A 143,999-nucleotide genomic window follows, 5' to 3' on the forward strand; every position below is an offset into this window, starting at 1 on the left:
TCAAGATGCCCAAACAATGAAATCAAGTTTCATCGAAGACCGGTAGCGGCTGTACCGAAAGTGATGTAATACCAATCCCAGGATCGAATTAGAGATGCAGAAGAATCAACATCGCCCTGGATTGCCAATTCAAGACAAACTTGATTCAGGATAAACCTCCCGGTACCTACAGAATGACAAGGGAGTTTGAAATGGAGTCTCGAAGAAGCAGCGGACCATCAATATTGAATCGGTGAAATTGGGTGAGACCGTTTCATATTTATATTTCATTTTGTCATGCTACACATAAGGAAGAGACAAAAGGTTGTTGCACGGAGAGAGAATAAAGACAAAACTACACGCCGACTTTGTCGCTTGTTATGAGATAATATCAGGGACAATTTGATTAACTGGTCTAAATCATAGGTCGGCAACCTGCGGCTTTTTGGATGTATAATTGCGGCTCTTTAGCTCAATGTGTGACAATTTTGAAAATCCTCCAAATTTATTAGAGTAAACGGATGCAGCAAAAGTTTTTCTTCAATTCAGATAATATTTCTCAGGATTCAAAAAGAAACCAAAAAAAAATAGTAGAGAACAAAATAACAGCATCTTGTCAGTTTGCAACCGATTTGAGATTTAGAGTTAATGTTCTTTATAAAAGTCTGATATAGCATTTGGAAGCCTCGAGAAATTTTTCTTCGGTGGTAAAGGAAGTTTTCCGTTGAATTTTGTTTTCTTTGTAGTTCTGATTTAATCGGATTAAACCGAGCATTTTTGAATCGTCAAATAAAGTCCTCACTGTTGAGATTATGATATTGAGTTTTTTTTTCTTGAATTGAATATTTAAAAAATAAATTTTCTTTACCACCGTTCTGATCAAATATGAACACCAGATGATGATTTGTATAATGCTTTGAATACTGATAATAATTGTTATGTGTTGTTGTTATAAATTTCTTTCTTAAAACTTTTTGTTTTAAATTTTTTAAATACCAATTGAATTCCCTCTCTCAATGTTCCTTTTCAAATCCATGAAAGCATTTCACAAATTTTCAATAATTTAAGTTCTTCGTTTTAATTTTGAACATGAGTTCAAATGAACAAAATTTTTAAGTTTGTTATTCAATATTTTTGAAAACCGGGAGCTGAGTGCTGGATTTAATTTTAGAATTCATATAAAATACGAATATTTTTAGGTATTTATTCGAAGGAGCAACTTTATTTGGTAAAGAAGCATATTCTTCCATAAACTTTTATATGTCTTCTAACAACTTTTACAAACCGGATTTAAAAGAATATAATTTTTTTTTATTTTACCAGAAATCAAAATGAAAACTAAATAGCTGAATCAGAATGCTTGTAATAAAAAAATAAAAAGAAATTTTACAACCTTATTATCGAACCATATCTCGCGACCGATCGTTAAATTTTGTCAAATTTAGACTATTTTTTTTAAATCCGTTAATTGAGCATTCATGAATTGAAATTTGTTGGTTAATTTAAACTAAGGCCCAAAAAATATCTATCTATTTGAAATGATAGTTTTATGCGCATAACAAACAAATGAACCTCAATGGCTTTTCACGGATGTTCAAAATCAAAAAAAAGTTAGGCTTATTTGTTGAATTTGAAGAAAAAAGTAATCATCGTTTGTTTTTTTTTAATTAATTTACCTCTTGTAATATACATTTTTATGATATAAATTTTCAATGCATGTTTTTAATATTTCTACAGAACACATCGAAAATCTATTTTTAATCTGGGAATAGGTGTAAGGTAAGAATTGCACCAAAGTTTGAAATGATAAATTTTATCAGGTCACAATGGCAAATCTGTATAGTTTCAACGTTAATAAGCTGTACTCGTCTTGAAAATGTATTGATTCAGAAGAAAGAAAATCGCTTCCGTTTGCCAAAAAAACAACGAAAATTCACACGAAATGTTCACATCAGGGTGCAATGTATCATAGCGATCACCATTTTTGTAGTAAGGATAAAATGAAGTGCGGCTCTTTCAAACCTGGAAAATTCCTTAACTTGCAATTTTTGGCTCTTCTGTCTCAAAAGGTTGCCGATCGCTGGACTAAATGATTCCATTTGATGAGAAATCGACAAGCACAAACGTTCATTAATATTCCAAAAATTATTCAGGGAACCTTTTGGATGTCTTGGGAGGAAGGTAATGGGAATAGTTACTGTATCATACAGTCTGTATGATACTGTTCCATGCGGGAACTTACTTAATCGGGTGATTAATATATATCTGTTCTGCACCATATGGAAGGCGTTGGAAACGACCGGGAGGTGCAGCGGAAGGTTTTTCTACCAACGTTCAGAAGGTTCTTCTTGCAATATCCGGAAGGTGCTAATGCAATATCTGTGAGGGTAATTTGATTATTGTGTGAAAACGAAAATGATTGTAAGAAAGCATTTGAAAAAAAAATAAATTAGTTGCCTGAATCTTTTCACATCATTTCTGAAAAAAAAATTAAGTTAAGAAATTCAATACCCCAGAACGGGTTACAATGGTTTCATTGTTAGTTGACGATAAGTTATATCGTCCTCATTTGATAGATGGATCATAAAGTAACGATAAGTGTTATCATGAAATACGTTTCGGAACAATAAAAAAACGCAAAAAAAATAAATGGTTACTCTACTTAACGACCCGTTCGCTGTATCGTTCAGTGAGTCCAAACGAATCCATTTCATGCAAAAATGATGAGTTTTATCGTACATAAATAATCCAAAACTATGATTGTAATCTTTTGGGTGACTTGGAAAGAAGATAATGGAAATAGTCTCTGTATGGTACTGATTTATGCGGGATGGCGGCAAGGTTACCCTACGAAAAACGACTTAATAGGTCCATTGATAGAGGAATAAGATTCCGTAATTCTTTACCACCCTACGCAGCCCAACTAAATCGGGTGATTAGGTAACTGATTTTTTAAAGCCCAAAATTAAATTATAACAGTTTATTGCAGTTTTAGTAGTATTAATTATTCTTTATCTTGGCAGCTTAGCTAAATATTAGCCGATCAGGCTGTTTAAAATTTGGGAAAATTCCCTAAGATCGGTTAATTCAATCATTGAAGCTTTATTCCTGCATCGCTTATCGCTGTAGCGATTGTAAGTTTATAGACCATTCCATAGGAAGTAGGCCGATAGTTTGCCAATTTAATAGGGGCTTAAGAGAAATGACTAAATTCAATGATTCTTACCTATTAATTCGACCAACTCATTGTGCTAACCCGATTAATCAGCACACTAAATAGGACCATTGATTTGGTATCGCGATTCGTAGCCAGACTAAATTGGCATCCCTACTAAATATGTGAACGGCGATATTTATCATCTGTCAAATTTTTTATCGGGTGAGAGTAGGAACTGGCGTTATCTTGCATCCTTTCAGGATGTCGAATGAGGTGCCGAATAACGTCCAATTCGTGTAGCCAGAAGTAAAAAATATGTATTTATATTATCTCCATTTTTGTAGCTAAATGCTGTTTTTTTATTAGTTATACACGACCAATATATAGTGTATATGGGTCGTATAACAAAGTTGATGAGAAATATAGCTACAAAAATGTCTCCTGATATTTGGATGTGTAGGCGTCGCGTTTCATATTGAACGAGGTTTCTGATTACTTTTAACTCTCAGATCTCCTGAACTGATTTTCTAGATGCCTATAAGTCTGGCAACAATTTTTTTTTTAAAGTTTCTTGATATGCCTCTAAAGGTGCTCAAATAAATTGACTGACAGTTGAACATTTTTAGGCATTTTAAGGCGTTTTAGGAATTTTTACAGTAGTCACTGGACGGCGCCGTTATTGGTCTTTTTCAAAGGCGTTATGTTGACTTCTTTTTCTATGGCGACCGTTAAAAATTCTTAATTGCTTGACCTACCTTAGTCTACAACATATAGGTATATCTAATAGATCCAACCATTTCCGACTAATCGCAACCAAATGCAGGAGGGCAGGTTGATTGTGGCTCCAGTAAATCCACTTGGGGAGGCACAAGTAGGAGCCTAATTCAAAGATAACACTGATTGAGTAGCGGAAACTGTCCAGTCCACCATCGTGAATGCTTTCGTGCAGCATAAATTGTCAATTATTTCGCTCAACGTCCGACTCCTGCTGCTGTTACTCTCCAAGGTGAAATGGGATCCTGCTGATGGGATGTTGGGACATCACGCACCGGATGATGAACGACGACGGACGGGAACATTTCGGGCTCAGCAAAATATACCTACAGAACATACATTTCGGCTCAGTGGGCTCTAATGCGATTAGTTTTCTAGCCCAGCACAAAACCATCTGTATGCATATGAACGTATTTTAGGAGAAAGGGAGATTTCTCTCGAATGTTCTCGTCGATTACAATTAGGTTTAGCGAATATAGTAGAAATTAATCAGTTAAAATTGTTAGGTGAAAGCTTTTTTAGTAACAATCAAAATCCAAAAAATGTCCTTTTTGGAACTCCCCCTTATTTTGGTTTTGTCTTTTACAAACCCAGACAGTTAGTGTTCTTCGGAACAATTTGGATTTAGAACTTTCAAATTTTTAGTATTTTACAAGGTAAGGTTTCATCAACTTAAGCTAGATCCATCCAATGTGCGTATCATTTTCATTATCTCACACATTCAATCAGTTGGCAGAAACTGAGAACTGCCTATGTTAAATCCTGAAGACGAGCTACATAATTGACAGCTGCCGGATGCATTCAGTTGCTGCGCAAATAAGCATCGCAACGTTGTCTGAAACCAGGTTAGGAAATAACTTATGCCGGTAATCTTCGGATTTTCCTACCACCGACTTACCGCTGCAGGTTGAGTGCAGAAGCAATCTCAACGTATATTTCCACGAGTGGAGCGCTCTTAGGCGATGGGTTTTGCTCACGATCTAGCTCTAGGAATCAGAAAATCTTCAAATCGAGTACCAAAACCACATCTTCAAGTAGGACTCAACAAATTATCAAGTTTCTCTTTACTGGACTCTGGATGGTTGGCATCATGACGGGAAATGCAATTAGTGCGCAAATTATTCCCTATCGAATTCTACAGCTCACTTCCGGTTCTTGACAGCCGGTCAATACCTGATTGCAATATATGATTGCGGTTTTGATCCAAACGTCAGACAAATCGGAACACAACCTACACCATGCTACTGACTCTGACATACTGACTGAAAACTCATTAAAAAAAGTGAAATTTTAAAATCGTGAAATAGAAAGTTAGATACAGCTTTAAACCTGAAATCTGCTTCTAATATCTGTCTTAAATCTGAATCTGAAACTAAAATTGAAAATCTGAAATCTGAATCTAAAATCTGAATCTGAAATCTGAATCTGAAATCTGAATCTGAAATCTGAATCTGAAATCTGAATCTGAAATCTGTAACCTGAAATCTGAATCTGAAATCTGAATCTGAAATCTGAATCTGAAATCTGAATCTGAAATCTGGATCTGAAATCTGAATCTGAAATCTGAATCTGAAATCTGAATCTGAAATCTGAATCTGAAATCTGAATCTGAAATCTGAATCTGAAATCTGAATCTGAAATCTGAATCTGAAATCTGAATCTGAAATCTGAATCTGAAATCTGAATCTGAAATCTGAATCTGAAATCTGAATCTGAAATCTGAATCTGAAATCTGAATCTGAAATCTGAATCTGAAATCTGAATCTGAAATCTGAATCTGAAATCTGAATCTGAAATCTGAATCTGAAATCTGAATCTGAAATCTGAATCTGAAATCTGAATCTGAAATCTGAATCTGAAATCTGAATCTGAAATCTGAATCTGAAATCTGAATCTGAAATCTGAATCTGAAATCTGAATCTGAAATCTGAATCTGAAATCTGAATCTGAAATCTGAATCTGAAATCTGAATCTGAAATCTGAATCTGAAATCTGAATCTGAAATCTGAATCTGAAATCTGAATCTGAAATCTGAATCTGAAATCTGAATCTGAAATCTGAATCTGAAATCTGAATCTGAAATCTGAATCTGAAATCTGAATCTGAAATCTGAATCTGAAATCTGAATCTGAAATCTGAATCTGAAATCTGAATCTGAAATCTGAATCTGAAATCTGAATCTGAAATCTGAATCTGAAATCTGAATCTGAAATCTGAATCTGAAATCTGAATCTGAAATCTTAATCTGAAATCTGAATCTGAAATCTGTAACCTGAAATCTGAATCTGAATCTGAAATCTGAATCTGAAATCTGAATCTGAAATCTGAATCTGAAATCTGAATCTGAAATCTGAATCTGAAATCTGAATCTGAAATCTGAATCTGAAATCTGAATCTGAAATCTGAATCTGAAATCTGAATCTGAAATCTGAATCTGAAATCTGAATCTGAAATCTGAATATGAAATCTGAATCTGAAATCTGAATCTGAAATCTGAATCTGAAATCTGAATCTGAAATCTGAATCTGAAATCTGAATCTGAAATCTGAATCTGAAATCTGAATCTGAAATCTGAATCTGAAATCTGAATCTGAAATCTGAATCTGAAATCTGAATCTGAAATCTGAATCTGAAATCTGAATCTGAAATCTGAATCTGAAATCTGAATCTGAAGTCTGAATCTGAAATCTGAATCTGAAATCAGAATCTGAAATCTGAATCTGAATCCTTCATCAGAAATGTTATATTTGAATTAAAATCCTGTATCAAATTGAATCTAAATTGTATGTTTCGAAACTTGACCTTGATAAGACTTGAAAAGGTAGAAATAAGAAGGGAGAAGAAAAAACAGGAAAAAACTACAAAATTACCAAAAATCTGTAACAAGATAGTAGAAATTAGAAACAAGAATCAGCTATTGTAATTTAGCTTGCAAAATAAGAAATTAAGTATCAGAACTTCGATTTCAAAAATTCAAACTAAATATCAAAGAACGGCATCTAAAAAATTTTGATCATCCCTTATTTTTTATGGAGGATCTATTTTAAACGCTTACTTCTTAGGTACCTCTCTAAAGGTGTCTCTTGAAGCGACAACTTCAATAACTTTCTTCTTACCTTTTATTGCTGAATTAAACTTTCTCGTTCAACAAACGTTTCGTCGTTCTCACTCTCTGGAAAGCAGAGGCAGCAGCACAAGCTTCGCTATTTTTAGCCTTGTTAAAAATATCAATCTTCAATTCCACACCCCTTTTATGCTCCACCACAACACTACGACAAATTTTCACGCTTTTCCCCTTTCACAAATTGCTCACCGTTTTTCTTCTACCGTGTTTAAACTTTTTTTTCTCGCTTGCTTTGCTCTGCTAGGATTTTTTTCTTTTTTTTTTCGTTGGTCTTCGACTCGTTTCACTAAACCTCCTTTTATTTTCTTTTCCTTTCACTAGGTTATGATTTCACGCTTTAAGTAGCACACTTTAAAAATAACGTTTTTCGACTGCTCCCTTAAAATTATGTTTTCATCGGTTTTTTTTTTGTTTTTATCCCAGCCAATTTTCCGATTCGACCATGCAACGAGGTAAACGCCTGTACGCGTATGAGTTATCCGCTCGCGTATGAGTGGATGAGTGTGTGTGTGTGTGTGCGTGCGTGCCTGAGAGTTGATGTGTTTAGATTGCGAAAATCGGAAACATTTTTCTTTTCCTTGCTTGGAAATTTTCGCCACCGTCGTCACTTTTCCGGTTTATTTTCCCTGGATTTCGGCCTAAAGAGCTCTCTGCTGATGTTTTTCGTGTACTTCTTTTTTTCTCTCGTCTTATGTTTTTGCTTCTCTCACTTCTCGCCTGTTTCAAGTTTCACCATAGTACGTTTAACGTGAGAATTTAGGACACACACGACGTCTTCTTCGGATCCTTTCTTGCGGGAAAATTCACATGGCCACACAGACACTGTCACTTGTGCTGAACAGAAGAAGTAGAAAATATTTTGGGATACTAATCGGAAAAGAAAATTTAATGTGGAACAATTAACGCTTGAGTTGTATTTTTTCGACTTTTTTCGTAGAATGTCATAGACAAGGAATTTTCCTAATCCATTTAACAAAAAATCGCGAATAATTTACAATTGTTTTTTAACGAGTGTGTAACACTTCAAACATTCCCAGTCGGAAAAATTGCGTATAGAACTGGAGTTTGTTTCAGTTGTTGTTATGTGAACACAGTAGGCTTTATAGTAAATGAGTAGCCGAAAGTGGGTGGTTTTTATTTTGGGTAGTTCACATTCTGTCACATCATCATCATAATCATCATCGCTCGTCGTCGTCCTTCTTGTTTCTAATCGCTGAAGTTGGGTCCTGCTCCAGTTAGGAGGGCGCACGAAAACAAACGTGACGTTAATTTAAAAGGTGAGCGAAAACAAAATATGTAATGGGAGAGAATGAGTGCCGCCCCGTGGTGAGCTGGTGCTGGTGAGACGAACTCGCGGCGAAAGAATCTCGGAACAGTGCCTATTTTGGCAAAGGGAGTGAGACAAAAAATCGAATTTGCACACTTCCTTTGCTGCAGAGCCCACGTTGTCCTGACCTGCTGGCTGCTGCTGCTGTGTGTTTCTGACGATTCACAACCCGCTGGGCTCACAGGGATTCAGCAAAACCAGGATTTTCCGTTTCGTTCACTCTCACCCGTGTAGGGCGGAAACCTGTCTTGCTCTGATTTTCCTCAGTCTGCTGTCCCTGGTCCACACACAATCTTTTATCGATATTTTCGGGGCTGCGTCAAGGGCCAGCAAATATTCTGGTTGGCGAATATTTGCAGATTTTGCACCAATTCATGACAATTTGTAACCGTATGGTTGTCTCTGGCGGGTCAGATTCCCGGTTTGCACTATGAGGACACTGCTGGCTTTACCAGATCATCTTTGACAGGTAAATAGGTAGCCGAAAAAACTGGTCCAGCGGAACACGATCCAGCTAGCATTCGCAAAAAGAGGCCCACTAAGCCGAATTGTCCACCTGCGACATGAGACTACACTAACCCGATTGCACTAGTCACTGATCCTAGAGATTAGGCACCATTCTAAGCTAATTGTGCACCATTTAGGCACGAAAACTTGACAAAAACCACTTCTGCATGGAGCAGAGCAAAGTCACCAGTCTGCGGAACCGCCCTAAACAGTTGCACACAGCAGATCCTTTGCCAGTAGCAGTAGTAATGTGTAGTGGTAAAAACAGCAGTGGAAGTACCGAGAGGCGAAGGCGAGTCAGCTCCAAAAAGCAGAACGAATCCTGCGAATCTCCTGGCAGATGAGAAGCGAGTTGAGCAGCCAGGCAGGATTTTTCTTGAACCGGTTCACTGGCAACGGAATTCGCTTCCTTTCGCAAATCACTTAGTAGGCTGCTCCCGCCCGTGTCCAACTTTCACTCACTGACTCTCGCTCTCGCATTCGTGCTCATCTAGAGAATTGCTCACGCGATCCGAAGGACAACGTCGACGACGGCGACAGAAACGCACGGTTTGAAGACACGCGAAATGTGTGTGTCCTTCGTCTCGTCTCGTTACTGTTCCGGGGCCACCCAACCCAACGTCGTAGCCAGCCAGGTGAACTGATCCACTGGAACGGAGAAAAATAGAACGGATTTCAGCCAGGACGAGCGAGGACAGGGTCTCACACAATCAATATCTACACGTCAGAGGATCGAACAGAGGATCCCATTCGAAACGGCCCAGCGACCCAAATAGACATACCACCCGAGACTCTCTGCGGTACTTCTTCAATTATCTTATCAAAAACAGCACTGTTCCCACTCTCGTTCCCTACGCTCCACACCTTCGAACCAGCAATATTCACTTTGGTAAGGGGAAAAAACTTCCGTCAAAGGCCTACTGGGGACCTCGGGACCGCACGCTCAACCATATTTTCACCATTTCAGGCCATCATTTCCCCATCCCATCGCCTCTGGAATCCTGACCAAAAGGAACCGATTTTAAACCGAGAACCGAGAAAAACCACGACTACACGAAATAGAGACACAACCGCACGGTGAGCCTCCCATCGACTGACTGACTATCGAATCGAACCATTCCGAGCTACGACCCAATCCGAACCTTCTTCGTATAGGACTTGCTCACCCTATTTGGTGGAAAATATCCTTACACTGACTAACTAGTCCCGCACCAGCAATGGGGTGGGATTTTTCTTCCCGAGGAACAACGCAATGGTCGGCGCTCTCTCACTTTTTCGTCGCTCGTTCGCTCGCTCACTCTGCTTGGGGTGGGTTGGTGGGTGGTTCACCACTGAGCAAACGTACTTGAGAAAATCGAACTCACATTTCGCTCACCCACTCACACTCGCTTTCCCTTGTTGGTGCGGCGATTCTCGGCTCGGAAGGAAATGTCAAAATTATAGCAAATTCTCCCGTTTTCCGGTTCGGTTTAGGGCGATGTCCGACAGGGCACGATTTTCCCGATAGAGTAAAGGGTTTGGTTTTCGGTATGGATACCTGGTAAGTTTTGTACCGGCCCCTGGTGATGAACGCTACTGTGCTCAGCATGTCTGGAAGAAAAATTATCAGGAAAGTAAACGCGAGCAAATTTTAATCATGCTGAGAACAGAAAAATATAGAAAATTACATTTGGGTTTCTGTAGATCAACTATTTCGCCTTCGTATCTTTCCGTCTACTCTAGTATGAGAATCAGAAAAGTTTCAGTAAACGGTTGAAACACAAAGCAATTTATTATGTATTTCCATTGGCTTTGTAACCTGCAATGCAACTTTTTGAGTTCTGTAGCTTGGTACAACCTGGGACTTCGTTAAACAAAAGTAGAGACTGGAAGATATCCCAACAATCACAGAACTGCACGCGTCCAAACACCTGTATTGTCGGACCAGGCTCCACCCGTTTGTCCAGCTTACAGTCAATTCCCATTCCTTCCTCCACTCCATACTTCAAGGAGGGGGAGTCTCAAACAATCACAGAAGCAACTCCTACTCACAAACCCCAACCCCGGTCAAAGATGGCCTTCCCCTCCCAACTTTCTATTAGAAGGAGGCACGGGTCCCAAAACATCACTAAAACGCATACCGTATCCAGATTAACCCACCTGCCATACCCGTTCTCAACCGGAGCTCAATATCCCCTTTTCCTTATCATCCCGTTTTGCTGAAAGGGGGGGGGGAAACCCCACCCACCACATACACCCTATCTGCACCCGAACAACCACCCTCGCCAACCCTGACTTCATTTGTCCGATCAACTCCCGAGTATCACTACTGCCACCTCTGTTCGGGGGAGGCCTTCCCTCCGTCTAGGAAGGGAGCTTAAACTTCTACCATGAATTAGTTGAAACGATTCCATGGAAAAATGATGACTCGAAACATTTCATGTTCTGCTACTGAAAACTGAGGTTAGGGCTAAACAAATGATAACATTCAATTCAATTGGATTCAAAGGCAAAATATTAAAAAAACGACTTAGTTTGGCTATTATCTGGATCACATCCATCAAGGCCCTGGCTCTCCCAATCAAGGACCAGCCCGCTTCTCCCAAGCTTGAAAACAAATATGTTCATTTCCACACTATTACACGAAAAATAACTTTCTCGCGACTGCACACTCTACGAAGCACTGCAGCACAATTCGAACTAAAAACAGCATTTCAAATCAATTTTATGGGAAAAAAACAATTTATATAAAACTTCCCCTAACGAACGAAACTGAATTTCCAAAAAATTTTGACAAGCGAAAAAAAACGCGTGCGCTTACTACGAGTCCACGCCTACTCCTCTTAATCATGAGCTTACTTTTTCATTCTCAAAAGTCACATACACATGACCAGGGTGGCCACTCAAAATCAGTTTTTGATTTCCCGCATTTTTCTCGACTTTTTCCCACATAGTCTCACGAAATTCCCGATTTGGTAAAATAGAAAACCAAACAAAGTTCCGATTATTTATTTTTTAAACCATATTAAGGAAAATCGATTAAGCTTTCTTTTAGTGGTAAATGTTCGTTTAATTATTCAATTAAAATATGTTTGATAATCGTTTTTACACTTTATTTGTTTCTCAGATATTTTGAAGAATTTTATTTTTTTCGTCCATCAAACTTGCCTCTATCTGAGCGTCGGAAAGCACCTTCAATTTTTCCGCCTCCAGTTCCTTTGCTTACTTTTCTTTCTCTCGCTTCCGTTTAGGCAATAGTTTCTTTCAGATTCTTCTCCATTTTTTTGCTTTTGAGGACTCGAAATAGCTCGAGTGAGAACTGCGAGCATACTGGATTAACGGTTTCGTTACGGTTCTTCCCGTTGATCAATGAAGCAAGTTGAAATTAGTCGAAACCGATCCTACTAGGCAGGAAGATCCGTTTCAACATGGTACACAGAAAGATTGCATTTATTACGCTCGGGATCAGGACTTTCCGACCCACAGGAAAAGTGCTCAAATGTCGCTGAATTCGAATGAAAACTCTCCCAAATCTCGTGAAGCTTCGTTTCTCCTGAAATATGGGATGAATCATCTACGAGTGCACAGGAACTCGAACGAATCAAAGTCTAAAGTCAGGGCAGTGGTCTCATGAATCCCATTAGAAACTTGCTTGGTAAAATGTTCTGTCCGGTTTCGGAGCTTTCTAATTGGCGAGATTCAAGGATTTAATTTCTAGTTGGAATATTCGATTTGCGGCACCAAAATCGGTAATTGTTTGGGGCTAGATTCTTACTACTTCTAGAACGAAAATCAGTAAGTATCAACGTCACCCGGCGTTAACTATAGGTTATACAAATAGACACATGTTCCGTCTGTGATTGCGGAAAAGTATTTTAAAAATTTTGAAAATGTAGCGATATAAGCCAAATGAAAATGTCTTACAGTTAATTTGTTTTTTTTTTTATTAGGCTTTTTACGATGAAGAACTGAGAAAATTTATTTCTGATAGAATTTTTGCAAACACAATTAATATAAGGAACGGTGTTCAAATATAAAACATCAAACCTCGTTCCTCGTTGTTATTCAATGTGTTTGCGAATAATCAAACAGAAAATAAGTTTTCACATTTTCTTTAATTTGAAAAATAAAATCAAATCAACTGAATAATAAACTTCGAACAGAAATTGTCCCGACGCTACGGGACTTTTCAAAAGCTCCCTGCAATTCACAGAAAGCTCAAGCGACTCTACAGGATAATTTGACAGTTATTTTCCTGTTATCTTTTTTCTGTCCTAAGATGGTCCTGTAATTTCAGCTGTTGAAAATACAGGACGAAATCGTCTCGATCACTGGAAAAAAGATTAAATGTGTATAAATCGGTCGAAGTCAATTGGAAGAGACTGGTGATCAAATTTCACCTATTTTCACCGGACTCCATTGATCAGAGTTTCACTGAGCCATAAATTCCCGACTTTTCGAAAGAATTCCCGGCTTTTTCCCGGTGGATTTCAAATCCCGTCTTTTTCCCTTATTTCCCGCTTTTCCCGAATGAGTGGCCAGTAGACCCCTGCAAGCTTTGTATGAATATTTCAAAATTTTCCATTTTTACACCTCCCATAACTTTTTTTGGTTGTTTTTGCTGCCAGAAACAGCAATACAAATTTGGAAGCGATCCATCCAGTCCTGAATTAGCGCAACGATTTTTAATTTTGTATGGAAATTTGTATGGGAAGTCCAAATTTTTAATTCAAAAATTGCCAGAGCTATACTGAAAACTCCAAAAAATATAACTTTTAATATAAAATATTCCTTGATTCTTGCAGTAAAATTCATGTGAACAAACCACAAACCTAACTTTTACCCCAGGAAAAATATTCGATGTTATACAAAATTTTTGTTTTCAAAATTATTTTTTTAATTTTAGCGTTTTTAACTGCTTGTTTGAAAGCTGCGAAACCGTAGGATGAGAATAAAAAATCTCAAAAAACTGTTTTGCATAGCCAGGAAATTTATTGATTTGTACAACATTTGCAAAAAACATTTCATGAAATTATTAAAAGCTCTAGCAAGTTAAGTCTGCTATTTTTAAATACGTTTCAATGGATTCAGATTTTTTATTTTTAAATGGTAATAACTTTTTTCATGAAATTCTTAGCTGCTTGTAATGATAGGAAAAAATGAAGCTCAAGAATTGTCAAAACTAAAAATCAAAGACCGACTTTATTTCAAGCTTATTTGAATTTTCTGGATGATTTAATGTGCAAAAATTTCTTCTTCCATACAAATTTCCATACAAAATTGAAACGCGTTGCGCTAACTCAGGAATCAACCAAATAATCTCAAATTTCGCTACAATTTTTCACTTCCATACCTTAACGGAACACCGCCATGAAAAAATGGACTCAGAACTAGTGTCTCTAGACCTCTCTAAAGCTTTCGATCGAATCTGTCGACAAGGTATACTACAATAGACTGAGTCGATTTGAGGTCATTTTTGAATTTCTCAAACCCTGGGGTCTTAAAAGCTTCGTTTTGGTCCAAAACTCATCCATGATTTTTTGCAGAATTTTTAAGTAACGTTTACATGAGTAAATTTGAACTTTTAGGTTTGTATGGGAGAATTGAATATTTTGTACTGAAAAATCAACATCATTTTTGTTTCTTCTGTGAAACCAAGCCTGCAAATGGTTTTTGTGCCAATTTATAAATTCCTTAAAGGAAATTTTCCGCTGAACAACTTTGTCGAATATCATAACTTCGTATCTTTTACGACAAAAAAGTGATTAGCTCTTTAACAGGTGCAATTTCTTCTGTTTCTTCTGTTATTCGCCAACATTTTTTCTTTTGGTGATTAACGGTGTTTTCGAAGTCATGCACAACCGTATTCACATATGCTGATTATATATTATTGATTTGTGGGAGTAATTTTTCCACAATTGACTGCTGACTGACAGTATGAATGTGAAATAATTTTTCAATCACAGTATACATTTTACTTTGAACCTGATTTTCTCTGATCATTCACAAAGCAATCTCTGACTGATAGTCGATAAAAATTAAAAAGTCACTTCATTTCCTATTCGTGACCGTGATCCTCCAAAAAATCTCAGTCACAAAAATGCTGAAATCAGTGAAGTCGGTTAGTTTGATGTTGTTGTTGGAAGCATGCATTGGCTGAAATAAATTTGTTTTCTGTTTATATTTCTATTTGGAATAAAATTTGTTCCAGTAAGAAAACAGAATTCGAGCTCAGATATACTAGGAGTTGTTTATATTCTGCTTTTCTGTTGGGATTATTCAAAAAGAGCATGTACTAAGACAAGGACATTTCAGAACGTTTTATACCTTTTGAAAAAGTTGAGAAGAAATTTTAAGAATTTTCAAGTGTTATTGTTCTAATCTTATTTACTCATGTTGGTGATCTACTTAATAATTTACTTAAAAACTGAGCATTTGAAATATATTCACACTTCTCAAACTGTCACGATAGTCGTGAAATGACTGACTGCCGAGTGAATGATGGAATAAAGCAAAAATATTCAAAATCATTATAAAGTTAGTCTAGGCCAACCTGATATTTTTTCGCTGTCTGTCCAATAGATGGGGAAGAAAGCATTTTTATCTCATTAAATTTGTATAGTGATAGATGAATTTGACTTTTTTGAACACTGGATGCTACAATAAGATGGGCAGAAAAAAAACGGCTTTTCTATAAATGCCGAAAAGAGCACTCTTCTTCACACTTGTTCAGGTACGATAGGTCGTCACCATTTCTTCAGAATGAAAACACTTACAGCAAATGGAGCAGAAATCTCAAGAAAAAAAACATTAGAATACTTTGTGTAATTATTAATCAAAAAGGAAATGCCAACGATCATATCAAAACTGTACAAAAAGATTGTGAAGCAAAAAATCGATTTTTAAAAATAATCGGTAGATATGGTAGTCGTGAAACACTCTTAAAAATTGGCTTTGCTACAGTAATATCCAAACTCTTTTACGGATGCGAGAGCTTTGAACCACAAGACATAATCCCTTTTTTTCCTTCGGCGAGTGAGCAAAGCTGAGTTCGACCATATGAACTAAAAATTGAACTCTCTTTGTTGGACTGAAAACACTTAGCGAGTTCAGTTCGAACCGGAGCAACCAACGAACACGACGCATAATTTTGTCGTTCCGGAACAATTACCGGAAGACTATGAAGGAACTTCATAATGGAATGCATGTTCACCGTGTCAGCGTAAAATTCTGTCCGTCATTGTCATCATATGATGAGCGGCTTGGAATGTCCGGAAACTTCCGGATGTTGTTTACTTCCGATGGGAAGTAACATCCGGAAGTTTTATTTGACCGGGGGTGTCAAAACTTTCCACCGCTCTGTAATTGCAATGCAATGTACCGGAACAGCAACATCCGGGTACAACGAATTTTAATCATCCTTTAATTCCCTGAAAATAAGCTGCCCTCGAAGAGAAAGGATAAATTCGAGTTCGGCTGGCGAACTTAGTTTTGAGTATGCCTATCAGAACTTAGTTTTGCGATTTCCCAGTCGAACTCAAAGTTGAGGGCTGCCACCGAAGTGCTGTTTTGAACCAAAACTACTCAATTTTGAGTTTAAGAAAAGGAGCGTGTGCGTAGAAAACGGCGTTCTTCCATGTGAATTCCCTGCGGCCGAAAACTGGGCTAGGAAAGCTGTTTGGATAGCCGAAAGGGTGAACTATAATGAGAATTATATTTAGAACAGGGCCAACACACTTCTTTAAGGTATCACTACCCGAATAGAAAAACATTGTGAAAAATCCATGAATTTCATTTTCACATTACCATGGATTTCATGGTTGACACTATAATAGCATGATACAAGAAACGTTGAATGCACTGTCAAGTTCATTGTTTTCGACTGTGAAATTTACGGTTTAGACCAAAATTACCACGAAAAAAGGGGGTCGTTAAGCAACTTAACCATGAAAAAATCAACTTTTTCCATACATTTTAAAAACACAAAACTATGAAATGGATGGTTATTATAGCTTCCAAATTTGCTCAAGGAAACTGTGAAATTCAATGTTTTTCAACGAATTTACATGGTTTGAAGGAAGATAAAATTTAATGTTATTTCGTGATCCTATAATAAAATTGTCGTTTTAGTTTTCTTTATTTATTTTTGAATAAAACATATTTTAATTTTCACAATAAAACCACTTAATAATAGCACAACACTGTACACTAACAAAAGCTGTATGCTACCATCTTTCCGTCGACCACCAGCATGAATGCTTTGGAGCTCGCATTTCTTATTCCCACTTCTTCAAAGCCTTGTGTGAAGGAATTATGTCGCTGAAATTGAGAAAAAAAATTAAAAATGTTTTTTTTCTTCCAAGCTTCGATACAACTTACCGTTTTGATCATATTAACACTAGATTGTTGAATATTTTTGTCGAAAACCCATCGAAAAATTTTATTTATTTTATTTACATAGTATTCCGTCTCACGACATAACTTGACGAACATAATTCCTAAAATTCACTCGGTTCATAGCAACCGTTCTCCAATTTCTCGGGCACCCCACGTTCGCCAGATCACGCTCCACTTGGTCTAACCACCTCGCTCGTTGCGCCCCCGCTCGTCTTGTTCCTACCGGATTCGTAGCGAACACCTGTTTTGCAGGACAGTCGTCCGGCATTCTCGCAACATGTCCCGCCCAGCGTATCCGGCCAGCCTTTACCACCTTCTGGATACTGGGTTCGCCGTAGAGGCGCGCGAGCTCGTGGTTCATCCTTCGCCTCCACACTCCGTTCTCCTGTACGCCGCCAAAGATGGTTCTTAACACTCGTCGCTCGAATACTCCGAGTGTACGCAGGTCCTCCTCGAGCAATATCCATGTCTCGTGCCCGTAGAGAACAACCGGTCTAATGAGCGTCATATACAGGTTACACTTCGTGCGAGGGCTAAGTCTTCTCGACCGCAGTTGCTTGTGGAGTCCATAGTAGGCACGACTTCCGCTGATAATTCGCCTCCGGATCTCACGGCTGGTGTCATTGTTTGCGGTCACCAGTGAGCCGAGATAGACAAAGTCTTCGACTATCTCCAGCTCGTCGCCGTCGATCGTGACCTTGTTATTACTGGACAAGCGGGTTCGGTCGGTCTCGGATCCGCAGGCCAGTATGTACTTCGTCTTGGACGTATTAATCATCAACCCAATACTTCCGGCTTCGCATTTCAGTTTGCGGTGGATCTCCTCCACCGCCGCAGATGATCTGCCGACTATATCAATGTCATCGGCAAAGCAGATAAGTTGACTGGATCTGTTGAAAATCGTGCCCCGCATTTCGCCCACCGCTCGTCGAATAACACCTTCTAGCGCCACGTTAAACATCATGCAGGATAGACCATCACCTTGTCGAAGCCCCCTGCGCGATTCGAATGAACTCGACAATTCACCCGAGATCCGCACACAGCACTGCGTTCCATCCATCGTCGCCTTGATCAGTCTGATCAGCTTCCCGGAAAAGCCGTTCTCGTCCATGATTTTCCATAGCTCGTTACGGTCGATCGTGTCGTATGCGGCTTTGAGGTCGATGAATAGACGATGCGTAGGGACTTGGTGTTCACGGCATTTTTGGAGGATTTGCCGCAATGTGAATATCTGGTCCGTCGTAGACCGTCCCTCCATGAAGCCGGCCTGATGACTTTCCACGAATCTGTTTGCTTGTGGCGTTAGGCGGCGGAGTAGGATTCGGGACAACACTTTGTAGGCGGCATTGAGGACAGTGATCGCTCGGTAGTTCTCACAGTCCAATTTGTCGCCCTTCTTGTAGATGGGGCATATTACCCCCTCCTTCCACTCCTCCGGTAGCTGTTCTATGTCCCAGATCCGGATTATCAACCGATGTAGGCAATCGGCCAACCTGTCCGGGCCCATTTTGATGAGTTCAGCTGCGATGCCATCCTTCCCAGCCGACTTGTTTCTATTCAGCTGGCGAATGGCTTCCTTAACTTCACTCATCTTTGGGAGTGGCTCCTCTTCGTCGTTGGCTACGCCGGCGATGTACCTTCCCCCACCGTCTTGATCTCCTGCATGTGCGCCGTTCAGGTGTTCATCGAAGTGCTGCTTCCACCTTTTGATCACCTCATGATTGTCCGTCAGGATACCCCCATCCTTATCCCGGCACATTTCGGCTTGCGGCACGAAGCCTTTGCGGGATGCGTTGAGTTTCTGATAGAACTTTCGTGTTTCTTGGGAACGATGCAGCTGCTCCAGCTCCTGGAGCTCCTCCTCCTCCAGGCGGCGCTTTTTCTCCTGGAAAAGTCGGACTCGCTGCCTCTTCCGCTGTCGGTGATTTTCCACATTTCGACGGGTGCCTCTTTGCACTACTGCCGCCCGCGCGGCATTTTCTTCGTCCATCACCCTCCTACACTCCTCGTCGAACCAGTCGTTCCGTCGAGATCGCTCCACATAACCGATGACGTTCTCCGCCGCACTGTTGATGGCTGTTTTGATGGTATCCCAACAGTCCTCGAGAGGGGCTTCGTCAAGCTCGCCCTCTGCCGGCAGCGCTGCTTCGACCGATTGCGCGTAGTCTGCCGCGACCTCAGGTTGCTTCAGTCGCGCGATGTTTAACAGAGGCGGGCGCCGGTTTCGCTTGTTGTTCACTACGGAGAGTTTTGGGCGCATCTTCACCATCACCAGATAATGGTCCGACTCGATGTTGGCGCCCCGACAGGATCTGACGTCGATGATGTCCGAAAAGTGCCGGCTGTCGATCAAAACGTGGTCGATCTGTGATTGCGTTTGGTACGGTGATCTCCAGGTGTACTTGTGTGGGAGGCGGTGCTGAAAAAAGGTACTACGTACGGCCATTCGTTTGGAGGCGGCGAAATCAATAAGTCTGAGGCCGTTTTCGTTGGTCAGCTGGTGCGCGCTGAACCTTCCAATTGTCGGTTTAAATTCCTCCTCCTGGCCGACCTGAGCATTGAAATCCCCGATGACGATCTTGATATCATGTTTTTGGCAACGGTCGTATTCACGCTCCAGCTGCGCGTAGAATTCGTCTTTGTCGTCACCGGTACTTCCGAGGTGAGAGCTGTGCACGTTGATGATGCTGATGTTGAAGAACCGGCCCTTGATTCTCAACCGGCACATTCGTGAGTTGATCGGCCACCACCCGATCACGCGCTTTTGCATCTTTCCCATCACTATAAAAGCTGTTTCAAGCTCGTGTGTGTTGCCGCAGCTCTGGTAGATGGCACGACCATCTGGATACGTTCGTACCGTGGAGCCCTTCCAGCTTACCTCCTGCAGCGCTACGATGTCGAATTTGCGGCTCTTCAATTCGTTGGAGAGCACGTGAGTACTGCCCACAAAATTTAGAGATCGTTGTTCTTTGCTTATGTTTTTTTATAGTCATGGGCTCGCAAGGCCCGCAGCTAACCCCAATATCTCGCAGGAGGACCTTCGTGATGGTGCCGTTTTGGGTCCCGAGCACCACCAGGACGTTGTTGCACTCCGCACGCCACCCCTGACATGAGTAACAGACACCTACGAAGCTTCCTAACTCAGTCTGCATGCGATCCACCGGCATTGGGTACCCGATCTCCGCTAAGGTTGCTCGCACCCCAGCTATCACCACGGGGAGGTAGAAAAACGGAGTTGCATACAAGAGGTGATATGACCACTACCCGAAGGTTAGGTGTATGGGGTCTCGAGTTGCACATTGTCTACCGTTCACTACCCATAATATCAAGAATATAAAAGGTAAAATAACTTCTATCTTGAAAAAAAAATTTTTTTGTGGTATTATAATCTTTCGGATATTCTAATTTTTTTTTTCGAAATTTACATAAAATACTTGAAAATTTGACAAAAGAAGAAATTGATATCACGAATCAGCATCGAGCAGAGCTCAAAGAATTCATATTCGTTGACCGCAGTAGGGCATGAATGAGAGAAAAAAAAATTCACCCCCACGTGTTTCGAAAGTCGGCGAAATACAACCAAATTAGCATAGAAGAACTTCATAATGATATTCACATTTTTTGATTTCGTCATTCACTCCACACTCATTCCACCCACAAAGTCGTGACATTGAACAAATCGATGACATGATCGGATGTAGTTTCCACTCTACCAGACAGTTGAAGAACTTTTCTACCGGATTCCTAGCATAAGAGTCTGGACATTTGCGAAATCAAAACGTGACTACCATTTCCCTGTATCTTTAGGTGTTGTATGAATTATAAAATGCCTCTTAAAACGATTATTTACTTGACGGTACTTGATAGTTTCTTAATAGACTATGACCTGAATGAAAAATAATGGGAACTCCGCCATGCATTGTTTGTAGGGTGTAGTCATGCATGGCTCAGTGAAAATGATTGATTTTAGGAACACTAATTCACAACATTTATTAAGACACTCAATACTCACATTTTACACTTCACAAGTCTTTATTTTTCCATAATTTTGTGAAATTTTAGGGTAAAATGGGGCTAGCTGATCCATAAACAAAAAATCACATCTTAAAGCTTGATTCAAGTAGGGGGAAGGTAGGTTAAATGCGCATATTAAGGAAAAGGCAGGTTTTCTCGAACACAGCAGTTTTATTTCCAAAAAAAATTATAGCATCCAAAAGTTTGATATGTTTTCTGCAAATTTGATGATTTTTGTTATTGTACGTAGCAACAGTGAAGAGAAATTGAATTTTCAATCAAAAAAGTCAAATCACAGTATCATTGATTCCTAGCAGGCTAAATGCGCATATGATATTACTATATGCCTATATACAAATTGCAAAACGACCGTAAACATAACGAATTATATATGGAATCGAAATGCCCTGCCGTATGAAATCGCTTTGTAATGTTGAATCAACGATATTTTAGTTTTCAAATATTGTTTTGGTAGTCTATCGTTGGGTATAGGAGGAATACAGCTGGTGCTGGTTTTCCGTATTTATCATACATGTTTTCCATAAATTTAGATAAAAGACATAATTTGAAGAGCTGAGAGTGTAACTTATTTTTAACATTTACGTTAACTATTATATTTGAATTTTACACCCCAAAACCAATTGGACAATGACATACGTAAATCCCAGTCCACACTAGATATTTTTGGTCGTTGCAACAAATTGAATGTAAATTTTTTCGAGAGGCTTTAAGACAGCCTCAAGTTTCCTGAACGACAAAACTGTAAGAGTTGAATCATCCTAAAAGTCATCCATCCATGTAAGAGTTGAATCATCCTCTTGTAACCATAAAAGTTTGGTGTGAAAAGGCTTCTTTCTTGAAAGCAGATTGCCCGGTGCTTCGGAGAAATGAAACTAGGTAGGTATTATTGATATGCTAAAGTAGAGAATAATTATATTTGTGTTTAAAGTGTGACAGGCTGTACAAGTTTATTCAACCAATACATGTGATATTCTTAAATCGTTGTTTAATACAGTAAGTAACTACATATTGGAGAGTTTTAATTTTTATTTATTTTTTTTTTTTTTGTTTCGATTATAGTCGTTTTACCATCTTTATGGCATTCGCGACTTTATCAACGTTGCAGTTGGCGGATCGTTATTGAAAAACTTATTCGGTACAACTGTGTTCGATGTTTACTCTTGGGCTCGAACTCGCGGACATCGGCTCAGGAAGCAACTGACTTGCCAACTGAGCTATATCACAAGCCCAATTTTTATTTATTGATATACATGATATACAAGGGAAAAAAAATCTGGATATATTTAGGTCAACTTGGAGAATGTTTGTGTTGTAATAAAAGGAGTTAAAAAAAGAGGACAATGAATAATTTTATAAAAATTTTAGCAATAGTAACTATTGCGAAAAAAAACATTTCATTTAACAAAAAAGTAATCAAAGAATATGGAGGATTTCAATTAAAAAATTATCGGCAGTTTTCACATCTTTTAACAAATTGTCCTGAAGCATAATCATCTAAGCACGAGAGATGGTACCATTCATTGCAGTTTATACATTTCAACCAGTTGTCTTGACCATCACTCAAGCTAAATAAAGTTCCACAGAATGAACATAAAGTATCGTAGCACACGGAATTGTCTTTGCGACCTCCACGTTTTCTTGTTCCTTTTTTGATATTCTGGGCCCTTTCTCGAGCCTGCGAAAGGATTAGATCTTTTTTATGTTCTGTTGAAGTTAATTCAGCAGCTTCTTGCTTTTTTTTAACAACATTCCTTTTTCTCTTAGTCGTTGCCGCAGACGTCGACGCAATTGGACCATGGGTAGCTGTCATTTCCAAGTCTGAGCTCATCACCACATCGATAGAAGCTTCTACTATGGTTCCCTTTTCGTCTAACACAAAGAATGTGTTTGGATCGATTTCTATCGTAGCTGAAATAAAAATACATAAAAGATTATTCAACTGTAAACGCATGAGCATCAAGACGATTAAACATAAGATGGGCTTTTTATTCACAACTTAAAAACTGAATTGGATTTGCGCTGACCATAAGGTTCAATGCACATTTTCAGCTCCACTGGTTAAGTCTAATTTCTCTTCTTTTATATTTTTTTCGATTGTAAATGAGCGACCCACACACTTTATCAAGAGGAGAAGAAGAAGACCCACATACTATTTGAGAAACCCACGTTCAATGTAAAGTATTCTTAAAGCTTGGAACTTCTGTTTGTTGAATTTGAGTGGAACTAGGTTTAAATGCTATCAAATAAATAGGGTTTCTGAATAACTTCACACCATGTCATTAGTCTAATCTTCTGCGCCTTTCCATTCATATGAGGTAGCTCTTCCAAACTATGCCAGCTCTTAGCCTGAGGCTCTTCATTACCAAGGGCGCTAAGATAACCGTTCGATTGTCCCGCCCTGCAGTAGCTGCAGTCAATACCTATAACTCACGACAAGAAACAAAACAAATTTTGTCACGCATAACGGATGGCCAGAAGGGTAACCATGGAAACGATTGTGACGAGTTGATATTCACGCCTGCTGTGATTAAATCTGCTTGCATTTCTTTTTGTTTTCGAGCAGTAGCAGTAGCGTTCGGGGGTGGACATAGTAAAAAGACATCAAATTGGTTGATTGGTATATACCAATTAATCAGTTTAATGTGTTTAATTATGTACACCCTCAAACGCTACTGCTGCTGCTCGAAAAACTACACAACATACCTTCTTCTGTTTGAAACAAGTTGACAATAACATCAGTCAAGGAATATTTAAATAAGGTAGTGTCGAGAGCCATATTGGATTTTTTTTGTGACGTCACAAAAACGAATGTATCGAAAATTTATATGCGAATGGCAGAAATTTCAAAGAAAAACATGTTTTAGAATGAAAATGAATTCCAATTTCATTTTGATTGTTTTGTAAGACCTCTATTTCACTATGTTATGAAATTTTCTGGTCCTTTGAAGATTGCATTATGTTTTATTTCTCGTTTTAACAATGAACGCAATGTCATCTTGAAGCTAAAACGTTCAAAAACGAAGATAAAATCTACTTTAAAAAGGTCTAGCTGGTGGTTATTGAGTGTTCAACTGATTGTCATGATTTTTATCCAATCGGTTTACCATATTCAATTTTTATGTAGAACAATTAACATCAATTGATTATTGTTAACTCGATTTACTAAAACGCAAATAAATAATTGTGTTTCTAAAAAAAAGTTTGTTTTTTGATATCTTTTTTGTAATAAGGATCTTAAACTGCACTGACTTGATCATTTTCATGGAAGAATTTGAACTAATTTTAAAGTTTTGCAAATTTGAGTAGGGAAAATCCACCATTTTTTCGAACTTCGATGGTCTATTTCATACAAAAATTACTTGAAAATCCAACTTTTTTCGTACCAAGCTTGAAGAGCAAGAATCCTTCTAGAATAACAGGTATTAAAAGTGGAACATTTCCAGCAAATTCTTCAAATTATCAACGAAAAAGACAAATTTCCTAGTAAATTAACAGATTTTTCGTGATTGTGACGTCGCAGTGTGTACTAATACTAAAGCAGGGCTGCCTCGACACTACCTTCTTTAAATATTCCTTGAACATCAGTTCAAAATCAATCAATCATTTCAGTCAATATCGTTTAAAATTCATTTTTTCGAATGGAATTGTGGATCAAATGAGATTAGGATGTGGCTGATGTGGATAATGTTTAGTGATAGAGTTAACCAAAGGAGCTGAAAATGCAATAAGTACAAAATTTACCTGCAGAACCATGATGATGATCGATGACAACTTCCAACGCAATTTCCTGATGATGATTCTGTTCGTGGAAGGCATCAACGTGCGAAGACGGATCTGCAGTGACATCTAAAATGATCAAAATGAGCATCTGTGGAATATTAAATATTTCAATTGTTCAAATTACCAGTAGTTTGTCTAGCTCATGGTCATTGAATTCGGCGAGAAAGTCTGCAGCGGCGAAATCTTCATTGCTGAAAATGTTTGGATTGAACGGATGAATCCCACACGCCCGGAATCCGTTTGCTGCGGTCATCACGGATGCAGTTGCTGAAAAGGCTTCGTTCACCAATCCTGCAACATCGTGAATTCCTACAACAGAGCCTGGTTGTCTGCGTAAAAAATGACCTACGGCCGTGCTATAATTCGCCTTTAAGGGCGCCATGAATGCCACATCTAGTGGCTGAAGCTTGTGCGACGTGTGGGGTGAAATCGACAAGATTCTTACATGGTTTTCCGTTGCCTTCTCTAGTACACAGAAATTCCTTGTGTGACTAGAATGACCATCAAGTATTAAAAGGATAGGTTCTTCTTCGGTGTGCCTAGTAAATTTTAAAAAGTGGTCGAACCACTTTTCAAAACATTTAGCATTACTCCAGCCTTTGGGAGCACAATCAAATATGGCTCCAGTTGGTGCTGCTTTCTTGAGGGTCTCGTGCATCCTCTGTCGGGCGAAGATAAACATGGGGGGAACGAAGCTTCCTGCCGCAGACATGGCAAATACAACCGTCGTATTGGTACCTCGCTCAGCCGATGATACTCCGGACGTTTGCCTCACACCTTTTTGGGCGACAATTTTAGAAGTGTGTGAGACCACCTAAAATGATAATTTAAAAATAAAATGGAATTGAAAATAAATATAAAAAACAGACACACCGTGGAGAATCCAGTCTCGTTCACATTAAAAATACGGCTAGCAGAGTAGTGATGATTGTCAAAAATTTCTCTGAGCAAATCAAAAAATCTGTTGACGTCTTCCCGATTGAAGGCCTTTGCTCGTGCCAGTGATGTTGCCTCAGGTTTCCTGAGCGTTAAATCTGGATGCCTCTGAAGAAAAGCCCGGAACCACACTTTCCCTGCCATTTTGTGCGCCTTATTAAAGGGATGTGGAATGCTGTTCTTCTCGGCCAAATCATACACAAGCTTCCGGACATCTGATTGTGTAAGCCCAAAATAACACTTGCTCATTTTAAGCAGGTGCTCCACGGTCTGCCTTTCTTGCGTCTCCGTGAAAACAGTCCTGTGACCTAGGGCGGGCATCTGGAAACTTCCGGATGGGCTCAGTTTCCAGTATCGATTTAGTGTCCTCATCGGAATTTTATATTTTTTCGATACGGAATACTGGGTCATACCGTATCTCAAGGCACGAAGCGCATTGGACATGTCCTGGTTGGTCCACGATCTTCGATTCGTTTTTCGAATATATTTGTTAGCCATTTTTTCACTTTTTGATAATACTCAAGATAGGTAGAGAAGAAGGTAAAACATTGCGCTTAACCTCAATCGACGGAGCCGTGTAAACGAAGGGTCAAAAATAGTTATGGAATTTCGAACGATATGTATGGGATTTGAAACAAAGATACAATTTATGGAAAATTGCGAGGTCTTATTGTTCAAATAAGTATACAGTCGCATTCTTTGAAATAACATGTGTTGAAATTAGTCAAATTTATGTTCTAATGCTTTCAATATTCTGACTACGAGACAGTTTTTTTTTGGAAATTTAGCAGTATTTGTGCAAAACATTCGAATTTCGGAAAGCATTTTTGCAAATATAGTTGTAAAGATATGCTAAAAAATGACATGTTGCAACTTGTAATGATTGCTACTTTATTTTAGGTCCAACAAAATTTAAAAACAATCAGTTATCAGGAATTTAGCAAAAAGCAATAAATTTTTTAACTCAATAAAAAATCCACGTAAAAATTATGTTTTTCATCCGCATAAGCGCTTCATGAATTGTAAATACATTGGTTAACATTTTTATATTTTTTGCAGAATTTTAAAATTAGTAATTTTTCTAGAAAACCAATAGTTTAAAAAAATTCCATACATTTTTGTGGAATTTCTATAACTATTTTTTGGTTGGCCTACTAATACATATGCAAGCAACGGAGTAGCATACCTAAAGAATCTAGCTATCCTGGATAATACTCACTAATTTTTTTAAATTTCCTTACACACTCCCGCAAGTTTAGTCATGAAAGAAACTGAATAATTTTTTTTTGTCAACTTATTTTCCAGGCAATACGATGACAAAGAACACTCAATAAAATGTTTTGAATAGTAATTTGATAATAAGGATTTTTTATGTGAAAAACTTCTTTTGAATGCATTAAATATTATTTCATTGACTTGTGCCGATGGCCTAGTGAGAGCGATGCGATGCAGGATGGCGAACGCGATCTCAAGGCAGATGAATGAGGCCACCAAAGCCAGCTTTTTGTGTTCCTCGTTAACGCAATTTGCAGATATTTTCATCAAAAGTGCTTTGCCGCGTTGTTTCGCGATTGCCGTGCCGCAAGAATTAAACATTATGATATAGATGAAAAATTTTGTTTTCTTCCTTTTTGAGGACGTTGTCAATAACATAGGTACATATAAAGGTGAAATTCAATCAGTTAGGGCTATTCACGGATAATACTTTCAGATATTTATTTTCAAATAGCGTTTTTAGGCTTTTAGGCTTAACAATCATTGCCAATATTTTACTCAGACCAAAATTTATGAATCAAATTATTTTGTTAAGTTAATTTTTCGTTTTTATCATGAAATTTAGAGCACATTCAATTTTCTAGAAAATTAAAAATGTCAAAAATTTGTTCATGATTACAGTTACAAGCAAACTTTCATTCCAAACCCGTTTTTTACCGATTTCATTTATTTGAAAATAACGTTGAAAGATTGAGCTTTACCGATTTCGTTAAAATTCTCAATTACTGGGGTTTGCTTTGAACAAAAATTATTCATAATTGTTTCGCAAAGGAACACAAAAAATAAGTGTATCTGAGCCAATTTTCTGTTTTTCCTAATACTATTTATTTGTTTTTATTAGTATTTTTAAGTTATCATCCGATCTGAGAAGCATGTAAACTTAATTCATTCCAAAACAAATACAAAATTCTCTATTTGGACAAAAAATTTAAATAACTTCGACAAAAGTTGAAATTCTAATTATGAGTCTGTTCTCAACAACGTTTTGGAATCCAAAAGTGATTAAATTTTTGAAAGCGTGTATGTTTTGGCAAATCAAACCATGGCATATTACAACACTGATATGACCATACATAAACCCCCCTTTTTTAAGTTCATTAAAGCGAATATTATGACTTTTATTCAACAATTTGGTTTAGAATATTTAGATGAATATGCTTAGCAAATAAAAAACATAAAAACATTTCCATGAATTTCAGAAAACGTTATTGAACCAGTCGTTAAATTTACATCAAAAAGGCTCAAAAACGTTTTTTAATTTTTAAATTTAATGAAAAGCATGTTTCTTTGAAAATTTTGTTTGCCTTGTCTTTTAAGAAGATATGCCATTGATATCATACATTTTTCATGTGAATAAATAAGTGATTAGCTCTATCAAGCATATGCGCATTTAACCCAATATGCGCATTTAGGAACACTTTCCCCTACTACAAACTTAGCCAGAAACCGTATGTCTAGACGTTATTAATACTTTTCAATATCAAGTGTTCTCTAGATCAGTTCTGTATTCCAAGTCAAAATTATCGGATCTTAATTTTCCTCGGTCAAAACTAACCCAGTAATTAATCCCAGAAAAATCATTTTGTGCCTAAAGAGTTGAAAGAAATGTGAAAAACTCAAAAAGTAATTGTGGTGATACATCTGTACTCTGATATCTGTGACTTTTGTTCTGACTGACTTGAAATAAGTGTGTAATAAACAACAACACTGTTTACCGAGAATCTGAACGCGTGTGTTTCTTTTTCGGATATCGAGTATCACAAATTGGCTACGAGGACGAATTTTCGTCGAAACCGAGGATAGAATTGGCTACGGACCTGGAGCGGAACCGTTTCCGAAACGGATAATGGTGTAAGGTATGTATTTTAAAGTGGATAAAATGAGATAAAACCGAAAAAGAATTATTCGTTCCCAGAGGCTTCTGGCAGAGACGAAGGTGTTACCTTGAGCTACTGCGCATGAAAGCAGATTGAGGTTATGAACTCGGATTAAGGCAGGGTAAGATTACCTAGATTTGCGACACGACAGCAGGAAAATAGCCGGATTTGCGACACGTCAGCAGGAAGAACGGCTGACGGCTATACCATGAAATGTTTGCTTTTAGAGATGGACCAAAATAAGGCGTTTGTCAATCTACCAGCATTTTCATGCGCGAGTGTTCCGTTAAACGAACAAGTGGAATACTTGGAAGCGCGGATATGAAATCTGTTTGCGAGCGGCAAAGATTGAAGAATGTACGGAGAAGAAAGATTTACTCCTAGCATATGGGGGATTGGAGCTGCAAAAAAATTTACTTCAGCATCCCAGGAGCGGATGTCGCTCAAGATGAAGAAAAAACGGTGGACCCATACACGGTGGCTATTGACAAGCTTGACAGCTATTTTGCACCAACGTCATGAGGCTCATGAACTGTACATTTTCTGGGCGATGAAGCCGGAGCCGGAAGAATCGTTGGAAAAGTTCTTGATGCGTGCGCAGATGTATGCAAACAAATGCAATTTTGGAAAGAATCAGCCAGAGAGTTCGGGAATAGCTGTTGTAGATAAAATGCTGCAATTTGTTCCTGCACCGTTACGCGAAAAGCTACTGTAGCAATCGGAATTGACCGTAGAAGAGGTTGTTAAGCAGATTAACGCCTATGTTGCCACTCGGGCCGCTAGTGATCAAATGTCATGCCAAATTAGATCTACCACCACAGGTACTGAAGATGTGCAACGAATGCAAGCAGATTGCAAGTTCTGTGGCCTCAATCACGAACCGAATGAAGCGTGTCCGGCGTGGGATAAAAAGTGTTCGAAGTGTGGTAAACGGGGACATTATCGAGCAGTTTGTTTCTCCCGTGTAAGAGACAATTTCAGAAGTGGTACATCCATGGGCGCCTCGCGAGGTTTTTCACATGCTGGGAAACGCAATTTCAACCAAGCGTTTCCTTCGACTTCGTCAGGTCAACAATATCGTAACAAAAAGCCTACTCATGTTCAACGCCTACATGCTATAAGCTGACACTGAAGTGGAGGAAAATGAAGAATTGGTTGAGATGGTTTCGTGTGACAATGAATGTGAAGATTTAGTCTGGGCGAAAGTCGTAGGGGTCTTGATCGAGATGCAGATCGACTCTGGGGTGCAGTCAAACATTATTGACAGCAAAACATATGAAATGATGATGCGAAATGGTGTGAAGTTCACCAGGCGGACAGGACATCCCGATAAGAAGTTTCGTGCTTACGCTCAGAAGGACTATCTAGTTGTTACCGATCAATTCGAAGCCGAGATTGTTATTGACGATGGAACCAAACAACTGAAGACTCTTGCTTGTTTTTACGTAGTCGATGGAGGGCCTCAGCCACTTCTGGGTAAACTATAGCGAAGGAACCAGGCGTTTTAATCGTTGGGCTCCCAAGTCGTCAACAAACGGTTCATCAAGTAAGAACGGTCTGGCCGTTTCCCAGTATTAGAGGAGTCAAGATTCACATTCCGGTTGACAGATCGGTGCAACCAGTTGCTCAAGGATTACGTAGACTGCCGTTCGCTGCTTTGGAGAAAGTGGACGAAAAACTCAAGGAGCTTCTGAGCAAGGACATTATTGAGCGGGTATCGGAACCAAGTCGTTGGGTGTCGCCAATGGTTATCGTCATCAAAAATAACGGCGATATTAGGCTGCGTATTGATATGAGACAGGTGAATAGAGCGATTCTGCGTGAAACTCACCCTCTTCCAACATTCGTTGGAAATTGAACGGTGCGGTATATTTTTCGAGGCTGGACATCAAGGATGCTTTCCACCAGTTGGAGTTGGATGACGACAGTAAACCGCTAACAACTTTCATCACTCCGAAGGTAAGTTACAGTTTTATTAATCTTTATTAATAAAAAGTCGCTATTACATAATGAGTTTTTTTTCAAATTGGCAAATGTTTATTTTTAAAACAATGTATTTATGTCTTCCAAAGGCCACCGAGCAAATACTAGCTGATTGTCCCAAAGTCCCAACACCATAAATTTTATCGATGACGTTATCACAACAGAAAAGACAGAGAAAGAACATGGCAGAAGTCTCGAGTGTGTACTAACGAAGTTCCGCGATTGTGTTATTCTATTGAACCAGTCAAAATGTGCATTCATACTTACGACAATTGATTTCCTGGGGCATCGTTTTAGTATGCAAGGCATATATCCTACCGTGCGAGGATAAAGTTCAAGCGATCCGAAATTTCACAACTCCAGCCACTGGCGAAGAAGGCAGGAGTTTCCTAGGGTTGGTTAATTATGTCGGGGCCTTTATTCCAGATTTAGCAACCATCTCTTCTCCGTTACGTGAACTGACAAAAGTCAAGAAACCATTCAAGTGGTGTTCAGCTGAACAGGAATCGTTTGAAAAACTTATAGAGTTAATCGGACAGGTAAAAAACCTATCTCATTTTGACCCAAAATTGAAAACGCGAGTTGTTGCCGACGCGTCTTCCGTGGGACTGGGAGCAATCTTGCTACAGTTTCATCAAGGTATTCCCAAAGTATCACTGATCATACTGACAGGACACTTAGAACAAAAATTCGATCATTTTCTGGCTATTTTTTTGTCAAATTTAGCAGGTTCGCAATACCGAAGGCAGGTGGCGAACCTATAATTTTTCCGGTAGAAATGCCCTGTAGGAAAAATGTACCCGTTTTGCACTATTTTATCGTCTGAATTGCCTGTTTTTTTGCGAAAGTCGGCTGACATTTTCTAACTGGGATAGCATTTCTTCAAATCGATCGATGCGCACTCTGGAATCGATATTGCGTACTATCGATTCCAGAGTGCGTAAATTATCTCAAAAACGAAATCGACTGTCCAGTCAGTATGGTCAGTGATAGTATCATACGCTAGTAAGAGTTTAACCGATACTGAAAAACGATATGCTCGGACTGAGAAGGAAGCATTAGGTCTTGTATGGGCGGTTGAGAGGTTTCGAATTTACCTATTTGGAATACGATTTGAATTAGAAACCGATCATATGCCTCTCGAAGCGATATTTTCGCCTCAATCAAAGCCTTTTCTCCGAATCGAACGTTGGGTAAAGAACCTTCAAGGATTTAGCACTGACCATACTGACTGGAACCTCGATTTCGTTTTCTGGATAATTTTTCCAACAGTACGCAATGTCGATTACAGAGTGCGTATCGATCGATTTGAAGAAATGCTATCCCAGTTAGGAAATGCCAACCAACTTTCAACATAAAACACGCAATTTCTACGATAAAATCGGGCTAAACAGGACCATTTTTCCTACAGGGCATTTTTTTTTTAATTTTTCAGGTTCGCCACCTGCCGTCGGTATTGCGAACCTGCAAAATCTGACAACAAAAAATTAGACAGAAAATGGTTAAATTTTTGTTCTAAGCGTCATGTCAGTGTGGTCAGTGGATTTAGTTACGACGTAGTCTATCGAAAAGGGAAGACGAACATTGCGGACTCTCTTTCGCGTTTGTCGAATGCTGAACCAGTGGATCTCGATCCGGACTCTGAAGTACACAGAAAAAATTAATTGCTGTAAAATTACGGTAAATATCCTGTAACAAAAAGGAGCAGGACTTTTACCGCAATTTTACAGGTCGAAAATATATCACGTGAAATTTATTTTTACGTGATCGTATTTTTTTACAGGCTGCTCTAAAATTACAGGCTGTAAACTTGGAAAGAACGTTCCTATTGGAATTTGTCTTGTTTATGTTTTAGTAACCTGAATTAATGGCGATTTTTCATTTCTGAGTAAAACCAATCTATTTGCAATAAGCATTATTTATTATTATTTAATCTCATCTTGTGAATACTTTCTCCTATCGTTCATGGGAACGAAAACACACGGATGGAATTCCATCTTACAAGAACCCATCTCCGTACAGGTTGCCACGTCAAATGCCGCTTTAATTTAGCCAAATCAGCGAGTTTGTTGGCGGTAAGACCGTCTCCATCGATGCAAATAATTCCATGCGTCGAAATCAATAGCAATCACACAGGAAAGGCTTTTGAAAAAGCCAACCGTAAACAATTTTTCCATTTATCCGGTTTATTTTGAGCTAGAAAAAAAAATTAAAGTTGAAAATCTGTTCTGAGCTTCTAATGAAAAAAAAGTTACCTCTTCTTCCTCCTGCTTGGTCCTGCATATTCATCGCATCGCTGTTTTCGGAGTAATTGTCACTTTTGCTTAGCTGACTTGTGTAATCTCCTGAATAGTGAAAATGTTGGCAGTCGAACAGTTACTAGCATAATAGCTTTTGTGATTTTGATTGACAACCCTAATTTTCATTGTCCTGGAATTTGAAACCAGCCTGTAAAAAACCTGCTCACTAAAAATTATTGCCTTTGACCTGTAAAACTATGGCAAATGTCATGCTCCATTCTGTTACAGGACATTTGCTGTAAATTTGAATGATTTTAACTTAAATGTACATGCTTTTTCGATTATAGGCAGTTTTATTTTAAAGGTAACCATTTTCAATGACACGTAATAGTCATTATTTTTTTCTGTGTATACATTCGGAATGTAGTAGAACTAGCAGCGGTTGATGTGAGTGAACTCGAGGCGGCTTCTGAAAAAGATCCAGAAATTAGTGAACTTCGTGAGTTTCTTGATCGCGGTGTTTGGAATTATACTTCCCAACAGGTAAAACATTATCACGCTTTTCGAAATGAGCTTGGAAAAGTGGGAAATTTAATTGTACGGGGATCAAGATTGGTTATACCACAGAGAACAGACATACAAGCTAGCCCACAAAACTTGTGTAAAATTTCCAAGATTGTTCTATGTTGAATCAATTTTATCGGATCCATATTACCCCTTATTTCAAAAACCTTGAGTCCCTTCAATAGGGGTTGTTTTAGATGTTGTCAAATCCAAAGCGTTACTTTTTGTCCGTTAAGCTGATAATGATGAGGAAGGTTGTAAGTATTTAATTGAAAATTCATATTGTTTTCTTTCAGAAATTATATTTTTCATATTTTTATTTCAGCACTGCACAGTTCCGGAGTACGTCGATGATAAGACGATGGATGGTTCACACCCGAATCGCGGAGGATTACCTTGGATGGTAATCAGAGTGATAGCGATACAAAATTATTTTAAGTTTTAAATTATTCTCATTACAATAAACTGAATGAAATGTGATATTTAGTTGTTATTTACTTCCTAGCAAACATATTTCCTTTAAGCTGCACCTGAAATTGCCATTCAAATGAGGGGTAATTATCCGCTACATGCGTTTCAAATAAGGGGTAATTTTCATCCGCTGAAACGTTATCAAGCTGAGTACCCCTTAAAGGGTACAGCCGCTTTATCCTTAAAAAGGAGTTCTCCCAGTCTTATTGAATAACGGATCAAAAGTATTCGTTAAGGGGTAGCCAAAAGTTAGCGTGTTGCATAATGGAAAAAAATTTCAAAAGTTAATCGCTATTTCCTTCAAGCTACAGGATGACAAAAAAGTCCGGTCACACAGAAAAATCTCAATATTTCAAAGAATAAGAAGAAAATCATAATCTGACTTTCATAGCTTCATTCAGTAACTCATCAAGATACTTCACAGACGATACCTCGGAATTACACCACCTTTCTCTGATCGAACCAGCTTCAGACGTCTCGGAAAGTCCTCGCAAGCGGCGCGCACGTCCGGTCCCGTATAATCTTTTCCAACCTTGGAGTTCTCACAGACCTTGGTAGTCCAAATCGTGTCTTGTCCTCGGTGCCTCCGGCCTCTAGGTATCGATTTATGGTCTGGTACACGAATTTCCGGTTGATTCCGAGCAGTTTTAGGTGCTTGAATATGTTGAATACGGGTTTGTACCCTCTCACATATTCAGCGATAACAGCTGCTCTCAACTCTGCCACTCACAACTTAATCTACACAATCTGCACAGAAACGAAACTCTGCCACTGTGGGCAGCAAAGTTAGCCCATTAATTTGACCTATAGATGGCACCAGAGAGATGCAACGTATAGGCTACAGGTCGGCTCTTCTCAAACAACAAAGAGCCGGGAGAAACCAACTCTGTTTTCAGTTCGGCTTCCGAGTGTAATCCTCTTTCGCTGATCGTGCTCCACTCGTTACCCGAGTTTACACGAGCTGTAAGTGACTCGGACGGCAAGTGTGAGAGCATTTGTATCCGAGTTGGAGAAAGAGAATTCTAAACAAAGAGCGCCCTGTGTTTCAGTCATACACCTCAGAGTAAAGAAGGAAAAAAATATTTAGACTCCCACCACACAACGTAGAAAAAATATAAACAATTTCTACTCCGCTACTATGCTCACGGCTGTTAGCTGTTTTGAATTCCTTTTTTTTTCAAAAGGTAGCGTTCGAAGAAGGGGTGACAGGTGGTTTCATCAAAAAATCAGGACACCGCGAAGAACAAAAACCAGGATTTTTCAGGGCCCCAGTAGATTGGTGGAAGTTAAATGCAGCTCTTCTTAGATTGCATAAATTAAGGCGAAATAGCGGTGCAGTATACGCCTTAATTTATGCAGCAGAAGAGATATGAAGTTAGGTGGCTTTTAGTTTATACCGAAAAACACCGTTCAAATATCATCTGAACCGAAGATTACCACTGGTTTAAGAGGTTATACTGTTTTTATTGCAAAATCAATTGCAAGTAAGATCAGGACGACTTCTAGAAAATCAAGACACCGCTGGGAGCTTTGATTCGGAAAGTAGCATCTTTTCTCGTGAACGTACCAAGAATAAACTGAGTTAGCTCTCGAATTCTCTTCAGCACATTGCGCAACAGATTTTTCCGGAGAAGGGAATTCTCTTCATCAGCGGATATGAATGCTCTCGCTCACTCTTATGTGTTGACAATCTCACTCTTTATTTCAGTGCGATTTATCTCTCCCCGCACCGATTGGGGGAGCAGACGAAAAAAATTGCACTCTCTTTCACTGTACAAGCCGATCTGAGGAGTTTTGCCACCCATGCTTGAAAGTAACCCGCTTTAAGATGTCTAGAATCAGTTCTGATGTATGAAACTGATCGTCAGTAATTAACTGGATATATCCGATTCGTCCTCTGATAATAACCATTCAAGAAGTGCAAAATCTGATTGTAAAACTGTAAGTTATTTCGTCTGCCTCAGTAGTAGGAGTGAATAAAAGTTTATCACCAGTGCTTTTTATACGGTACTAGCTGACCCGGTGTGCTTTGCTACACCTTTCAAAATCGTTGTATTGGGCTCACCTCCCTTCTCCTGTGTATCAACTCACTGAAAGGAGAATGGTGTGTCAGATAATCATAGAATCATACCAAAATGATTTTCCATATTGAGTTTTGTCCATTTTTCGGATTTTGTAAAAAAAAAGTTAAATGTAAGCCTCCTCTCCCCTTCCTATATTCCCTATTCTATCATCCTACTGCAAGAAAGGAATTATTTCACATAGAAAAAGTATTTTTCGTACTCAAATACTTTTTGATGCCAAATTTGGTTTCATTTGCTCAATAAATTCTTGAGTTATGCAAAAAAAAATTATATGGATGCTCCTCTTTCCCTCTTAAGATCTTTCCGCTGAAAAAAAAGGTGGGGCTTCAATTTATAATAGAAACATTTTTCGAATCCAAATACCCTCATATGCCAAATATGGTTCAATTTGCTCGATCAACTCTCCAGTTATACTGAAAATTGTAAGGGAGACCTTTCCTCCCCCTTTTCATCCACCTCTTTGAAGGAGTGAGGGATACCAAATATTCATAGAAGCATTTCTCGTACCCAAATATCGTTCCATGCCAAATTTGGATCCATTTGCTGTTGTAGTTTTTGAGTTATGATGTAAAAATTGTATGAAACTCCCTTCCCTCTACTTTCTCCCAACTGGAAGAAGGAAGGGTTCTAAAAATCATTAGAACATGTCACGTTCCCAAATACCCGTCCATGCCAAATTTGGTTCCATTTGCTTAATTAGTTTTTGAGTTGTGTAAAAAATTATAAAAAAGGGCCCTCCCCCCTTTATTTCTCTCTACTGGAAAGAGGGATGGGTCTCAAATAATCATAGAATTATTTTTCGTATCCAAATACCCTCCCACGCCAAATTTGGTTTCATTTGCTTTATTAGTTTTTGAGTAATGTAGAAAAATATTAAAGAGGCCCCCTCCCCCTTTTTACAAAAAAGGGGAGGGGTCTAAAGTAATCATTATAATATTTTTCGTATCCCAACACATTCCCATGCCAAATTTGGTTCCAGTATCTTGAATAGTTTTCGAATTATATGAAAAATTGTAAGGTAGCCCCCCTCCCCCCTTTCTATCACCCAACTGAGAGGAGGGAGGGGTACCTAATATTCATAGGAATATTTTTCGTACCCAAATACCACCCAATGCCAATTTTGATACCATTTGCTTGATGGGTGCTCGAGTTATGCAATAAATTGTCTTTTGTTTGGGAGGCCCCTCCCTCCCTTATTGAGAGAGGGAGGGGTCTCAAACCATAATAGGAACCTTCCCCGGCCTCCAATACCCCCATCTGCCAAGTTTCACGCAAATCGGTTCAGTAGTTTCCGAGTCTATAGGGAACAGACAGACAGACAGACAGACAGACAGACAGACAGACAGACAGACAGACAGAAATTCATTTTTATATATATAGACTAGCTGACCCGGTGTGCTTTGCTACACCTTTCAAAATTATTGAAATTTGTGGTACCTAGTTATTAAACTTTTATTTTTTTGCACAAAATTTTAAATCCAATTTGAAAAACATAAAAATGTTCTTTCAAAATAAAATTGCAACTCTTTTTATTTTTAAATCTTAATTCATTTTTTTTTAATCCGTGTTTTATTCCTATTTATGACTCTTGATTTCTTTGCTTCATAAGTTTATAACCTATGACGAAATATTTTTTTATTTTTTTTATTTTCTCCGTTGTCTTTTTTTATGTGAAAAGGGTCTCTAACTATCCTAGAAACACTTTTTGTAACAAAATATCGTCACGGGACTCTTATTATACCTATTCGTTTACGTATTATTATACAAATTTTGAGAATGTTCCAAATTTCACATATATGCCTCTTCCCACTTTTTACCGTTCCACTGAATGGAAGGAGGGGTGCTAAGCCACCGGAAAAACATTTCTTGTGCTCGAATTCCCTCTCATGCCAAATTTGGTTTCGTTTGCTTTATTAGTTGTCGAGTTACCTATGCTATAAAATTTGTATCTAAACCCTTCTTCCCACCTCTCCCCTACCTGAAAGGACGGGATCAAGAACAAACATTCCGTGTATTCAAATACAATCCGATGCCCAATTCTGTCCATTTGTTCGATTGTATAATTGTTTGGATACCATATTTGGTTCCATTTGTTAGAAAAGTTCTTGGTTCATGCAAAACTATCGTATGTAAGCTCTCGTCTTCTTTAACTGTATCCCCAATGCTTTTCTATGCCAAAGTTGTTTCCATAAGTTCTCGAGTTATTCGAAAAATGTAAAGGAGCCCCTCCCTCCTTCCTATCACGCAACTGGGAGTAGTACCAATTATTCACAGAAACATTTCTTGTGTTCAAATACCCTCCCAACCAAATTTCATTCCATTTGCTGGGTATGTTCCCGAGTGATGTGAAAAATTGTATGGGAGCACCCTCATCCCTCAAGATTTTCCGCCTTGAAAACGGAGGTTTTTAAAAATATCATAGAAACATTTCTCGTAATCAAATATCTTCCCACGCCAAATCCGGGTCCATTTGCTTGATTATTTTTCCAGTAATGCTGAAAACAGTAAAGGAGCCCCCTCCCCACTTTCTATCTCCTCAACTGACAGAGGGAGAGGTACCAAATATTCAAAGAACTATTAATCGTACCCAAAAACCCTTCCAAACCAAACTTTGTTTCATTTGCTCGAATAGTTTTCAAGTCATGTAATAAAAAAGTTGTTAAAGGCTCCTCCCCTCCTACTTGAATCTTCACTGGAAAGAGGGATGGGTCTGAAATAATCATAGAACGATTTCTCGTATTACACTTCCCTTCCATGCCAAATTTGGTTCCATTTGCTTGATTAGTTCTCCAGATATGTAAAAAATTGTAAGGTAGGCCCCCTCCCCCCTTCCTATCTCCCCACTGGAAGGAAGGAGGGGTACCAAACCATCATAGAAACATTCCTCGTACCGAAATACACTCCCATGCCAAATTTGGTTCCATTTGCATGATCAGTTCTCGAGTTATGAAGATTTATCACTTTTATTTATATGACCCCCTCCCCCCTTCCAAGAAGAGGGAGGGGTCCCAAACTATTATATGAACCTTCCCCGGCCTTCAATACCCCCATCTGCCAAGTTTCCCGCAAATCGGTTCAGTAGTTTTCGAGTCTATAGGGAACAGACAGACAGACAGACAGACAGACAGACAGACAGACAGACAGACAGACAGAAATTCATTTTTATATATATAGATTACTTATTGACTTTTTTCAGTGAGTGGAACAACTTTTTTTTATTCTTAAATAACGTTTCGGGTTGGGGGAAATCACATGATAGGTCTAGAAAAGTAACCCGCAACGTTACGTAAATTTAAAAAAAAAGTTGTTTCGCTCATCAAGTCAATAAGTCGTATTAATTAGGCTGGAACAAATATCAATTTCTTCTTTTGTCACCCCCCCCCCCCCCTTCGAAATTTCCAAAAACCCTGAGGGGGGAAATAAATAAAGTTTGAAGTATTTTATGTTAATTTCGAAAAAAATATCAAATATCTGAAAGATTACAAGACCAAAAAACAAATTTTGGATGATGGGAGTCATTCCACCTTTTGTATTCTTGATTTTATTGAATTTTTCGATAAAAAATTACTAGATTTATAGGTTTTGAGCAATGATATAGTATGCAATATGGTTGCATACAAGTTTTCGTGCAATTTATTCCAATTTATTTGTTTTTCGCATTATTTTTTATTGTCCCCCCCCCCCCTTGCGATGTTTCAACTCCGAGTGACAAAAGAAGGATTTGAAATTTGTTCCGGCCTTAAAGGAAGTTAAATTCTGTCCAGTCAAATGTAACACTTATTGCATTAGTTCAATTATTATTGAGTTCATATACGTTTACGCCTTTTCGAAAACCGAGCTCTTGAAAATCTGATTGATATTTTTGAACGGTGCAATAGATGGCACTGTTTCAAGTTAAGTTTCAACGTATTTTTCGGATGTCAACATTTGAAATTTCACACACTTCTTTGAAGATTTTTTGTTCAAGCTTGTACGTCTGTTCTCTGCGGTTATACCGAGATCATTTAGAGACAGAATGCTGAACCTGGCCCATGAGGGTCACCCGGGTCGAACAAAAATGCAACAGCGTCTCAGACAAACTTGTTGGTGGCCGGGAATGGACGACTCAGTAACAAAAGTTGTGAACACCTGTACAGGGTGCCAAGTAGTAGGTCTGCCTGACCGCCCTGAACCCATACAGCGCAGGAAGCTTCCTGAAGCAGATTGGGTAGATGGCGCAATCGACTTTCTTGGGCCACTTCTTGGGCAAGTCGGTACAAAGAGGTAGAGATCCTCAGGAAAACCACAGCTTCTGAAACGGCAAGCCGGTTGGAGAACAGTTTCGTGAGACTTGGATACCATCACTCTAGCTAGACAATGGAAGCCAGTTTGTCAGCAACGAGTTTGATGTGTATTGTAGAATTCGATGAATAGCTCTCAATAGAACCACCTCTTACTGGCCCCAAGAAAATGAACTCGTTGAGCGTCAGAACCGATCCCTAGTGAAGCGGCTGAAAATTAGTCAAGCGTTGAAGAAGGATTGGAAGCAAGAACTACAGGCATGGTTATCCATGTAGTACTCGACACCTCAAAGCACAACCGTCAAAACCCCTTCGGAGCTAATGTTTGGAAGGAATATTAAAACTAAACTACCATCTCTGCAAGATGTAAGCACAGCGGTCCCGTTTACTGATTTTACGGATCGTGATCAGCTGGCAAAGGAAAAGGGGAAGGAAAGAGAGAATTAGCATCGTTGGGCAATGACTTCCATCTGTACCGTTGAGCCGTCAACACGTACGCCGGAGCATCGTATCGTTGCTGTGTACCTGCAGGAACATTTTACATTATTTATTTTTTCCTTACCTGTATTTCAATCAGCACTTTTCAGTGCTAAAATTATTTTCATTTTCTTTTATTCATATTTTCTCTTTTCTTTCCAGCATGGGGAAGTCATCTGCCGGTTCAAGGGCCGGAAGAAAACGGATTGCCGAACCTAATTCAGGTTCATCGCCCAAAAAAGTTGAAATTTCCAATTCATTCGATGTCCTTCATAACATCGGTGATGAGGAAATATTCATATTTAATTCTGATAAGAGTACTAAGAAACCTTCTTCTTCTTATACTCTTAAAAACGAAAAGATTCCACCAATAACGGTCACGATTCCTGACTTCAATGCCTTTCGAAAAGAAATCGTCACTTCCGTCAAGGATGTGAAGATTTCTTTTCAGATCGGTCGAAGGGGAACTGCTCGTATATTGGCGGAATCTTTTAATGATTTTCAAAAAATTTTAAATTATTTGAATAATAAAAAACACCAATTTTTTACGTACGACACGAGAAGTGATCGTCCCTTTAAAGTTGTACTTCGTGGTCTCACCGGCGATCAGACACCGGATGAGATCACAACTGAATTAAATTCTTTGTTAGGTTTTTCTCCAATTCAAGTAATTCAAATGAGGAAAAGAACCAACACGAATAATACCAGTAGTGTTGGTTTTGCTCCTGAACTTTATTTGATCCATTTTAAAAAGGATCAGGTTAATAATTTGCAAATTCTTGAAAAGGCTCGTCTTATGTTTCATTGTCGAGTCAAATTCGAACCTTTTCGAAAATCTTCAATCAATTTCCTTCAAAATATTACGCAATGTCGTCGTTGTCAAGCTTTTTGTCACGGCACTAAAAATTGTAGAATGAATGCCAGATGCATGTTTTGCGGCTCATTCGATCATGAAAAATCTAAATGCCTTTTTGGTGGTGATAAGCCAAAAACAGAATTTTTTAAGTGTGCGAATTGCTCAGGTAATCATTCCTCGAATTCTCTAGACTGTCCCGTTAGGGCAAAAATTATTGCTTCAAGGAAAAATCCCAAAGTTGTCAGAAAAGTTTCTTCTCCTCCTTCCTCTTTTTCGTCTTCACACGTCAGACCGGCAAACAACCTGCCTGTTCGCGGTCAGCCCCGGCCTACATTGGAATCACGGTGGGTAATACCCGAAGTGATTTTAATGTTACCTGTGCTGATTCTGCGCCACAGGCTCGTTGTTTATCGTTCTCAGAGGTGGTTGAAAATGGGTTGCCCTCTCCAGGCATAACTAATAAAAATGGGAAAAAACCAAGTCAACGTTCATGCGAAGGCTTGGGAAAATCCCCGAATTTCAAATACTTGTTCTTCTCCTTCATTTTCTGATCCTAACAATTTTGTTGATTTCGGTGAGATTACTGAGGAAAAATTAAAATTTTTGCATCAAAATTTAATGGAAATGATGCAACTTATGTTGAAAGCAAGGAAGTAGGCGGTGACCCGATGGCATCGCACGTGTTTGTTTTTCGTTCCAGTGAAAATTATTAATTATTTCTTTATTTAAAAAGAAATTTTGTGGAAATCTATTTCAAAATGTTTTTAACGCGCAGACGGATGTGTGTACAATGATTAAAAATCGAAAGTTGCTCCTGAAAGCTTGTGGTGTTGTTTTTTTTATGCTGCATTAAATTTGCTTGGAGCGAATGTGTTGAAGCCTGTTTATGCTGCTGGGCAAGAAAAATTAAAGAGTGGATCTTAAAGCCAGTTAAGCCTAGAATTGGTTTCCTATTAATTTTAGGATTTGCATTTTTAGTGATTGTGTTTTGTACGTCCAACAAATGAAATGCTTTTATTAAGTGAAGAAAGGTAGTCGTGATGATTCGGTTAAAAAGCTTGGGGCAGTGGTTATGTTTGGAAATGTTGTGGGAAGGTTAGTTTTCCGGGAAGTCCTTAACTAATAGTTCAAGGCGTGCTATGACAAAAACAATTTGTCGTTTCTGCTGGTGGGCCGCTGAAAATTGCTGAAGCCAATTAATGGCTAAATGATAAGTATCTTTTCATAATAGTTCAAATTTGAGTGATTTAAATATTTTTATATTAGTTTAATATTTAGTAGTATTTAAGGTATCTATAAAAACTTTAAAGATTAGTTTTGTTTTAAGTTAACTCAAGTTTTATTTCAATTTTGTTCTATTGCATATGAGCTAAAAGTGTACATCAACGTGGAAGTTCCACGGTGGAACTGAGAAAAGACTGAGCTAAATCTGGGGACTGAAGGAAATGTACAATTAGATACAACAAATTCTTTCTAAATGAAAAGTTATTATTTTGATTATAGAACATAAATGGTGACCCGTTGATCAATATTTATCTTCTATATGAAAGCTCACTTTATTTTCTTAAAGAAAGATTGCTATATTGATTGCTTAGAAAACCTTTCGAGTTCTAAACAGATCTCGAAAGGTTTATTTTGTACTTATTTTCTCTTTGTTCTTTTTTCTTTTCAAGAGCGAGCAAAGGCGCTTTATCCTTGGTCGATGACCAGAAATGATTGAACACAGAAATCCAAAACAGAAATTATAGCTTAGCAATTTCCAATCCTTTTATTTACTACACCAATTCTTCAAAATCTTCCATTCTAAGGTTTTGCGATTTCTGTGTACAAAATAAATCATTTCCAACCACTGAAGAATAGTCCCTGCGATTGGCGAAATCACTATAGGTACATTAAGCTTGGTTTCTTCATCAAGGAGCATTTTTCTTAGCATGCTTCCAACGATACTGCCCATTTGAAACGTATGGTACTGGTGGTCCACGTTTCTTCCTGTTCCTGTGTTCCGGATGTCTCTGCGTTCTCTGCTCCATGGTAGGCCCAACCACTTTGTGTTTTTAATTATTTTAATATTTTTATGTTAAAATGATCAAAAACATGAACTAAGAAAAGAAGAATAATAACACATTTTATTATTCTTTGGGACTCAGACATAAGTTCTGGCTATGGAAGTATGATTAGTGATTAGTGATTAGTGATGATGCAACTTATGTTGAAAGCAAATTCAATGTTTGAAGCTTTCCAAACTTCTTTTAATTATGCCAACAAAATTATTATGACTTTGCGATTCCCTCATGGATCCAAATAGATGTTTAAATATTATGAATTGAAACGCTAGATCTTTGCTGGCTAACCAATATGAATTCTTTTTATTTTTGAAAACTCAGAACATACATATTGCTGCCATCACTGAAACTTTTTTAAAGCCAGACAATAACTTGAAAAGTAATGCTTTCGTCACTTTGATTTATCGGCCTAGCGGTGAAAAGTGATGTCCTTTTTAGTAGGGACATCTAAAGATTATGAAATTTGTATACAGATGGATAGAAGGTTAGAAGAAATGAAAGATGGTGAAAATGAGCGGGTAGAATTTGTCTAGAAGCATTACCATCACATACCAAATTTTTGTTCCTCACGAGCCTACTACTATGAAGTGGTAGATACAGATAGAGTTGCATCTACCACCACACATTAGGGCATCCGCAGCAATCGCGAGTATAGTGAAAATGCTCACGCGTTTAATCACTCTCATACCGCACCGGGGGTTAGTATGAGGGTGAGAAAAATAGGGCCGTTGCCGTCGGGACCGACAAAATCACCAAATTTGCTCACTAGAAAGGGGCGAGAGCAAACATGCACTGAAAAAAAAAATCTTTGTTGACATTCATTGAAATTTGGTAATTTTGGTAAACAATTGTTAATTAGTTAAGCAATTGTGGCTCTTCTTTTGATTCGGTCTAATGTGCGGACGAAATTTTGCTCGCGGAGTGATCGGAAGCGTGTTGAAGATTATATAGAGCCATTTCGGAAGTATTTTGTGCTGGGTCGAAAGGAGGTGAAAATATAGGCCCTTGGCCCGCCAGTATCGGTGACAGAAGGGTTTGTTCTTTACAGCCGAGTGGGTCGTCGGAATTAGCATAATTTTGAACAGTGCAGAACTTGCAATTGACCAGCAGTAGACCTAACTCTGGTTGAAGAAAACATCATCACTCGCCCGGTTCCTCAGTCACGATTGCGACCACAGGCGTTAGCCGTAACTGATAGTACCACCAGCGGCAGCATTAAAAAACAAAGTTAAACTCAAAAAAAAATCTCCAGCAAAGTGTTCGAAATATCGACAAAAATATCGGGTGTTTTAAAAACCTATGACAAATCTTTATTTGAAAATTTTAGAATAAAAATGGCGTATTATCGTATGTATAAACAAACAAAAAAAATGATATGAATGTTTATTTTTATTGTTGATTACATGTTAAAATGTACTTTAACTCGAAATGGTTCTTCTTCCAGAAACTAGATACCGTTCGAATAATCTAACCTGGGCCGGTGGCGAAGATTCACAATCCGATATTTAATCGTTCCACACTTTATATGAATCTGACAGAGACCGTATGAGTAACGTTTTGCACTAATCGGTCATCAAGTCGCTGAAACTGTGGCCGGGTTCATGAGCGGTATCTTTAGCAGATAGGTTTGAACCGGGGCAATGGCGCATACACTCCTCCTCGCTGCACCAGGGCAAACGTTTCCGACTCACTGAAGCCAAAGTCTTGGGACCCGCGGCGGAAAACCTCCTGCTTGATGGTGGAACTCCACAGCAGCTGGCATATTTCGCGCAAGTTCCGCTGACTCTCGTAAGATTCCGGCTGCTACTGCACAGAAGTTCTTGCTGCATCCGCCACCGGAACCGGTTGCTGGTCGCTTGTCGCTGCTTGGCCCTGTTGCTGCTGTATGGCATGTAACGTAACGGATAGCAGCTAACCCGTCGAATAACCGCCAACAATCACCGTGCATTATAATAATTGTTAATGATTATAATCGAAATTTAAGTGAAAAAACTAGAATCGACTCCGAAAATTTATTCGATCAGTATAAAGTGAAATAAATTTAATTGACAAGATTTTCTGCAAAAGTTTTCTCAGTGCAATGCTCAATTTAAAAATAAAAATGCTTCCGCCCGGTGCGCGAACGAGTGTGTATACCAAAATCGGTCCGCTGAAATGAGCAAAACCGGGCCGCGTATACTCCCGTATTGGTGCGTTTGCTCTTAGTAGGCTTAGCGTGGTCCGCCCCACAAGCGAGAACTTGTAGTGCGGACGAACAAAAAGATGGTATGTGATCGCTCAGATAAGCTCCCTTTAACTCAGAAACGCATCTATCGATGTTTAAGTCTTCTCAGTTTGTTATCTTCGCATTTGTTACATGCGGGGTTTGCATGCGAAACGGTACGGTCGATAGTCTGATAGTGACCAACCACCATAAAATTAAATAACTTTGGCCAAAAAGAAATAAAAACACGACATCATAGCATCGGTGGTTGGTCACTATCAGACTATCGACCGTACCGTTTCGCTTGCAAACCCCGCATGTAACGAATGCGAAGATAACAAACTGAGAAGACTTAAACATCGATAGATGCGTTTCTGAGTTAAAGGGAGCTTATCTGAGCGATCACATACCATCTTTTTGTTCGTCCGCACTACAAGTTCTCGCTTGTGGGGCGGACCACGCTAAGCCTTCTAATGTGTGGTGGTAGATGCAACTCTATCTGTATCTACCACTTCATAGTAGTAGGCTCGTGAGGAACAAAAATTTGGTATGTGATGGTAATGCTTCTAGACAAATTCTACCCGCTCATTTTCACCATCTTTCATTTCTTCTAACCTTCTATCCATCTGTATACAAATTTCATAATCTTTAGATGTCCCTACTAAAAAGGACATCACTTTTCACCGCTAGGCCGATAAATCAAAGTAACAAACAAAAATTACGGTGGTTAATCTCTTCATAAAAGTAATGCTTTCTTTAAAATTTTACGAAATGATCGACTTGATCGACAAGGTGGGGGTGTAGCTATTGTCATCAATAGTCGTCTCAAATTTAGACTTCTTCCTTCTTTCAATACAAAAGTCTTAGAAACAATTGGAATTGAATTAGAAACGTCTATGGGGAAATTATAATTGTTGCCGCATATTTGCCTTTTCAATGCAGCGGTGAACAGAAAAATTTTGTGAAGGGAGATTTAGAAAAACTCACCAGAAATAAATCGAATTTTTTTATTATTGGTGACTTTAATGCAAAACACCGATCTTGGAATAATATTTCATCAAATTCTAATGGGAATATTTTGTTTAATGACTGCTCTGCAGGTTATTATACTGTTGAATATCCTAATGGGCATACTTGTTTTTCTTCAATTAGAAATCCTTCCACAATTGATTTGGTTCTAACGGATTTAGGCGAGCATTGTAGTCAATTAGTTACTCATGCGGACCTCGATTCAGACCACCTTCCAGTAACATTTTCTTTATCCCAAAGTCTCATTGAAACCCCTTTAAAATCAACTTTTAACTTTCAAAAAGCTGACTAGGAGCGATATAAGAATTTTATGAACGTAATTTGGATAATAATTTGGCTGTAGAAAATTTGACAACTTCAATATTCAATGCTAAAGCCGCTTCAATATCCAAAGTTAAACATAAATTCAATCAACCTTTAATTGATGATGATCTTCAGTTTTTGATACGACTGAAAAACATTCGTCGACGCCAATATCAACGTACTAGGGATCCTTATTTGAAATTTATTTATTGCGACCTTCAAAAAGAGATCAAACGTCGTTTAAATTTCATTCGTAATGAAAATTTTGCCAAAGCAGTAGAGGACATAAAACCCTACTCAAAGCCATTTTGGAAATTAACTAAAATTCTGAAAAAGCCCCAGAAGCCAATTCCTACTTTGAAAGATGGAGATAAACTTCTTTTAACTAATGCAGAAAAAGCTCAAAAATTAGCCCGACAATTTGAGTCTGCTCATGATTTTAATTTAAACGTTGTAAGTCCAATTGATGCTCAAATTTCCCTTAAATTTGATGATATTCTTTCTAAGCAAAATGTGTTTGAAAGCTCTTGTGAGACAAATATTGATGAACTTAAATTGATTTTCAAAAAATTTAAAAATATTAAAGCTCCAGGGGAAGATGGGATTTTCTATATTCTTATTAAAAAGTTGCCTGAAAGCATTTTAAATTTTTTAGTTAAAATCTTCAATAAATGTTTTCACTTGGCTTATTTTCCCAGTAAATGGAAAAATGCCAAAGTAACTCCAATTTTGAAACCTGGAAAAAGTGCTTCAGAGCCTTCAAGTTATCGACCAATTATCTTGCTTCCTTCTTTAAGTAAACTATTTGAGAGAGTTATTTTGAATAGAATGATGATTCACATTAATCAGAATTCTATTTTCCCTGATGAACAATTTGGTTTTCGTCATGGACATTCTACTACACATCAACTTTTGAGTGTAACTAATATGATTAACGCTAGCAATTCTGAAGGTTATTCAACTGATGTTGCTCTTCTTGATATTGAAAAAGCTTTTGACAGTGTTTGGCACAAAGGTTTAGTAGCTAAATTAGCTCGATTAGATTTTCCTGTATATCTCACCAAAATTATTCAAAATTATTTGACTAGCCGAACCTTACAAGTAAGCTATCAAAATTCATGCTCTGAAAGGACACCCATTAGAGCTGGTGTCCCTCAGGGTAGTATGCTTGGGCCTATTTTATACAATATTTTTACTTCTGATCTTCCTGATGTACCAGAAGGAAAAGGCAGAAGATTATTTGCTGATGATACTTTGCTTTCAGCCAAAGGTCGAAATTTACGGGTGGTACGCAGTAGATTGCAACAAAATTTAACTTCCTTTTTGAATTACTTGAAAATGTGGAAAATTTCTCCTAACGCTTCCAAAACTCAACTTATTTTATTTCACCATAAGCCAAGAGCAAATTTTTTAAAACCTAATGAAAATCATTCCATAACTTTTAATGGGGTTTCATTAGAATGGTCTGATCACGTGAAGTACTTGGGACTTACACTTGATCGGAATCTTACTTTTAAAAATCACATTGAAGATATTCAATCTAAATGTAATAAATACACTAAATCTCTTTATTCTCTCATCAACAGGAAATCCAGGTTGTGTCTGCGAAATAAGTTACTCATCTACAAACAAGTGTTCCGACCAGCGATAATGTATGCAGTTCCGATTTGGTCTAGCTGCTGCGCGACGAGGAAGAAAGCCATCCAGAGGATTCAGAACAAGGTTCTGAGAATGATTTTGCGGCTTCCACCTTGGCACAGCACCGAAGATCTTCATCGGATTGCGGGCATTGAATCAATCGGAGAGATGGCCAACAAAATGATCTCCAACTTCAGAGGCAAATCGATGCAGTCTTCCATCGCAGAGATTCGCTCTCTCTACAATTAGTTTAATTTTAGGATAGCTTTAGTTTTTAGTTTTAAGTTTAAAATATTTTTTTCACTACAGGACGTTCTCCTTTATAAAAATGCTAGATTGCGTTCAGCAAATTTAAGTCAAATAAATAAATTTTATTGATTATTTAACTATAGGGCTCTGAAAGTTCATTATTGAACCGAACACCTAATTTAATGTATTAATCTATATATATAAAAATGAATTTCTGTCTGTCTGTCTGTCTGTCTGTCTGTCTGTCTGTCTGTCTGTTCCCTATAGACTCAGAAACTACTGAACCGATTTACGTGAAACTTGGCAGGTGGGGGTATTGGAGGCCGGGGAAGGTTCCTATTATGGTTTGGGACCCCTCCCCCTAACAGGAAGGGGGGGGGGGGCTCCCAAACAAAAGACAATTTTTTGAATGACTTGAGCACCAATCAAGCAAATGGTATCAAACTTGACATGGGGTGGTATTTGGGAACGGGGAATATTTCAATGAATATAAGGTACCCCTCCCTCCTTTCAGTGGGGAGATAGGAAGGGGGGAGGGGGGCTACCTTACAATTTTTCATATAACTCGAAAACTATTCTAGATATTGGAACCAAATTTGGCATGGGAAGGTATTTTGATACGAAAAATATTTCAATGATTATTTGAGACCCCTCCCTTTTTGCAGTTGAAAGGGGGAGGGGCCTTTTTCATATTTTTTACATAACTCAAAAACCTATAGAGCAAATGGAACCAAATTTGACATGGGAAGGTATTTGGATACGATAAATATTTCTATGATTATTTGAGACCCCTCCCTCTTTACAGTAGGGAGTATAAAGGGGGGAGGGGCCCTCTTTATAATTTTTCATAACTCAAATACTAATCAAGCAAATGGAACCAAATTAGGCATGGGTGGATATTTCGGAACGTGATATGTTCTAATGATTGTTTGAGACCCCTTCCTTCTTCCAGTGGGTAGAAAGGAAGGAGGGAGGGAGGGAAGTTCCATACATATAGAACTACAACAGCAAATGAAACCAAATTTGGCATGAAACGATATTTGGGTACGAGAAATGCTTCTTTGAATATTTGGTATTCCTGGATCCTTCAAAAAGGTGGATGAAAAGGGGGAGAAGAGATTTCCCTTACAATTTTCAGTATAACTGGAGATCTGATCGACCAAATTTGAACCATATTTGGCATGTGAGGGTATTTGGATACAAGAAATGTTTCTATTATGAATTGATGCCCCACCCTTTTTTCAGCGAAAAAATATAAAGGGGAAAGAGGGCTACCATACATTGTTTTGCATAACTCGAGAATTAATAGAGCAAATGAAATATAATTTGGTATCAAGTTTTTTGAGTACAAAAAATACTTTTATGAATATTAAGTTCTCACCCCTCCATTCAATGGGGCGAATGGAAGGGAGTGGGTACTTCCTTTCAAATTTGTGCATAACTCAAGAATTTACATCGCAAATAAAACCAAATTTGGCATGGGATGGTATTTCAATACGAAAAGTTTTTTATGTCAAACAATTCCTTTCTTGCAGTGGGATGATAGATTTGGAAATAAAGGAAGGGAAGAAGAAAGCTTACATTAAACTTTTTTTTTACAAAATCCGAGAAATGGACAAAACTTTACATGGAAAATCATTTTGGTATGACACACCATCCTCCTTTCAGTGAGTAGGTACATAGGAGGAGGGAGGTGAACCCAATACAATTTTTTAGCATTAATTCTCAAGCTAAAGAAGCCAACAAATGGAAACAAATATGGCATGGAAAGGGACTTGGTTACGAGATATGTTTCTACAATTGTTATAGACCCTTACGCTTCACAGTGTAGAGAGGAGAAGAAAGGAGGGGGTTCCATATAAATTTTGTTGTAAAGCTTAAAAAATTATCAACCATTGGGACAATATTTGATACAAGAAGATTTTTGAGAACAAAAAAAATGGGTCTGATTATTAAAAATCACGATCTCCATTCTCCATGTGCTCTGTTATCAGTTTTTTAGCATAAATCCAGAACATATTAAGCAAAACCAACCAGATTTTATCAGTTGGATTGTTTGCGTACGATTTATTTGGAACCCTCCTTTTTTTTAGGGCGGAGCTTAAAGAAACAGATTTAAATTATCAGAAATCAGATCACAAATGCTTATGAATTATGTTATATTTTGATTTAAAATAATGCCAACAAAACAATAAAAATTTGAATAAATTCTGAAAATATCATTCGATTTTGAAAGGTGTAGCAAAGCACACCGGGTCAGCTAGTGTAATATAAATGTAATGATGAATTGGTACGAATAAAGATATATTTAAAAAAAAAAAGCATCGTAGGGCAAAACTTTCCAGTCTGGTTATAGGCGATAAGGTTTTGGTGAAGAATTTGTTACCTGGAAACAAACTAACTCCGACCTTCAATCCAAATGCTATGACGGTTACGGCAAAAGATGGCGCTCGGGTAACAATTGAAGATAATAACGGACGAGACTACCAGAGAAACTCCAGCCACCTTAAGAAGCTATTTTCAAATCAAAATTCAACAAACGAAGGTAATTCTCACTGCTGTTTATTTTTTTATATGTGTAATTCTATTTCAGATGAATCTACAAGCGCCCTTACACCGATGGTTTAAGTTGTTCCAGTTCCAGAAGGATCTGAGCAGGGACTCGGTGATATACAGGATGATGATGCACTTTCCAACGATCCTCCAGCTTCTCCATTATCATTGGACCCTATCGTCAACAACACGAACGGTAGAGCTCGTAGGGATATCAGGAAGCCGAATCGTTTCAATGATTGTGTCATTAGACTGAGTCGATTTGGGGTCATTTTTGAATTTCCCAAACCCTGGGGTCTTAAAAGCTTCGCCTTGGTCTAAAACTTATCCATGATTTTTTGCAGAATTTTTAAGTAACGTTTACATGAGTAAATTTGAACTTTTAGGTTTGTATGGGAAAATTGAATATTTAGTACTGAAAAATCAACATCGTTTTTGTTTCTTCTGTGGAGCCGAGCCAGCTGGTGGTTTTTGTGTCAATTCCTAAATTCCTAAAATTCCTAAAGGAAATTTTCCGCTGAACAATTTTGTCCAAGATCGTTACTTCGTATCTTATAAGGCAAAAAAGTTATTAGCAGTTTAATAGGGGTATGTCTTTTCGCATTGATAAACCATAAATTATATTGACATCACTGCTGGAGCCTCGCGATGTATAGCATGAAAAGTAGTAATGCAGTACCTCGATAGGCACCCTGCAGTGATGTCAATTGAATTAATGGTTTATCAATGCGAAAAGACATACCCCTATTAAACTGCTAATAAATATTTTGCCTTATAAGATACGAAGTTTAGGTCTTCGACAAAGTTGTTCAGCGGAAAATTTCCCTCAGGAATTTTATAAATTGGCACAAAAACCACCAGCTGGCTCGGCTCCACAGAAGAAACAAAAACGATGTTGATTTTTCAGTACTAAATATTCAATTTTCCCATACAAACCTAAAAGTTCAAATTTACTCATGTAAACGTTACTTAAAAATTCTGCAAAAAATCATGGATGAGTTTTGGACCAACACGAAGCTTTTAAGACCCCGGGGTTTGAGAAATTCAAAAATGACCCCAAATCGACTCAGTCTATTGTGTCATGGAATATTAAATCAATCCTAAAGTTATAATCTTATGAAAAGGGGAGATGTGGTGATACATCTGTACTCTGATATATGTGACTTCTGTTCTGACTGACTTGAAATGAGTGTGTAATAAACAACAATACTGTTTACCAATAATCTGAACGCGTGTGTTTCTTTTTCGGATATCAAGTATCACAGTAATATTTAGAAATTTTATTTATTTCAGAGAGTACATTGCTCATACTTAAATCTTAGATCTTCAATAAACACACATAAAACTGGCTGATAAAATGGTGTAAATATTTTTTTTCCAAAATGTTTTTGGTTTTGTCATAAGAATGTTCAGATTCCAACGGCTGTGCATGGCTCCCTATTTTCCAAAGTTTTCAATCTGCTAATGAAAGTCCTGCATCGGCAATAGTTTCTACTGCCTTGCTTCCGATGATTCCACCGGTTATTCCACCGACAATTGCTCCAACAACTGCTCCTACCGGACCGCCCACAACAATACCAACCGGTCCAAAAACTGCTCCTATGGCTGCTCCAGCTTGTGCTCCACCCCAAGCTCCACCCGCACCACCGGCAAATCCACCACCCCAGGAACCACTGGCCGATGCGGCGGTCTTGATCGTTTTAACGAGCGCTTTACGGGTTCGCTTGACATCCCTCAGAACCGTTTCCAGATGCTCCAAAGTTTCTCGAATTTCCTTCCGTTCGGCAGCACTGTTGGAAGACTTCAAGCTGATCTTCAATTTTTCAATAGCCTCCTGAAGTTCCGCTATTATCGCGGATGCGTTATCCCTGATGTAGAGATCATCCTTGAAGGCAGAACCAATACGCCAAGTGTCAATCACAACAGCTACAACGGTTAGCGTAATGCCGGCATATTTTAACACTTTGCTAGCGACCTGTGCTCCTGAAACGACATCCTTCGAAACGTTAATGTGCGGATTTGCCTTGTTGGGGAAGCCCTTCGGGTCGATGTTTATGTGTGGTGGTTTACCGGTGTTCAAGCCGGTGTCAAAACGAATAACTGAACGTCCTGTAAAAAAGATAAATTCTTCTTCTTCTTCTTCTTCCTCTAGTCGTGGATTTCTTCGAAGATCCACTGAATGGACCGGTGACTAAGACCATATATCCAGCGTTTTCTGTGACGGCCCACCCCGTCAATATGTTGTCTTCATTTTAATTTTGATGTTCAAATTTTAGTGTTTGTTTGGTTTAGAAATTCAACTACTTCTTTAAGCAATGCTAGGTCTTTCATTTTTAGTAATTCTGATAGGTTTTGGAATTTGGAATTGAAGCTAAATTTAGCTCGAATAGAATTGTAACGGTTACATTGTAAAATAATGTGTTCTGCATTTTCGGGTTGGAGGCATAAATCGCAATTTGGATTGTCAGTAAGTTTCATTTTGAAGAGCCAGTATTTGCTGTTGTCGTGCCCTGACATGAGCCTGTTTATTGTACGTGTTTCTATGTTCGTTAGATCTTTTTTATAGTACCATGGTTTCTCATTAAAGTGGTCTTGAATGTGATAGAACTTTTTCCCTTTTGAGAGATGCTCAGCATAGTTTTTGTACCATTCATTAGTTTTATGATTTTTGAGATTTTTGAAATGTAAGTATGCATCTTTTAGCATTAGAATATTAGAGATTTTTCCAACGTCCGCTTTCTCTGCACCTTCTTTGGCCAGTTCATCAGCGATATCGTTTCCAACAAGTCCTATGTGGCTTGGGATCCATTGCACAGTAATATCTTGTTTTTCACAAGCTTCGTTAATGTTGTCAATTATTGCACTGCAGTGTTTTGTATTCAAACTGTTCTCTAGCACTTTGCATGACGAAAGTGAGTCAGTTAGAATGACTGATTTTTGCAGTCCTGAACGTGTGATTTCGTCTACTGCAATACGTATTGCTATTATTTCAGCCGTCATGATGCAGGTTTCTTTTTCGAGTTTAAGAGAGATTTTGCGTTTGTTCGTTTCTAGGTAAATACCTACTCCACAACTGTTGCTGGTTTTGGATGCATCCGTGTAAACTCGGTGATGGTTTTGATATTTACTAACAAGAATACCCAGCACCGATTGTTTGAGGATTCTGGTGTTCGTATTAGATTTTGTAGTTCGGATTCCTATGTCGGTTGATATCGATACATTTCTTATAGGTGTCTGAATCATGGGACTTATGCTTTCGAAAATTTCTCTATGTTCAAGAAACAGTTGTTCCATGAAGCTTAACTTTCGTAGGTCTCCATTGTAATCAATAACTTTCACAAGTTGACTGTAGAGCGGATTTTTGTAGTAGATGGCCTTTGCTATTTCTTTATTGGCCACGTAGTTGCTTCGGAACTCCCATGGTTCCTGGGCTGCTATCGCTAGAAGAGTGTTTCGAGGTGTGGTTTTGCAACAACCTGTTGACTTTCGTAGGCCTGCATTTAACGTGACTTGAATTTTGTCTTTGTGTGTTTGGCTAGTGTTATTTATTATCGTGGATCCATACTCTGCGTAGCTGCGAAGAAGACCATTATACACAAGAGTCATCGTTTGTGGGTGACCCCCTCCCCGAGCTCCGCTAATAATTTTCAACATTTTGAGTCGTTCTTGTATACTTTGTTGGACTTGTCTTATATGTCCTCCAAACTTAAGAAACCGATCAATTTGGATTCCAAGGTACTTATGAGTCGTTGTTATTTCTAGTTGTTGATTGCCTACGTTAATGTTCAGCTTCTTTCGACCGCCATGAAAAAGGATTACTTTCGTTTTGGTAGGGTTAACTTGTAGATTTAGATTCATGGCCTTTGTCACAAACCTCGTGAGTTGTTGTTGGGCTTTGATTTCTACTTGCTCAATCGTCTTTGCTCTGGTAATCAACGCGAAATCGTCGGCAAACTGTAACAACGTGGTGTTTTCGTCGTCCAATATATGGAGACCTGTGGTGTATAGGTTAAACAGCGTGGGAGACAGCACATCCCCTTGGGGTAAACCATTGCTAATGATTCTAGAAACTTGTTGCTGCCCCACCTGCATGCTTAGCTGTCTGTTTCGCAAGAAGGATTCTACCCAGGTAACAATTTCAAATGGAAATTTCTGGAATATCATTATTTCTACTAGTTTGGTGGTTCTTATAGCGTTGAAAGCATTAGATAAATCTATAAAAGTAGCTGTTGTAATAAATCCTTTTCTCTTGTTTTCCTTGATGGTGTTTATTAAATAATTAACGCACGTTGAAGTCGAAAGTCTTTGTCTAAACCCAAACGATAACTGAGGTAGTACGGCATGTGCTTCAATATGTTCCTGAATCTTAACCAGAACCGCACTGTTAATTATTTTAGTTAAAGTTGGTACCAGTGAGATTGGTCTTTTCCCTTCAATGGTGGACTGGTCCTTGCCAGGTTTTGGAATAGCGATCACCTTAATTTCTTTAAGACGGGCAGATAGGGATCCTGATATAAACATTTTATTCAAATCGTCGATAATGACGTCTCTAACGCATGATTTTAGTTTTTTCAGCATTCCATACGTAATCAGGTCACTAGATGGGGCTGAATTTGATCGCTTTTTAGAAAGAATGTTTTCCCATGTTTCTGAGTTAATTAGGCTGTAATTGCAGACAGGCCCAAACGACGCAGGTGTATCCATATCGACATCGTTCTTCCCGAAGTGCAAATCTAAAAATTGATCAGCCATTCGAAAATCTTCCTGGACTGGATTATTTACCCTTTTTTTGTTTTTGTTTCCAGCTATTCTGTTGATCTTTATCCACAGTTCTTTTGAACTGCATTGTGGATCTATACTGGCAGCAAAGTTTTCAATATTTTTCCGAGTTGCCTCTTTCTTTTTACGAAGAAATATCGCTCTTGTTCGTCTGACAATGATAGCATTTTCAAGTGTACTGTTATTATTAAAATTTTTTAGTGCCTCGGTTTTGCGTATCCACGATTCTTCAACCTGTTTATCCCACCATTGTTTCGGAATGTATTTACTTTTTTTTGTGTTTCTTTTGATACTCTCTTTTATTTTATTTCTGAGACCTTCTAAATTAAGGATTTCCTCACTCTCTAATTTAGAAATATCTTCATAAATTTTCGTGTGGTTAGTAAAATATTGTGACTCATTGTGTTTTTCGTTGGTAACATTTACTTCGATAAGTAAGTGTTCACTGCATCCTATTGTTTGCTGATGTAATTTCCACTGAACAACTTGGAGAAGGCTTGCTGAACATAACGTAATGTCAATAGCAGTCGCTCTCCTACCCGATTCTAATGGTTTGAATGTTTTTTCGCCAGTATTTAGTAACAGCATGTCCGAATAGTTAATCATACTCATAAGCAGCGAGCCTTTCAAATCAGTTTTATCGTCACCCCACGCCGTGTGATGACAATTTACATCACCTCCGAAAATAACTCTTCTATACTGGCTGAGTTGAAGGAAAATCGAATGCATACTAGTCTCAAAGTCGGTTCTATCAATGGAAGGTGCGACATATACTGCCGCTACCACTAGATCTAGTTTAATAAGTTTGATCGCTACGAGTTGAATGTTGTCACATGGGACTGACGTGGATAGCCTGAGGTAATTTAGCTTGTTACTCAGCAAAATTCCTACACCACCATAACTGTCGTGCCTCGATTCGAGTATTTTATGGAACCCAATAATATTGTATGCTCTACTAGTTTCTTCTCCCGGTTTGGTCCAAGTTTCTGATAGAATAGCGATTGTAAAGTTATCCTCCGAAAGTATCCGGAGAATTTCATCTTTATTCTTGGTTAAACTTTGAACATTTGCTTGTAATATTTTCATGATTGTATCATTAGCATTGCTTTTTATTATCTTTAAGAATTTCTAAACTTTTTGGATTAATTTCTCCTTTACCTATCATATCATTAATGAAAGACGAAAACTTTTCTCTGTGTGTGCCGTCATCGAGACGAAGCTGTTTGCTCGATGATGGGGTGGGCTCGTTATCTTTACTGGATATGGTCTTACCTGGTTGTATTTTCCGTAGATTTGCTTTAAATCGTTCTGCTTCCGTGGTCCTGTATTTATTGAACAGTGCAAACGGTGCTTGTTGGTGTTCGGTTTTGTCCTTCCTTTTGTTTTCAAACATGGACACCTGGTCGCTGATGAGTGTCGGATTGGTTTTTTCTGCTTCTCGTTTACGATGAACAATTCTGCTTTCCTGCCTCTTTTGCTGAAATTTCCCAGCCGTCATACTAGCGTATGATTCTTGTGGGGTCGGGTCTTGAGCTGCATCCACGAGTGCCTCGTAATAATTCTGCGTCTTCGTCGGGAACTGTTCGATGACTTCGACAGAAGTCAGGTTGGTGCGAGCCAAAATCGCCTGTATGTTGTTCTGACGAGCTCGTTCAGGGCAGTTCACATCTGTGGTTGGATGGTCAGTTCGACAGTGGTAACATTTGGTTCCTTGTGAGCAGTTGTTATATTCTACGATATTTGTGTGGATTTTTGAACATTTTTGACATCTCCTTTTTCCCTTGCAATTTTCAGTGCGGTGGTTATAACGAAGGCAGTTTAAACAAATATAAGTTTTTCTAAAGAAGGGGCGTACCTTCATCGAGCAGTGAAAAACTTTAACGGAATCCGGTAACTTGTTTGTTCTAAACAGAACACTTACCCGCTGCGTTGGTTCCTTTTTTTCCTTTTCCTCAACCCACCTTGTGAGTCGTTGCACTTTCATTATTTGGTATTCACATTCTATTCCCTCCAAAAAATCTTCTTCCGAGATGTCTAAGGGGACGTCCGCAATAACTCCTGCAACTGCTATCAGGTGCTGGGGAATGTAAGCTCTGTAGTTTTTTTCCTTGAGACTGTCTTCAACTGTAAGCCGGTTTGCTAATTGGTAATTGTTGAGATAAACCATAATTTTGTGTTTTCCTACGTTTTTTAGGTCGATTATGTGGGCTTTAAACAACATCATTTTACGTAATGTGTTAGCAAGCGATAATTTGTTGATTTGGTTACCATCATTTCTGTCGATTTTCTCAACCAATACCCTGAACGGCCCTTGATCCCCAGCCGTATATTGGTAATTAATTTTTTCTTTAATTTTTTCTTTAATTTTTTCCGCCGGTAAACGTCCAACGGGATTTTGTGGGTGAGCCATATCTTGATCCTCCGGTAAAGAATATTGTTCTGGAACGTTCGCCATTTTATTTTCCTTGCATTTTCATTTTTTCGATTCTCAATATAACCTCACTTTCCCACTTCACTCTCACTGGCGTCTCTATCGCCCGATTTGGCGTTAAAATAGTTAGCTTTTTCCTATTTAATACTATTTCACAAACTGTTCTTAACTTTGAAACCGTTTCAAATAATATTTCCGACTCGAAACACCGTTTTTTGCTCGAATTTTGAATATAAATTCCCGAAATCACGTTAGATCAACTTGTCGCACGAAAATCTACACTCCGAGAAACCGAAAAACGTTTTTGAATTCAGAATTTGATTTTCAAATTTACTGATATAAGAACACTTTTCGCTCCATTCGTAAATGCACACGAGTAACGCAAAGCTGAATGCTTACTGAAGATAAATTCATGTGATGATTTCAATACCATTCGTATTTAAAGTGTGCCATAAAGACCGCCATACATTACAAAAATGGCGTGTGCAAACTCGATAATTCTACGACGACTGTTTGATTCTATGCCTGACCACACACGATACAAACATATTTCGCGTGCGCATAAGCAATCGCAGTCGAAAACAGCAACTACCACAAAAAAGAACTCTACCTCGGCTGGGACTGAGAAAATGGCCTGAATTTTGTACAGGCAGCACAATACACCATACCATGCCACAAAGGGTTATTTGTACAAAAAAATTCGACGAGATGTTACTCAAACCATACACTCGCTCATTCAAGCAGTGCCAATTTCATAGAATTTCATCGCATTTGTACAAATGTTGTGTAATGTAAAGACCGCTTTAGTTTCAGCACATTTGCACGAATACGTTGAAATTATGTCGCTACGAATACGATTTGCATCGTGTATGGCACTGTTTGGATAAAAGCGTAATCGAGTTGCGTGAAATGTTTGTAGGATAGGAAGTGAATGACCCCATAGGTGTTAAAATCGATCAAATAAATGAATTTAAAAAAAGTGAAATGTTTAAGTATCTAAAATTTTTGTGCAATCACCCTATGTGGCATGGTGTATGATGTTGCTTGTACAAATTGAAAGCCATTTAAAGGGTGATACGGTCAAAGTTTGGTCAATATCAACTTGACTTATTTCTTTCAATTTTGGATTTAAAAAACCTGAACCCTCATTTTGAAGGTGTGTGTGTGTAGAATGTTGGTCCTATTTTGATTTTGGAACTCACTCTTCAGTTGTCAAAATGCCGTCCATGGAAGAAGAGCAGCGTATCAAAAATTCGCACGCGCATCGCGAAAATCCGAGCTACTAGCATGCAAAGCTGGCAATATCGCTAAAAGTTACCAAATCAACCATTACAAATGTAATTTAAGTGTTTGGGGAACGTTTGTCGACAGCCAGGAAGTCTTGATCGGGGGAAATCGAAAACCGGAAGCTACTGAGGCGACAAAGAGAGTTGCCGGTAGTTTCAAGCGAAACCCTTACCTCTCTCTCCGAGATGCCGCAAATAAGCTGGGTGTATCGTCTACAACCGTGCATCGAGCCAAAAAACGAGCCGGACTATCGACTTACAAGAAGGTAGTGACTCCAAATCGCGATGATAAACATAATACGACGGCCAAAGCGCGATCCCGGAGGCTGTACACGACGATGCTGACGAAGTTTGACTGCGTGGTAATGGACGACGAAACCTACGTCAAAGCCGACTACAAGCAGCTTCCGGGACAAGAGTTTTATACGGCGAAAGGAAGGGGAAAGGTAGCAAATATTTTCAAGCAAATGAAACTGTCAAAGTTCGCGAAGAAATATTTGGTTTGGCAAGCCATCCGTACCTTTGGCTTGAAAAGCAGCATTTTCATAGCTTCCGGGACTGTCAACCAAGAAATTTACGTGAAAGAGTGTTTGAATAAACGTCTGCTGCCTTTCCTGAAGAAACACGGTTGTTCCGTACTGTTTTGGCCAAATTTGGCATCTTGCCATTACTGTAAAAAGGCCATGGAGTGGTACGCCGCCAACAACGTGCAGGTGGTTCCCAAGGACAAAAACCCTTCCAACACGCCAGAGCTCCGCCCAATTGAGAAATACTGGGCTATTGTCAAGCGGAACCTAAAGAAGACCAAAAAAACTGCTAAGGACGAGCAGCAGTTCAAGGCAAACTGGCTTTCTGTGGCGAAGAAGGTGGACAAGGTGGCTGTACAAAATCTGATGGCAGGGGTTAAGCGTAAGGCCCGGCAATTCGAATTTCTAAAAGCGGAAGCCTAACTGAATATTTTTGCTGAATTTTATACTAATTAAACTTGAAAAAGAAATTTAATTTGATTTTTTAAATAAACAATTTCACCGATTTACACGCTGTTTCCCTTGACCAAATTTTGACCGTATCACCCTTACTCAGCCTCAGCAGAGGTAGACGTAATTTTTTTTATATAAGTTGCTGAATCAAACAGTCGTCGAAGAATTGAAGCATTTGTGTAAATGTGATATAATGTATGGCCAGTTTAAAATTTGATTCATCATGTATCTTATTAACTGCTTTTTAGAGTGAAAAATGAACACATTCTTTTATCCAGTCATCTATTTAATCGTCGTCAGAAGCACAAACCAATTGTAAAGTTACTTTGATCTTCGATGTCAATGTGAATCGGATATTCCTAATGGTAAGTTTTCGTTGAAATTACTTGTCATGTCAATAGAAATATACATTTTATTTTTTATTTTCATATCAGATTGGCTACCGGCAAGAAACTCGAAGTCAAAGGCCAAAAACTGGGTGTTGAAGGGCTGCAGATTGTCGCCATGATGTTATTTCAAACAAATTAATCAAAAATAAAATGATTTGAAGAATTATCTTGAATTATTTTTAATGTATGCAAAATTTTCATTTCCCATAAGAATCTATATAATAAAAAGCAATTTCTGTATGTTTGTTTGTTTGTTTGTTTGTCCTCTATAGACTCAGCCGTCTTAAGAGCTAGAGATCTGAAATTTGGCATGGATGCTCATTAGGACCAGGAATGATGAAAAATGTTATAGATTTTTGGATGACCCCTTCCGAAGGGGGTCGTCCATACAAGACAAATATTGTTTTCGCGTTATTGACGTTATTTTCCGTCGGATTGTGATGGAAATTTGCACATGAGTGTTTTGAGAGACGAACAATCGATTACAGTTATCAAATTCAGGGTTAGGGGTCGGCCAAAGGGGTCGTCCATATCCACTGATTAATGTTTTTGGGATATTGGCTTTATTTTACATCGGATTGTGATGAAAACTTGCACATGAGTGTTTTGAGAGGCGAACAATCGATTACAGTTATCAAATTTAAGGTCAGGGGTCGGCCAAAGAGGTCGTCCACACAGAAAAAAAATCTGAATCCTTAACAACACTGAAATTGAAAGCCTTTAATATTACATGACGTAGAACGCGATTAATTAATGTAAATTTACAGACTTGAATCGTTAAAAGCACGGAATTCCAATGACACAAACATTACTTGACACAGAACGCGATTATTTGATATAAATTTACATCACATATGATGTAAAGAAAAAATAGCATCACATTTAATTTTTAGTGTACAACTTTTTACAGGACATTTGCTGTAATAATAAATGAATCTTCGTTTACTTTTAAGAAAAACAATTCAAAATTACAGGTTTTGTTATTTACAGGTTGATTTATTTTAAAGGTTGCAGTTTCAGGGACATGTAATAGTCTAAATTTTTTTCTGTGTACTCCATAGAGTACTAAAGTATATATAAGATTCGGTACTTAGGAAGAAAGTGAAAGTGACTTTAAAAAAAAATGTGAAAACCATAAATTTGCTTGTCGATAAATAAAACAATGAATTTCATCATTAAGAGATTGTATTTGTCATAAAAGATGAAAAAACTCCATTGAATCGGATCAATAAAAAAGTAAACAAAACAAATTCCAATAGGATATTTTTCCTAAATTCAGTGGCTTTAAAATTTACATCACTTTCATATTACACGTCGCATAATTTTACAGGCGTGTAATATTCAACTCGCACTGAAAATTCCGTCATATATGATGCTTCTTTTTATTTACATCATATGTGATGTAATTTTCCAGATTTTTTTGGTTGTGTGCATATTCACTGATTAATGTTTTTGCGATATTGGTGTTATTATACACCGGATTGTGATGAAAATTTGCACATGAGTGTTTTGAAAGACGAGCAATCGATTTCAAGTTTCGAATTGCGGATCAGAAGTCGGCTGAAGGAGTCGTCCATACCCAACTTTAATGTTTTTGCGATTTGGACGTTATTTTACATTGGATTGAGATGAAAATTTCCGCATAGGAGTTTTGAGGGACGCTCTTTTGCTTTCAGGTTTCAAATCTTGACTCAGGGGTCGGCAAAAGGGGTTATTATCTGTTCACTGTTTTTACGATATTCTCTTGATTGAGCATAGAATTTTAATGAAAATTGGCACATGGGAGTTTAACAGAAAAGATAATTGATTTCAGGTGTCAAGTTTTGAATCGTGGTCAAAAAAAAGGCCGTCCATGTTAGTTGCTCACTGTTTTCGCGATATTGTCGTGATCATGCATCGGATCGAGATGAAAATGTTCAGATGAGGGTTATAAACTATGAGCAATTGACTCCAGGTAGCATGTTCCGTGTCAAGGGTCAGCGAAAGGGTCGTCTATATTCACTGATCAATGTTTTCAAATTACTGACGATATTTTACATATAATTTGAAAAGAAAAAATGGCACAAGAGAGTTTTGAGGAACTTAAATTGGTTTCAATTATCGAATTTCGGGCCATGGGACAGAAAAAGAGAGTTTCATTGAAAGTTCAGTGTTTTGTGCAATAATTTTGTTGGAGGCAGTTAATTGATACCAATTTAAGTGTGAAGGTCAAGCAAAAGAGTCGTGCACACAAACAAATAGTACATGTTTCTGCCATAATGTCTAGATTTTGCAACCGATCGAGAAGAAAACACTCTTACATAAATTTTAATAAAAAGCCAATCAACCGTTTAAATTGAATTTCAAGTAATAGTAGTAGTAGCGACTTTAAACACTGTTTCCCCAAAATTGTCGAAGGAATGTTTCAAATTCATTTTCTAAACTCATTTTGACGTACCAATGATTTAAAGCGAAACGAAGTTCGTACGGGATCAGCTAGTGTAATATAAATATAATGGTGAATTGTTACGAATGAAAACAAATTTTAAAAAAATAAAAAAAAACTAGTCGGGTCAAGCGTGACGTGCGTGTTTTATCAACCCTGGACACAATATCATTGGAGCAGAGTTGCAAGATTTCAGATAATCATTTGAAATTGATACTCACCGTGATGAGTATCAATTAAGCAGCACAATGAATTTCGTTGTGATGCTCAAAGCTTTCGATGTCAAACGAAATTCACTGAGCATCACATCTAGAAAAAAATCAGAAATCCAGATTCCCATTAGAGAAATCTTCAGCTATATTGCCCATTTTTTCCCCTACTATTTTTTGACGACAGTTAAATTTGTAACGAATCTATGGAATATGTGAATGTATCATATAATGTGATTAGCTTTTCACACTAGCGACACGCCAAGTTGAACGACTCCAAACGCTTTGATATAAAGAAAATAAGAGCGCTTTAATGATTGGAGTTTATTGAAACTTTTTAATAACGAAAGTGTTAAAGCTCGTGGTTCCTATGTTTTAAAAAGTGTCTATGTACACAACACACTACCTTAAAAATGTTGAGAACAACACTTTAATTTTATAATATTATTTGCAAATACGGCGCTTTGGTTCTAAACAATTTATAACATAATTTCATAGTCAAGACGACTTAAATCTAATATATAAAGATGAGTTGGACTATATATGTTTGTTTGTTTGTATGCACCTTATACAAATCCACACCGCTTAACCGATCAGCCTGAAATTTGGTACAGAGATGAAGTTGAACCAGGATAAGGTTTTAGTAATAGTTCTGAGCCCCTCCCACCTAAGAAAAGGGACCCCCCCATACAACTTTCGTTTTTATTCCCTCAAACCAAAAGTCATGGCACCCATTTTGTCAACCGACTTTTTTCCCCTTGGCGGGTTGTTTTCACCATCACCATGAGCCGGGCATAAGAAACGACCGCCTCGAGTGCACGTGTACTGGAAAGCAAATCAAAGATTGCTGAGCAATAAAAAACTTGAAAGTAGAAGTTTTGGCGGGTGTTTTTTCCTCCTACTGTTCAAAGCACGTGATTGCCTTTGATTGCAATAATGAGTCTTCATTTAGGATTTAAAAAAAATACTACTCGCCTGTTAGGAATTGGCTTTCAAATCGGTCTTAACCGTCGCTAAGGGTCGTTGAGAATCTTCAAAATATGCCGTGTGTAAAGTATGGATACAATGATTCATCTTTATATTTTTGGAATTCCTCATAGGGAAAATAAATTAAACTGAGGGTCGTAAGTTCAAGGCTGGGATCTCAATACTTAGATTGCCGCGTAGGAATTTAATTTACAATAGGGAGTAGACAGTTTTTTGTTCTGTACAATTTAATTTCAATTATTCTACGAAGAGATCACCCTTCTTGAAAAGAGGTGGTTTACATATGATAACAAGCTAAATATACTGGATTTTCACTAGATAACAGATGGAAAAGATAATTCTTTTTTATAATTTCATGAAAAAAAAAGATAAACAATTCAAGCTTTTTAATAAATGGTGGGTGTAAAATAAGGTTGCCAGATTTATTTCTGGGCGGATCGGGACCGGACAAATCCAGCCAATATAATAAAAAAAAACCTGGCTAAATCCAGCATTTGATTTCAAAATGTTCAACCCGATATACGGGCAATATCCGAGCAAACTTGGTAAAAATAAAAAAAAAATACACTTGAAATTGTTTTTTTCATCAATCAGCAGATTTTAAATTGTATATCAAGCTTCCAACCAAACCCAAGTCATGATTATTTGGATAAAACTTGCCATTAACAATTTCTGTTTGGACGTAAAAGTGATGAATATAATAATTCAATTTAAGTTTTTTTGTTACATTTTAAAATGAAGTGAATGAACCCGAGAAAAATCCGGGCTTTTTCCAACGAAATTCGGGCAACCGGGCCGGACCGGTCATACTTTCAATTTTTAACTCAAATGTACAGGCAAGTCCGAATAAATTCGGGCATCTGGCAACCTTAGGTTAAAATGTTTTTCGAATAAGCATTCAAAGGAAATTATTTCAAATTTCTATTTGCAAACCTACTAACTTTTAGTTATTCAATAAAACGATAAACTTTGATAATAATCCCAATTAAAACTTTAAGAAGACCAACAAAACTTACAAAGCTTACATGACCAAACATGGTCAAATTTGTTATGATGATGAATAAAAAGCTTTCAAAATTTCAAAAAATCAACCGATTAATTTTAATTTATATTTTATGTTAACCCGAGCAAGGCCGGGTAATATCAGCTAGTAAAAAAATTCAGTCGTTGACGTTTTGTTGGTTTTCAAAATTAAAAGCAACAACATAATATGGGATTAATAGCAACATTTCTAATCGATTTTCTGGCTATTTGAAATCAGTAAAATATGCTTAGTTAGCTAAGCATAGATTGCATTAATAGAAAAATCGATATTTGTTTGAACTCTAAAGGGCTGAAATTTTTACAAAAAAAGGTCAAAACTCAGATTTTTTTAGGTTTTTTTTTTGTATTTTCTCGGCTGTTGACATACAAAAAAAAACATATGTTGAACTGTAATATGATCACAGTCATCAAATTTCATGCGGTCCCTTCTTCAGAGCATGTTGTGTACGAGTGAAGGATATCTAAATTTGGAAATATTAATAAAGATCATGTATTCTAACAAATATGCATCTATACATTCAGAATTAAAACCTACTTTTTTATATCAACTAAATGAAAAAATAGAAGCCGCGATGTCAGTGATAAGCTGTCCTTTGTTTCAACTTTTATTTGAATCTCAAACGATCTTTTTTAAACGTCCTTGGTCCTTGACATCCCTTCTCTGTTTCAAACTACTCATTGGTAGTGCAATTTTCTGCCGAATTTTGACAGTAATAGTCACTTAGAGACTGTAAAAGATCCGGAACAACCGTAGAGAACACCAATTTTCAAAACCAATCTTAACATTCCCGATTTCACAAAAACCACTTCAAAATGATGTACTAAGCTGTGAATGATCAATTAACAGTCTAAACTAGCCATTTTAATAAAATTGAACAGTATTTTTTCCAAGGGTTTCACGAATTTCTTTTGAAGGGCATTTTTAAACGTACTCAAAAATCGTTAAAAAATCCAACTTTGATCATTAAAGAACAATTCATCTCTGATGCATGTGTCTAAAAGCTCATGAGATAATAATCAAAAAAAATAGAAGTAAGGCCGCTTAACAAAAGAAGCGATTTTACAATTACTCCAAATGGTAGTACAATAATATTTGATCAATCTTAATATTCAATGGTACATTATTATTTCTGCCATATTCTTTTTTCTATTTAGAAATCTATAAATCTTATGGAAACGCTCTTAATAGAATAAGTGAATTTATCGGACATTAGATAGGCCAGTATGAATCATATCCTACTTTTTGGTGCAACTATCATGTTTTCTACTTCAGAAATTTCCCACAGGGAATTTCAAACATCACGCGAGTCGAGATAATATTTGAAAAAGATCTGTGAACCGGAGCAAAAAAAAACCGGCTTTCCTTCTCTTGAAAAAGAAAATCGTTGAAATGCATAAACAATCATTAAAATGTCTTTTTTTAAATTGAAATAAAAAAGATTAACCATTAGGATAGAAGCTACAAACCGCCGCTTTCATTTGAAAGGGAAAATTTTGATATTTCTTTATTACTTTTTATTTGGTTCATAAATGCTTTTCATATGTGGTCGATTCCAGCCGGTTGCATAAGCTGTGATGCCATGCGTTTTAATTAAAATGGTTATTCGTTGGTAACAATCTTCTTTTAATTTTTATATTTTAAAATTTAATTTGTTTGGAAGATTAAGAAACTATTTTCTTCATTTATATTAAAACTCTACATAGCTACCTATAAATTAAACTTCGTTTTTAAGGTTGTCGCTACAAGTAAAAGCAAAGCATAGCTCGAATGCTATAAATAAAATCATAAAACTTTTTCCTGCAAAATTAACAAAAAAAACTTTCGGTAATTCCAAGATACTAAACTAGTAAAATAAGGCCCGGTGGATCCTTATAATTTTAATTCTGAATTTTAATGTTTCTCAGCTTAGTTGTCTTTGCGGTACTTTTTGTGTTAATATTTAAAATAATCAAATATTTAGCAATTCAGATTTTGCTATATTTTTTTATAGTTTCTTGTAATGTCCAGAAGATTTGAGATGTTTTTTTCTGGCAAGCACATTAAGCCATTGGGGGTTTTTTGAAGAATTTTGGGCATTTCAATGTTTGCGGTTCTTTTCCATGATTGCAAAACTTTGCATCAACGTTTTTAAGAGATTTAAAAGTACATTACTGTAGGAAATACAATTTCATAACTTGCATGTCTTAAATCCTCTGAATACCAGCGATATTTCAGCTTATCAGAGAAAAAAATTGGAAATTTCAGCGATCTACACTTAGTTTTTTGATAATTCAAAATTAAAAATACTGGTATGAACCTTGACTTCCCTGATGGCGCTTGACCGTAGTTGCCGATCATGTGCTTCACTCCAATGCTTGATTTGAACTTTGTGGACATTTTTGACAGTGTTTGCATACTTTTCCACCACACATACACAATAATTCTTTGAATAATCAACGATTTTGTCAGCTATCAATATGATAATGAAGGGTTTTGAAGGAAACTGTGCAAAATTATTTTTTTCTTTTTTTCTTGCATCATGAATATCTCAAAAACGCGTAGATTTAAAAATTTGAAAAAAATAGGTTTGATGGTACTTTTTACAGGCAGCAAATTTCTTTTTCAATTTTTTTTGAATTTCCGATTACCAGTAACCAAGCTATTAGCAAAAGGTACTGTTCCATTTCTAAAAGTATTAAGCTTTATCATCCGAGTTAGTTAAGCTAGGCTGGGGCAGGAAGATTGAAATTTGCTGTATCGTGTTTTCACTTTTCGTGAAAATATTAGAATCTTATGAATTTGAAGCAAATGTGAAAAAAATAAGATTGATTTCGATGCTGTATTAAATTCGGTGTCGAATCAAAAATTCAAAACTTTTGAAATTCTGATGTTGCTTTTATTGTTTTATGGGATGAACCATCAAATAGGATGAAAATCCCCGAAAAAATGATTGTATTGTCTTATCTTGGAAACATCGCAGATTACTTTGTGTAAACAGAGTGTGTTTAAGAAATTTAAAATAAGAACAATATTGATTTTTTACTTTATAGAGTATTTAAAATATCAAGTTAATTGAAACTTGATTTACTCAGAGAGAGATTCATCCTTTAACAAAGAATTAATAAAGAACTTAATGAACGTTTAAATGGTCGTATATATTTAACAAACAAGAGCTTTTTTTATCTAACTAAGCATAATTCTGCTATCGAATTTGATTTTTCGTCTTTTGAATACAAAGTCAGATTCTAAACATTTTTTTAAGTACGGTACCAATAATAATCTCATCAATTTGTCGCATTTTGGGGGTTTTCAAATTCTGTTAGAATACAATCGAGATAGAATTTTACAACAGTATAAATTGGAATCCTGGCATATTTTTGTGAAAAATTATTGTCTATCCAAAATACCTTCCTCCATGAATAATGCTGTAATGTTTCCGAGTGAAGGCTCCCGCACAATGGACCATCGAACGTCGCGTCGCGTCAGCGTCGCGTTGAAATTTCATTTTGGGGATACCATTTTCCGTTCGAGCCACCACAATGGTGCGTCGCGTCAGTGACAACATTGTACTAAAACGTAAAACTTGTTCTAAACAGCAGCGTTCTCCAGCGTCGACGTTGTGCTTTTGAAAACATTCTAAATTGTATCGCGTCGTGCTCCGACTTTTTCATGTTTTCAACCTACTTTCCAATTGAGAAAAATTATAATATTGTAAAAATTTAATTACCAAACCTGACAGGTATCACTGGAATAGAAAATGATATAAAATATCCTAAAAACTACAATCTGTAAAATGAAATTGAAAATAACAAAAAATTTCTTTAAAATTATAATCTGAAAATTAATATTCTGATATTGAAACTCAAATTTTGGAATCTGAAACGTAAACGAGAATCCAAATTTGTCATCATAATTCACATGATTTTTGAAATTTTTATATGCGATCTCAAAAGTTTAAACAATATATTTCTTTTCAAGTATGCACAATTAGAGAACCAACCTTCACTTGATTCGATAGGTCCTTGCTGGGTTTGCATTCTGGAAAAACGTTCGACTGAAACATCGGCGAAGAAGAGTGCAAGATGAGATTAGAAATCGATACAGCTGTTGATTTTCCCGGTTGCATCTCCCGCTCAAACTAATCCACAGTCACAGTACTCTGCCGCTGCATCTCGGCTCAGGCATTCGTTCTCGGCAGTTTTCTCCTGTAGGATCGCTTGAAGTTCATCGTGCTTCATCTATACGGTCAGATGCCACTCAAAATCGGAAGCCTGCGAACGATAAAACATAAAACCTTTGATTTGAGTTTTTTGTTTGAACTTCCTAACCTTCGCTTCCGGTTCCCTGTTCCGGTAAAGATTTATGTAGCACCAAAGTCTGACGGTACCGGCGCTGGTTGACCGGCGTGTTGGGATGAGTTAAATTCTCCATCGGTTGTCCCGCTTTTTGTAAGAACTTTCTAACAAATCAAATCAAAACAAACATTGGAAGAAACGTATCTTGACGCTGTATTGTGACGCAAAAAGCGTCGGGTGCGTCGCGTCAGCGTTTTAGTACTCAACGACGGCGTTGACAACTGACGCGACGCGACGTCCGACGCAGTATTGTGTGGCTGCCTTGAGTCATCGCTCTCGAGTCTTTTGAAATGCAACTTACCCACATGTTTTCCGTTTTTGACTTGGCCCATACTCATATCACGAATACCAGCCACCGTTTCCTTACTCAGATGTTTGGGCTTTAGCAAGGTGAACCGGGTTTGTGCAAATTCTCCAGCCCTTGCACTGGTCAGTATGCAGCGGGCATCAACAGTGGTCCTATTCTCGGCCTCGGTGATGTTTTCCGTGTCCGTCATATTAATCAATCACTTTTAACCACTATCTACCTGTGCAAGATCAACTTCTTAGTGAGGGAATCACCCAATACGCGAGCGCAATACACACACGACTTACTTGGCCGAGAGCTGACCCACGAATGCGGCAATGTTGCTCGGCTCGTATGTACGTGCAGCAGAGAGCGGGAATCGGGTTGAAGTCCGACAAAGGCTGAGATCAAGGTAGTGTGCGTGTGGCTAATAGATCGGCCCCACACACTGTAGTGAATAGAAATAGCAATATAAAAAAAATAATAATAAAAAAAATATATACTAACACTATTTTGATAAAGAGTAAAAGCATGAGCAATAAGCAATTTTGTCCTACGTCATTTAATTTAAAACTTGTTAAATTTGAGAGAAATCTCAAAAAATATTTTAGCGTGTTAAGGAAAAGACTATAAGCGCAAGCTTTCGAGAAAAGGATAGACCTATCAGGTGTAACGATTAAGAGAAAGAGAGAGAGAGTGAAACGTGAGTTTGACGGGTTTTGAAAAAAGACATTCTGTTGGTTAAATTTGCAACGAGTGGACGCAATAAGATTTTTCTCGGCTTGTGAATTTCAGTGAGTATAGTGAAGATCAAAGGAAATACTTCGAAATGGATCAGGCAGAATACGACAATGGCGCAGTATCTGCTCCTGTGCGGTAAGTCATGATTATTAATTTCAAAAAAAAAAAAAACTTCGATTTATGATGGGAAATAAGAAAACCACAAGTGACAAGATGGCGTCCGACTAGTTGTCGGAAAAGTAAATTTGAGGACGACTTCTCCGCCATTTTTAATTTTTTAAATCGGTTGGAACTAACCAATGAAAAGAAATATTGAAATGGCGTCGACCTATGAATATTTCTACAAGTTAAAGTGATTGTCTTTACCAGTGCGGAAACGAATTAAAATTGATTAAGGTTTGAACAACCAGATCGATAGAATAAAACATGATTGATCGCGACCAAAGGTGATTGAACAGTTACTGAGAAAAATCGTTTTCATTTTCTTAAACCATTGAAAAAAGGCGAACAAAATGTTATTCTCTACCCTTAGAAGCATTTCACTTCAAAAATATGTTTACTAATCTTGTATATCTTAAAAACATTGCAAAACACGAACTGTGGATGGAGTGGTAGTCTCTACCAATATTATCATGTATTTATATTGGTTGATCTTGTACATCTTAGAAATCACTGCAAAAAAAACGAAAAACAGCTAAAACGTTGAATAGAGTGCTAGTCTCTACCATCATTGACATTGGACAAAAACAAAGAAAAGATGAAACTATGGAAGAGTGCTAGTCTCTACCGTTATGATCATTTAATAATGTATATCGTAAAAATCATTGCAAAAAGAGAAGATCTTAAACTGTGGACAGAGTGCTAGTCTCTACCATTGTGATCATTGAAAAAAAATAAGAAAAGCTTAAACTATGGAAAGAGTGCTAGTCTCTACCCATACGATCGTTAAATGAGATCTTGCAAAAAAGTGGAAAAGAGCTTAAACGTTTAATAGAGTGCTAGTCTCTACGATTATTGACAAAAAAAAAATTAAACAAGAATAGATTAAACAATATAAGAGTGTCTACCATTATGATCATTTAGTAATATTGAATGATCTAGTATATCATGAAAATCGTTGCAAAAAAAAACGAAGATCTTAAACTGTGGACAGAGTGCTAGTCTCTACCATCTTTGAAGAAAAAAATAACAAGGAAAGCTTAAACTATGGTAAGAGTGCTAGTCTCTACCAATAAATACTCTACCAATATCATTAAATGATATTCATTGATCTTGAATTAAAAACGGAAAAGAGCTGAAACGTTAAATAGAATCTCTACGAAAAAAAAGATCTCAACTTTTGAATAGAGTGCTAGTCTCTATCATTATGATTATCATGATACTGCTTAATCTTAAAAAATATAAATAGATAGACTGTCAATGCTTATTTAAACTGGTACATTAGATTTTCAAGAAATACAGATTGATTGCTTCTGCCACATTGAAATATGTAATTTTAATAATCGGAAGCACAACATACAGTTTAATTAGTATCAATGTTGCAACATTTGTTTCGAGTGCAAGTCTCGATATATACTTTGTTTTATATCCATTTCAGAAAATCCAATAAGAGTCTTCAATCAGCGTTGAAAGAGCTATCAGAAGAAAGAGCCAGATGTGAAGAACTTAAAAGCGAATTGAATAAAGCTCGGGATACAATTGCCTCTTTGCAGAATTCTATCAGAGTGGCAAAACAAGATTCGAACAACGTTGATTCCATCGTCAATAATCCTTCTTTGAGTGCTCAACGCGTAACGACTGCAGTTGGTAGTGGTCGATCTCAAATTCCTTCGACGACCAATCAGTTTTCACTTTCTGGTATCAATATTCCCGAATGTAAGGCAAACGAAGGTGGTGGTGGAAACGAAGGTGGATTAAAGCGGGCGGACGTTTGCTCGAAGTACTTAAAAGCACTAAATCATCTTCTGATTCTCCTGACGAACAAGCTAAACCATTTTCAAATGCATTGCACCGATTGAAATCATATTTTGCGACAAGTTCGGAGTCTATGCTTCAACGTAGAAAGTTGACGCTGGTTTCCCAAAATAATGGCGAGTCTGATTTGCAGTTTGTTGAAAGGGTCGGTGCTATAGCACGTTTGTGCGATTTCGAGGAAGCTAAGGAATTTTCCGAAATAGCTAGTGCACTGGCAGGGCAAGCACGTAATCTCGAGGTTCGAAAGATGGCATTAAAAATGCTCTCCCGTGGGGGATCATTTACTGATCTCATTGATAAAGTTCGAGAGATTGAAATGTTCCGCATCAATGAGCAATATTTCGTAACGAAACACGGTAATGGTCAGCATCAACCAGCGGTCGTTGCCCCAGTAAATTTTTACGATCAGAAGCCAGGCCCTTCTTCACATAGTTCCTATGGTAGCCAAACATATTTGCGGTCTCGAGATCAGCGCTTTCCGAACAAAGGGGGATCTTGGAATAGACCATATCAACACCAGAGAAATGTTCCTTGGAGACAGTCGTTCAATTCCAACGGCTCTTCAGGAATTCCTTCTTGGAAACAGCAAACTGCAAACTACGGAAAATCGTGGAAACAGTCTTCGTCGACTAGCGGTTCACCCTGGAATCAAGCAACAAAACTGGCTAAGAGGCGATGTTTCCGATGCCTCAGTATTTTTCACCAACCTGATGAATGCGAGGCCGAGCATTTGCAATGCAGGAAATGTTCAGAAATCGGTCATTTTGAACGAGCGTGTGGTTCTCCAGAAGTGGTTTCCGAACTAGCTAGGAAAGCTTCTAAACGGCACGCAGATCAGGCGGTACAACACACGGCTCCCAAGAAAATTGCTGCAATAGAAGCACCAGAGGAAATGATTAGCTTTGAGTGAAATGTAGGTGTTGATTAAATTTTATTTTATGTTATTACACCATTCATTTCATATGTTTAAGATTTTTTATGCTTTTTTTAATATTTTCGGGTGCGCAACCCGTTCTTTCAAAAGTTCTTAAATTGATCGTTTCTATTTCTGTTTAATATGGAGTCTTGCCCAATTAATTTCAAAGATGAAGTGGTGTACAGAGAAATGGTTCTGTTATAAATAAAGACGATATTTGTTATTTCAATGTTTCTTTACTTCAGATTTCTCAAGTGCACAAGCCCTCAGCTTGGATTCTAATGGCGTCAGTAGCTTCAGATGCAATAATAATAGCGAAGGTGGCAGGAATATCCTGTCGTTTTTTAATTGATTCGGGAGCAGAGGTCAATACTATTTCATCAGAAGTTTTTAAGGATTTACAACTAAACGAAGAGAGTAAAGAAAATATTTTCAATTTGAGTAACCAGCCCGATCGACCTCTTAAAGCTTATGCGTCGGCAGGCGAACTGACTGTTCCTTGGATGTTTGATGCCCCGGTATTTGTGTCGGAAGATCGGCCAACATACATTGAAAGATTTTATGTAGTAAACGCGGGGCAATCTCTCTTAAGCAGATCGACGGCTCTCCGTTATAGTATTCTTTTACTCGGGTTGAGAGTACCTATTTCCTGGAATCCTAGTACTTCCAACAATCGTGATGAGATCGCAATGATTAGCGGAGATGTTTTCCCGAAATTCAACGTTCCACCAATAAAGATTGATTATGACAAATCAAGGGCTCCATGCAGAAATGTGTTTTTTAACGTACCAATGGCAGTTAAACCGCTAGTACAGGAACGACTCAATCAATTATTATCGGCTAACATAATTGAGCAGGTGACAGACAACATGAATACGTCATTTTGCTCATCTATGATTATAGTACCAAAAGGAAAGACGGATATTCGATTGGTAATAGATTTGCGCGGGCCGAACAAATACATAAATAGAACCCCTTTTGCAATGCCAACACTGGAGCGCATTTTGGCAGATTTACATGAGGCCCAATGGTTCTCAACAATCGATTTGGAAAACGCGTTTTTCCATATCGAACTGGATGAAAGTTGTCGCCATCTTACAAATTTCTGCACCGAGTTCGGGATGTACAGATGCGTAAGGCTTCCCTTCGGGCTGTGCAATGCCCCCGATATTTTTCAAGAAATCATGCAGAGGAAAATTCTTGAAGGGTGTGAAGGAGTACGCAACTACCTCGACGATATTCTGGTTTTCGGTAAATCAAAGGAGGAACACGACCAAAGATTAGAAGTAGTACGCCGAAAGTTAGCCGAGCATAATGTCAGGATTAATATCAGCAAATGTGTGTTCTCGAGCAAACATGTCAAGTTTTTGGGTTTCCAATTAACACCGACTGGGTGGGAAATTGAGGAAAGTAAAATGAGTGCTATTAAAGACTTCAGAACTCCGGCTAGTTGTGCTGAGGTAAAAAGCTTCCTAGGGTTAATAACCTTCATGGACCGATTTATAATCCATAGAGCAACAATGACAGAACGGCTTCGTAGGCTCTCGAACGCTGAGCAATTTGTTTGGACTGATGAAGAACAAAAAGAATTCGATTATCTCAAAAAAGAAGCGTTGAACTCGATTAAAAAGTTGGGATATTATAGTCCTACCGATAGAGTAGAACTATTCGTTGATGCATCTCCTATTGGTTTAGGTGCTGTATTAGTGCAGTTCAACAAAGAAAACACGCCTAGGATAATAGCATGCGCTTCTAAAGCACTTACGCCTACAGAGCAGCGATACCCCCAGACACAAAAGGAAGCTCTGGCGATTGTCTGGGGGGTGGAACGTTTCTCGTTCTATCTGATGAGTCGATCATTCACAATCAAAACCGATGCAGAAGCCAATCAATATATATTTGATGGCTATCACCGAATAGGAAAGCGTGCAACAACACGTGCAGAGTCATGGGCTTTACGCTTACAACAGTACGATTTTTCTGTGGAAAGAGTACCCGGTGATCAGAATGTGGCTGACATTCTGTCGAGACTAATCCATCAGTCACAACATGCAGAACCGTTTGATGACAATAACGAACACCATTTTCTATTTGCTGTGGATGGTTGCGGTATGGACATAACTCTTGAGCAAATTGACAAAGAATCTGAATCCGATTTAACACTCCAATTGGTTCTTAAGGCATTGAAAACCAATTCTTGGCCCACAGAAATAAAGAAATATGAATGCCATAAAACAGACTTCCATTACCTAGGCCACCTCCTTTTCAAGAATAACAAAATTGTTCTTCCTACATCTTTGCGCTCTAAGGCTATGGACTCCGCTCATGCGGGTCACATTGGTGAAGTAGCCATGAAAAGAATAATGCGCGAGCATTTTTGGTGGCCAGGGATGGCAAAGACGACGGAACAATTTGTCAAAAACTGTAGTACGTGCGCAATGTTGACTAGAAGAAATCCACCGGTTCCCCTGTGCAGTAGAATTTTGCCTGAAGGTCCTTGGGAGGTCGTACAGATAGATTTTTTGTCGCTACCAGGCTTCGGTTCCGGTGAATTCCTCGTTGTGGTGGATATTTACTCAAGGTATTTATCAGTAGCCGAAATGTCCCATACCGATTCAGACTCGACTAATGCAGCACTCTGTGAGATATTTAAACCTTGGGGTTGGCCACGAATCATACAAAGTGATAACGGCCCCCCCTTCCAAGGTACATTATTTTGCCATTTCTGGGAATCTAAAGGGGTTAAAGTGAGGAAGTCAATACCCTTGAGCCCGCAATCGAACGGAGGCGTAGAGCGTCAGAACCAAGGTATTACTAAAGCAGTAGCAGCAAGTAAAATCGATGGCACAAATTGGCGCACAGAACTGCAAAAATACGTCCACAACCATAATACATTAGTGCCTCACTCTAGACTAAACGTTACTCCGTTCGAATTGCTAGTGGGATGGAAGTATCGTGGTACTTTTCCCGCACTTTGGTCTGGATTAAACGAGAAACATTTGGATAGAACAAGTGTCCGTGAAATAGATTTAGAATCAAAACTTACCAGCGAACGTTATGCAAATTCATCTAGAGGAGCCAAGCCTTCCAATATTGCCGTTGGGGACAAAGTGCGATTAGCTCAATTGAGAAGAAGTAAAACAGACCCCGTATTTTCCGACGAATGCTTCGATGTATTGGCAAGAGAAGGGGCAAAGGTCGTCATAGGAAGTAGATCCGGCGTTCAGTACACTAGAAACATAAGAGATGTTAAAAAGATTTCATGGGAAAATGATACCGACGACGAACAACACTTCGATACAGATGGTGGTGAACCAAATCAAACGACTGATGCTGTTACGGATGTACACATTAGCAAAACTCCTGATAGAATGGGACTACGAGCCAGGTCGAGTATTAAAAAACCTCTTCGCTACGACGATAGCTTTATTTATCGCGTGTTCTGCTAAAGATGGATAACCGGTAGGGGAACTTCCCAACTTAAACGGAATAGATTTATATAGTTGATTTATTGACTGCCTTTTCTTTTGCAGCTCTATCCAGGCGAAGTTTTCCAACACTTTGTTTTGATTTGATTTGATGGGTGTTGTCAATGGAAACAGAATCACTGAACAGTACCACCGCATACACTAAAAAAAATTCTTATCCATTTTTTTTAAATAGTAGGAGTGTTCATGTCATGTTATTTGTTCTAAAAAAAAAAAATGAACCATTATTCTGATTTGGAGGTGTTAACACGATTTATATAAAACTACACCATTTAAACTTAAGATATTTTTTTTAGATAAACAGTTTTATCAAGGTTTTCAACTCACAATAAATAAAGATTTAAAATGTCTGAAAGGATAATCAGGAATTGACAATCTTTTGAGTTTAAAACGATTATTTAAAAGCTCGCAAAAACTAACAACAGGTTCTATCAATAGAAAACGTTTCTTTCTTCTTTTTTATGAAAATCTTGAATTGCATTCTTATTTAGATAGTAGAGGCGAAAGGCAATGTAGTGAATAGAAATAGCAATATAAAAAAAATAATAATAAAAAAAATATATACTAACACTATTTTGATAAAGAGTAAAAGCATGAGCAATAAGCAATTTTGTCCTACGTCATTTAATTTAAAACTTGTTAAATTTGAGAGAAATCTCAAAAAATATTTTAGCGTGTTAAGGAAAAGACTATAAGCGCAAGCTTTCGAGAAAAGGATAGACCTATCAGGTGTAACGATTAAGAGAAAGAGAGAGAGAGTGAAACGTGAGTTTGACGGGTTTTGAAAAAAAGACATTCTGTTGGTTAAATTTGCAACGAGTGGACGCAATAAGATTTTTCTCGGCTTGTGAATTTCAGTGAGTATAGTGAAGATCAAAGGAAATACTTCGAAATGGATCAGGCAGAATACGACACACACTACCCTACCCTGGGGGAGAAAGACTGAATAAAAAAAGAAAAAAATCTTTCAATCGTAAAATTTCTCTCATCAATCTACCGACCAGTGCGAAGGTTCAAAATCTTACTTTCATATTTAGTGAATTTCAATAAAACTTTTAGATGCTGAAAAGCACTTGTTTTGCATAAAACAATGATTTAATTAGGTTTTGTTTTGCTCTGGCGAATTCTGCAGATCAGGCGTATTGAGTTGCTCAAATTTCGTTGAAGTTTTTGAAGCTGATAAATAAAAATTGTTCGATTAATGGTTGTTCTAAAAATAGCTTAAATAACAGATTTAGATTTAGGGTAGTTCCCATTGATCGCACAAAATTTTTATATAGTTTAAAGTTTACGATTACAAATCTTTTCAACAATTGTTGGCTTTTTGCCGAACAGTAAAAAAACGATACAGAAAACGATACAGGATACAGCGAATTTCAGTTTTCCTCCCCCAGACCCTATCTATCTGGTCAACCAGTTTAACTATTCTGCGAATACGTGAAACTTGACAACTTGAACTGCGATGTCGCTTGCTGAGGCTTGTTTATTTTTTTTTTTATTTATTTAATTCGGTACTCAGCACTCAGCACATACAATGGCTATCTGTACTCTAGCTAACTTTTACATAAAAAAAAACTAATTTTATCTAATCTATATACGACCCATTCTAAGCGAACTATAGAACCGATGTTCATTTTTAATAACTCAAAAATAATTTGCCGTGCATTTGAAAGTTTATTTCTTGAGCTTCATTTTTTATTAAAAGAATTGCAGTTACCCTTTTTTCGGAATTGAGTATGTTGACGTTGAAATTTAAAAAATTTTAGTACGAAAATAAACTGATTTTAGCAATTATTCGTTATTTGAAACTGTTGATACTTACGGTTTTCCGGACTGGATGTTTCGCGGCCATATTCGAATAAAACCAAAACCGATTGTTTTGGCAATGGCAGGAACGCACACCATAACATTTCGTGACGTCACAACGCTTTGCAAAACCCTTCTTAAAAATAAAGGTGCGTTGTGACGTCACGAAACTGAATCGCTCTAATATAAATTCAAATTAACATTTGAAAAAAACCAAAAACAGCAATTTGTTGGTTGTAATGAAACGATACTTTTCTGAAATTTTATTTACATAAAATATTCACAACATTTATTAAGACTTCAAGACACTCAATAAGTCAATACGCACATTTTGCACTAGATCTTAAATCTCTACTACTTTTCCTTAAGAAGTTTTCGCAATTTCAAGTTTTAATTTTCCATAATTTAGCGAAATTTTAGGGTAATTGGGCAAACTGATCCATAAACAAAATGTCATATCATTAAGCTTGATTCAAGTACTACAAACTTAGCCAGAAACCATATGTCTCGACTTTATTATTACTTTTCAATATCAAGTTTTCTCTAGATGAGTTCTGTATTCCAAGTCAAAATTATCGGATCTTAATGTTCCTTGGTCAAAAATAACCCAGTAATTAATACCAGAAAAATATTTTTTTTGCGTAAAGAGTTGAAAGAAATGTGATTAACTTAAAAAACTAATTTTTGACATTTTATTTATTTCAGAGAGTACATTGTTCATGCTTAGATCTTGTTCAATAAGCACACAGAAAACCAGCTGATAAAAGTGTAAATGGTTGTTTTCAAAAAAGTTTTGGTTTTTCATAAGAATATTCGGATTCAAACGGCTGTGCATGGCTCCCCAATTTCTAACGTATTCAATCTGCTAATGAAAGTCCTGCATCGGCAATAGTTTCTCCTGTCTTGCTACCGATGATTCCACCGGTTATTCCACCGCCAATTGCTCCAACAACTGCTCCTACCGGACCGCCCACAACAATACCAACCGGTCCAAAAAATGCTCCTATGGCTGCTCCAGCTTGTGCTCCACCCCAAGCTCCACCCGCACCACCGGCCAGCCCACCACCCCAGGAACCACCGACCGATGCGACGGTCTTGATCGTTTTAACGGGCGCTTTACGGGTTCGCTTGACATCCCTCAGAACCGTTTCCAGATGCTCCAAAGTTTCTCTAATTTCCTTCCGTTCGGCAGCACTGTTGGAAGACTTCAAGCTGATCTTCAATTTTTCGATAGCCTCCTGCAGTTCCGCTATTATCGCGGATGCGTTATCCCTGATGTAGAGATCATCCTTGAAGGCAGAACCAATACGCCAAGTGTCAATCACAACAGCTACAACGGTTAGCGTAATGCCGGCATATTTTAACACTTTGCTAGCGACCCGTGCTCCTGAAACGACATCCTTCGAAACGTTAATGTGCGGATTTGCCTTGTTGGGGAAGCCCTTCGGGTCGATGTTTATGTGAGGTTGAGTTTTGCTGTTCAAGCCGGTGTCGAAACGAATCGTTGGTGCTCCTGCAAAATACGAAAATCAATTTTAGACTTTATGAACACTACGACACAAATGCGTTAAGGATGGTAAAGTCTCACTAATAAAACTTTAAAAAAAATCCATACTTTATGGACGTTATTAGATAACTTGTTATCTATGATTTAATTTTATCATAGAAGAGCCTTGAGTTTGCTATAATTTTAGCTTGTAGGTATCTATAAGCGCGTTGATCTAATTTGGTGCTGTGTGAATGGATTAAACCGACCCTTGGTCATCCCTCATGAGCGTGTACGCTGGGCAGTCGGTCAGTCAGTCGGCAATCTAGCGAGCGAGTTAAGTGGTGTGTGCATTCCCCAGTAGTTCGTGATCCGGTGATTCAAGGTGTTGTTCCCGAGCTACGGACCTCCGGACAGGTCTGCACATTGGCGACCGTGGCAGTTGTTTTTCTTTGACTTGCTGGAGCGGTTTGTGAGAGTCGAGGTTGGAGAAACGAAAAGCGGACCGAAAAGAAAAACACGTGTTCTAAGATTCACGTAGAAATAATGATAGTCAAACTCGCTTTAAAATCAAACGGATTACAAGTTACCCATTGTTAAACATACTGAGTAAAATAAATACCCATTGGGTAGAAGCATTTGTAGCAGGAAAAAACCTACACCGTTGGTTTCTATTTCAGTCAAATGGAAAAAAAAAGAAATCGTTATTTCGAATGTGGGAAATAAGTGATTTTACGAATGAGCAGATTATGAAATATTGCCAAAATTGTGGTGATGAACATGATATATAAAGCGAATTGAAAGTGCAGCTTGATCATGTGGTTCACAATTTCAAGCGAGTTGAGAGGACAGCTTGAAATTGAAAGGCGAGTTGAGAGGACAGCCTGAACATATCGATAAGAATTCAAGCGAGTTGAGAGGACAGCTTGGAATTCAAAGGCGAGTTGAGAGGACAGCCTGGAAATATCGATCAAAATTCAAGTGAGTTGAGAGGACAGCTTTCAATACAAAGGCGAGTTGAGAGGACAGCCTGAACATATCGATAAGAATTCAAGCGAGTTGAGAGGACAGCTTGGAATTCAAAGGAGAGTTGAGAGGACAGCCTGAAAATATCGATCAAAATTCAAGCGAGTTGAGAGGACAGCTTTGAATACAAAGGCGAGTTGAGAGGACAGCCTGAACATATCGATAAGAATTCAAGCGAGTTGAGAGGACAGCTTGGAATTCAAAGGCGAGTTGAAAGGACAGCCTGAAAATTTCGATCAAAATTCTAGCAAGTTGTGAGGACAGCTTAGAATACATAGGCGAGTTGAGAGGACAGCCTGAACATATCGATAAGAATTCAAGCAGGTTGAGAGAACTGCTTGGAATTGAAAGGCGAGTTGAGAGGACAGCCTGAACATATCGAGCAAAATTCATGCGAGTTGATAAGGCAGCTTGGATTTCAAAGAACAGTTGAGAGGTCAGCCTTAAAGTATCGATGAGAATTTCAAGCGAGTTGAGAGGACAGCTTGAAATTCAAAGGTGAGTTGGGAGGAAAGCTCGAAGTTACTGATATGAATTCCAAGCGAGTTGAAGGAAAGCTTGGAATTAAATGACGAGTTGAGAGAATAGCCTAAACACATATTCGAATTTCAAATCAAGCTGATTGAAATAACAGCTTGATGAAAGAACCATCTATGAAGCATTTCGAGAGAACTGTTCAGATGAATTATTTACAGTTCTGGTTGAGAGGACAGCTTGAGGGGTCAACTTAGAACTTAGAAGAGAAGAAACATGTTGTGCATTTTGGATCAAATTTCAGTCACTGATGAGTCAAGACTCTCGAGAAAGAATTTAGTTCTGGCACAATGTTATCGGGAAGAAAAATACGAGATAATCTGATTATTTGATTTGTTTACAATTCATACTGATATTTTGAACTGGTGGAGATAGCTTGTCTGGAGGGTTAATCAATGAATGTAAGAGACTGCACCTTGAGTTAAGAGCTGGTCAGCGTGGGGCATACCAGATGTTTTCTGAAATAACAGAAGTTCATCATTTGTATATTATTTATGCTTTGCATTAGTTAATTGGCCTCGTAAGTTCATAGAACTTTACATCAGCTTATTGATAGAATTCATGTAAGAAGTTCATTAGACATTTTTCGAGAACAAAATCGAACATGTTCAAAATTGAAAATTGATTAATATTGTGCTAATCATTGCTCCTCTTAGCTACTCAGCCTATTTCTGTATAGATAACGCAAACTGTGTGTATTATGGCGTTTCCCTGGTTCTTTTTTCTTGAAAATTCGCTTTTGTAATTCTATTATTATTATTTTGTTTGGGATAGGAGGGGGATGTGTGAATGGATTAAACCGACCCTTGGTCATCCCTCATGAGCGTGTACGCTGGGCAGTCGGTCAGTCAGTCGGCAATCTAGCGAGCGAGTTAAGTGGTGTGTGCATTCCCCAGTAGTTCGTGATCCGGTGATTCAAGGTGTTGTTCCCGAGCTACGGACCTCCGGACAGGTCTGCACAGGTGCCAAGGGTGTTCGGATCAAAAAGTGGTTAAAACTAAATTACGTGTAAATCGATTATTTGTTTTTTTTTTTAATCAATGTATCTTGCTTTTTTAAACTCAATCTATTTAAAAGACGGAAAAAGTACTCAGTTAAGATTTCGGTCCACCTAGTCTAAATTAGCGAGACTTTCATTTGATGGCTGACATCAGATTTTGTAGTCACCTTATTCACTTTCTTCGGTGCAGAACGCCAGTTTGCTTGGATCTGCATCTCGCTGCTAACAGTTTTTTGGGTCTTCTTACGATTTTGCTTAAATATTTATCAATTGGGAGAAGTTCTGGTGTGACAACCTGAATGTTGTTCCGGCTTCCTACACAGTAAACGAAAATTACCGAGTTCGGTAATTTTTTTACCGAATTCCTAACATCCCGAATAGGAAAACATTGTGAATAAACCATGAATTTCATTTTCACAGTACCATGAATCTAATGGTTGACACTATGAATATCATGGTACAAGAAACCTTGAATTAACTGTCAAATTCATGGTTTTTGACATTGAAATTTATGGTTTTGCCTAAATTTACCATGAAAAAAGGGGGTTGTTAAGCAACTTAACAATGAAAAATTCTACTTTTTTCCATACATTTCAAAACACAAAACGATTTACTTTATGGTTATTTCAGCTTCCATTTTTCAACAAGAGAATCATGATATTCATTTTACTTTCATCGTTTTAACGATGACTGGTTTTTTGGTGGTATTTATGGTTTTTTCATGGTGTGATGGTTTTGCTCATCCTGCTTAACTTGATCCAATAAAAACAAAGTTTTATTTTCTTATTTACATTTATTTAAGAATCTTAATTCACAATCTAATTCACGATACGTATTTACCCTTGATTGTTTCGGTGGAAACTCCACCACAAGTCTACACTCCTCTAGTCCAGTTTGAATATTTTGCCCACTTTCCAGCTTACATCCGGGTTTGCCCCCGGCGGCATTTCGTAGCGACTTATCTTCCACAATCTTGTAAGTTTTTCCTGAAAAAAAATTATCATGAGATTCAAGGAAGTTTAAATTGAACTAGCTGATAAAACTTACCATCTTAAAGTTTACCGTAGCGAGCGTTTCGGATGAATTTTTATTTGTTTTTCCAACACCGAACAATTGCCATCAAAAATAAAAATATTTGATTTGACAGTAAATGATACACGCTCATTTTAAAATCCCAGTACCTGGATTACACTACAGTGTATTATTATGTTCCTACCGTAGTATTCACAGTTATTGTCAAAATCATGATTATTTCACCATCATATGCACATTTTACTTCTAGAAAAAATCTTAATTTTACATTGAAATTCATTGTTAGATTAAATATCAATGTTTTAATATTGTATCACCATGATCTTGGCTATTCGGGATGTGTAAATTGTTAAACTGTTCGGTAATTTTTTCGGTAAAAAATAAACGAACATCGGTAAATGAAGAATCGAACAGTTTAACGATTTACACATGTTAGGATTTCGGTAAAAAAAATACCGAACTCGGTAATTTTCGTATACTGTGTAGTTGTCGAAATACGTTCCCCGAGCACTTTAATTACTTTGGTGACGGTTGATTTCGCCATTCGCATGACGCATGAAAAAATTCTGATTCGTAGCTCCTCTCGCTTGGTCGTCATTTTAAAAACTAAAGCCCTCATTGTCGTAACCTGGTGATTTCGTTTTAGTAACAATTGCTTAGCCAATTCAAGATAAATCTCTTTGTTTGATTTAATGGCAGCAGTGAAAACTGCTTAACCATTATCGCAACGTTCTGCTTTGTCCTGGTGTCTGAACAAGGTGACCTCGACCAGCTTGCGGGCGACCACCTTCTTCAAAGCTGTCGGTTTTGGTTCGAATTTTCGAACCATTGTTTCCTGACCAGGCGCTTCCTTCTTCTTGGTTGTGGTGGAGGTGGTGGTTGGATTATCCCTTTTGGCAGAGTGACCCGGGGCTTCCTTCTTGGTCTGCATCTCCATCCTTATACACTTTTTCACTGGTTATAAACAACCGTCACAAGAATGTCTTCCAAGGTGTGCTCTGACATGAACTATCAAAGAGATGTCCGTGATAGAGACCATCATCTCAGAGCTCTTGCGAAACCAACCAACTTTTGTAGAATGTTTTATCCAAAATTAAACTTTTCTTCAAAGTTACACCTAAATCAATGTTTGTTTTGTAATGAATTGTTCGTTTAGGTAAATCCCTTATTAACAGAGTTGTAAATTACTAACATTTACATAGCAATTTAAACAAGCGAAGGAGATATAGCCATAAATCTGTTTCATTTTAGCGGGCTTTTGAATGACTTCTTCTTGTTAGTCTTATTGTTCTGTTTAGTTTTAGTTTTATTTTCTCTATTATTAATCGCCTATCTCTACACTCATGTCGAAATCCAAATAGAAGCATCATTCTACACACACACACCTACAAAATAAGGAGTCTTCATGATTTGAATATGAATAATTAGAAAACATACGGTAAATTTAAGTTGACCTCTTTTTGATCCGAGCACCTTTTATTAAAAAAAACGAACTGCGATGCTGCGAGTGCCTTACTAAGTTTTTATACAGTGTCGTATCACACAAAGTTAGTGGTGTTATAGAGTACCATTCTCTGGCCATATCGTCGAAACGAAGAAGAAGAAGAAGTATCACACAAAATTTTCGAGGCTCCACTTAGCAAAATTTTGCTGTTATACTTTCGATTAGCAAAATAGATTATTTTACTAAAGTGATGGCAAAAAGCAAATTTTGCTTCTTTTTAGTAATTAAAAAGGCAATTTTACTTGATATTAGTAAAACGAAGGTTTTCTAGCCGCTTTGTTTATAGACAGCAGCCGCCGCCAGTTGGGGGAAAAATAACAAACTGGTGCGATCAAGTGCGGTTCTGAAAGCGCGATGCTGGTGGTCCTTGTGGTGGCAAAATGATAGCCAGATCAATACCGGATGCGTACAGGTAAGGGCCGACCAAGAAGTGAACAGATTTTCCGATGTTCGAATTGTAAAATTGTTTGTTTGTTTTTTTTTTGACGTAGAATTACGTCTTATCGCAACACTATAGGGGGGCAAATTGAAATTCGCGAACGAATCTCGCGTCACGAAAAACGCCTCTTTACCAGACATCTTTTCCGTACATCATTTTGGGTCGGCTATGTGTTGATACACCAATACTAATAAAACACAAATACAAATTGGTGCGCAAAACATCCGAGCGAAAAAACCCCGACAGTCGAAACTGCACTAGATGCGAAGTTATAAAAGGGCAAGGATTGCGCCGTCTCGGTTTCATTAAATTATTGGCCATTCTCCCCGGTGGTCGGATGGAGCGACCAAAAATTATGTGTGCGCTGCTGTTTGCTTCCCTAGAGTAGTTGGTCTACCTACACTGCCGGCCAAAAGTTTGGAAACAATTTTCGATGGCCATATCTCACCAAATCTATGATACATTGCATAGCTTGAAAAAGTAATTACAAATAACGCAATGCTTAATCAGCTTTTTGCTGAAAAAGTTATTAATCTTCGAGCTGATTCTGCAGAAGAGTTACTCTTAAAAACAATCAGCGTTTATCGTGAGCTTAAGGCTAAATGTTCAAAGACCATCACAGTGAATGCCCGAGTAAAAGGAGTATGCCCATGGATGACGGTTGATGTTTGGCAATCGATGAAAATAAAAGATAACCTTTTCGCAAAACACAAAAGAAACCCTTTCGATGTAAGCACACGCAATTTATTACAACATGCGTTAAAAAAACTTAACTTGTGCAAGCAAAACGCGAAAAAGCTGTACTACAGTAATCTTTTCAACAGTTCCGACAGCAAAAATATTTGGAAATGTTTAAACAATTTATCTGGTAAAGGATCGAAAGAGCATGATTCAATAAAACTTCTTATCAACGGAGATCTAACAAATGACGAAAAGACTGTTGCAAACACTTTCAATACATTCTTCAGTAACATAGGTCCCCAGCTAGCCTTCACTTTAACGAGCCAGCGAAATACTAACCGATTTGGAACATTGTCACAACTGCGCAACTCAATATTTTTGGAACCGGCTACCCAACAAGAAGTCATCACGAAGATACGAGATCTGGATCCAAATAAAAGTGCTGGACCAGATGGAATACCCGTATATTTTATTAAAAATCATTTTCGATTTTTCTCTACGTTAATACGAGATATTTTTAATGAGAGCCTTTATACTGGGAAATATCCGGAATGCTTAAAGGTTGCTAAAATCATTCCGATACATAAATCAGGATCAAAATTCGACGTTAATAACTACCGGCCTATCTCCATTCTACCTGCCCTAAGTAAACTGCTAGAAAAATTGCTGGTTACGAGAATAACAAGGTTTTTTCGAAGCCAAGGAGTTCTATATGACTGCCAATATGGTTTTCGAGAAGGATCCAGCACAACTACAGCCGTTTGCGAGCTTTTCATGGACGTCTACAAATCCTTGGACCAGAAGAACCACGTGGGACTTCTTTTTCTCGACTTAAAAAAAGCCAACAATATTTCGTGATCGACACCATCGATCACGAAATATTGTTGGAAAAACTAAGTGTCTATGGTATTAGAGGGATACCGTTATAAATTATTAAAAGCTTCCTGACCAATAGAATCCAGTACGTTGCAATAAACGGAGTTCGCAGCTGTAATCAATCGTTGAGAGTCGGAATACCACAAGGCAGTAACCTCGGTCCTCTACTTTTCCTTGTCTACATCAATGACCTACCTAACCTCAATCTAATCGGGAAGCCACGTCTATTTGCTGACGATACTTCTCTGTTTTACACAGTGGAAAACCGCCCACTCAATTGTCGAGAGCATGCGTGAGGACTTGAAGGTTTTACGACAATACTTTGATGAAAACCTATTATCACTGAATATAGCGAAGTCCAAATATATGATTATAACAACATCCAGTAGGACACAGCAGTTGCATGAAGATTTGACTATTGAATCAATACCAATTGATAAAGTGGAACACTACTCATATCTCGGACTGAATATCGATAGCAAACTGAAATGGATCAACCATATCGCCAAGCTGCACAAAGAAGTCAGTGCTACGTGCGGTTTATTATGGAAAATTAAAAAGTTTGTACCAAGAAAGCAGCTGTCTTGGATGTACCAAGCATTTGTACAGTCTAAACTGCAATATCAAGTCTTCATTTGGGGTGCGTCAGCAGATATACACCTAAAAAAACTACAATCTGCTCAAAATCGTTGCTTAAAAGCTATATTTAATAAGCCCAGAACGTACTCTTCACGACTCCTGTACTCAGAAGCTCCGCACTCGACGCTACCAATAAAAGCTCTACGGGAATTGCAGGCAATCCTGCTCATCCATTCACATCTACACGACCAGCAAGCTCATCATAATGTTGTATATGAACAAGCAAGCCGTGCATACACCCTCCGTAACCAAGCTAGCCTCTCAATTAGTAGACCAAGCTCTGAAATGTCACGGAAGGCATTTCCTTATTAGGGGAGAACTGTACAAGACGCACCAGCGAGGTAAAATGGCCCATGCCATTCTTTCTCAAAAATACACTAACCTCTGGCTCCGAATGGTGTTTTTCTACATTTTTATTGTAGCAAACGAGCTTTTTCATCATTTTTTAGATGAAGAGTTCACACAAACGACTTTAATTATTAGAAACAGAAGGATTAGTGGATTCTGCCTAAAACTTGTTATTTTCTCGGTTAACATATAAGGTTTTATGGTAAACAAGTCAGCGCTATCTCATCAAACAGCAGCTTTTCGTTATAACACTCGTATGCACTTTCGAATGACTATTATTATTTTATTATATTTCACTAACTTCCCACAAATTTTAACTTAAATTAATCATATCACAATTGGGGCAGAATGCCCGCAAAACCACGTGTTTTGGGCTCAAATTTGGAATGCTGTTAACTTTTGAGAAAAACAAAATGTCAAAACAAAATGTCTTTCTTTTTATTTGCTGACTCCCAAATTACGATAAGAATGCCTAATTATAACAAATTTCGTCCTTATTTGAGTTAAAAAGGTGCACCAATATTAATATTTGACTCGAAAAAAATATCTGCCGCCATGTTTGCCGCGATATCAGTCAAGAAATTGATTTCGTTGCCTACCTTAAGGCGTTTTACCTATAAGGATATAAAAAAGTGAATTTTGAAAAGCAAAATTTTCGTTAAATTAAGCAATAATAAATGATTTTTTGCCAAAGAATGGTTAGTTTGCAAAAATACGATGAACATGTAATAAAAAATTTGATGTTTCAATTACTATATTCCGTATAATCATTGTTCCTTTTCTCACCACCCTTTCGGAATGGTGCGTTCTGTCCACTAGATTTGGCGTTCTACCCCGCGGCTTGTTTTCTGGCTGTTTAAGATTTTCACAAAAATATAACCAAAATCGTGTTTTTAACATATAATTTCTTTTTGATAAGATGTAAATGTGATCCCTGAATCGTCGTGAACTTTCAATTTGGTTCATAGATGATGGGTAGCGCTGTAAATAGCGATTATGCTTAAGTGGTGCGTCTTGTACAGTTTTCCCCTACAGCAAACTACTTTATAACAACCTTCCTAGTGTTCTTAGAAATGAAACGAACACAAACAGATTCAAATCAATGCTGAAGCAGCACATCAGAACTGAAATGGAAAGTTACTTCTACCCATAATAGTTCATACGTTGAAATAAACCCGATGATCCGTAATCCTTGAGACATCGCCAATACGCTTCCTTCAAAGAGATTTATCTCGCTGGAAGCAATGTGGAAATATACTTCCCATCATTTTCTTGAACGAGACTGGGAAAGTTGCATTCAAACGATTTACACTCCCGTTTTAATTCTTTTCTTTTCCGCCAACTGCCACCACCCTCCGCCGCCCGCCGCCTACTCACCACCAACCACCGCCACCCACCGCCACCCACCACCACTCAACGCCACACACCGCCATCAATCGCCGCCACCAATAACTGCCTGGACCACCACCTAAATACCAATACCGAGTGCATAGTACTTTGAAATATACAAGGTAGGCTATTCCGCCCTCTTTAAACGTATTGGTAAGAGGCCCCTGAAAATAATTATGGAAAAAACTGGCAAATGTATGAAATTTTTCAGAAAATCATATTTATCTACAAATTGATAATCGTCAAAATTAAGAGAAAAATATGTACTGATGCATTTTAATGTAACAAACAATATTTGGCTCTTCGGCATAACTAAAAGTTATATGGAATGGGCTTTTTTGACGATCCAAAATTAAAATTTTCTTATATTTATGTCTTGTGTGATCTTTTTCTTGTGCAATTTGAATAAAAACTCGTTCAAATTGACTTGTCATCTCAAAAATATAAAGTCTTTTACATCATTCATCAAATCTTAAACATAAGTACAAAAAAAATATTAAATTGCTTGCTTTCAAAAATGAGGAACGATGATGAAAATTGGTTTTCAATGCATATTATTAATGGTCCGGATCAAAAAAATCAATTCAAGAAATAGTTTCCGATGAACCCAAAATCAGTCTTTAATCTTATGCGCTTTTCAAAAGAATCAAATAACAAACGTCGGAGCAATAAATAATTTTGATTGCCATTCTATATAAAACTGCCAAATTTTCATAACTACACACAACGAAAAAAATCTGTAAAATCACATCACATGTGATGTAAATAAAAAGAAGCATCATATATGACGGAATTTTCAGTGCTAGTTGGAAATTACACGCCAGTGAAATTTGGCAACGTGTAAAATAAAAATGATGTAAAATTTTGCAACGTGTAAAATAAAAATGATGTAAATTATAATCTCACTGAATATTGGAAGAGAAACTTTCCAATTGGAATTTATTTTGTTTTATTTTTTGTTAATATGATTCAACAATGGAATTTTCTCATCTCTTCATAAAAATTAAACTTTTTTGTAACTAATTTAATTTATTTTACTTAGCGACAAACATTTTTTAGCACACATTTTTTTTATTAGGATTCACTTCACCCTTTTACTTTCTTCCCCGGATCCTAAGTTGATTAACGTGGAGCCGCTTCCGGAACCGCATCCCTGCTTCACGAAGATCTCCGGGAATCTCACTCGCGGGAAAACTGCTTAAACTTTGGTGCACGACTTGACTTGACACTTTTACATTTGTCTATGATCCTGTTCTTGACAGTTCATAATTTTACATGACATTATCATGTTCAGTGTTTGCAATATTGATTAAACACAAATTCAATGTCGTCATCACATTCCATGACGTGTAATTTTAAGAAATTTCTTATTCAGTGTTGTTAAGAATTGTGTGCGACCAAAAACATTTGTAAAATTACATCACATATGATGTAACGAAAAAGAAGCAACACATATGATGGAATTTTCAGAGCGAGTTGAATATTACACGTCTATGAATTTCAACAGACGTGTAAAATTTGGAAGACATGTAAATATTTAAGACGTGTAATAATTAATTCGCACTGAAAATTCCGCCTTTTGCATGCTTCTTTTTATTTACATCATATGTGATGGAAATTTACATCAACTAATCGCATTCCGTGTCATGTAATATTCATGTCCTTCGAATTCAGTGCTATTATGGATTCATCTTTTTTCAATCTGTAAATTTACATCAACAAATCGCGTTCGACGTCATGTAATATTAAAGGTTTTTCAATTTCAGTGTTGTTAAGGATTCAGATTTTTTTTCTGTGTATTTTTGTTGGTATGCAAGCATGCTGTGTACATACACGGAGCTTTGAAGTGAGGTTAAGCGCAATGGCCTACCTGTTATTTTCCATGTACTATGTACCGAGTGTTCTAAATACGCAAAAGAAAATCAACTTAAAGTTCAGTGTTCCTTTCCCAAGTGTTCGTTGAAAAGAAAAATTACGAGATCGATGTATATTATTGCAAAACATGAATGAAAAAAAAACAGAAATAAAAAAATGATGAAGAGGTTTTGCGCCCACTGGAGAAGGACTTCGCATAGAAAGTACACTCCCGCGGGCTTTTCCCTGCTCATGGAAAAAGAAAAAAAAATCGTTTCTTCATATGTTATTGGCAAAAAATATATATTAAGCCCAACAGATTCGCAAGAACTCGTAAGATGACAGTGCTTAAGGCGAAAAAAATTCCAGGATTTTTTTTTAAATGTTGGTAAAAGTGATCGGGAAATAATCGATCTTCACTTGAAGTATTCATAAAGCAGATGGACATAAGCATTCGACACATGCTAACTCATCGCAATTACATTAACTCCATAGAGTTTGTTATATTTGCATATTTTTCATGTGAACAGATTCTAGGAAATGTTCTCTATCAAAGGGCATAAAGTTTCCATAAGAGGAAAGATTACGTTAAAACAAAAAAAATTTCAACAGAACATTAAAAGTTTCGGATGTTTATGTCCATCAGTGTTAGTAGCTATTTTGAAAATTTGAAGCACAATGCAATCTATTGCTCAAAATTTAACAAATGTGTTTTGATAAGTATGTTTACATGTTTTAAAAAGGGGTGATCCCATTCTTTTGGCCGGCAGTGTACTTTAAATTGATCCGGATGAAAAACCAATGGATCAAAGCAAGCTTTGTTCGTCGATACTCGCACGTGTGCTCCACCCTTTTTCGTTATTATGCTTTGAACTTTTCCTTCATTTTGCGTGCGCTAAGATATTTTCGGCATATAAAATCAAAAATTTAGCGACATTCATTCGATTAACGGTTGTGCAACTGATACAATGTGGGTGTGCTCTCAAAGCGAAAGGGAGAGAGATGAAGTTGTCGAGTTAATTACGTGATCATCGAATGTGTGCATGCTTTATGTGAGGTACTACACGCATACCTCCTTGTGAACATGTGCTGCGGTTCAGATGAACTCGGGGCTGAAATGCAGTTTCGCAAACGGCAAAATGTGAACGCGTCCCATTTCTGGAGAGGGATGAATTCGAATGCAGAAATTTGGTAAGATTGTTCCTTAACTAATTATTTTAATTACCAGGTTAAATAAACAGCGAACAAAGTCTCCTTATTTTCAAAACTATTAATCTACTAATAAAAAAAACCTTATCAGGCTGGAGGCACCATTCGATCCAATAGCAATTTTTTCTGGATCAAAGCAGTCGACGAATTCCCCGATAGCAGCGCGAGGCGCGAGACAACTCGATACCCCGGCGAGAAATTTCCGATTTCTCTCTCTCTCTCTCTCTCTTTCCTGTTGGTAATTTGTTCTTTTTTTGTTTTCTGATGTACTTGAAGCAGCCACAGATGAGGAACCTTAAAACTATCGCTCTATATTTTTCTGTTACACCTATACTAGCAGTGGCAGTTGGCATCTTTTTCCCTTTATCCTATGTATTTTTAGTAATCAAAGCAAACGTAGTTTTTTAATTTCTTCGGGGCCACAGTGGAGGTTTTGGATTCATTCGGGTTCATCTATGGCTAATGACAGGCTGGGGCGACAAGCGTCGCTTTGCATTGGTATGACATACTGCGTGCTTAGATTTTCAATACGAATTACCACTTTGCTAATGCTTGGGATCGTCTCCTTCCTTTTGGGAGGCATAAAGAGCTCATCAGATCATGATTCAGATTGAGAGAATGTCGAAACTACAACTAACAAATGTCCTTGCTATTTTACGGGATCCAAGAATTCATGAGAATTTTCTCACCTATTAGGGCATTATTATTTTTTGTGTTAAAAAACAAATTTGGATGGTTCTTCGGATCATTGCTTCCCATCGAGACAACAATTTTCCTATTTTCAACGTGTCACGCTACAAAACAACCTGGGATCAGTTTTGTCGTGCTTTCCAAAGCGCTCAGTATGTCAGGTCTGCGCGCTGCTGCTTGTCGCCTCAGCATATCAGCACCATATTAATCAAACAGCGTTGCCATTTAGTCTTTGCTGCTGTGCTCTAGCGGAGTTTCGGAGTCTACGCATGAATGATTATGATTAATAAATTGAATTTAACAGGCAAATGATGAGAATCTTTTCGTGTCGCAAGCACTGATTCCTTTATGTTTATTTCAGCTAGGGGAAAGGTTTCCTAAATGGGCCTATCGGGTTAAATGACCCTACGGCTGTTTGATGCAATGGCTGACTAGACAGCTTATCTGACCAATGCATTTTGAGGGTGATACCCTTAGAACATAAGACAAGAAAGAATTTGATGAATTTCCAAACTCAAAAAAATTAAAAAATCATATGAGGTTTTGATACATTTTGATGTAATATTTCGAGTTTTGAAAATTATACGTAAAGAAGTTTAAAACAAAAACTAGCACAGGATTTGTTTCTTACTCAAATGAACTTAAGAAATTCAACATATTTCAGCTTTTGTGGACGTTTAATAATGATTATATAGTGGAATAATAGAGTGTTTTTGTATGCCCCCATCATGTTTGTAAAATGCCTCCATCCTAAAATAACAGGTTAAATAGAATAAATAAATGATTTTTATCACTGAACCTTCAAATCTAAGCTCTGAATAACATCTTAAGAGAGAATTGAAGATTTAAAAACAGATTTGATAAAGTTTTTCTCATGGATGAACTGCCTCCATAGAATGGCAACCCTAAGTTTTGTTTTATTCCATAAAATTAACATATACATAGATTTTTATAAAACTTCAGCTCTGTCGTACGGAAATTATTACTTTCAAGCAGTTTCAATGAAATTATACGGAAATATTGCCCAAAAAACAGAAATTTTGTTCAAAACATAAATAGGCGCATTTAGCCCGCACGGTTTGAGGTTCGGCATTTTAGACAACACTTACAATAAAATCGTTTTCTTGGGAACAGAAGAAAATTTTAACATAAACATTACTACATTGTATAGAAAACAGATGCCTGCACACGTGTATATAGTTTTTGTACACATATTCGATGTGATATTTGATTGAATCAGTGTTCTGCTTAATAGGCGCATATAGCCCGCTCCTCCCCTAATTAGGACGTCGTGAGAGCAATTTTTTTTTCAGCACATTTTATTTAGGAATCATGAAAATACACCGCATCTTTACGTTATTATGATCATCATATGTCGTTTTAAAAAAAGTAATTGATTGATCCTTCTAGAAAGCAGCAGATCATATTTATATCATCTCTATAAATGATTTTACCACTGTTTCCCTCGAATTATTTCATTTTCATTTACTTTATTTTATTTGCATATTTAGTGCAAACTATTAAACTATTTTTTTTTTCAGGCTATATAAAGTCATCTTTAGCTAATATTCAAATTTTTTTATTATATTGATTAATTTTTAACTATAGAAACTGATTCCAAAATTTATGTATTGTAAACTGTAAACTGTATTCATATAATAAAAGGAACGTAAACGGAACATTAATTCTTTTGTTGAAACTTGAGAATTTCATTTTTTTATCGTTTTATAAATGCATATACTGTAATAATTTTTATACATTTTTTTTTCGAGAAAACAATGAATATTATAATTTATATCATATTCTAAATCCATTTTATATAATATTCTATTGGATTATATTATATTGTATTGTATTATGTTTAATTATATTATATTTAATTATATTATATTAAGTTATTAAATTCCCATTATTGTCAAGAAATCGGATGTTTTTTGTAATCGTTCTTGTTCCATACATACATACATACATACATTGATATGAACAATTAACAATTTAACCCTTGCAGCGGCAGCATCACCCAGCATTTCAAATGGATTCAACAATTTGAACATTTCTAAATAATCACTTGAATTATTTTCAGATTAAAAGATTATCAACTTGATTACATCATATATTTATTAAATTTAAAAAAAATGAATATTACCACTTTTAACCATTTTTGAACACTTATTATATTAGCATTTTTTATAATTTCTAATTCTATGTTACATTTATACTAAAAAAATTTTTTTTGTTGCTGGTTAGCCAACTTATAGCCTTTTACATAAAAACAACAAAAGGTCCCAATCAATCTTACTGAAATATATATTACCCTATATTATTTTTATTATTATTATTATTATTATTACTATTATACTTCATATAATTTCATATATTTCATATAACATATAATTTCATTATTGAACAAATAAATGTTTGGGCAGGGGCATCTGGGTATCCTCGTTTTGCAAAAAGAGCGGGTTACAATGTATGCTAGTACCGTTTCAAATATTGGAAATTCCTCAATTAATGTCAAGGGAATTTGACGTGATTGAAGAAAATAAAGTATTTGTTTACTTTTTGTAAAATAAGGACGCACTCTTTTTTCGGAAGCCTTGGCGGCGGGATTATAGCTTGCATGCTATCCTGGCTAGACAACAAGATGGCTATAGCTACTCGAGACTTGTACCCCTTATAACCTTGGATACCGTAAGTGCCTCTGCTTATGATTCCGCTCCCTTGAAAGTCTCATTGAGTAGCTATGATCGTCTTGCGTGGTATCCAAGATAGACTTGTGGGTTATTTTTTTTGCCACAACCGCGGCACTGCCGTAAACCCAAGGTGGATTCATACATACATACATACATACATAAAATCAAAAATTTAGCGAATTCGATTAGTTGCTCAGCAACTTTTGAACTAAACACATGCAAGTTCAACTAGGGCTTGGCTTGCTTAGAGAGTAGGCGCTGGAGCTAGTGCTTATTTGGTTTACATGTTGCAGTGTTAAGGGGTTAGGGCTGACTAGAAATGACACTGGCTATAACAAGAAAAAAATATATAAGTGAAAATTAAACAAATTTATTAAGTTTTTGTGAAATTGAAAAAAATGCCGTAATTCTACGTAAACCTTGTGGTTGTGTCTAATATACAACCTCTTAAACTTTTTTTTTTAACCAGGTTACAATTTCCGACAAGACTGACGGGTGTTTTACAACAGTTCGGAAATGGACAACTGGAGTTTCAACGCACTGCATCAGGCACAATCATCGATGCATGAATGACGATCGGTCGCTTTGGATTTCATTACCCGGAACCAGGGTTGACATCATTCATCGTCATTAGTCAAATGACTGTGACTGTTGAGCCTCTTGGTCCGTCAAACTCAATTGACTGTTCCTTATACGCCAGTCACTTCGTTCGCCAGTCACTCAACCCCCAGTCGTTTGAAGCTAAAAAAAATTCATAGTCAAGCATTCACCAATCGCATTCGAACGAGTCGTCGACCGAACTGAAGACGAAAAAGAAACGCATTGCATTTATTATTATTGTTGCTCCTGCCAGCAAGTCCGTTTTCGGTTTTTTATTGCTCTTGTTGCTCTCTGCCAGCAAGTCGTTCAATTAGTTGTATCTGCCACCAGCAGCCGATCGAAGTGTGAAGAGCTTTGTCTGTCACTCTGTCATAGGTGTTATAGAGTTCCATTCTCTGGCCAAAAAAATCTAAAACAACCCGGTCAATAAAAAGAGTAGTAGGACCACTAGAAAGATTAGTAGGAATTCTACTTGCCGCTAGAAGCCATCCCATTGTTTTCTAGTGGAAAATGGCCCAACCGATACAGTAGAAATGAATTTTCCCGTTTCAAAACTGTCATCTCGTTGACGTCTGTCATTGTTTGATAGTATTGGTGGAAGGCATGTGCTTATGTGTGAGTGCAATGGAAAGTGTGAGTATATGTGTGGGTGAGCTCCAAGCCGATGTGGCATTGAGGATGTGTTAAATTAGGAAAAAAATTCAAAAATTGTATGTTCTCTACACATTTTTTATTTTACAATAAATATTTACAATTTAATATTTGTACTTCACTTCACATTTCACACTAAAATTGAACTTTTTCTGACACTGAACTTTCTCAATTGGTCTTAACGAAATTGAACGTCGTCACCGGATCCTGTAGTTTTTCATTTTAGGTGCTGGCAAGTTATTTTCTGCCCGGTGCTGTCCCTGATGGCTGGAACGATTGCAGGAACGCACCGACGTGATGGTCAGAAAAATACCACGGAACCGGAAGGATTACTACCCCCGACAACAAATTGTTGACACAGACACGGCCACCCGACAAATTGATGATACAGGAATCGTCCCGTCTGCTAACGGGGGAAATCCAGAAACGACTAGACGATGGCTGCAATTAAAAATTAAATAAAATTAGTTTAAAACAAAAATTATTGCAAAATAACAAAACTTACCTGGTCGTCGGAGCTTTGACATAATTTTGCAGCACGCAGTTTTCGTATGCCTTATCCTCGTCCCTAGGAACCGGAGAAACCGATGTTACCTGGATTCCAACCGGCATTTCGTCGACCTCGATCCTCGCGAAACCTATAATAGAAAGAAAACAATATGAAGCAACTTTCTATACTTTTCAGAATTAAATATTTTACCTGTTCCAATCTCTAAATTAACAGCACTCGCAGGAGCTACGTGCAGCATAAACCCGTTCGGTCGCCATCTTGTTCAGAATAATTTGCTCTCGATGAGGCAGGGCAGCCAAGTATGCAGTTTCGAATGTAATGTTTCAATGTTAATCTTCATAAATGAATATTTCTCGCTATATTTTTTAAATCACAGTTTGCGTAGTTGTGTTAATCATCAACTACGACAAAAATTTATAATACAACTAATTCAACAGCAAACTTAAAAATGATTTAATAATAATTGTAATTTCAATCAAAATTATTCAATTTTAAGAATATAAAAATCATTTCTGCCATGAAATTTTCGAAAAAAATGATTTTTGTTAATATGTAAAGCGGTAAGATATTAGTGATGGATGATATTCATAAAAGATATTACATAAGTGCGCATTCGAAGTTTGTAAACTGTGCTTGTGTGATAATGATTCTTTTTGATGTTTGTACTTAGTATCAAAATCCAACTTTGACTTGAATCTTTTTATTTTTTAATTCATTTTCAGTACCTTTTTCAATTTATTAAATTTGAATTCAAAAGTTTTTCGACGAGGAACTAAACAATTTCATACAAGTTTCAAATTTGATTCAACTAAAAGTTAAAAAAATTAAAAAAAAAACTAATTTAAACCGACTCAATATTAAATTTTATACAACATTCAAATTTGCTATAATTCGTTTAAAAAATGTTACTGGAATCACTGCATCAAGCAGCCTTGATTTTTCTGAATCTGGCAATATGGCCGAAGTCAGCCATGTTTTCGCAATGAACAAGATGAACGCCAGTGTTGTACATAGGGGCGATTCATCTTGTTTTGTATAATACAGGCATGAACTATCAAATTTATGCTAATACTACACTCAGAGGAAATCTTATTATAAATTTCATAAGATACATCTTATGAACCACTTTTTTGCGTCCAAACTAATTTTTCATAAGAGTCTTATGAAATTCTTTCAATTTTCATACGATGTTCTTATGAAAAATAGAAGAAACGGCATTGTGAAAAAATGATGAACACATTCATTCATAGCATCAGTTTTTTTTTCATCATCTAACAGTACGAAGCAATCGCCAGTTCATAGTTATTATAGTTTTCCATCAATGTTAAATGTTATTGTTATCTCCGGAACGGTAAGTTCGATTTGATGTTTTTGGTGTGAACGTTGAATATATTAGTAAACTACACGGAAAATAAAAAAAAGGTAAAATTTACCTTTTTGCGAGGTGAATTTTTTCCACCCCTCTTCCGAGGTAAATTATACCTTTTTTTCATTCACCTAGCAAAAAGGTAAATTATACCTTTTTTCATTTCACCTAGCAAAACGGTATATTTTACCTTTTTCGCATTCACCTAGCAAAATAGTAAATAATACCGTTTTCCCATTTACTGATTTAAAAGGTAAATGCTGGTTGGTTTGATTGGTTTCTTCAATAAGAATTAAAAAAATACAAAATTCTATCAAAAATTATATTTATTGGAGATAAATAGGGACTGATAATTCGGCTTCGCATTCTTTAGAGCCGCCATGGCCGCTGAATACTCCTGCGTTGCGTACATTCATGACCTCCTCTGTTCGGCTAATCCGGTCAGGTTCGGCTTTTCCGGCTGGAGGATGACGTGGAATATACCTATAAGCTCTATGGGTCGATCTGAAACAAAAGCAATGTATTATGACGAGAACCAGCACAACAAAATGATATCTAAGAAAACACTTACCATTCTATTCCGATTTTCACATATTATGCACAAAGCAAAACTTGTTCCTGAATGACAAAACAGCTTAACCTCAATAAACGGGTTCGGCGAATAGTCACTTTTTTTCGAGAAGAATTGTACCGTTTTGTTTAGCTCAATTCAGGTCAACTTCACCTCGCTACGAGGTAAGTTTTACCTTATTTGGTTTTACCTTTTTTTCTAGGTGAATTATACTTTTTTATTCAGCTCAATTAAGGTGAACTTCACCTCGCTACGAGGTAAGATTTACCTTTTTTGGATTCACCTTTTTCCTCGGTGAATTGCACCTTTTTTCCAACCTCGATTCAGGTAAATTTTACCGTGCTGTGAGGTGAGTTTAACCTCGAAGAGGTAGAAGTTACCTTTTTGGCTTTCACGATCGTTTACCTTGGCTATCTCGGTAAATTTTACCTTTTTATTATTTTCCATGTAAAATACATTATTTGTTTACTTTTCAGCAAGTTGATCGGCAAAAAACGAAAGGTCGAAGATTAAGATGCGGCAAAAAAACTTTAATGGAGCCGTCTGTTGATGCGCTGCTGACGGTGACCATGAAGGATTTAATTTTAAACAAATTTGGCAAACAATAAAGTGAATCTTTTCAGCATGAAATATCGAGATTTTTTCTTATTAGAAAGTGGTTTACTGTTTCCATAAGAATCTCTTATAAAAAGCAACAACCTCTCATTGAAGTAGGCGTTCATCTTCAGAATTCATTCGCGTCATAAGACAATCTTATGAATTTCATTAATTTTTCTTATGGCGCCACTTCATAAGAGAATCTTATGGCATACATAATAGTATTTTTCTGAGTGTAGCTGATCCCATACGAACTCCGTTTCGCTTTCAACTTGGAATATGTAATGAACAGTTTGTATGAAGGTCAATTGCCAAGTATTTTCCAGATTCTTTGTTAAGTAATAATTGCAAAAAAATTGGACGATCACTTCGTCTGTCGTCTGCTACTAAATATGAAATCAGGAATCAAAAACCACGTGTATAAATTTCGACTCGATCATTGCATAACAACGCAATTATTGCCAAAAAGCTAAACCCCTTTCGGGGGCTCTTATTTGAACTTTGATATCTGAAATCGATTGCACTTCCCTCAAAACTCCCGTGTGCAAATTTTCAAAGCAATCCCTTGTATAATAACGTCAATATTGCTAAAAATAGTGAAATATTAATTTATATGGACGACCCCTGTCGTCGACCCCTGGCAAAATATTTGACATCTGAGATCGATTGTCCGTCCCTGTAAACTACCGTGTGGAAATTTTCATCCCAATCCGATGTATAATAATGTCAATATTGCAAAAATTTTGAAAGGTTTATATGGACGACCCCCTTTGCCGGCACCTTAATCTGAATTGAATACCTGAAATCCATTGCTTATCTCTCAAAACCCTCGTGTACCAATTTTCGTCTGAATCCGATGTACAATAACGACAAAATTGCATCAACAGTGTATAGCTTACACGGACGACCCCTTTGGCTGACCCCTTACACAAAATTTGACACTTGAAATCGATTGCTCGTCTTTCAACACACTCATGTGCAAATTTTCAACACAATCCGACGAAAAATAACGTCAATATCGTGAAAACAATATTTGTCTCGTATTGACGACCCCCTTCAGAAGGGGTCATCCAAAAATCTGAAAACATTTTTCATCCTTCCTGGTCCTAATGAGTATCCATGCCAAATTTCAGCTCTGTAGCTTTTAAGACGGCTGAGTCTATAGAGGACAAACAAACAAACAAACAAACATACAGAAATTGCTTTTTATATATATAGATGTGGGACGCGATGGTTTGGCGCCAAAAAATATTTCACGCTCATCCAATTCTACCTCAATTGGACAGTTGCTACGCTGTGAATAATGGGGAAATGTTGATTGTTGTCGTGCTTTATCCGTTATGCGAGTAGTGAGGCTCCGTCAATTGAGGAAGGTGCCGGTCGTTTGATGAAACAAAACTAGTCGGGTCAAGCGTGACGAGCGAAATTTACCAACCCTGCCCGGAACGTGCGTTCTCAGGATCCATACATTTAATGAAAAGTGTTTTGAAAAATATAAATAAATTCAAAGTGATGTTATCCGTGCATTCTTTTAAAAATAAAAAATTGAAATTTCAGATTCTGCAGGATTTTTTTCTCTGGTTTTTGCTAAAATTTTAGTAAAAATGCCGGCGGCTTATTTTTCTCTTATTTTCTAAAATTAGAGCCGAAAAAAATTGCTAAATTGATTGCTAAATTTCTAGCTGGTCAAATTTTAGCAAAATTTTGCTAAATTCCGGCATCGAAAGTTTTGTGTGTAGAGTTGTTCAACAATTTTTGGCAATTTAAAACCTTTCGCAATAATTTTAGTTCTGAAAGAAGAGCGCTACTAAGTTATTTAGCTATATGAAAAGGACTTCAAAGGTTTCATAGAAAACCGTCCGGACTTAACTGATTTAACATAACTGTTTTATCTCAGATTATACCATCTTTGCTCTCTCACCATGAGGATGAGAGCCAATAGGAAGACAAATACGATGCCTAACGATCACAAGCACAACTACATCCAGCAACTAGCTACCAATCAATGAAATGAAATGAAAAACTGTCTGTAACTGAGTTAGATTATAAGAATAAAATAAATGTTTTCTTCCTCTAGCTCATATCTATAAATTTGACCAATCAATCGAGTTAGCTGCACATTCCAATGTTTGTAAATCAATTCTCGCGTAGTTCCTAATTGTAACAGGTTCGATCGAAACTCTTTTCGGGACATTCAGCGATGCTAAATAAACGCCATGTCTAGAAAAGCCAGGGGCCAACACTTGGTTGAAATTTTGGACGAATTCCAGGTTGTTCGTCATCAGAAGATCGATTTATGAACTCCCTGCTTGATAATGATCATTAGAAGTATCATTAACACAGCCAAATCCAAAATACTCAAGAACGCTACAAAACTGGTTCGACACTGCATTATGTTCAGTAGGATCTATGTTAATATCACATAAATTTTTATTTCGTTGACATTAGGACATTAGGAGTTGACATTATCGCTTTAATCATTGCTCGAACAATCCACATCTTGACAGCTTCTTATTAAGTTGTTGGTTGTGTCTTTTGCGGTAAGCTTATTTTTCTTATTCATTTTGAGTAGCGGTATCTCGCTACAGTAGAATCTGCACCGATGACGATCTTCTGGAAAAAGAGTTCACTATGCTTTGTAGTAAGAACGTTTAACTTCAAACTTTTTTTTCACTCGGATAGTTTATTTTTTGTCTCGTACTCCAATTTCTACACACAAAACTTTCGGGGCTCCACAGCAAAATTTCACTGTTACTTTCCGTTAGCAAAAATATTTTTTTACCGTCGATTTAGCAAAAAGCTAAATTTACTCAATTTTAGTAGTTTTACAGTTTATCTTGCTTGATTTTTGTAAAACGAAGGTTGTTTAGCCGCTTTGTGTACAGACAGCAGCCGCCGCGTGTTGGGAGGAAAAAACAAACTGACACGATTGAGCCCGGTTCCGAAAGTTCGATTCTGGTGGTTTTAAAGGTGGCTAAGTCAACTACGATATACTACCCGAATAGCAAAGACCGTGGTATTTAATATAACCGAACAATGATTTTCAATATAACAATAAACTTCATCGTTATTTCTCAATATTTATCAACTGCTTTTAATTTTGAAATCACCATTATTTTTGAAGTCACCGTGAAGTTTATCGTTGATTTATAATCTTTCATAGTTGTCGAAAACACCAGAAGCACAATGTCACAATAATTTTCTTGTGATTTTTATCGTTACTATGTACTTTATGGTAAAATCAAAATCCAAACCAAAACGAACATTGGTAAACTTTTGCCTTTTCTACCTATTCTCAATTTATCGTGTAGAGATTTTGTTTTCGCAATGCGCGCCATTTCTGCAAAACAATTTTTCGGTGAATTCTTTATACAGTCGAGAGGACCCTTAAATATCTGGGATGGTGAGTATCATTCAAAGTGATTATGTTTTTTCGAAACATTATTTTGCACATATGTAAATTAAATTTATTTTTCTAGGTGCTCTTCCACGGTTCCGGCAATTATCCTGAGATTACCCCCCGATCGGCGGTAGCGGCAGTGGGAAACAAGCTGCCGTCGGAAAGGTGCTTCAATATTCGAGGAGGGCTGGACTGGAAGATTTGTCCCAACTAGCGGTTGATATCGGGGACTCCGACAAGACCAGGAGCATCTGCTGTAAGTATTATTTTTCAAGTTTTTCTCATTGGAGCAAGCAAAAATGCTGCATAATTACTTAGATCCGTGCGAATTTTGCGTTATTTCGCTCGAATTCCATTTTTCTAACAGTTTCAATTTCCCCGTTTTATCCTATTCGTTTCCTATTTTCTTAGGTCTGGCGGATTTGGTATATGACGAGCGGTTTCCGATCCACCGTGTCGTCAATGAATATGGTCATCACGCACCAATGAGGTACACCACATTGATCACGCACCACTCGCAGCAGGTCGGTAGGAGCTGCTCTCGAGAAACCATCAGCTTCATCGAGGGCGCCGTCATGAGCGAGCTTAAGCCTCGGGAATTGGCAAATCTGAAAATCCGGGCTACAGCAGGTAGCCCGGATTCCAATAGTGGTTTTCTAAAATTGTGAAAAACAGTGTAAAAGTGAAAATTTGTGGAAAGAAAAACTTATGTGACAATAATAGTGTTTTAAAACATTAATAAAATGTGTTCTTTTGAATAGTTTCCTTCCTTTTTTGTTCAAGTGACTCGCAATAAAAATTAATCAGTTTGTTAAAGTTGTTCCTTGTTTTAGGGAATATTATTCTTCAATCATCGTACTTTGTGATAAACGCATGACAAGTTTATTAAAAGCACGACTAAAGATGAATAAAATTCCTTAAAACAAGAAGTAACTTTAACAAACTGATTAATTTTGATTAAATTTATTTGACTAATGAAATTAATATCATGCAAATATCGTGATTTTCATCTTTGTAGATACGATGAAAATACCATCAAAAACAGTAAATTTCAAGTTTCCCATTAGAAAAACTGGAAGCTGTAATAACCATGAACTAAATAGTTTTGTGTTTTCTAATGTATGGAAAAAAGTTGATTTTTTCATGGTTAAGTTGCTTAACAACCCCCTTTTTTCATGGTAATTTTTGCCAAAACAATGAATTTTATTGTCAAAAACGTTGAAGTTCACAGTGCATTCAAGGTTTCACAACCATGATATATTTAGTGTCGACCATATAATACATGGTAGAGTGAAAATGAAATTCATGGTTTTTTCACCTTACTTTTCTATTCGGGTAGCCTAATCGACGCCGGAAGCGTACAGGTACACAGAAAAAAAATCTGAATCCTTAACGACACTGAAATTGAAAACCTTTATTATTACATGACATGGAACGCGATTTATTGATGTAAATTTACAAAATAAAAACTGTTGAATCCTTAACAGCACTGAATTCTAATGACACAAATATTACTTGACACGGAACGCGATTATTTGATGCAAATTTACATCACATATGATGTAAATAAAAAGAAGCATCACATACGACGGAATTTTCAGTGCGAATTAAATATTACACGTCTTAATATTTTACATGTCTTTCAAATTTTACACGTCTGTTGAGATTGCAGACGTGTAATATTCAAATCGCACTGAAAATTCCATCATATGTGATGCTTCTTTTTCGTTACATCATATGTGAGGTAATTTTACATTTTTTTTTTGGTTACACGAAATTCTCAACAACACTGAATTGGAAATTTCTCAAAATTACACGACATGAAATATTACAATACACTGAACGTGATAATGTCATGTAAAATTATAAACTGTGAAGAACAAGACCAGACAAATGTGACAAAAACTGTTAAGTCGTGCGCCAAAGTATTTTCCCCGCGCGCGAGTAAGTTAATCGGTGTTGATGGTTCCCGGAGATATCCGAAAAGCAGGGATGCGGTTCTGGAAGCGGATCCACGGTGTTCAACATTGGCTCCGGTACTTCGCGGAAAAAATAAAAGAAATAAAATATAATGCATGTGTGTTAAAAAAAATTTTGCCGCTTAATAAAATGAATCATATTAATTATAGATGAGTTTTATTTTCATTAAGAGACGTGAAAATTCCAGTGTTGAATCATATTAACAATAAATAAAACAAAACAAATTCCAATTGGAAAGTTTTTCTTCCAACATTCAGTGATTTTATAATTTACATCATTTTTATTTTACACGTTGCTAAATTTTACATCATTTTTTATTTTACACGTTCCAAATATACTGGCGTGTAATTTCCAACTAGCACTGAATATTCCGTCATATATGATGCTTCTTTTTATTTACATCATATGTGATGTAATTTTACAGATTTTTTTGGTAGTGTGTAGGGTCAATTATAAATTATACAGATTTTCTAACTTTTTAATTTCAAAACTGTTTATTATTGTTCTACCAGGTTACAACTTCAAAAAGAAATTCTCAACAGTCTGGAAATGGAAAGGGCCGAGATTGAAAATTCAACGAGCTCCATCCGACACACAACTTAGTGCATTCGTTGGTAAGAATGGCATTGCATTTCGCTCGCCGGAAAGTGCGTCCCCAGGATCGGAACTTCTGTTCTACAAAGTGTTAAAATTTTTTGGAAAAATGTGGACAATAAATTAAATGTGAATGAAATTTGAGTATTGTATTTAATAATCAAACATTCCCCCTAAATCTCCAGAGAAAATCCCATAAATTTTGAAATTTCAGGTCCGGCGATCTTTTTCTCCGGTTTTTGCTAGAAAAGGGAGCAAAAATTGCGGCGGCTAAATTTTTCTCTCGTTTGCTAAAATTATAGTTCGAAAAAATTGCTAAATTGATTGCTAAGATTTTAGCTGGTCAAATTTGAGTAAAATTTTGCTAATTTTCGGCCTCGAAAGTTTTGTGTGTACGGATGTCAAAGGTCACTATGAAACTTTTGCTACTATAGTTAAAGTTCCGCCGGAGTAGGATGTCAGGGTAAAAAAATCTCAAACTCGAAACTCAAAATTTCGTGTGTAAGGACAGAGAACTGGTCATTTCCCTACAAATCAATCGACGCATGAACATGGGACTAACATTGGCCCTAATTCTGCGCCGCGCGTGACGTGATGATAGTCCAGTCACCCAAGTCACTCTATTCCAGTAGTCGGTTTAGGTGGGGATTGTCACTTCGAATGAACTTTCCCAGCCAACAATTTGGTAGGTTTATCAAAAGATATACGTACATCTACGTTGACAATAATCATCGTATATGGCGTTAGAAAAAAGCATATACGTACCAAAAGTGGAGGCGATATACGTACATGTTTTCGTTATTTTCTGATTTACGACTTTGATAACATAATACATGATGTTATTTACGATGTCCGAAATACTTTGGTACTTTATGTCGCATTGGCGGCATGTTGTACGTTACATTAAAGGATTCGATTCATACATATCTACGATGATGGGACGATTGACAGTTCCAACCACACTTTATGCGATGTGTGTTTTACCCTTTTACGACTTGAAGCGATCTGATGATAAATTGGCGATTTAAGTCACTCTTAAGGCGAAGTGTGTTGAACTCTTGTACGACTTGAAGCAATTTGACGATGAATTGGCGATTTAAGTCACCCTTTATGCGAGGTGTGCCGAACTGTTGTACGACTTGAATCAATCTGACGATGAATTGGCGATTTAAGTCACCTTTTATGCGAGGTGTGCCGAACTGTTGTACGACTTGAAGCAATCTGACGATAGATTGGCGATTTATGTAACCCTTTACCTGAGATGTTTTGCAGTCTTATACGATGTTAAGAGATTTAAACATCGATTGACAACTTAAGTCACATGTTATAAGATGTGTGTTGTACGCTTGTATGATATGATGCAATCTGACATTTGATGGACTGTTTAAGCGATACTTTATGCGAGTTGGGATGTATTCTTGTACGATTTGTACCATTAAACGATTTTGCAGACCTCTTTATGTAGCATGTTATGTGTATTATTGTGATTGAAATACGACTTAAGGAAAAAAATAAAATTAGTTGATGATTTGTTGACTGGTTTTTATTATAACAATCATTGAAATACACTACACAAATCAGTAATAAAGTAAAACACTTTCACTTGAATTATTTCCAACCGTAACTTGTCCGGCTCGCTACTTTTATAATTGCCCCTCTCCCCGGATCTGTAACGTCTCCCTCTTTCGGCTGTATGGCAAAAATGACCGGGCCACAATTCTGTGCGCAAACACTCGTTAATACAAGACGCACTCTAGAAGTATGTTTTCCGATGGAGTGAGTAAGTGTACACTTTTACGAATCTGTTCGATCGCATTACATATATTTATGTTGTTAGTAATGTGATTGATTTTACGATTATAATCATACTTGTTATAAATTTTTGTGGCTATAACGGAAAGACATGCCGTTGATTTGGCTCTTAATGTGACATTCTGTATAATATGTAAAGTGATACGATAGACGATGTTTACGTGAAATGTTTTACGAATCCATGTGAATTCATTTACGATTTCGACGCAAAAGTAATTTATGTACGAATAAAATGCTTCTTAAGAAATCTTATGCGATTATAATTAGATTTCATTTCACATCGGTCGTGCTAAATACGACTTCATACAACATATCGTAACTAAATCGTATTTAATTTATTTGTTACCTCTTCTACGATGAATATACGATATGGTCGAATGTTAAGTGTACTCATTTACGATTCCGATTTGATTTTCGCCCATATACGAGTTTGACGATGATTTCTTTTACGATTTCATGTTGGCTGGGTTGTGAGTTCTTACCCTATTTTCGTAGTCACCGTGGGTGAGAATCGTCGCATTCGGGTGACGATTTTAGGTGACAACTGTCGGTACGTTTTCAGGTGACGACGAGATAGAAATGAAATGAAAAATTACGAAAATTACAGTAAAGTGGTGTTGTTAGTTGTTAGAAATCAATCAAAAAAATATACCCAGCATGTTTTAAAGCTTTCAATTATCCATCAATTTGTAAACGACGAAAATTTCTTTTTATAAACGGATTGGAGTTGAGCAATTGTTAAGGGATTTCTGCTAAATTTGGCTGAATGAAATTCCCAACTGTTTGTTACCGATAAGTTTTTTTTTTGTAACATCATTATTTGGATCATACCTTTATGATTTTTAAGGTGACAATTGTCGGTACCTTTTAGGTGGTGACGACTAGGAAAAGAAATGAAAAATAAAAGATACTGCTGCAGCCTTGTTGACTTCGATAATAGTGCTCGGCATTCCATAATCCCTATGATCTATTGGCGACTGGGCTGTGGGATTATGATTTCCGGCATGTAACCTCGGGCCCTCGGGGAAAGCACTTAGATCGGCAGCACTAACTGAAAACAAAAAAAAACACATGAATCGCTTATATCTTGTTAAATAACACAAATCGGAAGCTATTTTGGCCAAGCAGTACAAAAGAAAAATCACCTTACTCACTTGAATTCGTCTGCTGGACACCGGTTGGTAGCAGCAGCAGCTATCGATTGTTATTTTTTTCCTTCTAGTTGGAGTTTCCGGTTTCAGCTTTCTCCACTAAGGACGCACAAAAATGCCCGTTTTTTCTCTTAAGTTGCTTGCTGTCACCTTATGACTCGTTGGTGGCCTTTTACGAACCGGAATTCTCACTACCAGCTTTAAAAATCAGTTTGGAAAATTCGAAGCGCGAACGAAAACAAATCAATTAAGAACAAATTCTACCATTTTGATAGATGTGTTCATTCAGTCACTCACCTCTGTCACTTTACCCACATCGACTCCGGGAATAAGGTGACAAAACTCACGGTGACTCCGAGATGAGGTGACAATCGTCACGTCACACGCGGCGCAGAATAAGGGCCATTCACTAATGCTCTGATTCTCAATCTCGTTAATCAGTTTCCACTTCCCACTTTCCATGGCCACGTGGATCTGGGGGTTACAAAAGAAATCTGGCCCTTTTATTAAAATCCTTTCAGCCTTTCTACGTTTTTTTTCAACGCGTTGTTAAGTATTATGTCTAATTTATCCAATGTTGTAACCTCTATGAATATCCTTTCTATTATATCTTCCAATAACGGCTTTTGAAGATCAATATGGAATCATTCTTGCCGGTTGCGCTATATTTCTAATTCCGTTTTTACCGAAAAATTTCGCGATGGAGGGATGAATCATCCTTCGGGGTGAAAATCCTAAGAAAAAAATTCGCGCCTGTAGTAAATTGTTTATGTTTACTAAGCCACGAAACGCGGGTGCAAATCTCATCAGATGCGTTTTGTATATTCATATTTTGTATCGGTTAGAAGTTCTCACTAACGCGCGTTAAACATTGAAGAAAGAAACACACGCCAACAAGCGGGAATCCTAAACAGTGCTAACGTTAGCGTCGTAAATTTTTATCACTTCTCCTTACCCACTGGTGTTCCGTTTTTGACTTTGCCCAGGCTCATATCACGAATGCCGGCCACCGTTTCCTTGTTCAAGTGTTTGGCCGGAATCCGGGTGAACCGGGTTTGTGCTAGCTCGCCGGCCCGGACGCTGCCCAGAATGCGGCCGACATCATCGCTGGTCCTCTTCTCGGTGACATCGTCGGTCATTTTGCATCAATCACTTTGTGCGCGCCCCTGGTCATGCGGTATCCGACTAGGCAGGTCCACACTACTTATGAATGGATTCACGTTTTGCGAATGCGTGTGATCTAAAGTGAACCACTAAACTCAAACTGAATGTGTTGCTATAACAAAGAATTTCGAACTCATTCGTTGGAAAAGAAATCGAGCGGGTGAGAGATAAAGGCTTCTCTATATCTCTCTGCATCTCTAGCCGGCCAATGGTTGATTCAGAAAAACAAAATATGATGTCATCGTTGGCCCTGCTACCAGATTCCGATTCGTGCCGTTCTGGTTTGTTATTTGGAAATGGGACAGTTAATTTTTTTTTCAGAATTTCTAAATAATAATAATTCAAAGGATAAGTCAAATGAACGATTAATTCGAGTTTTAAATTGAGAATCTCATGATCTTTTTTTAGATTTTTGATTTAAATTGATTTACTGTATGTTGGGAGACTGCCGCAGCAAGTCCTGCTCGATAACGGGCGTGTTTTTTTTTCGACGTCGTGATTTTTTTTCATGTGAAAATCCAATTAATTTTATCTGTTTTGGAACTTCTTTTTCTAAAAATATGATAGGATATGGGTGATGATTGTGATAAACTAAATATCTGCAACAAGGTTGTTTATTTCTGATAACACTACCATGCGTGTGTTGCTATTCATCTCATCGATTGCTTCGAGGAGACGAATCTCAACACTCCTCCTCAACACACGCTGTTCGCCGCTCAGTAATGCACCGCACCGGACCACATTCATCGCCTTCAGCTCAACGACCCTCTCCAGGTTTCGCTCGACGACCATCGTTCGGCCCACTCGATGACAACCTTCCTTCGAATCGCTTGAAGACAAACTTCCGTCTGACCCGACCCCCTTCTGCCACCGAAGCCACCCAGTGGATCCAGCCCAACGACCATCACTTTGTTTTCCGGTCCGACGGCACCTGCTTGACGTTCTTCAGTTGTTCCCGGTTTGCAACTTGACCACCACCACTCCTCCTCAACACACGCAGTTCACCGCTCAGCAAAGCCCTGTGCCGGACCACGACCATAGCCTTCAGCTCAACGACCCTCTTCTGGTTTCGCTCGACGACAACCTTCCTGCGGATCACTCGAAGACAAACTTCCGTCTGGCCCGACACCCTTCTTGCTACCGATACTCCTACCGACGCTCCTCCTGAGGCCTAACGCCTCCCAGTGGCTCCAGCCCAACGACCTCCTCCACTTAGCGTTCCAATCCGACGCCCTTCCATTGCACCTGCTTGACGACCTTCCGTAGTTCCCGGCTCGTAAGTCCACCAGAGATTCCTGGTCTGACGACCACCACCTGGCCTACAACTTGACCACCTTCCACGGCACCGACCCGCCAACCTTCCATGGCTCCCGGCACTACGAACCGCCAGTGATTCCAGTCTGCTCTCAATGGCTCCGGACCAACGACCCTTCAAAGCACCTGCCGACGACCTCCCTTTGGACGTTCCTTTGGATTCCCGGCGCTGGCTCGTCCTCCCATTGGCTTCTTGGCTGGTTCTACTTCCACTGATGATTCCACTCCTCCTTTCCACAAGTGCTGGGCACATAACCTGTTGTTGGAAGCACTTTGGGCAGTGGAAAAAAGAGATCTTGTTCTGTTTGATGGTAGAACTTGGAATACTTTATCACAATACATTGTGTCCTATATACCTACTAATATTAAAACCATCTCTATGGTTACATTTCCTACACTCAGAAGAAATCTTATTATATATTTCATAAGATACATCTTATGAACCACTTTTTTGCGTCCAAACTAATTTTTCATAAGAGTATTATGAAATTCTTTCAATATTCATACGAAGTTCTTATGAAAAATAGAAGAAGCGGCATTGTGAAAAGATAATGAACACATTCATTCCATCAGTCATTTTCTCGTCGTTGTACCAAGCACTAACCAGTTGTGGAGCCATCAGTTTTTTTCAAAGTTGAAAGTGATTTTGTTATTCTACATGGTAAGTTTATTTTTTTGTGAACGTTCAAATTATTTGTTAACGTAAACACATTTTTTTATGTTTACTTTTCAGCATGTTGACCGGCGAAAAGGATAAGTTCAATGGACCGGGTGCGGCAGAATGCCTGTTGGAACCGTGCCTTGATGTGCTGCTTATGGTGATCATGATGATATTGTAAACAAACAATAAATTACCCAGAAAATAAACTGATTGTTTTTAACATCAATTATCTTGATATTTTTTCTTCAAACGTAAAATTTTCTGTTTTCATAAGACCCTCTTATGAAAAGTAACAACCTCTCATTGAAGCAGGTGTTCATCTGAAGAATTCATTCGCTTCATAAGACAATCTTATAAGATAAAATAAAAAAAAAATTAAAAAAAAAAAATTTAAGTAAATTTAAGCCAGTAAAATTTTGCAGCGTGTAAAATAAAAAATGATGTAAAATTTAGCAACGTGTAAAATAAAAATGATGTAAATTATAAAATCACTGAATATTGGAAGAAAAACATTCCAATTGGATTTTTGTTTTGTTTTATTTATCGTTAATATGATTCAATACTGGAATTTTCTCGTCTCTTAGTAAAAATAGAAATCCTTCTATAATTAATATAATTCATTTTATTAGGATACAAATTTTTTTTATCTCACACATAAGTTCAATTACTTTTATTTTCTTCCCCGACGTACCGGATTCAAAGTTGAGCAACGTGGATCCGCTTCCTGAACCGCATCCCTGCTTCTCGAAGATCTCCGGGAACCATCAAAACCAATTAACTTACTCGCACGCGGGGAAAATACTTTGGCGCACGACTTGACTTAACAGTTTTTCTCACATTTGTCTGGTCCTGTTCTTCACTGTTTATAATTTTACATGACATTATCACGTTCAGTGTATTGTAATATTTCATGTCGTGTAATTTTAAGAAATTTCCAATTCAGTGTTGTTGATTATTTTGTATGACCAAAAAAAAGTTGTAAAATTACATCACATATGATGGAACGAAAAAGAACCATCACATATGATGGAATTTTCAGTGCGAGTTGAATATTACACGTCTATAAACTTCAACAGACGTGTAACATTTGAAAGACATGTAAAATATTAAGACGTGTAATATTTAATTCGCACTGAAAATTCCGTCGTATGTGATGCTTCTTTTAATTTACATCATATGTGATGTAAATTTACATCAAATAATCGCGTTCCGTGTCAAGTAATATTTGTGTTATACGAATTCAGTGCTGTTAAGGATTCAACTTTTTTTAATTTGTAAATTTACATCATTAAATCGCGTTCCACCTCATGTAATGATACAGGTTTTCAATTTCAGTGTTGTTAAGGATTCAGATTTTTTTTCTGTGTATGAATTTCATAGATTTTTCTTATGGCGCCACTTCATAAGAGAATCTTATGGTATATATAATAGTATTTTTCTGAGTGTAATTGTTTATTTCTGATAACACCACCATGCGTGTGTTGCTATTCATCTCATCGATTGCTTCAATGAGACGAATCTTAACATTTGTGCACTCATAGAAATTTCATCCTAAATTTTAGGAGAGAAATTATGTTTCACAAGATTGGGGTGAGGTTTTGTAAGAATTTCGTCTAAATTAAACAGTTTCCCTGTGGTTCAATGAATCATTATCTCTAGACTCCAGTCACTGTCGAGTCTAGCGAAATGTCGTATTTGTTACGGTAGTCGAGTGAAACAGCTGAGTCACGAACCTTCAAGCAGTCGACTCAGTCGAGTTACTCGACTGAAATTCGACTCGACTCGACTACTGTAATACCAAAATGGCTCACTCGAGTAAAATGACTCGTGCCTCGTCTTATGTAATGGGGCCCTATCGCATTTCATCTTGCGCACGTGCCATTAACATACACTCTTAATCTTTCCGCCTGCGGTCAGGACGATTTCGAAGCTGAAATTACAGGACGATTTCGGTACAAAAAAAGTGCTCAAGAAAACAACTGTTAAATTTTCCTGTAGGCTCGAAACGGTTTTCTCCAATGATTTGCAGTTAATTGCGAGAGCTCAAGACAGGTTTCTCCCGAGATTGGTAGGAAAATTTTGAATCCATTCCTCGCTCTCCCCTTTTTCATTTTTGTTGAATGCTTGATTTCAATGAAAAAAATGTGTTAAATTCAGGGCCGGATTGAGCCATCGGGGGGCCCGGGGCAATTTTTCTCGGGGTCCCTGGGATTTGATTTTTTTTTTCAAATGCTGTCCCAGAAAATACAAAACATTTTAAACGTGTAAAAGAACTGGATATGAGCTCAGTTTACTGTCTCCAATGGCCATGTTGCCTGATAGTTTCTGGTATTTTCAAATAATTTTTTTTTAATTAATCACTTGCAAACATTGCAGGAGAGTTTAGAATTTTTTTTAAATTGAAGCTCTGATTCGAGCTGCAAAAAGGTGAAATTTAATTCTTATTTTTTTTAAATAACCTTATCACCAACTAAAATTTTCTGATTAAGAAAAATGACCGGATAGATAGTTTAAATGATTTTCATTTCATCATTGCTCGTCTGGTTTGTGATTCATTGAGAAATATTTACCTAATGATAATTGGGAAGTGTAGAGTCTTGCAGTTGATAAAGTTGTTACGATTCATCTCAGTGTTTAACACTTGTAATATTCCATTAGGAAACCCCTCGGTTGTCAAAGTGTTTCTATGTGTGCGTATTAATTCAATCGCGTATGGTATCCGTTGCACATCTCGAATATCAAAAATAGTGGAAGCATTGAATACCCCAGTAGAATTTACAAGTATCCAAAATGTGAAAAGGCGAATGAAGCTCGTTTGTGAAAACTAGAAACTCAATTCCGGAAGGCTTTTGAATAATGCGCGTGTGTAATGAATAAATAAGTGAATTTGTCGTGCTGTAAAATGTACCTCACTGATTAAAATGACAGGAAGTTCGGTAGAATCCGGGAAACTGAAACGAAATAAAATCGAGACCGGTGAAATCCGTAGTGCTGGAGGAAAATGAAGCGAGTCCGGTGGAATCCGAAGCGCTGAGATTAAAAAAAGAGAAGAAAATAAGCGAGACCGGTGAAATCCGAAGCGCTGTGTTAAAAAGGAAGAAGCGAGACCGGTGAAATCCGAAGCGCTGTTTAAAAAAAAAAAAAAAAAACAAGGAAGCTAGACCGGTGGAATCCGAAGCGCTGTACAAAAAAAATAAATAAATAAAAGATTAAGCGAGACCGGAGGAATCCGAAGCGCTGTAACTAATTGCAAATTTGCAAAAATTAATTCAATTTGTTTTGATAGTGGCAATTGAAATTGGATGAAAAGAAATTATTATATTGAAAATTTTTAAAAATTGTATATCCATCTGCAAGAGGAAAAATGAAGAATACTGATTGAAGTATTGGTCTACGAATTTCAGATGAACGGAGAAGACAAACTGCGTTACCCGTTGGCTCAGTTTAACGATGCAGTCGATGCCCAGGACTTGCGAAGAGAATGGGAAGAGTGGCATCGGGCTTTTGAACTCATCATGCAGTTACGGGAAATGGAATCTCAACGCGAGAAGTTGGCAACAATGCTAGCCATGGGAGCCCGAGTATGATAACGCTGTTAAGCGCTTACAAGCTTTTTTTGTTGGTAAGTGGAATGATCGCGTGGAACTCGACGTTTTTCGTGGTCTGAGACAGAAACCTGAGGAGTCGTTCAATGCCTTTATCCTCGGACTCCGAACGCAAGCGGCTCGCTGTGAATTTCGTGATCGTGAAGACAAAGAGATTTTACAGCAGATCACGACCGGCGCTCGGGACGAAAAAGTACGAGATAAGGGTCTGGAGAGCGTAATGAATTTGGACGAGCTAATCAATTACGCCATCAACCGGGAAATTCTTGTTAGACAGAGAGAGAAGGAGACAAGCCAATCGGAAGTTAACAACATTTCGGTTAGAAGGAATACTTGGAGGCCACAGCGCCACGAGCATTCGTTCACAAAGCGTACAACTCCTCTCCGTTCAGATTTTAGAATAGGTGCAGCTCGTATTCAGCAAGGAGAGCAGTGTTGGCGTTGTGGATCATATCATCATGGATCCGAGTCACTTGAGTGTTTGGCACGCGGAGCTATCTGTAACCGTTGTGGACAGAGTGGTCACTATGCCAGAAAGTGTGATGGAGCTCATTCACTGCCATCGTCGAACAAGCGTGCCGTTAAGAGGTCAAACTGAAGCTAGCTCGCTTGTTGATTCGAAAGAACATTGGAAAGCAGAAATCCCTCACCCCCGACAACGCAAGACTTTGATAAGGTAGAATGATTTCGTTTTGAAGATTAATTTAACTGTTTGTTTTCTTTAATTATTAATAAAATAAGGTTTCGTAGAACCTCAGAATTGATGAACTGAATAAAATGAATTTCTGAATTAAAAAAAAATCTTCTTTTCATAATGTGGATTGTCATGTCCTTGACAGCGTTCTTAGCACTTGAATGATCGGCAAAACGGCGGTAGAATTTCTTTTAGTTTTTGGAGCATCGATTAACACGGTCACTGAAGAAGCGTGGGACGTTATACAGCAACGAAATACAAAAGTATTCAACTATAGAACGCAATGTGGTCGCCAATGCAACACTTACGCTAGCCAAGAACCCTTGCGGGTGAAGGCGATGTTTGAAGCATGGCTGTCAATCAACCCAAAGAAGCCAAAGTGTTACACGGAATTTTTCGTGGTCGAAGGAGCTCTAAGATCTTTTTTGAGTAAGAGAACAGCTGAAGAGCTTAAGGTCCTTAAGGTTGGGCTAGATATGTCTAACATTGAAGATTTGGTGAAACCGTTTCCGAAGTTTCCTGGAATATTAGATCTTACTAGACCGAAAAAGCTCTCTCCGCAATACATGGATTAAAATATGATATCTTTTTTTGACTAAAGCTTAGTTCTTTTAGAAATGGGACAGTTACGAATGCCTGTATCTCAAAAACCATTCTTTTGAACCAAATACTTTCTATGAAGAAAATGAAGGTAATGTTATGATATTTCATGAAAAAATTTGAAAAAAAATATTTACCGTTTTTTGTTAAAGAAATTTCTACTTTATTCTTGGTATCTCCCATTGGCCGGCGCACACTTTTTTCAGTCATGGTATTGATCAGTTTCTCCAACTTATACTTCGTAAAATCTATATTTTAGGTGGCTTCACCCTCCTTCTTCAATTTCTGATAATTTTTGGTCCAATACTTCTCTGGAAACTGGAAACTGGAAGCATTTAAGTGGATACAGTTGTTTCGAAATGAACAAATTTGATTATTTTTGACCACATTTTTGAACGTTTTTTTTTCGGTACCGGTTTTACAGCTTAAGAGCTTTGGAACTATCAAAAAATGGTTGTTTGAGGTTGGATTTCTATGAGTCATCACTAGGCAACACTTTCAGCTTATCGGAGAAAATTGTTTTGGATATTTCAGCGGTCTACCCTTAGTTTTTCGTTTATTGAAAATTAAAAATGCTGGTATGAGACTTGACTTCCCTGATGATCCTTAACCGTTGTTGCCGATCATTTTCTTCACTACAATGCTTGATTTGAACTTTGTGGACATTATTGACAGTGTTTGCATACTTATCCACCACAAAAACTCAGTAATTCTTTGAATAATCAACGGTTTTGTCAGCTATCAATTTGATAATGACGAACTTTAAAGGAAACTGTGCAAAATTATTTTTTTCTTTTTCTCTTACATCGTACATATCTCAAAAACGCGTAAATTTTAAATTTTGAAAAAAATAGGTCGAATAGTACTTTTTACAGGCAACAAAATGCTGTCAAAATTTTTAATATCCAATAACTAGTTAACGAGCTATTAGCAAATGAAAGTGTCCCATTTCTAAAAGAACTAAGCTTTATTTAAATCAAATTTGTCATTGGCTACTTAATTTTTCTTTGGTTCTTATTTTGGAGGAGGAAAGGGATGTAGAGTCTTGCAGTTGATAAAGTTGTTACGATTCATCTCAGTGTTTAACACTTGTAATATTCCATTAGGAAACCCCTCGGTTGTCAAAGTGTTTCTATGTGTGTGTAATCGATTAGCGGGTACGAACAACCGAGCTGAATGATAATCGCTCTCTTTGACGGCAACCACGAAGCAGGACGGACGTGTTTGGATACCACTGCGTAGTATCACGAGGTTCTACAGGAAGAATCATGAAACATTGAATACAAAATTCAAAAAAATATTATTGTTCTTTTTCAGCAAATGAAAATTGCCACATTCATTTTCTAAATTGCTTATCAGGTCACTTATTGGGCGTCGATGTCAGTGGTTTAACAACTCATAGTTTCAAAACCACATATAGAGTTGTCAGTGTCAACTTGCCACAATGATACATATTAGGGGGTGTTCTGATACCACGTGGACGATAAAAAAAGATTTTCGACACCTTCCCCTCTTCCGTGAACATTTGGCAAACATGGATGTCCACGAGGACAGTTTTGAAATCATGTTGCCTAAATCTTACACTCAGAGGAAATCTTATTATAAATTTCAGGGTGGATAAAAATCAATGATTTTTTTTGAAAAAATCAAATAAATCAGATTTAATTGATTTAAATCGGATTTATTTGATTTAAATCGGATTTTTTTGATTTAAATAGCAGTTTTTTTTCCAATAAACTGCTTTTTAAGGAAGAAATCTACCATCCGAAGTTTCTTCCAGCATGAAATACAGTTAAGATATTTAACTTAGTAGAATATAGGCTGTATATGTGTAACATTCATGAATCATTGTTTTTATACATTCACCAAAGGCAGAAAAAGCCAATACTCTCCATACAAAATTCACATCGATTCGACGTTGTATACATCCAACGCCTCGACACAAAAAGACTCGCCTAATTCGGATCCGTTTTTAGCGAGTTGACAATCGTTCGAAAAAGTATGTCAAATTCTTTCGTACTAAAAAAAGGTGAATGTGAAACCTATTTGAACTTCAAGTAGGAAACAGAGCTCGGATAACAAATAGAATTAACGATGTTTTCATATCTGTTTGAATGCGGAAAGGTATGTGAAAACAGCGTAGATCATTCACATTTGATCTATGCTGTTTTCACATACCCTTCGGCATTCAAATTCGGGGATTCGCTCTGTTATATAGAGTTCACATATTCATGTTTTTAAACTTTTTTTTTATAGGTGATTTTTGTTTGAAATATACACCAAGCCCAACAAAAAAAAATCATTCTAAATTCACTGAATTTTAAGGTTTTTTATTCACTGAGTTTAAGTAGAAAGTATTATTTGAATCATTGATTCAAATCAAGCCTTTTTGACCGGTGATTTAAATCATGATTTAAATCGTGATTTAAATCAGTTTGATTTAAATCAAATCCACCCTGATAAATTTCATAAGATATATCTTATGAACCACTTTTTTGCGTCCAAACTAATTTTTCATAAGAGTCTTATGAAATTCTTTCAATTTTCGTACGATGTTCTTATGAAAAATAGAAGAAACGGCATTGTGAAAAAAATGATGAACACATTCATTCATAGCATCAGTTTTTTTTTCATCATCTAACAGTACGAAGCAATCGCCAGTTCATAGTTATTATAGTGGGCTTGTGATATAGCTCAGTTGGCAAGTCCGTTGTCTCCTGAGCCGATGTCCGCGAGTTCGAGCCCAAGAGTAAATATCGAACACTGTTGTACCGGATGAGTTTTTCAATAACTGTCCGCCAACTGCAACGTTGATATTAAGTCGCGAATGCCATAAAGATGGTAAAACGGCTATAATCGAAACAAAAAAAAAAAGTTTTTATAGTTTTCCTTTAATGTTAAATGTTTATTATCTCCGGAATGGTAAGTTCGATTTGATGTTTTTGGTGTGAACGTTGAATAAGGTACACCGGGGTAAGTGTGGACGCGGGGTAAGTGTGGACGATGGCTATAAAAACAATACTGTGAACTATTATTTCAAACTTTTGATGCAGAATGTTCAATTTACTTGTAATCTATCCAATAACTGTGAAAAAGATACGATTCAGACAATAACGGTTGTTTACAGCGACTTTTTCGGAATTTTCTATTTTCAACTACGATGTCGAGTTGATGTGCATCTTTTTCAATTGCAAATTTCTCCTAAACTAGCTGGCTCTCGATGAAAAACTCTACATTGAAACAATCCTTACATTCCAAACAACCAGTTGGGAAAAGAAACGGCGGTTAAAAATTAAGAAAAAAGAGTTTATTTACAAAAAACTAAAATTTTGTCTCCAACCCCTATCTGGGGTAAGTGTGGACGGCTTTAAAAAGACTTGATGTTTACACATTTTTTCAATTTTCTGTCCTTCATCCTTTATGAGTTGTATTATTTAGCTATATTAAGCATTCGGATCATGAAAATTTGAGTAAAGTACTTATTTGTTCTGTGTTTTTGATGAAATCGGATCTAGTGTGTTGTAACATAAATTACACACTATAATTATTGTATCATGAACTTTTTTCAAAATTTTGGACGGTTCGAGCAATAAAGTAACGTATTCAACCAAGAAAACACAATTTTTTTGAAAATTTCCTGAGAAATCAAAGGGAAAATCTACCGTCCACACTTACCCCATAAAGCGGGGTAAGTGAAGACACCAGCAGTCCATAACGATTTGCGTGATAACTTTTTTCGCTTTGCTTCTATCGAGCTCATCTCTTCAGCTTTTGTAAAAAACATGTTCTGCATCACATTGAACGTCAATTTATCAAAATTGCTTTACTGCTGATTTTTTTTATGATTTTTTAAAGTTGAACTATACGAAAACCCGTCCACACTTACCCCGGTGTACCTTATATTAGTAAACTAAAATACATTATTTGTTTACTTTTCAGCAAGCTGATCGGCAAAAAACGAAAGGTCGAAGATTAAGATGTGGCAAAAAAAAAACTTTGATGGAGCCGTCTGTTGATGCGCTGCTGATGGTGACTGTAGAGAATAGGAACAATGAGAATAAAATTATTTGAAAAAAATGACAAATTAAAATATTATTTGAAGTTGTAGAGATGTAGAGAATAGGAACAATGAGAATAAAATTATTAGAAAAAATGACAAATTAAAATATTATTTGAAGTTGTTAAAAAAACTATAAAGTACAATTAAAATAAATAGTATATACGTTGTCTGTGAACCGACAAGAAGAGACAGTCCGACAAATTTGATAGGGATTTACTACCACTAGTGAATCTACACGATTAGGAGATGGTTTGTATTGGTGCAATTCTCAACGGCTACTCCGAGTGGAAAAAAACGAACGAATCAGTTGATAGAATATTGCTGCGACGGACGCACGTGTAATGGCTATCATCGAGGGACGTTTTGAATTGCCCAAGCTGCCTTCAAAAGAAGGAAACATCCGCCGGACACGACAATGGCGCGGTCCACGCTCTCGAGGCGAATAGTGAATCAAGTGAAAGGATATTTTAGCCAAACGAATTTGCTAGAGGTCTAGCTGCTGCTAATTTTGTTGGAAAGTGAAGTGTGGCGTGATTGAGAATAGCATCCAGGAAGCCATTTTGAATATTTTTCGTTAACTGTGTTTGAAGTGTGTGAAGTGTTTTTTTTTTTCTTAACAATTGAACGAGACAAGAAGCGAAAAAATGTTTCGAAGTGATGGTTCTCCATTTTTTAAACTGTTTCACGTAGGTACCTAGCGTTCCTTTTTGGCCTCGAGCGGCCCGACATAGGCTTTGAGTGGCCTATTCTATTCAGGACTCTGAGTGGTCGTTTCTTGCTCCGAGTGGCAAGTATGGAGGATCTCGAGCGATTCTCTGTTGAGGTTGACTTTGGCTCTGAGTGGCCTTTTCGCGACTCTGAGTGGTCGTTACTTGCTCCGAGTGGCAAGTATCAAGAATCTCGAGCGATTCTTGATTTAAGTGGCTCCAAGTGGCCCGACTTTGGCTCTGAGTGGCCTTTTCACGACTCTGAGTGGTCGTTTACTTGCTCCGAGTGGCAAGTATCAAGAATTTTGAGCGATTCTTGATTTAAGTGGCTCCGAGTGGCCCGACTTTGGCTCTGAGTGGCCTTTTCATGACTCTGAGTGGTCGTATACTTGCTCCGAGTGGCAAGTACAGAGAATCTCAGTTAAGATATTCAGATGAGAAGACGAAAGAGAAGGTATAAGATAAAAAGATGAGTAGATGATAGATGAATTCTAAATGAAATGAGTAAGATGTGGATGATAGAACAAAAGCTGCGTTGTTAGTTGACTCAAAAAAAAAAAAGAAAACAAAATAACAGTTAAGAATGAAAGTATTTTGAGCTAGTAAAAGTATAAAAAGAGAGCAAGTTTTTAATACCTTTAAGTATCCTGGAACATGAGATATTTTTGGAGACAACACAAACAAGGAATCATAAGATGAGAGAATAAGAAGATGAGAAAATGAGAAATAAGATGGGACAGATGAAACAGCGAGAATATGAAATGAATAATTTAATGAGAAAAAAAAATTAAACCAGAAAAAAGTCAAAAAAAAAAATTGCAAATCAAACACTCAGAAAAATACTATTATTTATGCCATAAGATTCTCTTATGAAGTGGCGCCATAAGAAAAATTAATGAAATTCATAAGATTGTCTTATGACGCGAATGAATTCTGAAGATGAACGCCTACTTCAATGAGAGGTTGTTGCTTTTCATAAGAGATTCTTATGGAAACAGTAAATCACTTTCTAATAAGAAAAATTCTCGATATTTCATGCTGAAAACATTCACTTTATTGTTTGCCAAATTTGTTTAAAATTAAATCCTTCATGGTCACCATCAGCAGCGCATCAACAGACGGCTCCATCAAAGTTTTTTTTTGCCGCATCGTCATCTTCGACCTTTCGTTTTTTGCCGATCAGCTTGCTGAAAATTAAACAAATAATGTATTTTGGTTTACTAATATATTCAACGTTCACACCAAAAACATCAAATCGAACTTACCATTCCGGAGATAACAATAACATTTAACATTGAAGGAAAACTATAATAACTATGAACTGGCGATTGCTTCGTACTGTTAGATGATAAAAAAAACTGATGCTATGAATGAATGTGTTCATCATTTTTTCACAATGCCGTTTCTTCTATTTTTCATAAGAACATCGTATGAAAATTGAAAGAATTTCATAAGACTCTTATGAAAAATTAGTTTGGACGCAAAAAAGTGGTTCATAAGATGTATCTTATGAAATTTATAATAAGATTTCCTCTGAGTGAACGAATACAAAAAATAAGATAGGGGAGAAGAAAAATGAAGGGTAAAGAAAAAGGAAATGAAAACCAACAAAGACTAGAAGAGCGTTTTTATGTATTTGAGATAAAAAAAAACAGCGTCCTTGAAAGTAAAAAAAAAACATTTTTTTTGTTTGTGAAAAATGTTGAGTAATCAATAGCTGCTGAAAAAATGAATTCAAGCAAATCCGAAGAAGGATCTTTCGGCCACAATAGTAAGAACATGAGTGATGAGACAATGGGGAGATTCAAATAACAAGATGAGAGACTGGAGAATAGAGAATATGGAATATTGAGGTATGAGAGAAAATAAAGGTAGACAATAATAAGTTGAGAAGATGGTAGACGAATTCCTGAAACTTGATATGTTTTGGATTAAGAAGCTGAAAAGATTAGACGAGAAGAAGATAATCAGATGAAAAATTGATATGGTATTATTGCATTATTCGTTAACTTGGTTAAGGTCATGATAAAGAAAAGAGAAGAGGGAGTTTGAAAGATAAGAAGATAAAAAAAAAGCGAAAAGGTTTACAATAATACAAAAAATGTTGAGTAATCAATAGCTGCTGAAAAAATGAATTCAAGAAGAAGGTTCATTCAACCACAATAGTAAGAACCTGAGTGATGAGACAATGGGGAGATTCAAATAACAAGATGAGAGACTGGAGAAACATTGGGAGAAATGATGATATGATAAGAAGATAAAACGATACAAAAAAAAAGTGGCAAGAAAAAATAAGAAGATAAGTTGTAACAGCAGAAACAACGATATAAAAAAAAGATGAGCAGTAATGAAGATTATAGAATGAGAAGAGAAAATAAAGGTAGACAATAATAAGTTAAGAAAATGACAGACGAATTCCTGAAACTTGATATGTTTTGGATTAAGAAGCTGAAAAGATTAGACGAGAAGAAGATAATCAGATGAGAAATAGATATGGTATTATTGCATTATTCGTTGACTTGGTTAAGGTCATGATAAAGAAATGAGAAGAGGGAGTTTGAAAGATAAGAAGATAACAAAAAAAAGCGAAAAGGTTTACAATAATACAAAAAAGATGGGATGGAATAAAAAGTAAAATGATTTAAAGGGGAATGATGGAGCAGAATCTATAAAGCTATGTTGTTCGTTGATTCAGTTTGAAAAAGTGATAAGGAAATGTTCACTTTAGGATGAAAGTATTTTGAGCTAGTATAACTATGAAAAAAAGAGAAAAAAAAAATGAGTAAAGTGTACCCAAAACTGTAGATTGCAAATTCAAAAGTTAAAATAAAAGAAACGATTAATGACAGCCAATATGTATAAAAAATTTTAATGTCTTGTAATTTTCGTTAAAGTCCTGTTGAGCAGAGAAAGAAGTCGCGATTTCATAGTGAAATGAAAAAAAAATGATAGTAAAAACAGAAAGTCAGAAGTTAAGTGTTAAGTTTAAAAAAAAAATAATTGTTCAGCTATAGAATAAGAAGGTAGGTGACCTGACAGCAAAATGATGAGATAAGAAAGTACAATGATAAAATTAGTTATTATGGGTACAGGAGAAATGAGGAACAATAAAATGCAAGAATTAGAAAATGAGGAGCTGGATGAATAATAGATCTTAAGACGATATGATAAGAATAGGAAATGAGAAATGAAATGCGAAAGATTAAACAATGAAAATATGAAATAATAAATAAAGACGAGATGAACCCCAATAAAAATGACAATTCCAAAGACTCCTTACTATGTCTCAAATCTAAAACTTGCGACTAATGTCAATGTTTGAAATAAACGATATATCAAACAACTTTTTTCTATTTAATTGTTTTATGTTTGCCGTCAAAAAAAAAATTTAAAGCAAAGAGTAGGCGAGGAGAGGGATGTAGAGAATAGGAACAATGAGAATAAAATTATTTGAAAAAAATGACAAATTTAAATATTATTTGAAGTTGTAGAGATGTAGAGAATAGGAACAATGAGAATAAAATTATTAGAAAAAATGACAAATTAAAATATTATTTGAAGTTGTTAAAAAAACTATAAAGTACAATTAAAATAAATAGTATATACGTTGTCTGTGAACCGACAAGAAGAGACAGTCCGACAAATTTGATAGGGATTTACTACCACTAGTGAATCTACACGATTAGGAGATGGTTTGTATTGGTGCAATTCTCAACGGCTACTCCGAGTGGAAAAAAACGAACGAATCAGTTGATAGAATATTGCTGCGACGGACGCACGTGTAATGGCTATCATCGAGGGACGTTTTGAATTGCCCAAGCTGCCTTCAAAAGAAGGAAACATCCGCCGGACACGACAGTGACCATGAAGGATTTAATTTTAAACAAATTTGGCAAACAATAAAGTGAATGTTTTCAGCATGAAATATCGAGAATTTTTTTTATTAGAAAGTGATTTACTGTTCCCATAAGAATCTCTTATGAAAAGCAACAACCTCTCATTGAAGTAGGCGTTCATCTTCAGAATTCATTCGCGTCATAAGACAATCTTATGAATTTCATTAATTTTTCTTATGGCGCCACTTCAAAAGAGAATCTTATGGCATACATAATAGTATTTTTCTGAGTGTATATATCAGTTAGAAACATTTCTTTTTGTTGTTCAAATGATTGAGTTTGAGAAACGAATAAGCATTTCTTGAAATAAAATAATTTTAAAAATATTTTTATTTATAAACTACACCCAAAATAATCTGCACGTCGTTGTTACGTGAAAAACTATATAATTTTTATCCAAATGATTTTCACGTAGGTGCTACGAAAAGAATATGTAAACGCGTCCCTAATAAGCATTGGTATTTTATGAACATCACCTACAAATTACCTACGTGAAAATTTAGTGAGTTCAACGCGATGTGAAGATGAAAACTAATAAATAAAAACCAATAAGAATTCACGCATTTGTACGACTAGACTAGGGTTACCATATCCTTCAACACCAAAAAGAGTACGTTGAAATCATATTTCAAAAAATTTGGGAGAAACGGAAGAAACCAGGAATTTAAATTCAAATAGTGACAATTAGTTGCTAGTTATTTGACTTACCTGGCAATAATGTTTTTCAAAAAATACTTTTTCAAATTGAAAGTTATCGATTTTAGTTTTTGTTCATTTTCTTGCAGATTGTTGGTGAAAAGTCAAAGGGTCGTTGGATTATTCGAAAAGATAGAGATGAGAACATCACAAATATGAGAAAATGTTGCATTTCAAAAAGAGCTCAAATTGCTGTTGTGCTGATTGCCTGCACAGATTCACCCTTATTCTTGTTTACGATCGAATGACATTCGTTCGAAAGTTAGACAATTTCGTATTCTTGTTTTCGTTCGAACAAATCAGAGCAGTTCGATCTTTCGAACATAGCTCGTTCGAACGAAATAGTGCATTCTCGTTTTCGATCGAACGTATTTTTTCTTACGGCTGCCAAACGCAAGTACAATCCTGCGAATCGTGAGCGTTTGGCAAAAAGTGTAGAAAAATTTAACAACGGTTGCAAAATTTCTAACTGGTGCAAATGAACCAATGTTTGTATGAGGTAGTTGTGGATTCAAAAGGTGAATTAAACTATGAAACGGAACGAATAAAAAGTTCCGGTTTTCGACCGAACGTATTTTATCTACGGGTTTTCAAACGCAATTCTGAACCTGCGAACTGTTGACGTTTTTAGGAAGGTGATTTTTATAAGTTGAAAAATAAAATTTTGTTGTTTGGAGTGAATTAAATATTAATTAAAAGAGAAGTAAAATTAAATGGTTTAGTTACAAAAATATTAATAACCATCGTAAAGTTTATTTACATTGCTTGCTTTTAAACTTTCTTGAGATTGCCGTTGTTTTTTCACCTCTCGACGGAGCTGCTGTTCTAACCAGACTTGTAAACCATCGACATTTTCTCTGACAGTCGCACAGCCTGCTTTTATCAGTATCATTGTTCGTGCCATTAAACGAATGCGACCGAAAACTTGCCGAACAGTCGACTACCATCAAACGAAACGACATTCATTCTTCTTTGTGTGATTGTCGAACAAAATTTCGTGTCTTGGTACACGAGAGGAATAATTTGATGGTCAAACGACCATCATTCCCGACAGTTTACGACATCGCCTATCTCTTTCACGCAGCAGAACTTACAGACTCAATAAGCAAATGCAATCTTTTCTATTCACTCCCTCCTGTTGAAAAAAAAATTCGTCACTCTGCAGCGCCGGGTGATGTTTGGATGTGTTGGTCGAACAATGTGGAATGATTATCTCGATTATCTACGCAAGAGGGATGACAGTCAAACGACTAATCACAAAAAAGATCAAAATTTCGTTTTACATTTTTTTGCTCTCCGATCAAACGATTGCGCTCTCCACGATTGTCACGAACGATGTGTGGTGGTTTTTTTTTTTTGTAAATTCTTTATTTGAAACGGCTCATACCTCTAGGCTTTAAGGAGCCAAACTCGTTTTGCATTTTTACAATTGGTATGCTTAGCTTAACACTTGTTTAGAAGAGAAAGAAGGATAGAAAGGGAAATATGAAAATAAAAAGAATTACAGCTGAAGATCAATAGCTTTTAGGAAAAGATATATTTCGAACATGTAGTCCAAATCCATCACAGCTAACACATCCCTCACTGGAACGTCAGGTGGTTTTCCTCGGGCCCGAAGGGAATCTATGAAATTCGCTCTGGCGACAAGGTGGTCCACACACGACCAAACAATATGCTCGATGTCTTGGTATCCTAGGCCGCAATCGCATAAATTGCTGCCAGCAATATTTATACGATAGAGTACCGCATTCAAGGAATAATGATTGGACATGAGACGGGAAAATAAACGAATAAAATCCCGACTCAGATTCAATCTATCAAACCAGGGTTTAAGGCTTACCTTTGGGATAATCGAGTGGAGCCACCGACCCAACTCATCCTCGTACCATCTGCGCTGCCAGTTGACAAGAGAGTTTCTCCGAGCCAAGAAGTAGAATTCGTTGAATACGATTTCACGCTGGTAAATGTTGCCTTCCATTGCACCCACCTTTGCAAGGGAATCTGCCCTCTCATTGCCTACTATTGAGCAATGTGAGGGGACCCAGACAAAGGTGATGAAAGAGCAACGTCTTGATAATGTAGTCAATATATCTCGTATCTTTTCGAGGAAGTACGGCGTGAACTTTCCAGGTCTTATAGATCGGATCGCTTCAACAGAGCTGAGGCTATCAGTTATAATATAGTAGTGTTCAACTGGTCGTGATGCAATACTATCCAGAGCGCAATGAATAGCAGCTAACTCTGCGATGTACACAGAACATGGTGACTGAAGACTGTATGAGGCGTTGAAGATTTCGTTGAACACTCCGAATCCTGTTGTTTCCTCTATAAGTGATCCATCGGTAAAGTACATTTTATCAGCATCGACGTGTCTATATTTAGCTTCGAAAATTCTTGGAATCAAAAGTGAACGGTGCGTGTCCGGGATTCCACGGATTTCCTGCTGCATAGACAAATCAAACTGGACAGAAGAATGGTCGTAGTCTGGGCTACAAACACGAGTTGGAGAATACGAAGAAGGGTTTACCTGCATTGACATGAAGACATGGTATATAGACATAAATCTAGTTTGAAGATTTTGCTCAAGTAACCTTTCGAAATTCACAATCACCAATGGGTTCATGACCTCACACCTGATGAGGAACCGGAGTGAAAGTAAATTGAATCGATCTTTCAGGGGGAGTATTCCTGCCAAAACTTCAAGACTCATATTATGCGTTGAGGGCATACAGCCCAAAGCGATGCGGAGACAACGGTATTGGATACGCTCGAGTTTGATTATGTGAGATTTGGCAGCTGACTGAAAACAGAAGCTACCATATTCCATAACTGAAAGAATGGTCGTTCGGTACAATTTTATAAGATCTTCTGGATGGGCTCCCCACCAGGTGCCAGTGATTGAACGGAGAAAATTGATTCTTTGTTGGCATTTTCCTTTCAGATACTCAATGTGGGCTCTCCAGGTACATTTGGAATCAAACCAAACCCCAAGATACTTAAAACACCTCGATTGAGTGATCGTCCTGCCTAGGAGTTGAAGCCTAGGTTGAGCAGGTCTACGTTTCTTAGTGAAAACAACCATCTCCGTTTTCTCTGGAGAAAACTCAATCCCAAGCCCCAAAGCCCAGGAAGACAATTTGTCTAAAGTATCTTGTAAAGGTCTGTGCAGATGAGACTCAGTAGATCCTGTGACAGACACCACGCCGTCATCTGCAAGTTGTCTTAGAGTGCAACCTTCAGAGAGACAGCTGTCGATGTCACTTACGTAAAAGTTGTACAAAAGTGGACTCAAACATGAACCCTGCGGGAGGCCCATGTAAGAGGTTCTTCTAACTGCAATATCTCCGTGAGCAAAGTTCAAATGTTTCTCACATAGCAAGCTGTATAAGATGTTGTTCAATAGTGGAGGCAGACCCCGGGAGTGCAACTTGTCAGACAACACCTCTATTGAGACTGCATCAAAAGCTCCCTTTATGTCTAGAAACACTGAAGCCATTTGCTCACGTTTTGCGTACGCCATTTGTATCTCTGAAGACAGCAAAGCAAGACAATCGTTTGTTCCTTTGCCCCTTCGAAACCCAAATTGAGTATCTGAAAGGAGACCATTTGTTTCCACCCACTTATCCAATCGGAACAAAATCATTTTCTCCATCAATTTGCGGATACAAGACAACATCGCTATCGGGCGGTACGAATTCGGATCGGACGCAGGTTTCCCGGGCTTTTGGATAGCTATTACTTTCACTTGTCTCCACTCTTGGGGAACAATGTTATTCTCCAAGAATTGATTGAATAAATTTAACAAGCGAAATTTAGCGGCGTCCGGAAGGTTTTTCAACAAGTTAAATTTAATTTTATCAATTCCCGGAGAAGAATTGTTGCAAGAGAGGAGGGCAAGTGAGAATTCTACCATCGAAAAGCTGGAATCCAGACCACACCTATCTGGAGGCACGTTCCGGATTATTTTTTGCACAGGTGTAGAATCTGGACAGACTTTCCGTGCGAAGTTAAAAATCCATCTTTGTGAATATTCCTCACTTTCATTCGTTGATGATCGATTACGCATGCTTCGTGCCACTTTCCATAAGGTACTTAAGGATGTTTCTCGCGATAAACCACCCACAAAATTCCTCCAATACGCCTTTTTCTTCCCCTTGATTAATTTTTTGAACTGATTTTCAAGAGAAACGTATGCTTCAAAATGGACAAGAGTTCCATGTTTTCGAAATTCTTTAAATGCTGCTGATTTGTCCTTATAAAGCTTGGAACACTGGGGGTCCCACCATGGATTAGGAGGCCTTCGACGCACAGATGATTCTGGGATGGGTTTTGTTTGAGCGCAAACTGCACTATCGTGTATCAAACAAGAGAGAAAGTGGTACTCTTCCAAAGGAGGTAAAACATGCATAGAGTCGATGGCTGTTAATATTTCGTCCGAGTACTTTTTCCAGTCGATGTGTCTTGTAAGGTCATATGTCATATTTATTGTGTTTGAAGAGTTGACCCCACTGGTGATTGTGATTTCGATAGGCAAGTGATCACTACCATTAGGATCATGGACCACCTTCCACTGGCAATCAAATGATAGTGAATTTGAGCAGAGCGAGAGGTCAATTGCACTTTGTCTTGCAGGAGGTTTAGGTACCCGTGTTTTTTCACCCGTGTTCAAAACTGTTAAATTGAAACTGTCGCAAATGTCATAGATAAGAGTAGAACGACTATCGTCAATTTGTTCTCCCCAGACAGTTCCATGTGAATTGAAGTCACCCAGGATCAACCTTGGCTCAGGAAGCACTGAGCACAGGTCCTCTAAGTGACTTCGATCCACTGCAACTCTCTGAGGCCAGTACAAACTGACAACACATAAGTCCTTACCTCTTATGGTTGTATGACAAGCAACGGCCTCAATTCCGCCCGATAAAGGAAGGTGAATTCTATAAAAAGAGTGGCACTTGTTGATCCCCAAAAGCACCCCTCCATAAGAATCGTCACGATCCAGACGGATGATATTAAAATCGTGGAAAGAGATGGTAGATTGAGAAGAAAGCCAAGTTTCGGACAACGCAAAAATATCGCAGCTAGTTCTATGAAGTAAATAATTCAGTGAATCCAATTTTGGAATAAGACTACGACAATTCCACTGTAGAACAGTGATATCTCCGACCTCTCGGCGTAAATTAGCCATCGAGAGAGACAAACACTGAAAGGAGGGGCCAAGTTTGCATCAACTGCGTTAAAAATGTCTTTATTATAGGAAGCATTGCAATAACAATTCCTTTGATGGGTTCTGGTACGTTAAAACACGAGAAAATTCCGTTCAAGATGTCGGACAACTTAAAAATCCCAGATTGAGTAATAGATTCTGGCGTTAGGTTAGCAGATGAGGTTTGCGATTCTCCCGCAGTCGATGGTTTATTCTGTTGTGGAATTTTCCCGCGAAAGCCTGGAGGAACTTGTTTTTCATTTTCCGAAAACGATGAATTTTTCTCTACTCTTATTGAGGAGATAATCGTAGGAATTTTTGGAGGTATTTTGGGGGAAGGCACCTTTGCACGCTTCCGAGAGCCTCCTGCAGAGAGGACTGGATGAACCTCATCAGCCGTGTCTGTGTCCCCGGTGTCCTCATTATCAACTGGCAGCAATGAGAAAATATTGCTAGGTTGAGATTGGGTCGGTGGAGAGGCGCTCTTTAATATAGCGGCATAAGAACGTTTAGAACGCTCTTTTAAAGAGCGCCTCTGCTTATCCCAGCTACCTTTAAATGCCTCGCACGAGGAGATTTCATGGGGTGAGCCCCCGCAATAGACACATTTTTGTTCTATTGCCGAGCATGCTCCTTCCCCATGATTCTCCCCGCAACGAGAGCATCGCTGCTTATTGCAGCAATGAGATGCAGTGTGTCCCAACTTTATGCAATTTTTGCACTCCATTGGGCGAGGCACATAAAGGCGTACTGGAAGCCTTAAAATTCCGTCAATCAAGACGTAGTGAGGGAGGGCTGTTCCCGCGAAGGTAACTCGAATCGAGGCTGAAGGCGTATACTTTTTAACGCCATCAACGACGATGGCAGTCTTGAGTTGGCAACAATCCACGATTCCGACCGAAGTAGAATCGAGGCTCTTAAACTTGCCAACGCCGTGAGCCTTAACGTATTCAGCCTCCAGACTCGATTCGGTGATCACACCCTCGATTTCTACGTCTCGAGACGGAATATAGAGCTGATACTCCAAATTAAAAAAATTGCTAACAAGAATCGCGTTTGCGGCCTTCCGGTCTGCCACAACGACGCGCAATTTATTTGGCCTTACCTTCGAAACACTGGTAACGGAGGGCCACCTCGCCAGATCTTTGGTGATCTGCACCACATTCAAACCTTTACCGTTAGCTTTGGGCCGGATAAAAACCACCCAGGGCCCAGAAAAGGTTGAGTTTTCCGGATAGGTCCGGAGTCGGGATGTTTTTTCCACAGCTGTAGGTGGTGAGGGAGAACTAACTACTAGAGGGGCATGAGCACTAGCATTTGAAGGACCAGCTACTGCTGAATCCTCCAGATGCTCCTCATCTTCGTAGATGATCCTCTCATCATCTACAGCTGGTGGATCCAACCCCCCGCCTTCGCTCATATTTTTTCGCGGAGACACGAATGTCTACCGTGGAAAAATATGAGCGGAGCAAAATATGAACGAAATAATAAAGAGAAAATGATAGATACAAGAAAAAGAGAAAAAATGAAAAAAGAATTACCAGCTAATTAAGCACTCTTTTATATTTATGGCTCCTTCAATGTCGATGAACCCAACCACGTGGTCTTCTGTTGTTGGTTGAAGATGGCTAATCCAATTAGTACTGGGCACAATCAAATGATGATATCCAGGGTAATTTGCCAAACAATTGCGATGCCTCTGGTGGTAATCAACCTCTCTTGGCGGTGTCGGTCAGCTTGGTGAAAATGGGAAAACTGCAATCCACCAATAACCCCACTTTTCCGAAGGGTTATGAATGTCAACTCTGCCCTGGCGAATGGCAGGAAAATGTCCACTTTTACAACCCGGCACACAACTCCGGATAAAAAGGTTAACCGTCCGGACGGTATCCACTCCCGGAATAAACGGACGGACAACGGACACTTTTTTCTCACACACTACTAGACACTAATGCTCGAGATGCGCGAAACCACAAGTGTTCTCAACGAGTGTTGCAAGACGAATGACCTTTGCTTTATCGACAATCTTCCAAAGGAAAACTTAATAGGAAACAGTTTTTTTTTCAATGAGGAACTTGTAGTAGGACAATTAGTATCCACAGTCTTGTTGAGGAACCATGTATGAATGTTGTGTGGTGGTTGTCTCCGGAAAAATTCAAACGATGGTGACCAATTACAAGCCTGGTTCTAACAGCACCGGACGCTCCACCCCACCGATTGACTTCGATAACAGCTTCTAACGATCTGTTCTTCAGCCATTGATCATCTTAGAAACAGCTTCGCCTCAACAGTGGTGATGGTTTATCCTGCTTGCGGTTTATGGTCCGGCTCGTTGAACATCATGCAAAATCCAAAACAGCCCCAATGTCGACTTGTTCGATGTTGATGGTTTTGTTTTGATGAGCCGTTCCGTTTGTTGACAATTTTCGCGATTCCTATGGCTCTGGGTCGTTCGGTAGGCCATTGATTCCCGATCCGGCAGGAAAAATTTCACTTAATTACCACAACAATCTTATTGTTTACATTGAATTGGCTGGCGAGAAATGTCATTTTGATACGCAGGGCTGCCTAAAAATTTCGAATTTCATCTGGTAACACCAATCTCGAACGTATCCAATTCGATCGAAAACAAGAATAGCCTTTTCGAATTCGTTCGAAAGTATCCGTTCGAACGAAAGCCAGATACGCGGTAAACAAGAATAGGGGTGATTATTTCGACGCCTGGGAAAAGCTTTTCTTAAAAGCGGTTTTAAAACGTTCGAAGCTGTTGTATTTTACTTATTGAAAAGTACTGCTGATAAAACAGCAAACTTGTTTTTTTACGAAAAATTTTAATCGGTGATGCTTTTCATTTTAATTCATCGTTTGGAAAACTCAACAACGTAGAGAAACCTGAAATACCGTGCCACGAATACTTAAAGTGTTGCATTTCTTTCGGACTTCATGAACATAAAAACACTCAATTGATAAACTTAAGAACTGGAAGAAAAATTTTCACATTGGTTTGGCATCACTCGCCGAAGGCGGTCGCGTTTTTATCGCTGCTAGTGAAAAAAAAAACAATTTCGTCGAAAGAGTGGTTTCAAAGTTTATTTTTGAAGTGCGACTACAATAAAACCGTGGGTGCAATATTACACCGATTGGAAAAGGATTATTCCTTACCAGCAGCCGGATACATCCGAATAAAATCTCCCGCAGCGCCGGTTGGATCTTATTGGAAGCCCGAATAATTCGGACTTTGATTGCCGTTGTCGGGGAACCAACTCATCCTGGTGACCACAATTGTTGACCATCTACGTCCTGATCAAGGCGGACAGGCAGTACGGACGGACGGACATCCGATCGAAAGAAAACCACGTGGCGGTCGGCCATTGTTGACGTTAGATATTTGGACCATCGCAGACACTGAAGGAAATCGTCGTTTTCGAATTAAGAAACAAGTTTGTAACTTCTTTTTTTTTCTCTTTTCCTACCCTATCATTTTCACTATTATATTTTGAATTTTCAGTGCTTCGTTCAAATTTTGAAAACGGAAGACACTAGTGTCTCCGTTGATAAAAATGGACGAAGGCGGGGGGTTAAACGCCTCAACCGAGGACGATGAGAATTCAACCTACGAGAATGAAGAGCATTTGGAGGATACAGATGATGCTGGTCCCTCAAATGCGATCCATTCTCAGGTGGGTGGTAATTCTTCATCGCCCTCGGTTAAGAGTGGAACAACCCGGCTCCGAAAATACACAGAGGGCTCATCTCTCACTGGACCTTGGGTGGTTTTCATCCGGCCCAAAGTAAATGGTAAGCAACTAAATGTGGTACAGATCACCAAAGATCTGGCGAGGTGGCCCTCTGTATCTAGTATTACTAAAGTACGTCCGAACAAGCTGCGCGTTGTTGTGGCTGACCGGAAAGCCGCAAATGAAATTGTAGCCAGCAATTTCATTAACCTTGAGTACCGTGTTTACATCCCCTCTCGAGACGTAGAGATCGAGGGCGTGATCACAGAGATGAGTCTCAAGGAGGAGTACATTAAATCCAACGGCGTTGGTAAGTTCAAGAGCCTTGATTCGACTTCGGTTGAAATCTTGGATTGTCGCCAACTCAGAACTACCACCGTCGTTAATGGAGATAAAAGGTACACTCCTTCAGCCTCATTTCGTGTTACCTTCGCAGGTACCGCCCTCCCTAACTACGTCTTGATTGACGGAGTTTTGAGGCTTCCTGTGCGGCTCTTTGTGCCTCGACCGATGCAATGTAAAAATTGCATAAAATTGGGACACACAGCGTCCCACTGCTACAACAAGACGCGTTGTCCCAACTGTGGGGAGACTCATGGGGAAGGAGCGTTCTCAGCAATAGAGCAGAAATGTGTCTATTGCGGGGGCTCACCCCATGATATCTCCCTGTGCGAGGCATTCAAGAGCCGCTGGGATAAACAAAGGCGCTCTTTGAAGGAACGGTCAAAACGTTCCTATGCCGCAATTTTAAAGAGCGCGGCGCCTCCGACCCAACCCCAATGCAGTAACATCTTCTCAGTGCTGTCAGTTGACAGTGAAGACACTGATTCCACTGATCAGGATAGACCAGTTATCTTCGTTGGAAACTCCCGGAAACGGGCAAAACCTGCTCCTAAAACCCCCAAAGTTCCGGAAAAAATACCCTCAGTTAGCTCTACAATAAATAATAGACAAAAACCATCAAGTTCGAGAAATGCCAAAACAGGCCCTCCTGGATTCCCCATGAAATTTGTACCCCAGAGTAAACCAGAAGTGGCAGGATCTTCGAAGTCTCCAATATCCAACGTAGTTTCGGGAGAACCAACCTCCCAAGCGGGAATTTTCAAGCTAACTTATATAGTAAATGGAATATTATCGTTTTTCAACGTATCTGAATCCATAAGAGACATTGTTTTCGCAATGCTCCCCTTGGCAAAGACATTTTTGAAGCAATTGATGCAAACCTGGCCCCTTCTTTCAGTGTTTATCTCTCTCGATGGCTAATTTACGCCGAGAGGTCGGAGATATCACTGTTCTACAGTGGAATTGTCGTAGTCTAATTCCGAAAATGGATCCGTTCAAACATCTTCTTCATGAAATAAATTGTGACATTTTTGCGTTGTCCGAAACTTGGCTTTCTTCTCAATCGAACATTTCATTCCACGATTTTAATGTTATCCGTCTGGATCGTTACGATTCTTATGGAGGGGTGCTTTTGGGGATCAATAAGCGCCACTCCTTTTACAGAATCCACCTTCCATTATCAGGCGGAATTGAAGCTGTTGCGTGTCATACAACTATAAGAGGTAAGGACTTATGTGTTGTCAGTTTGTACTGGCCTCAGAGAGTTGCAGTGGATCGAAATCACCTAGAGGACCTGTGCTCAGTGCTCCCTGAGCCAAGGTTAATCCTGGGCGATTTCAATTCGCATGGAACTGTCTGGGGAGAACAAATTGACGATAGTCGTTCTACTCTTATCTATGACATTTGTGATAGTTTCAATTTAACAGTTTTGAACACGGGAGAAAAAACACGAATACCTAAACCACCTGCAAGACACAGTGCAATTGACCTCTCACTCTGCTCAAATTCACTATCATTGGATTGCCAGTGGAAGGTAATCCCTGATCCCAATGGTAGTGATCATTTGCCTATCAAAATTACAATCACCAATGGGGTCAGCTCTTCAAACACAATAAATATGACATATGACCTTACAAGACACATCGACTGGAAAAAGTACACGGACGAAATAACATCAGCTATCGGTTCTACGAATGTTTTACCTCCTACCGAGGAGTACCACTTTCTTTCACGATTAATACATGAAAGTGCACTTCGTGCTCAAACAAAACCCATCCCAGACTCATCAGTTCCTCGAAGGCCTCCAAACCCATGGTGGGACCAGCAGTGTTCCAAGCTTTATAAGGACAAATCAAAAGCATTCAAAGATTTTCGGAAATATGGATCTCTCGCCCTTTTTGAAGTATATGTTTCCCTTGAAAATAAGTTTAAAAAATTGATCAAGGGGAAGAAAAAGGCGTACTGGAGGAATTTTGTGGGTGGCTTATCACGAGAAACATCCTTGAGTACCTTGTGGAGAGTGGCACGCAGCATGCGTAATCGATCATCTACGAATGAAAGTGAGGAATATTCACATAGATGGATATTTAACTTCGCACGGAAAGTCTGTCCAGACTCTACGCCTGTACAAAAAATAATACGGGATGTGCCTCCAGATAGGTGTGGTATGGATTCCAGCTTTTCGATGGTCGAATTCTCACTTGCCCTCCTCTCTTGCAACAATTCAGCTCCGGGTATTGATGAAATCAAATTTAACTTGTTGAAAAACCTTCCGGACGCTGCCAAATTTCGCTTGTTAAATTTATTTAATCAATTCTTGGAGCATAACATTGTTCCCCAAGAGTGGAGACAAGTGAGAGTTATCGCTATCCAAAAGCCCGGAAAACCAGCGTCCGATGCGAATTCGTACCGTCCAATAGCGATGTTGTCTTGTATACGCAAATTGATGGAGAAAATGATTTTGTTTCGTTTGGATAAATGGGTTGAAACAAATGGTCTCCTTTCAGATACTCAATTTGGGTTTCGAAGGGGCAGAGGGACAAACGATTGTCTTGCTTTGCTGTCGTCAGAGATACAAATGGCGTACGCAAAACGTGAGCAAATGGCTTCAGTGTTTCTGGACATAAAGGGAGCTTTTGATGCAGTTTCAATAGAGGTGTTGTCAGACAAGTTGCACTCCCGGGGTCTGCCTCCTCTCTTGAACAACATCTTATACAGCTTGCTTTGTGAGAAACATCTGAACTTTGCTCACGGCGATATTGCAATTAGAAGAACCTCTTACATGGGCCTCCCGCAGGGTTCATGTTTAAGTCCACTTTTGTACAACTTTTACGTAAGTGACATCGACAGTTGTCTCTCTGAAGGCTGCACTCTAAGACAACTTGCAGATGACGGCGTGGTGTCTGTCACAGGATCTTCCGAGTCTCATCTGCACAGACCTTTACAAGATACTTTAGACAGATTGTCTTCCTGGGCTTTAGGGCTTGGGATTGAGTTTTCCCCTCAGAAAACGGAGATGGTGGTTTTCTCTAAGAAACATAGACCTGCTCAACCTAAGCTTCAACTCCTAGGCAGAACGATCACTCAATCGAGGTGTTTCAAGTATCTTGGGGTTTGGTTTGATTCCAAGTGTACCTGGAGAGCCCACATTGAGTATCTGAAAGGAAAATGCCAACAAAGAATCAATTTTCTCCGATCAATCACTGGCACCTGGTGGGGAGCCCATCCAGAAGATCTTTTAAAATTGTATCGAACAACTATTCTTTCAGTGATGGAGTATGGTAGCTTCTGTTTCCAGTCAGCTGCTAAAACTCACCTCATCAAACTCGAGCGTATCCAATATCGTTGTCTCCGCATAGCGTTGGGCTGTATGCCCTCAACGCATAACATGAGTCTTGAAGTTTTAGCAGGCATACTCCCACTGAAAGATCGATTTAATTTATTATCTCTCCGGTTCCTCATCAGGTGTGAGGTCATGAACCCATTGGTGATCGTAAATTTTGAAAGGCTACTTGAGCAAAATCTTCAAATAAGATTTATGTCTATATATCATGTCTTTATGTCCATGCAGTTTAATCCTTCTTCGTACTCTCCAACTCGTGTTTTCATCCATGACTACGACACCTCTTCTGTCCAGTTTGATTTGTCTATGCAGCAAGAAATTCGTGGAATCCCGGAATCGCATCGTCCACTTTTGATTCCAAGAATTTTCGATGCTAAATATAGACACGTCGATGCTGATAAAATGTACTTTACCGATGGGTCTCTAATAGAGGAATCAACGGGATTTGGAGTTTTCAACGAAATAGCTAGCGCCTCATATAATCTCCAGTCACCATGTTCTGTATACATTGCAGAGTTAGCAGCCATTTTTTGGGCGTTGGAAAGCGTCGCATCACGGCCAACAGAACACTACTATATTGTAACGGACAGTCTTAGTTCTGTTGAAGCAATCCGTTCAATAAGATCGGGAAAGCACTCGCCGTATTTCCTCGGGAAGACACGAGATATTCTGAGTGCTTTATCAAAACGTTGCTTTGCCATCACCTTTGTTTGGGTCCCCTCACATTGCTCGATAATGGGTAATGAGAGGGCAGACTCTCTGGCAAAAGTGGGGGCGACAGAAGGCGACACGTATCACCGTGAAATCGTCTTCGACGAATTTTACTTCTTGGCACGAAGGAACTCTGTTGTCAACTGGCAGCGCAAATGGAAAGAGGATGATATGGGTCGGTGGCTCCACTCGATTATTCCAAAGGTAAGCCTCAAACCCTGGTTTAATAGATTGGACCTGAGTCGGGATTTTATTCGTATATTCTCCCGTCTCATGTCCAATCATTATTCCATGGATGCGGTACTCTATCGTTTAAATATTGCTGGCAGCAATTTGTGTGGCTGTGGCCAAGGTTACCACGACATCGAGCATATTGTTTGGTCGTGCGAGGTCCATCTTGTCGCTAGAACGAATTTGATAGACTCCCTTCGGGCCCGAGGAAAACCACCCTATGTTCCAGTGAGGGATGTGTTAGCTGTGCTAGATTTGGACTACATGTTCGAAATTTATCTTTTTCTAAAAGCTATCGATCTCCGTCTATAATTCTTTTAATTTCCTATTTCCCTTTCTATCTTTTTCTCCTCTTGAAACAAAAAGTGCTAGACCTAAGTAATCAATTGTTATAAACACAAAAACGAGTTTGGCTCCTTAAAACTCAAAGGTATGAGCCGTTTCAAATAAAGTAATTTATAAAAAAAAAAAAAAAAAGAAAAATGTTCGTTTCACTGATAAAATGTCTTTCAACAAAAAGAAGAGTACTCTCATTTCTCGACCGAAAAAGAGTACATGTACTCTTAAAAGAGTACGTATGGTAACCCTACGTGTAGTCACTACACGTTCAAGAAAAAATAACCTAGAAGGATTTTGAGTCATCCACTTGAACTTTACGTGAAATTCATATGTAAGTTCTATGAAAATGAAGTATTTATACAAATTGACTACAGGTCACACGTAGAATCGATGAGATGCAGCAAAAGCTTGGTTTAGGTGAAAAATACCGTAAAATTAATTTCAAAATTGTCAGTGGTTTCAAGTTACTTTTTAGCGTCCAGTCAGACGAAGAAAACTTCTCTGGCTTGCATGATTATTGAGGCAAATCTCGTAACTCCATAACTTTTAACAATGCTTAGAAATCGCAAGCTAAAAGCTGGAAAACAGAATTTCTGTCGATTTGTTTCCTAGAAAACAAAACTGTATTTGGTTTTTTTTTTAATTATCGAAAATATCCATCACGTCCTTTTTCCGCCCGGAATGAGAAACATTTCTTGATTTCTTGCGTGTTTGTGATTTATGTCTCGTGTTATCATCCGTTTACATAGAAAATATACGTTTTATCATATAGACATTTGTGAAGCGAATTTCTCACGGTCGCCATTGATGTTAAAATAGCCGAAAAATAATAAGAAAACTACATACGTTAAAAACGTTACCACCTCGTAGTTACCTAAACAGTGTCCTCCAGCTCCCGCTTGGCAATAAATGATTCAATCTGTCCTAAGCTAGGATAATTCGATGGCTTGGCAGCTTGCTGCTGATCCGGCCGACCTAACAGGACCATTCCTGGTAAAGTTTTGAATCAACGGCGGAACTGCTGCTGTACCAAACTAGAACTTAACTACTTTTTATCAAATTTCGAGATCGGCATAAAAATTCACAAAGCCGCAAACGTAAAACAGGCAGCACTGCACCATATATTCTCATCATTCACTCATCGTACGGAAACTCTCTCATACCTACTTATCACGGGGTATCACGGATTCCCTTTTGGTACACCATACATGAGTTGATTCAAATTCGACTGTTATGAATCATGCATTTTCAGTAGATCGAATAACTTGATAGCCTGCGCCAGGCTTATTATTGTCACAATAAATTTCTTTCGTAAACTGTCGACCGCCGTCATGTTGACGGGAATACAAGTACGGACGTTACCGAAGTGTATCACCTTCAACTATGAAGGGGAATCCACAGAATCATTTCACAAAACGATAGTTTCAAAAATTCTGGCCCGTCGAAATGTGATGGTTGTTACCAAGGAAGATCATCTGCTGGACCTCATCAGTGACGAAGTTAAATCGGCGGATAAAGCTTATCTCAAAGAACATGCTGCAGTTTTACTATCGTTTATACCCGAGCCGGAATCCGACGTGAAACATCACGCAACCCTCGTCAAGGCATTGCCGCAGAGTGTGGTCGAGGATTTAGCCGAAAGCTCCGAATTTATGCTCGGTAATTTGTGGTTTCTGGTGCAACGGAACGATGAGGCTCCCGTTTCGGAACAAATCACAGCAGACATCCGGAAGCTGACGCCATCGACGTTCGACCCGCTGCCGGAACTGAACTATGAAGCAGTGGCCGCCCCAGCGATGTACGATGGATCTGAAATCGTCTGGTTCAATCCCGATCGATCGCTTTAT

At 37.7% G+C, this 143,999-nt stretch overlaps 4 protein-coding genes across 18 annotated transcripts in view; all 4 read right to left on the reverse strand.

Moving 5' to 3' along the window:
- Positions 1-9,950, reverse strand: part of LOC129757026 (glucose transporter type 1) — an 875,183-nt gene extending 865,233 nt beyond the window's left edge. For 10 of the 12 annotated variants that reach the window (XR_008739590.1, XR_008739591.1, XM_055754123.1 and 7 more), the window contains exon 1: positions 7,027-9,950. The gene's annotated coding sequence lies outside the window, so the exon portion shown is untranslated. The remainder of the gene's footprint in view (positions 1-7,026) is intronic. The other 2 variants (XM_055754112.1, XM_055754111.1) reach the window with 2 other exon arrangements.
- A 12,824-nt stretch (positions 9,951-22,774) lies between these two features.
- Positions 22,775-31,513, reverse strand: LOC129757592 (uncharacterized). Its single transcript, XM_055754864.1, has 4 exons — positions 31,398-31,513; positions 25,184-25,873; positions 25,021-25,125; positions 22,775-23,187 (listed from the first exon to the last, which is right to left on the reverse strand). Exons 1-4 carry the CDS (start codon positions 31,437-31,439, stop codon positions 23,179-23,181), a joined length of 846 nt encoding a protein of 281 aa, XP_055610839.1. The 5' UTR covers positions 31,440-31,513; the 3' UTR covers positions 22,775-23,178.
- Positions 31,514-53,410: 21,897 nt separating this feature from the next.
- On the reverse strand, positions 53,411-71,609 carry LOC129751244 (single-stranded DNA-binding protein 1-like). 4 transcript variants are annotated; one of them, XM_055746630.1, is made up of 4 exons: positions 71,307-71,444; positions 70,979-71,109; positions 70,651-70,921; positions 53,411-54,249 (listed from the first exon to the last, which is right to left on the reverse strand). In XM_055746630.1, the coding sequence occupies exons 3-4, from the start codon at positions 70,685-70,687 to the stop codon at positions 53,594-53,596; spliced, it is 693 nt and encodes a 230-aa protein (XP_055602605.1). In that variant the 5' UTR covers positions 70,688-70,921; positions 70,979-71,109; positions 71,307-71,444; the 3' UTR covers positions 53,411-53,593. The 4 variants fall into 4 exon arrangements, with proteins under 4 accessions (XP_055602605.1, XP_055602606.1, XP_055602604.1 ...); XM_055746631.1 differs by lacking the exon at positions 70,979-71,109 and having other exon boundaries at positions 71,307-71,440; XM_055746629.1 differs by lacking the exon at positions 71,307-71,444 and having other exon boundaries at positions 70,979-71,286.
- An 8,852-nt stretch (positions 71,610-80,461) lies between these two features.
- Positions 80,462-112,133, reverse strand: LOC129751245 (uncharacterized). Its single transcript, XM_055746632.1, has 2 exons — positions 111,805-112,133; positions 80,462-81,729 (listed from the first exon to the last, which is right to left on the reverse strand). Exons 1-2 carry the CDS (start codon positions 111,986-111,988, stop codon positions 81,074-81,076), a joined length of 840 nt encoding a protein of 279 aa, XP_055602607.1. The 5' UTR covers positions 111,989-112,133; the 3' UTR covers positions 80,462-81,073.
- Between the last annotated feature and the right edge of the window lie 31,866 nt (positions 112,134-143,999).

The sequence above is a fragment of the Uranotaenia lowii genome, chromosome 3 (assembly GCF_029784155.1).
Source record: "Uranotaenia lowii strain MFRU-FL chromosome 3, ASM2978415v1, whole genome shotgun sequence".
In the NCBI taxonomy this organism is placed as follows: Eukaryota; Metazoa; Arthropoda; class Insecta; order Diptera; family Culicidae; genus Uranotaenia; species Uranotaenia lowii.

What these genes read in the sequence shown, in the direction of transcription:
- LOC129757592 (XM_055754864.1), bottom strand. Translation starts at nt 31,439, where the DNA reads ATGCCTTGCATACTAAAACGATGCCCCAGGAAATCAATTGTC. An exon ending in GCCCCAGGAAATCAATTGTC is followed by an intron (nt 25,874 to 31,397) that starts GTAAGTATGAAT and finishes TTATCATTTTAG; the next exon opens with GTGGTCTCACACACTTCTAA. An exon ending in ATGAGCTAGACAAACTACTG is followed by an intron (nt 25,126 to 25,183) that starts GTAATTTGAACA and finishes TGATCATTTTAG; the next exon opens with ATGTCACTGCAGATCCGTCT.
- LOC129751245 (XM_055746632.1), bottom strand. Translation starts at nt 111,988, where the DNA reads ATGACCGACGATGTCACCGAGAAGAGGACCAGCGATGATGTCGGCCGC. An exon ending in CAAAAACGGAACACCAGTGG is followed by an intron (nt 81,730 to 111,804) that starts GTAAGGAGAAGT and finishes CGTATTTTGCAG; the next exon opens with GAGCACCAACGATTCGTTTC.
- LOC129751244 (XM_055746627.1), bottom strand. Translation starts at nt 71,502, where the DNA reads ATGACGGACACGGAAAACATCACCGAGGCCGAGAATAGGACCACTGTT. An exon ending in CAAAAACGGAAAACATGTGG is followed by an intron (nt 54,250 to 71,306) that starts GTAAGTTGCATT and finishes TCTTTTTTACAG; the next exon opens with GACGTTCAGTTATTCGTTTT.